At 39.6% G+C, this 121,896-nt stretch overlaps 1 protein-coding gene across 2 annotated transcripts; it reads left to right on the top strand.

Annotated features, from left to right (window-relative positions):
- Positions 1-3,078: 3,078 nt before the first annotated feature.
- Positions 3,079-88,736, top strand: LOC124605249 (cytoplasmic phosphatidylinositol transfer protein 1). 2 transcript variants are annotated; one of them, XR_006978693.1, is made up of 9 exons: positions 3,079-3,261; positions 3,826-3,974; positions 24,568-24,656; positions 24,783-24,790; positions 33,538-33,609; positions 34,205-34,303; positions 54,238-54,393; positions 82,833-86,253; positions 88,701-88,736. XR_006978693.1 is itself a non-coding variant. In XM_047137223.1 (8 exons), the coding sequence occupies exons 1-8, from the start codon at positions 3,211-3,213 to the stop codon at positions 83,145-83,147; spliced, it is 939 nt and encodes a 312-aa protein (XP_046993179.1). In that variant the 5' UTR covers positions 3,079-3,210; the 3' UTR covers positions 83,148-87,167. The 2 variants fall into 2 exon arrangements, 1 of the variants encoding a protein (XP_046993179.1); XM_047137223.1 differs by lacking the exon at positions 88,701-88,736 and having other exon boundaries at positions 82,833-87,167.
- The last annotated feature ends 33,160 nt before the right edge of the window (positions 88,737-121,896 follow it).

The following is a 121,896-nucleotide window of genomic DNA, read 5'->3' as shown; positions in this document are numbered from 1 at the left end:
TTTCAGGAGTGCTAGTTCTGCAAGGTTCGCAGGAGAGCTTCTGTAAAGTTTGCCCGCAAAAGACAAAGGTCCTGAGTTCGAGTCTCGGTCCAGCACAGTTTTAATCTGCCAGGAAGTTTCAAGAGAGTAGTTTGCAGACCATTCTCTTCTTAATGTGGCCTGCTTCGAATAATTATTGTTGCTAATGTTAATAATTATTACTGGTGTGGTTAATAATTATTGTTGTTAATGAAATAATGTCATCACCAACTAAAACTGTATCCTATAGCATGCTGAGTGTTCTTGATTGTAATGCACACAATAAGATCTGTAATTTCAGTTCTGGTGACAGTCCTTCATGCATTATAGTACCTTTATTCCTTATTGCATAATTGACTCTATTTAGAAAAAACGTGAACAGTTCTGGTGACATTCTAAGGTAATTAAAAAAACTTCTCAGATCTTCCATTATAAATTATTTCAGCAAGGATGCTGAGCAACCGAGCTGACGTGTTTTCTTCATCCAGTCCTGTATCGAAACACATTTCTTATTTTTTTTCTTGTGCAGCGATTCCACACAACAGACTTTAACTCCATCACAACTCGTGCGATGTGCAGCTGCCAAAACTTTGATTTCAGACACGACTGATTTACCCACAAAATGAAGAAACTGAATTGTATACTGGTGTCGCCGTCATATATGAAACCACTTGCGTGCAACTCATTCACGCAACGAGTGGCGCAACCAGATTTCGTCGTGTAAACTAGGCTTAAATTGTAGCTACCCTCTAGGTCCCTGTGAGCCAAACCTATGGCTGACTAGAAATGAAAAACACAAAATCTATTAATAGGTTTCTTTTGACAGAAACGATGACTTCTGTCTTTAACAGCTAATTTCTCTATATCAGTATGCCAAACCAGGGATTCGTAAACAAATCAGTATGCTTCATTATAAACGTTTGGTTTACATGAATTATTTGCCAATGTTTTGGTTTACATTAATTATTTGCCAATGTAATATGATATTATACAAGGAGGCTCTGACTTCCGCTGATGTTCTATGGATCATTAAATAATCATGTGCATCCTCAACTTTTTCAAACGCTGTACAAGTCGTAAATTATGATTAATACCTTTCCTTGCAATAAAATATTTAATTTCACATGGTACATCTTTTGAAATTCAGGTAAAGTTCCTGCTTTTGTTCCTCCACACAAAGTAATAGGACAAATATCTAACAACTCTTCTTTCAGACACTCAACAAAATGTGTTCACCCTTTAGTAATGAGAAAAGTATTTGACTCAGTGCACATCTACACTTATTATCGAAAGTATGATCATATGATGTATCAATAGAAATTTGTGGCTGGTTCACTGATTTATTGACAGGGAGGATGTAGCATGTTAGTTTGGACAGAGTGGTCTCTTCAAGTGTAGAAGTAACTTCGAGTGTGCCCCAGGCAAGCGTGTTGGGCCCTTTGCCGTTCATGTCATTTATTACCAATCTCACACACAACATTAATAGTAACCTCAGATGGTTTGTAGATAATGAAGTCACCTGTAATGAAATATAGTCTGAAAGAAACTGCATAAATATTCAGTCAGATCTTGATAAGTTTCCAAAGTAGAGCCAAGACTGGCAAATTAATTTAAATTTTCAGAAATACAGGATTGTGCACTTCATACAACGAGAAAATATCAATTAGTTACTGTGGAACTAGCCAACTCAAACAAATACTATGTTGTAAAACTTTGTAGGTATGTGAAATCGAATGATCACATAGGGTCCGTCATTGGTAAAGCAGATGGTACGCTTCAGTTTATCGGTAAAACACTGAGGAAATATGAGCAGTCTACAAATGAGGCTGCTTGAAAGTCACTCATGTGACTTGGTCTAGAATACTGCTGATGTGTGGTGAAGGTCCCCAAGTAGGACTGACAGGAGATATTGAATGTATGCAGAGAAGTGGAGCACAAAAAGTCACAGGTTTATTTGACCCATGGGAGGGTGTCACAAAGGTGTTGAAGAATCTGAAGTGGCAGACTCTAAAAGATGCCGATAAAGCCCCCTTACAAAGTTTCGAGAGCTGGCTTTAAATGTTGACTCTAGGAAATACTACCCCCTATGTGTCGCTCCCATAGAAAACATGAGGAGAAGATTATATTAATTACAGCCTGTGCAGAGACATTTAAACAATCATTCTCCTCACACTCCATACATGTATGGAATGGGAGGAAACCTTAATAAATGGTACAATGGGAAGTATCTTTTGTCATGCACTTTACAGTGATTTTCGGAGTATTGATTTAGATGTAGATGCAGATGTAAATGTTTAATGATGTGTGTTGTGGATAACTGTCACTAACTACACAGATAATTTACTGACAACGGTGTTACTCTTAGTTTTCTTGCCAATTCTGGTCAGGTTTCCTAGTATAGTGTAATGCGCAGCATGTTAGTTTGTGAGACTGGGAGATGAGCTACACCAAGATCGAATCCACGTGGCATCTTAACAACTGTGGGCAGGTGCATTGATCAGGCTGTGTGTGTTGGGGTAAATGGTGGGATGGTTTGTAAGACGCGCTCAGAGGACATGATACAGAAACTTAAAACACGACAACACAGAGAACAAAGATTCTACAGTTTACAGACAGACAGAACACAGGAGGTTACCGTGGCGACTGCGACATCAGAAAGGCTATCCAGCCACAAGTTAAACAAAATAAAATTGGACGTTTCCTGAAAAACGGACAGTGTATTAGACGGTGTAAACGGTAGGGAGAAGGAGAATGTAGATGTAGATAAATCACGAATATTTCTTGCTGAAAACTTAGGTTCATATATTATTCCTTTATTCAGTATAGTCACGTTTGCGACAGTGAATTATTGTAAAAACGAAATATGACATCATAAGTTTTTCTTCTGTGTTGGGAAAGGCTACTTCACGGCGATACTACATTTTGAGCATCAACGCCACTTTTTAGGGCCTCACTTTATTTGCGGGTAGAAACCTGGATTCTCTTCACTGCTTTTGCATATTAACTTTCCCGTGCGGAAGGTGTGAAGTATCTTTGAGAAATCGTCTTTGCGCGAGCGTTTTGGTAGTGCACTTAAATTGGAGGTGATAGCGAGCTCCTGTGTTTGTTGTTATGCGGCATCTCTGTGGATGCAATTAGTTGAGGGGAAGTGTATATTTTCGCACCGGTGCCGTTCCCACAAGTCACAGTAGAATGGTTCTAACGAAGGAGTATAGGATATGTATGCCATTGACAGTTGAAGAGGTAAAACATTTTTTTTAATTAAACAATTTGAGAAGAGATGGAAAAAGAAAACCAAAGTTTATCACGGCGGGTGTCTATAGGCGTCCTGTAAATAAACACCATAAATAAAGCCACATTACTAACAGTTGGCTGTTATGTAGTTGTATTGCATATTCTGGCAATAAGTTATTAAAATTGTTATCGCTTCTAGCTACCAATGGCATAAAACTAAGAGTTAGGAGTAGAATATTTAATATGTCGGAATTAGGTACATTTATCAGTGGTTTCCCTTTGATGCGAGTGAAAAAAAGGTCCCTGTACCGTAAAGAGTTTAAATTTGAGATAATCAGCTAGCTTAGCTGGTATTTGGTTCAGGGCGCATAATTGATTGGTTATTCTCGGAATTGCCAAGAACTCATCTCCAGTCTCTAACATAGGCTGCGCATTTACTGCGGATTATGCCTTTCTCTTTGAAATAACTTATTTGCAGAAATAATAATTTTGAACTGTTGGTGTATTCTGTCCCTATCATGTTAATCGCCTGGTACTCATTTCAGTTGTTTCTCTTTTTCTTTTCAATTCCAGTATCAGATAGGGCAGTTGTACATGATTGCTCGACATAGCCATGAACAAACAGATTCTGGAGAAGGTGTTGAGGTGATAGAAAACACTGCCTGCGAGGATCCAGAATATGGAAATGGCCAGTACACGGAGAAAAGGATTCATCTCTCTAGGTAGTTGGCTTTACAATATTATATTGGCCACTAATTAATTTGCTTGATTAAAATTGTTATGCAATGGCTGTAAAGTGTCAATTGAATTAAAGGTAAGATTCCTTGTGGCCTTAAACAATAAAGGCATGAACGAGGTCTTAGGAATGTTGCATGAGATATTCTGAAATATTTGTGTGTTTAAGATGCAGCATGTGTTATCCATGCTGTGGTAATATATTGCTCAAAGACATTGTTCAAGTCCTTACCTTCATTCCTCAAGAAGTACCTCATTTTCTCTGCTTTTCTTCTTTTTGTGTTCGTATGACTGAAATCTAGTTAAGAGTGTCACTTATTTTGCCTTATCTGTAAAACTTTGGGTTTACTGTAGTGTTTTACTCTTCATTTAAATTCTATACCAATGATTTTCTATGTCTGTACGCGCACATGTAGAAAACTGAAGTTTGTGGCTTACCTATATGATAAAATATAAATCGCAACACAATTATACATTCTAACATTAAATAAATGTTTGTGATACATATGACAGGCCTGTGCAGATGTAAAATTTATAGTACGCATAATTTAAAAACGTCACATTTAATCAAGATACAATCAGTTTTGGCAATATTTGCAACATGTAGTTTTGCAGTCCACGTTTTTATTTTTGACTTCTTGATTCCCTTGCTTTCAACTGTCAGAAGTTAGGTTTTGGGCAAATGGTGGATTGAAGATGGCAATCACCAAGATGTATTGTAAATACTACTTTGGTGCAGGAGCATCTGCAGTACTGTGAACCTTCACAACTTGCTGTGAATTTCTGTATTTATTGAAGCCACTATTTGTGATGTAGAAATACATTCTTGTATGTGCATTTATTATTTTATAAAACCAATTTGAGCTTTTATTACATATAATTATGTTTCATTTCACCTTGGCTTTCATAGAGGATAATTTTGTTGTAATTGTTTGGGATTTATTATTTGGAAAAATAATTGATCACAAACTTGATAAGTGTTTTGTGCTTAGTATTGTCACCAACATTTTTAGACTTATTTATAAAGAAATACTGTTGTGTTTGAGCTGTAACCTTTTAAATTAAGGATGACGGCAAAAGAAATTTACTAATGCACTTTGTCAGAGCAATACAGCGATAATGCAATTACTTAACTGTTCCCTTCTCCAGCACATATATTGAAATATTGTATGTGTATTGTTGCTGTGCCATTATCATCTTGAGCATCAGAACTATACAAAAAATGTACACTCATTATCAACTTTATGATCATTGCCATTCAAGTCATTAGTCAGATTCCTATGTTGCATTAAAACGCTACATATGATGAACTGAATCGAAGACACACTGGTTGGCCCTAGGTCTAGGTTGAATGTCTTCTGCATTTACATGAAACCTGTACTTTGAAGCATTGTAATCAAAATTCGGAAAAGGTGATTCCTGATCATTTTTTCAAAATTGTTGTTATCACCTACAGTGGTTGTGTAGCCTTTATTCTAAGTAAGCTATGTATCACATTATTGACAAAATATCACAAAACACTGATAACTTTGCTACTACGACAGACATTTTTTAACAAGTGCATCTTCATTGTAAATCATTCAAACAATGAAATCTATTAGAAGTAAAGGAGGCAGTTTCTTGGACCACATAATGCACCATTGAAGACTCAACTCAAAAGTTAATAGCTGTATATTATACATAGTGATATACTTTTAACATTTCACCCACCAAAACGTGTGTAGGCCTACATAAATAACACCACATTATTGCATTATATGCTGTAAAAGCTATCAGCCCTGTCTGTTGGCAAAACAGCTGTTACGTGATTGTAGTAGAACAGTGTAAGTGAGACATTGTAGTCTTATGTCCATCATCTTTTGGATTTCAAATCAGACACAAAATAAGAAACCAAAATTTATGGAAAAAGATTAAAAAGATATGAGGAACAACAACTGTTTATGAAGTATTTCCATTGTGTGTGGTGTCTGCTGGTAGTGCCTGCACACGCTGTACATGGTACAGAAACAACTGGTTCTCCCGTAGCACTCTTCAGTGACGTGGTCAACGTTACCTTGTACAGCAGCAACTTCTCTGACGCTGACATTATGGCTATCCTTCAACTGCACGAAGAATTGCCTCGTCCATTGCAGGTGTCCTTGTCATTCTAGGTCTTCTCCAGTCGCGAGTCATAGGCTGGAATGTTCAGTGTTCCCTAAGACGCCGATCAATTGCTTCGAATGTCTTCCTGTCGGGACACCTTCGTTCTGGAAATCTGTCTCGATACAAACGTACCGCGCCACGGCTATTGCTAATCCATACGTCAAATGGGCATCTGCCAACTCCGCATTTGTTAACATTGCACTGACTGCAAAACCATGTTCGTGATGAACGCTAACCTGTTGATGCTACGTACTGATGTGCTTGATGCTAGTACTGTAGAGCAATGAGTCACATGTCAACACAAGCACTGAAGTCAACATTACATTCCTTTGATTGGGCCAACTGGCGGTGAATCGAGGAAGTACAGTACATACTGACGAAACTAAAATGAGCTCTAACATGGAAATTAAGCGTTTCCGGACACATGTCCACATAACATCTTTTCTTTATTTGTGTGTGAGGAATGTTTCCTGAAAGTTTGGCTGTACCTTTTTGCAACACCCTGTATAGGGTGGGGCAAATAAAAGTTGCATGGAAAATAAGAGTTCTGAGGTACAAAAAGACACAGCAGAAGAAAGGAAATACTGTACTAACCTGGCGACAGCAAGTGTTGCTAGTGGCTACGAGTCACCTCTTACCATTTTTGGGCCCTGGTCAGCGAGTTGCTGAAGACAGATCGAAGCTGAACTGCTGAAATTGCTGCAGTTGTGTCCAAAATGTGCTGCTTCAGATCGTGACGACTATGAGGGTTGTTGTGATACACGTTAGACTTAAGGGCTCCTACACAAAGTAACTGCACAGTGAAAGATCAGGTGACCTGGGTGGCCACCTAGAACCATGACCAGACTAACCGCTGCTAACAACTATGTCAGGCGTGAAGACAGTGTAAATGTGCACCGAGGTTCAGCTGGCAGTAATGGGCAGTTGCACCATCTTGTTGGAAGTAACTGTAGGTCTTTCCCTCCTCCGTTATCACTGCCACAAATTATTTCAAAATGTTGGCAGTGTAACATACCAAAGACAGGATCTGATGAAAGAAGATGGGACCAGTAATGTGACGTACAGGCACTGCGTACCAAACCCCAACCTTCTTATCATGGAGAGGTGTTTCGTGGAAGTTACGTGGATTCTCCGCTGCCCAGAACCTGTGATTATCAGATCACATAACCACTGAGGTGAAACAAGGCTTCCTCAGATACACAGAACAGATCCATGTCCAAGCCATTCATTGTTATCCCAGTGAACAGCCACTCACAAAAGTGGACGCTCTGAGTGGCATTTGCTGGTTTTAATGCATGAACAAAAGACCTTCAGTAGGTATGTATGTTCAGGTCCAGGTATATTCGTCTGGATGATTAACATGATATGCTGGTCTCTTGCAGAAGGTGTCAGGTTGGTTTGGTAGGACTTTGAAGCATTTTCTGGTGAACTGCAGCAACATTTCTGGTGTGCAGGAATGTTTTGGAATCCTTTTTTGCTTGTTTAAAACAGATCCTGTCTGACCCCATTTTGAGACTAAACATTGTATGACATTCTTTGCTGGAACTTTGGCACCATTAAACTGCTTAGCAAACAACTGACAACACTGTTTCCATGACTTTGTTGTCACGTAACTTTCCACAAACTTTCCTCAAAACACACACACACACACACACACACACACACACAGAGAGAGAGAGAGAGAGAGAGAGAGAGAGAGAGAGAGAGAGAGAGAGAGAGAGAGAGTCCTCAGTACACTTTGAACTGGTGTAGATCATGTCGTGTGTTCGTCACAGGGTGTGTTGTATGCATACATTCATATCCCCTTGTCTGGGTCACTTTTATTGCCCATTTCTGTAGATTGAAAAGAAGCACTTTTTTGTGTTGGCTCAAGCCTACAAAAACATGGACAAAGTTCCTCCTAAAGGGCAGAGTGGCAAATGCTTCATTGAGAGAGAGTTTAAGGAAATAAAGATATGGCGAGGAAAATTCATGTGGCCTAAGGCACAATTGAAAGAAACTGATGGTTGAACCAGGTAAATGCATTAACAATCAAGAAGTTGAAGGAGATGTAGAAGACTATTATTTTTATACTGTTCATTCCATGAAAGCAGTTGCCCTCACACACAGGCATCCACAGAAAATTTTCCGGGTGAAGTGAGGGAGTTGGGAGCAAGGTTCTAAAGTTGCCATTTATTATTGTATCCCCAAGAAATGATGATTATCTACTTGGTATTTTTTCTGGGTAGATTATCTTGATAATTGAACATTAAGCATGATTTCAAGCTTACCTTCAAAGTAACCTTTTTTTACAGCATGCTCCACTAATAGTACATGTGTGTGGTGAGAGAAAGGAGAAGGTGAAACCCAGTGCCAGCATGTAGCCTACCACTCGTGAACAGCACCAAGGGGGCCACCAAGCTTAATGTTCCCATCTCATGGATAGATCCTCATCAGCAGTTTCATGTGCCCTCATTTTGTGAGACACTGAGGAGAGGTTCGGTAGTCAAACAAGCACATTGGCGGAAAGTCTGGTGATGAGGAACTTTATGCCACCAACGCTCCTCCCCTTGCGAGCAAAATGCTGAAAGTGAATTTTTTTTTCCACCACTAGGATTCAAACCAGCTTACCTCCACATCGAATGCCACTGCCAGCAGAAGTGTTAGTAACCTTAGCTGCAGAGTTTGGTTACCTTTTCTTTCGTATTATAAAATGGTTATGGGTATGACACATGTTTGTAGTAAATTGCTAAACGTGTATCCTTTTATGTTGAAAACCAATTGAAAACTTTTATGTTGAAAACACGTAGGGAAATAAAGCATAAAGTATTTAGAAACTATATTTTTATTCATACACGAATAGTGGTAAACTGATCTAGTTTGTGAAAATCGTGAAGTAGGAAAAATTAGAAATAGGAATACTGTTTTATAAACAAAAATAACCATTCATAAAGAACCTTTTACTAATCTTCCTTGAAAGTGAAGATGCAGAGAACAAATTTTAAAACTGCTTATACGTTGTTATCAAAAGCTCTGCTAACAAAAAGTATGTCCAGTCACATTCACAAAAATGCAGTTTCAATCGTATCAAATTACAGTTTGAAATAAATGTTCTCCTAATGAGCTGATGAAAAAATGACTAACCATGAAGAAATTTTTCACCTTCGTAGAGTGACGGGTTGCTAAGCGAATGGGCGTGGTTTCGCTTCCCTGCTGGGTTGGAAATTTTCTCTACTCGGGGACTGGGCACTGCGTTGTTCTTACTTTTATATCATGTAAATTGATATTACTATTGAGGTGGCTGAATGGGCATGACCCAAAGCCAATAAAAAAAATTTAAAAAAAGGTGAAGTACCATATGTGATATGAAACTACCAAAAATGTAATATTACTTCTGGTGTTGTTTGAATGTGAGTAACAATCACAGAGTCTGGTACCCGAATTTGCATTGACTAACTTAGTAAAATAAGGTTTTCAATCACTTTTCTTCTGTGAATACTTAACATGTACAACTCACATACCAAGTTTTTACTCGTTGTAGAATACAACTGCAGTTTTACTCTTCCTATAGTCTGAAGGATTGTTCAGTCATGCATATAGTAGCAGGCAAAGCTGGAGCAGTTAATACAGCCTTTTTCTTGGCAGGAAAAAGCTCTGTATGTTTGTCAGTATCATAAGTGATTGATAGATTTATAGACATTTGTGCTGTTGTTGACCAAAAATCATATCTTAGTATCGCTTCAAGTAAGAAGCTCATTGTTATAATATTTTTGAGTTGCTTTGTCCCAGAAAACATTAGCTTTGCTGAGCTGTAAATTGTGCAATACACGTGTCACATCATACAACATTTCTTGTGAATAGTTTCGATAAGAGAAATAATGGTAGCCATTCAGTGCACATCCAGGTATGACATACACATAGAAAATTGCAGAGTTGAGCCTAATCACTATTGTATTTGAGACAAATGAAGAAACACAACTTCATTATCAGTAGCTTTCATCAGCCAAAGCCTTCTCCCCCAAAGTCCTAATTATTTAGAAATGGTTTCAGCTGATGACTTAGGACATGTGGTTTACTGTTTAAAAACATCGATCACTGACTCCTGCCAGGCCATACCAACAGTGAAAAATAAGGATGATTGTTGTTTCTGGCTTTAGCCTATTGAAATCCATAGGATTAAGACTTTGAATAGCCAGACCTGGCAGTAGCATTCCCTTTTTATGTAAACCTAATGCACTCAATTAATTGACAAAGCTTCCTTCTGCAGGCTACTTTTCCTTCTACCTCTGTGAAATGGTGAAACATACACATGGATGTCATCTCGCGGTGTAGACGACAAAGTCCCTGTGAAAGCGATCATTAAGGCACGGCAAAAGCATACAGATACCACATATCGTGTCTGTGTATCCACACAATGCTCTAGGAAGCATGTTGTTCAGCTATTGTTGAAGATTGTGAAGAGTAATTTGATTCTGCTACAATTGTGGTACGCTCCATAGCCAACTTGGATAAGTGGAAACCATGTCTAGAAGTGTATGAGTGTTCTGTAATGAATAAAAACTCTGTACTGTGGACACGTATGACTTCACACGCTACCAGGTACCGGCAGTTCATTGAAACCCAAAGTAATAAGCAGATATGTTTGTAGCAGGCAGTTGTTATGTGGGCTCCTTTGAAAAGACATAACCCATCTCCCCCCCTCCTTTCTCCTGACCTGCACTTACTCTCAAACTAATGATCCTGACTTCTAGGGAAGTTGGACTTTAATTCTCTTTAACCTAACGCAGGCAGTGGATTGTTCATAGCAAAAACATTAAATGTAGTGAAGTTCAAAGTAAAACTGACTGAGCTCATACAGGCAGAAGTAAGTAGTGGTGATGTCAGACTTTGATTCATAATTTTTTTTTTTTTCTGCTGTCAGACTGAACCACAACAATTGTAGCCTCATTCACAGATAACCAAATCTAAATTTGATGGCAGAGAAAATTTAATTTCACCCTTATAATGAACACCGTATAATCAGATATTTTTCTGATCTTATGATGTTAATAATAAGGGTGAATTTAATTTACCAAGTTTTGCTTGATGAAGCTGTGGATACATTTGTCATCTGTGACAAAGCCTTCAGAAGTAGTTCTGAACACATTATCAGACAACTGCCTCATAAAATTAGTCGAACAGTCCACTTTTAAGGGAAACATTTTGGACGTCTTAGCTTCTGCACCTTAACATACGCTCTGGAAGCCACTGAATAATACTTTTGATAGAGGATATTTCGTAACGGTGTTGATAATTTTCTATCCTATTCAATTTGTGTTTGGTGTGAGGGAAAAAATTACTTTCTATGCTGATATGTCTCAGTACATGTTCTCACAGTTCCTATGTGCGATAAACCATGGAGGGTGCAGAATTTTTTCTGGTCTTCTGTCAAATATCGGCGCTCTGCATATATCCAGTGGTGTTCTCATTTGAAGTCTCAGACCATCTGTTTTACAGCTTCATATGGACTGTACTGATCTGTTACAATCTTAGCAGCATGTGTATGAATTCATTCGATGTATGCTGTCATGCCTACTTGATGAGAACTCCAAGCACTGGTACAGTATACAGTACTTTATAATTTTGATATGAATATAATAGAGGGAAACATTCCACGCGGGAAAAATATATTTAAAAACAAAGATGATGTGACTTACCATACGAAAGTGCTGGCAGGTCGATAGAAACACAAACACATACATACACACAAAATTCTTGCTTTCGCAACCAATGGTTGCTTCGTCAGGAAAGAGGGAAGGAGAGGGAAAGACGAAAGGATGTGGGTTTTAAGGGAGAGGGTAAGGAGTCATTCCAATCCCGGGAGTGGAAAGACTTACCTTAGAGGGGAAAAAACACACACACACACACACACACACACACGCACACACACACACAGAGCTTGTGTGTGTGTGTGGGGGGGGGGGGGGGGGGGCACGCGCGCGATACCTGTCCATTTTTCCCCCTAAGGTAAGTCTTTCCGCTCCCGGGATTGGAATGACTCCTTACCCTCTCCCTTAAAACCCACATCCTTTCGTCTTTCCCTCTCCTTCCCTCTTTCCTGACGAAGCAACCATTGGTTGCCAAAGCAAGAATTTTGTGTGTATGTATGTGTTTGTTTGTGTTTCTATCGACCTGCCAGCACTTTCGTATGGTAAGTCACATCATCTTTGTTTTTAAATGTACTTTATAATTTGTTGTACTAGCATGTGTGTGTGAAGTTTCTTTTACTGATTCAGCTTACTTTCCAAGAATGCTGTGTCAAAATTAGCTGATCTTGCAGTTGTTCTTGTGCAGTTTTATATTTCTGTCATTTCATAATTATCCTTATCACATAACCATAACTGCTGCATTCTGCATTGTCATCTGTCTGCTTTATATATTGCTATTGAGGCAGGTCAACTCCAAATGTACTTCAAAGTTTCCTTTCCATTCTTTGAGGAAGTTATCTTCTGTATTTTTGATGCAAATTACATTAGACTGAGTGTGTGGTAATTTTCACATCCATCCACTCTTGCGTTCTTTGAGTGTGTAAAATTATTTTGTTTCCAGAATCTGGTAGAACTTCCCCAGGTACACAGTTTTCATTCATGAGCTTGTATTGTTCCTGCTCCACTGTTTAGCCTGAGCCCTGTATCTAGAGCTGTGTCAGCATTGTATCAGTACTCTGAAATTGTCCCTTCTGTTCATCCAGAGCTTTTTGAAACTGAGAGAAGTATAGTCATCTTCTTTCACTGTGCCCTCATTTTCATTTCGCCTAATTTCTTCTGGGCAACCATGAAGTTTCTCCAGGTATTTTTTTATATTGTCTTGCTGTATATTCTGTTTCCTATGTTATCTCTGACAATTATGCTGCATGTTCTGTGCTCCCTAAAGTGACGCTGTGAAGTGTGTGGCAGATTTTACTGTAACATGTTTCAAGTTGACTTCTATAGTGTGACATTTTTATTACATTCATTCTTTTTCAGCTTTTCTACATTTCTAGATAATTGCAGTTCGAAGTAACCTAATTGTTTCTGTGTTAATTCCAGTTGCTCATTTGTTGTCCATGGCTGTTTTTGTTCTGCCTTTTTCAATCCTAGTACGTCTTGACTGTTTTTACTACACTCTTCCATTAGTTTTTTACACCAATAATTCCTTGAGGTCTTCCTACTTCTTTTGTCACATTCTTTCAAGATGGTTGGAGTGTTTAGATCCTTCATCTTGCCTAAGTCTCAACTTTGTAGTGTTCTGAATTTAAGCAGCATTTAATTGGTACTGTGTTATTGTCACTATCAATGTCAGCATCTGGGTAACTCTTACGCAGGAGGGCGATTCTTCCGGAAAATCTGGAATTCTCAACAAATTACATTTTACCTGGAACTTTTAGGGAAATCTCGGGGAATTTCAGGCGTTTCGTAAAATCTCACTGAGTTCTGTGTTTTTAACCTAACATTGAAATTAAATTTTATTGAGTTTTATAAATCACAAACTTTAAAATACTTAATACAGTGGAACTCTGATTTTACATTCTCCGATTTTACGTTTTTCATGATTTTGCACCTTAAGTTTGTAGCCCCTGTGGAAAACCCATGAGATCAAAATTAGCCATTGTACACTACTGGCCATTAAAATTGCTACACCAAGAAGAAATGCAGATGATAAACAAGTAATCATTGGACAAATATATTATACTAGAACTGACATGTGATTAAATTTGGCTGCATAGATCCTGAGAAATCAGTACCCAGAATAACCACCTCTGGCTGTAATAACGGCCTTGATATGGCTGGGCATTGAGTCAAACAGAGCTTGGGTGGCGTGTACAGGTACAGCTGCCATACAGCTTCAACACGATACCACAGTTCATCAAGAGTAGTGAATGGCGTATTGTGACGAGTCAGTTGCTCGGCCACCATTGACAAGACATTTTCAATTGGTGAGAGATGTGGAGAATGTGTTGGCCAGGGCAGCAGTCGAACATTTTCTGTATCCAGAAAGGCCTGTACAGGACCTGCAACATGCGGTTGTGCATTATCCTGCTGAAATGTAGGGTTTTGCAGGGATCGAATGAAGGGTAGAGCCACGGGTCGTAACACATCTGAAATGTAACTTCCACTGTTCAAAGTGCCGTCAATGCAAACAAGAGGTGACCGAGACGTGTAACCAATGGCACCCTGTACCATCACGCCAGGTGATACGCCAGTATGGTGATGACGAATACTCGTTTCGAATGTGCGTTCACCGTGATGTCGCCAAACACGGGTGCAACCATCATGATGCTGTAAACAGAACCTGGATTCATCCGAAAAAATGACGTTTTGCCATTTGTGCACCCAGGTTCGTCGTTGAGTACACCATTGCAGGCGCTCCTGTCTGTCATGCAGCGTCAAGGGGAACCGCAGCCATGGTCTCTGAGCTGATAGTCCATGCTGCTGCAAACATCATCGAACTGTTCGTGCAGATGGTTGTTGTCTTGCAAACATCCTCATCTGTTGACTCAGGGATCGAGACATGGCTGCACGATTCGTTACAGTCATGCGGATAAGATGCCTGTCATCTCGACTGCTAGTGATATGAGGCCTTTGGGATCCAGCACGGCTTTCTGTATTACCCTCCTGAATCCACCGATTCCGTATTCTGCTAATAGTCAGTGGATCTCGACGAACGCGAGCAGCAATGTCGTGATACGATAAACTGCAATCGCGATAGGCTACAATCCGACGTTTATCAAAGGTGGAAACGTGATGGTACGCATTTCTCCTCCTTACATGAGGCATCACAACGACGTTTCACCAGGCAACACTGGCCAACTGCTGTTTGTGTATGAGAAACCGGTTGGTAACTTTCCTCATGTCAGCACGTTGCAGGTGTCGCCACCGACGCCAACCTTGTGTGAATGCTCTGAAAAGCTAATCATTTGCATATCACAGCATCTTCTTCCTGTTGTTTAAATTTCGCGTCTGTAGCACGTCATCTTTGTGGTGTAGCAATTTTAATGGCCAGTAGTGTGCATTTCTTCCTAGTAAGGCTTACCTCTACTCTAAGTTCTTACTCGACGCCTCACTTGACTTCATCTCGTTTTCTTCCTGTTGACATTTGATGTGCCTGATGAAGTTTAAGTGGCTCAAAAGACAGAAGGTTTGCACCATAGGTGGTGGCAGAATTAAGGGAATATTTTAGGCCATTTTGGAGAGAGGAAATGTGAGAGGGGAAGTGCTGACATAATCTGCAATCGGTGTTGCCAACACAACTTGCAACTTTTAGCTTCACCACGCAATTATGGTGCAACTACTGCTGGGTTGCAGTGGTAGTGGAAAAACAAGACAGTCAATGCAATGTGTTCCTGACCAAGCCAATACATGACAAAGGGGCCCAGCCACCACCTATTTTTGTGGCACTTCGAACTCAGTCTCATCTTTTTGCACTGTATTCAGCAACAGTATCAATCATCAACCTGATAAATTCAGAGTCCTGAAGAATATGCATGGTCATGAGTGAGAAAATGTTGCCCGTTCCTGGCTAGTGAACTGTTTCTGGCTTGCAACATGTTAAGTCACCCAATAGCCAGCGCAGCCACCGCACCGCACTAACACACTTAAAATGAGCTCACCTAGAGGGGGAATGCTCCATCAGCAACAGGAGTACAGGTAGGGATTAAAGCATTTTGTGAAGTGCTGAAAATATACTTTTTGTGCATATGATGTGCTATGACAGAGATGTCACATGGAAATAGAACATTTTAAAGACTTTTGTGTTCAAATATGACATGATACAGTTGTGACACAACTACATTACTTATTTATTAAATTTACATTTTACACAATGTACAGAAACTCACTGACCTGATTTGTAATAAGTGTATAATGTCAATTGGGGAGGTAATGTAGTCAATCTGATTACTTTGATTTCCAGACAGATACTGCCTCTCCAAAAGATTTCGAAAAGTGTATTTGCAATAACAAACTTGAGCCCAGCTCAGGCTTCTATTACCATTTCTCCCTCCTCATTTTGCTTGCTGAGACTGTACTCTCATGTTGTGTTCTGTCCACTACTTTTACTGTCGACTGCATTTCAGTCTCCCATTACGATTAAATTCTCGTCCCTTGGACATATTTTATGAATTCATTAATATTATGAAATTTTTCACTTTCATTGTCATCTGCATATGTGGTTGGCATGCGTAACAATGTGGTAGTAACGTCTTTTGGATATACATTCAGTTTCACCATCAATATTCATACTGTTTGCTACAGATAATTGTCTACTCCAGTGCCATGTCCCCTGTTCAATATCATTTTGTACACCTACTCTTCCACTATCTGACCTAGCATGAATAATCCTGTGACCTCAGAAATCCTCCTCCTTCTAGCCATTGAATCTCACTGATTCCTAAAATGTCAGTCTGCATCAGTTTCATTTCTGCTGTCAGTTGGGTAACTGTTGTCTTCAAATAGGATGAAACATCTCTGTGCTCCAACACCAACACAAAGGGTAGCTGTTGTTGCTCTGTGAGCTGTGTTGATGATAGCCTTGTCCCATACACATCACAGTCAGCTGCAATCTTTACTCTAAATATGGATAGAGGCTCTTAAATTGTAGTATCACCTAGGCACTTGGATCAAGGCATTTTAGGTGTTACTCCTCCACCACCCCCTCATTATCTTGGCTTATATGAGATAGAGATTATTCTCCCAAGGGGAGGACAGGTCATCAGGTCCATACAACCCACACGTAAGTGTAAAAGAGATGCTTGGGTAGCTTTTGTGGGAATCTTTGGAAGAAGGATCCACAATCCTATTTTGTAAGATCAGATAACCAGCATTTGAGGAAGACTGTTGGACAGTTTTGCCACTGTCTAAGAATAGGTTGTGTACATGGGTTCCATATGCAATCATTTTTCCTTTGCTGAGGATGTGAATGAAATAGGACAGAATATCTCTAGAGTCCTGTGCGGTTAAGGAGGTGGGTTCTGGGAGAATCATAGTAGCAAGAGGCAGTATACTAGTTAATGCTGCAGTCAGTAATGTAACTCTACCAGCTGCATGTTGCTTGGTGTGCTCCGAATATTAGAAATGAATACCCAACTGCAGATATCTCAATTTCATGAATGAAAGAAGTTGTGGATCTCAACAGAAGCTGACAAATCGTGTTCAGAATATTAAAAGGCATAGATTCCACTTGTCTTAGAATGACCAGTGGGAGGAAATTAGCATTGGACAGGAGTTATATTTTGGGTGCAAGGGAGAATGACAGAAATCTGTGATAGCACATCTGGCATTTATTACATTAATAAAGCTTATATATATATATATATATATATATATATATATATATATATATATATATATATATATATATAAAAAAAAAATCACAACCACGCTATATCAGTGTCATGAAGAATGAGCGGTGCACTTGGTGGTGTGCATGTTAAAGATGGTCACATTTTTGTTGCTTATGAAGAATCACCAGACATGGGCTGTACTTCTTGGAGTATGCTTGTACAGGGTGTTTCACAATTCATGTTATACACTTTTAGAAATTGTAGAGGGGATGTAGTAGAGCAGGTTTGACATAGGAACCCATGCCCAGAAATGTCATCCAAAGATGTTGCAGCTGGCCCCTGTAAATTTATGTATGAAGCCTGTCCAACATTTGGCCAGAAAAAATATTTCGAATACCTGACGAGGTTAGGACCCTAATCCTCTTCAAAGTAGGCCCCTTGTGCTTGCACTCAGCCCACCGATCCTTCCACTGCTGGAAACATCTCTGGAAGTCTTCTTTTGAGATGGTGTTCAGCTCTGTTGTCGTGTTCCACATTATCTCTTCTCTACTCTCAAAACGGGATCCTTTCAGTGGCGTCTTCAATCTTGGAAACAACCAGAAGTCGCAAGGAGCCGTGTCTGGAGAGTAGGGAGATTGATGAATGGCTGTGACTCCATGTTTGGCCCAGAAATTTTGGATCAAGTGGGGATGAAAGTGCGGGGGTGTTGTCATGATGCAGTTACCAGTTTTTTGCTGTCCACAGCCTTTTGCGCTGATTTGAGTCATGGAGTCACCAAAGAACATCTTGATAGTACTGCTTTGTCACTGTTTGTCCTCCCAGTGCATATTCGTGATGCACTATCCCACGGATGTCAAAGAAGACAGTCAGCAGCACGTTGATTTTGCTTCGCGCCTGCCGCACTTTCTTTGGTCTTGGAGACTTGGGATGCTTCTATTGCGATAACGATCTTTTTGTTTGTGGGTCATACCTGTACGCCCATGACTCATCTTCATTTATCACGTGGTCAGAAATCCAGGATCAGTGTTGGTGGTGTCCAGAAGGCTCTGTGCAACGTCAAAAAGGAGATCTTTTTGTTCCAGCGACAACAACTTGGGTGCGAATTTCATAGCCACTCGGTGCATGTTCAAATCATAATGCAAAATTGCATGTGCAGAATCTTTACTCGCTCCAACCTCTTGGGAAGTCTCCTGCACGGCCAAACGACAATCAGCCATCACCAAATTTTGCACCCTCTCAACAATAGCTGCACTCTGAGCAGCTTGGGGCCTGCCAGAATGCTGGTCACTCTCCACTGATGTGCAGCCATTTTTGAATCGGTTGAACCACTCCTTAATTTGTGTTACACCCACTGCATCTGACAGCGACTGACACGCTGGAAGGTGGGGACAAAATTCATGCATGCACATAAAGGTCTCTTCCTTTACTGTGGCGCTGCACTATCGTCTCTATTTTGCGTGGGAAAATCAAAGGTCGGATACTCTTTTAGACAGACCTCGTATACACAGGATGATTCCGTGATGATGATACAAACTTTAAAGGATAATGGACAAGGACAAATGTATCAATTTGAGGTAAGGGTTCCTGCACCAGAATTAAATGAGTTAAAAGTTATAAGCGAAAACTGTTCTGATCTCTCTGTCAGTATATTACATATATGGTACTGTTGTTGCTAAGATCGTAGGGTAGATAATTTTCTGTGGTGGTATTATGGATGAAAACAAGAAAAATTATCTAGTAAGCGTGAGCTCTAAAATGCGTGCCTATGAGCACTTTTTCAATAGAGAAGCTGTGTTTTACAGTAGCGAAGATGAACAAGTGCTTGTAGGTCCTGAGGTGTGCATTTTAGAGCCCATGTGTACTGGATACATTTTCCTTGTCTTAGTCCATACTACCACCTCTGAAAGTTGCATGTCCAACATTCTTAGCCACAACAGTACCGGTACATGTATTCCACTGTCGGAAGTATCGGAATGGTTTTCACTTATAACTTTCAACTCATTTGTTTCTTGAAGGAACTTTTGCCTCAAGTTGATACATTTGTCCATCACCATCGTCCTGGAAAGTTTGTAACATCGTCACGGAATTGTCCTGTACATACATTCACAGGCACTGGTGACTATAACTTTGTTCCTCTGTAGCATTGTTGGATGCCCTTTTTGGACATGGGTTCCTGTGTTAAAGTTATTATTTAAGTCATCTCTACAACCTCTAAAAGTGTGTAACATGAATTGTGACACACCCTGGATATGTAATGATGGAGGTTTACCATGGTAAGACAACATGAAATATTTCCAAACTACTGTTTTCCATACCTCCCTCTACGTTGCAGTTATTGTAATTGACAATGTCAGCATCCACTCCATGTAAACCACTAAAGCTGCTGCTTTACAAACCAGGAAATTTTTGTGATATCACTTGGATATTGAGGAGTAGAATCCCCCACAAGTCATTGCAAACCAGACTGGAATTTTTATTGGTTGTCAGTGTCTCTAAGTTTGCGTACGTTCCTTTTGAAATAGGAATTACAAAACAACATAGGCACCAAGTTAATAGATTCCGTAGAGCTGGCATTAGTGCAGATTAGACTACTCATCAGTATGTTTAAAATTGTAGATTTCAAGAGTTATCCAATAAAATGAGATGTCCATGCTTCCAGAACAACTGTTTGACTAGTGCTGAAATGGAATCATATAGAGGGCAAACTGATGATGTGTGAAGTATTGTCCCTCCCTTTCTGTACAGAATGCTTTGATGAGCCACCTTTGTACTTAAGCACTAATATAATTTTGCCATGAAGGACTGTCTGCCACATACTGTACAATGGCTTGCGAGTATGTATTTAGATGTAAATGTTGATGTTGTAGGAATCAAAGTTACCTAGTTAGTAGTGTGGATTTTTTAAATTCTACTCTGCATGTAGTGGTTTAGCTGTGGCACAAAGGTAATTAAATTACACTTACAAGGGAACCTCCCCATCGCACCCTCCTCAGATTTAGTTATAAGTTGGCACAGTGGATAGGCCTTGAAAAACTGAACACAGATCAATTGAGAAAACAGGAAGAAGTTGTGTGGAACTGTGAAAAAATAAGCAAAATATACAATCTGAGTAGTTCATGGCAAGATATGCAACATTAAGGACGCTGGGACCGCAGCAGCGCCGTGGTCTCGTGGTAACGTGAGCAGCTGCGGAACGAAAGGTCCTTGGTTCAAATCTTCCGTCGAGTGAAAACTTTAGTTTTTTATTTTCAGTTTATGTGACAAATTCTTATGTTTTCATCACTTTTTTGGGAGTGATTATCACATCCACAAGAAAACCTAAATCGGGCAAGATAGAAGAATCTTTTTACCCATTCGCCAAGTGTACAAGTTAGGTGGGTCGACAACATATTCCTGTCATATGACGCACATGCCGTCACCAGTGTCGTATAGAATATATCAGATGTGTTTTCCTGTGGAGGAATCGGTTGACCTATGACCTTGCGATCAAATGTTTTCGGTTCCGATTGGAGAGGCACGTCCTTTCGTCTACTAATCGCACGGTTTTGCGATGCTGTCGCAAAACACAGACACTAAACTTATTACAGTGAACAGAGACGTCAATGAACGAACGGACAGATAATAACTATGCAAAAATAAAGAAAGTAAAATTTTTGCTCGTGGGAAGACTTGAACCAAGGACCTCTCCTTCTGCAGCTGCTCACTCTACCACGGGACCACGGCACTCCTGAGCTCGTTTTGTCCTTTATGTTGCCTATGTGGCCAAGACTGATGACGAGTTTGTATATTTTGCTTATTTTTTCACAGTTCCACACAACTTCTTCCTGTTTTCTCAATTGATCTGTGTTCAGTTTATCAAGGCCTATCCACTGTGCCAAGTTATAACTAAATCTGAGGGGGGTGCGATGGGGAGGTTCCCTTGTTAGTAAACCACATTTTGGCGAGTGGTGGGGAGTACTTTTGATTCTGATATCATTTTACCCCTTTTCTGTTCCATCATGTATTGTTTGTGTGAGGAGTGACTGTTGATAAGTCTCCTTATAAGCATGGATTTCCCTGATTCATGAAGGCATGCTCTCAGAAACCACAGTAACCAGCCATGGCACACTCTTGCTTACTAGATTAACCCATGACAAACTTGCCACTCTTCTGTGTATCTCCTCTATCAATCTTACCTTATAAGTGTCCCAGAATGATGAATGGCAGGCAAGAACCAATTCACTGAGACTTTTGCAGGCACTACTCTGTGGGTGAATTACATTTCTGTTGGATCCTACCACTCAATCTCTCTGGCATCTGCTTTTCATTCAGTTAGTTTCATATGGTTGTTTCAGTTTAGGTTCTACTGGTGACGTACTTTGGGATATTCTGTTGTTGTAACTGTTTCCTGTGATTGATTGCCAGCTATGAAATCAAATGCTAATGGTTCTTCCTACTTTCTTATGTGTAATTTGTTACATTTTCTTTTATTTTGAGCACCTGTGCTAACTATCTTTTTGTGACTCTTCATACAGTTCACTAACATTTTTTTTTTCTGTGCTTGTGTCTGTATGTGTGGATGGATATGTGCGTGTGTGCGAGTGTATACCTGTCCTTTTTTCTCCCTAAGGTAAGTCTTTCCGCTCCCGGGATTGGAATGACTCCTTACCCTCTCCCTTAAAACCCACTTCCTTTCGTCTTCCCCTCTCCTTCCCTCTTTCCTGATGAGGCAACAGTTTGTTGCGAAAGCTTGAATTTTGTGTGTATGTTTGTGTTTGTTTGTGTGTCTATCGACCTGCCAGCGCTTTTGTTCGGTAAGACACCTCATCTTTGTTTTTATATATAATGCAGTTACTATTTTCATAGATAGTGGCCTTTCTATTATTCGTTATCTAGCATGAGCACAGTAGACAAACTGTTGACCCTGTTACACCATTAGTATGCACTTTTAATACACAAGAGAAACAAGTGCTTAGCAAGCATGAGTATATAACTTTCCACAATTGCAGTTTTCAACTTTTACTACAGTGAAACACAAATTTGAGATATTTGTAAGATCCTGTCAACAAACAATATTAATTTTAGCGCACTGTAATGCCATATTAATTTTAATATGCCTTCAGTAAAGGACACTTGGTAAACACTTTAGCGTGGGAGGAACCCTAAATGGATATGTGACTGAGGATAAATCACGGTAGGTACAAGAGTTCAGTCAAATTTTACCTTATATTTGGGTGCACTATAACATCCTATGAGCTGATCCTTCACTGTACAATACTATAGTGTTCCATTACAGTGATTGCTCAGTGTGGTGACAATTGCATGTCGGTAGGTGGATTTGCAGGTAGAATTGCTGGACTCTGTCATTTCTTGGTGGCGATGATAGATACCAATTCCAGAATAGTTCCAGCTCTTTATCCATCCATCCGAGGCATTGAAAAGCGGCACGGAAAGCCTCTCTCGGCACCAGCTCAGTATACAACTTTTACATGAGCAGTTGACAGTTTGGTAGCCTCATCCCTGACTGACTCTTTGTTCCACCTTTTCTACCTAGGCCAAGCACAATTTCCGCGTGCTACACAGTTCCGTTGCCGAGGGGAACCACAACACCTTTTACATACAAAATAACTAGGAACCCTTAGTGAAGGTCAGCAGTTTACATAACAGCAAACAAACATTTTAAATAAAACAGAACATTTGCATATATTGGTAGTTCTACACAAAATTATTTAAATAAAATTATTTAATTTTAAAGGTAACCAAAGAGATTATATAGGAAAACAAAAGATCATTTGCTCATATTGTGCATATTACAAAAATGACACTTCATTACAGTATCGAATTAATCATACACTAATTACAGAAGTTCAATGATGGGATGTTGAACAAAATAGAAAGCTAAATGAATCAACAAAGAGTATGTAGTGTGTAAGCTATGGTGTTACAAGCAGTCCTTGCCTTGCAGACACGGCACCACTCCAAACACAGCTGTTTGTGCTGTGGTGTTAATGGCAGCCTATGCGTGGAACGTTTCCCTCATCTGGCTGCTGCTAGTCTCTGACTAATGGTGCAGGATGACAGACTCTTGCAGGAAATGCATTACTTGTTCTTGGATGGCAGGTGCAGATGTGGAAGGGTTAAAATGTGTTTTGATGCACAATATGGTAGTCCTTCCTCCTTCCTGAATGTTGACCTCTATCTCTCTGATGGCTCTACCAACACTTGTGTCCACATTAAAATGTGGGGGTTGAAGGGACCAGACTACAAAGGCCATTGGTTCCACATTAAACCCACTAACCACCAACAGTATCTGCATTTTGACAACTGCCATCCTTTCCACACCAAAAAATCCCACCCATATGACCTAGCCACATGTGGGCAATGTATCTGAAAGTGATGAGAACTCCCTTCCCCAGAATGCTGAAGGCAGTACCCCTTAAACTTAATCCATAAACAAGTCTCCCATTCCATATCCTCCTCCTGCCCCCCACTTCTCCCACCACCCCCAAGAAACCACTACAAAAGAGTGTCCCCCTCATCACCCACTATCACTCTGGACAGGAAAGAGCCTTGATTATCCCTCATCCTGCACTGGAATGAGGGACATCCTATCCAAGGTCCTACTCACACCTCCTAAAGTGGTGTTCTACTGGCCGCCCAATCTTCACATCTTGGTCCATGTGATAAACTAAACCTAATTCATGGACTGTTGCTGAATTTTTTTTTATATGTATATAATTTGTGTTAAGTTCATTGTGTTTGTTCTGAAACAGTATGTTCTTGTGTTGAAGGCCATTACTCTGTTTGCTTTGGTTCCCTGGTATTTTCTCCAATTATTTGAAACATTAGCGATGCTCATTTTGCGGATGTTAATAGTAGACTTATCTTTTTTTTGATGAATTTTGTTTTTCCAGAACCAATTGCTTTATCACTTTTGAACCAGAAGGGATTCCATTTATTGTATAACATTTTAAATACTGTTCATATTGTTATGTTAGTAAATTATCATCAGTGCAGTATGTACTTGGTTTATTATGCTTTTGCTTCAAATAGTGATATTATTACAGGTTTGAAAGTAAGTGAAGTGGGTGCTTTCGTAGTCTGATGAACAAGTGTACAAAAATCTTTCATTAGTTGGAAGCTTTTACATATTTTTAAGCTTTGTTTTTTTTCTTTTGTAGTAGACTTCCATACTGGGTTCAGTCATTGATACCACGAGTATTCTACGTTACAGAGAAAGCATGGAATTACTACCCATTCACAATTACAGGTAGATTTCTTTGCTGTTAACTTTCTTTATCATAGCCTCCATAGAGTTGAAATACTTTCTGGGCATTTTTACTAATTGAGTGTTTCTTTTACATGTGCTTCCTTTTCCAAATTATGTGGATTTCAGAATACACTGTAAGTATAAAGTATTTAATAAGTATTCTGGGCTATTGTTTATTACAATTTGCTCCTTGCAAAGGATTTATATTTTAAGAGCATTTTATGTTGCAGCTTAATTACTATACCTAGGTTTTTTTTCTGGTGTCTTTTTACTCAGCACAGCCTATTTTTAGATGTCTGGAGTGTCTACTTTTAAGTTCCATGTTGCTGTGTTACCATACAACTAACAATATCAGAAAAAGAAACCTTCGACAACCGAGCAGTACATAACTTAAGGTTGAGGGCAAAGAGTAAAGTGAGCAATGCTGTTGTCAGTGGCATGTACAATGAGTAAATGGAACAAGTGTATCTCCAAACGATACGCACAGCACATACTGTAGACATTTGCACTGTTGTGCTTATGTTTTCATTGAAATAAGATACAAAAGTAAGTGGGGGTAGAAAATCAAATGCTCCCTTGTAACAAAATACTCAGAAAATAAGCCTGAAAAACATCCGAAATTTTGTTGGAGTTTGATTTCACCCAGTATGTAGCAGAGGTATATGTACACATTTGTGTAACTATTAATGTGACTGAAGTGTTACTGTGTTTTAACAGGAAATGTGGAAAGAGTTGTAGTCTGTAAACCTTACAGTGGTTATACTTGTTGTGGGTTCATAATCCTGAAGTAAGAGTCCAGGAAAAGATTACTACTCACCTAAAAGACTAGGAACGTGGCCAATGACCAAACCCATGTGCCTAGACCATCCCCCGTCCCCCTCACTCCCCCAGGTGGGAAACAGGATGATGGCTGCATGGATTGACATTCCCGGCCAGGCTGCACAAGATACAGGAGCGTCCAGGGTTAATGCCCTGGAGGAGCTCAGTGGGGCTGTTGTTGCCAAAGACAGTAGGGAGACAGAAGTTGATCCAAGGCAATGGTGGATGGGGACTGAGTCATGTACTTTTTCATTTCCATTTTGAATGTTCTAACTAATCTTTCAGCCTCACTGTTGGACTGCAGGTGGAAGGACAGGACGAAGATGTGGCGAATCTCACAGGTGTTGTAGGATGAGGCAGACTCCTGTGACACAAACTGAGAGCCGTTAACAGAGACCAACATTGCTGGAAATCCTTTGATGGAAAAAGTTTTCAACAGGGCTGGCACAGTGGCAGCGGCCGAAATATATGGGTGCCGAACAACATATGGGAACCAAGACAATGTGTCAATTACTGTTAGCCAATATGCATTAAGGAAAGAGCCTGCAAAATTGATGTGGAGATGGTCCAAGGCCTGCGAAGGTTGCAGTCACGGAGACAACGTTTCCCGCAAGGCAGATTGCTGTGATGTGCATTGAGAATATACTGTAACCATACTGAATGATTGCAGCATGAATCACTTGGTCAGCATATAACTCCTTATGTACATCAGTTACAAAGTGACAATGACAGCTTAAACCGTGAAGCTCAGCTGCCCAAGTCTTATAGGAATGTTCTGCTTTCTTGTGATTCATATAGAACTCAACTTGAGTGGCAATGACTTGTGTTCCTTTACAGTAGTATTTCGAAAGAGGGTCGCACATGTTATCAAAAGAGAGAGAAGACATATCCTACAGGGGGCTGGTTGGCAAAGAAGTTGATACATGCGAAGCAATAATCAAGACAAAAAGAAAGCATGGCATGAGGTAACAACAGTCGATCCAAACACATGCGAAACTGCTGTCGCATTTGTTTTTCGAATTCATCCCATTTTCTGACAGAGCCATCATAAGCCGGATACTGTGGAGGGTAAATGACAGCGATGCTGCAGTGTCGCAGTAAGAACCCCTTGCTGATCAATCAGCAGGCGTAAAAACTCATCAGTAACACGTTAGACATCATAGGTGCAACAGATGACCAACCAGAGACTGAAAACCGCACGGAGAACACTCCTACACTTGTCATTGCTAGTGTTGTAAGTGGGACACACAACACAACCAAGAATGTTAGTACAACTTTACTAGACTGCGCCTGTATGCCAATCTCCATGACCTACACTGGACGCAATAAGATAAAACAACGTATGTAAGAAGAAATAACATGATAAATGAGCGTAGCGTGACAGGGTTTAAATAGGCACTCACCTGTGGTGGGCTCTATTAGAAGTTCACAGTGTGGCTCTTTTTCAGTGCACTCTTGCAGATGATAACACACTGCTTATGCATGTAGCTTTCAGGTGTTTGCGCATTACTTCAACTGCAATAGGTTGTAATCTTAAAAATATATGCAATCTAGATGGACAATAAAATTTGTGGTACTCTTTTTATTTCAGTTCTACCTTTACTTCCTCAATGGGATTATCATCATCCATTATAGACAGTGCATTGTTGATGCAGCTGTTCTTATGTTTTGTACTATCTGTACCATTTCCTTACAGTTTTCACAGATTATTCTGCTGACCACATACTGTAAATTGATATTCTAGTCCTGTCTCGTGATTTTTCTCCAGGAAGTTTCCTCCATTCTCCTAGACCTAGCAGCTATATCAGAGAAAGTAAAGAGGAAAACTTTAGAATAAGCTGTTAAAGTGACAGACTTCAAATGCTAAACAATTATCTGCTTCTGGAATCAGTGCCCTAGACATAGTTATTTTACTGAATGTTATTGATTGTTGCACCACATAGCAGTAATCACCAACTTGCCTTTACTGATCTTTACCAAATCTTGCAACTTCACTCTTGACACTCTAACTTACTCATTTAGCTCTTTGGCCCTAATCTTTACCTCAAAATGTTTCCATAGTTAGCACTAATATTAAATTTTACAGCCAGACTTATAATTGCTCTCCTTGCAAGTCTACCCCAAAAGGCTCTTCATGGTTGTGTAATTACAGTATCATCCATCCATTTGAACCTGGTTACTGTAGTCAAGCCTTGACTGCCTGTACACAATTTTATATGTTTCTTTTCTCAGTGATTTCATTCAGTGCCTTCTTATTAATTATTCAATATGTCCAACTAATCTTCAGATTCTTCCGCTAAACCATATTTCAAAAGCTTCTATTCTTTTATCTGAACTGCATGTGTCTCACTTTTGTGAAAGTTTATGCTTTCTTAACACACAAATCTGTATGTGATGTTAACAAATTTCTCTGTAGCAGTAATACTTTTCTTACCATTGTCAATTTGCACTTTATAACCTCTCAACTTAGGCCGTTGTCAGTTTTTTTGCTGCCCAAATAGCAAAACCCTTTGACCACTTGGGCGATCCCATTTTGTAATATACACAATTCTGTCAGCATTTCCTGATTTAATTCGAATACATTCCATTAATATTCTTTTACTTTTGTTGATGTTCATCTTATAATCTGTTTCCAAGACATTATCCATCATGTTCAAATTGTCTTCCAAGTCCTTTGCCTTTTCTATCATTCAAGTGCATGCTGAAAAGTAATGCCTCCGAATTTTTTATTCTGTTCTCAGTATCAGTTGAAGTATTACATGTCATCCATATTGCTCATTTGAGTCACTCACTCGTAATCGAGTTTCTAACTGTCCACGCATGGTGCACCCTCTCATTCAGCATGGCAATGCCAGACCATGCACGAGCTCTGCAACAACCTAACTCCTTGGGTCCACTGTCATCAATCATCCTCCTTATAGAACCAACTTGACCCAATTCAACTTTTGTCGCTTTCTGTAAAGACCCCCTTCGAGGACTTTATGCTGATAGTGATGAAGCAGTGCAAGGAGAGGTGAGGTTGTGGTTCCATCAGCAAAGTCAAACTTTTTACAGTGATGTTATCAACAAACTGGTGTCTCTTTGGGAGAATTGTGTTCATTACCAGGGTCAATATGTTGAGAAATAAATTTCTAGACATGAGGAATAAAGATGTAGAATGTTAATAATGTTTGTTTTATTTAAACAGCTGCATAAAGGTTTCCCCATAAAAAATTCAGAGACATTACTTTTCAGTGTGCCTTTGTACTATAAATCATAAGATCAGTATTGTCTTCCATGTTCCTACACTTCTCTTGAATAATAACTGATCTTTTACGAGGTCGAAGTCTAATAGCTGTTAATGATTGGTGTTGGAATTTTACAACCAGGACATATTAAATTGATTGTTTGGTAACATTCACAACTGTCAGCAAGTCCTGTCTTTGGAATTTTGAGTCATATATACGTCTTGCAGTGTAAGGATGTTTTGCCTGCCTCATGTATCTTGTGCAACAGGCAGAACAGTTTTACCAAGGTATGTTCTCTCAAGGATCTCAATAATTCTAAAGGATTTGCTCCAGATGCCTTGTTTTCACTAAGGTCTTTCAGTGTTCTTTCAAAATTGTTCTCAGTATCATACCTGTCACCTTAGCTTCACCTACTTTCTCTTGTCATTTCATAATACCGTCTTCAAGGTCATTTCATTTCTGTAGTCCTTCTACATATTCCTTTCATCTTTCCTTTGTATGCTTGGTGCGGACTTGCCAGATGAGCTCTTAATATTCGTATTGATCTTCTCTTTTCTCCCAGTATTTTTTCACTAGCAAGCATAAATCCTTCCCATAGTCATGCCTACATCTAGAGCCTTGCGTTTCTCCTCTACCCATCCTTGCTTTGCCAGTTTGTGCTGTCCATAAATCTAATTTTTTAGACATTTATACTCTCTTTTATCTGTTTAATTTACTATGTTTTTATATATTTTCTTTCTGCAGTTCAGTTCAGTATATCATGTGTCATCTTTCTGCAGTTCAGTTCAGTATATCATGTGTCATCCAAGGTTTTCTCCCGGGTTTTATCTTTTTACCTATTTGACATTTTGCTGCCTTCAGTATTTCATTCCTCAGATCTACTTATTAATCTTTTATTGTGTTCATTTCTCCTGTTTGTCAGTTGTCTAATGTTGAAACCTCGATATCATCTGGTTCTTTCACTTTATCCACATCCCATCTCCTTAATTTCCTAGCTCTCTACAGTTTCTCCAGTTTTAAACTGCAGGTCATAACCAATAAATTATGCCAAGAATCTTCATCTGCTTGTTTTTTGCATTTTGAAATCTGGTTTTTAAATCTCTGCCTTACTGTTATTACGTCATATATAAGAAAACTTTCTGTCCCTCCAAGTCTTATCCACCTATACAGTCTTTCATGATTCTTAAAACAAGTTAACAATGATTAAATTATGTTCTGAGCAATTCTGCTAGGAGGCTCTCCATTTCATTGCTGTCTCACTGTCCATATTCTTTCTGCTTCCTTTTCCAGCAACCTATCACTGTTAAGTTTTCATCTTCATCTCCCTTACCTAACTGAATAATTTATTTTATCTCATTAAAGATTCTTTCAGTATCTTTATTTGTGAAGGTTGTTCACCTGTAAACTTGTACTACTGTGGTGGCTGTTGGCTTTGTGTGCATCATGGCTCTGGTTGTGTAATCATCAGGCAGGGGATGGAGGGGGGGCTGAAAAGAATCTCACCTGTATTTCCATTTTCTTATTCATTATTAGTCTTGCACCTGCATCACTCTTATATGATTTTTTGCTGATTAATGTGTATTCACATGACCAGAAATACTATTCTTCCTGCTACTGGACTTCACTGATTCCCACTGTATGTAACTACAACCTATCCATTTCTCTTCTTAAATTCTCTAACCTACCTATCCATTTGCCCTTTAAAATTTTGAACCTATTTATCCTGTTAAGGAATCTAACATTGTCGCAGCAACCCATAGAAGTGTAATTTTGTTTTTCCTTATGATGACATCCTCCTGAGTACCCCCTGAACATCCAACATCCTCCTGAGTACTCCCTGCCATGAGATCTGAGTCAGGAACTACTTTACCTTCAGAATATTTTACCCAAGAGAGTGACATAATTATTAAGCCATGCAGTAAGATTGCATGCCCATCTGAAACATAATAGCCGTAGTTTGCACTTGCTTTCAGCCATTCACAGTACTAATGTAGGAGGAAAGTATTGGATAATGTCATATGTCCAGGTCACTCAACCATCCAAACTGTTGCCCCTGCAAGTGCTGAAAACAGAAGCAATATGTTAGTCAAGACTTTCCATAAATATAGGTCCACCTGCAGTATGACTACCTGTATCACTGAGACACATAAGCTACCCCACTTCAGCAGGACGCATATTGCATGGCTCTGTCATTGGAGTTGTCTTCAGAGCTGATTGCTGCAATGTTTCAATGCTTTCCACTGTTGAATGGATTGATTCCAGGCATGCCATTTTGTGGGCTTCCATTGTTAAGAAAATTAGTGCCTTAGACTGCAATGAGCCCTTGAAAACTAAAGCTGTTGAATGGAGGGACGAAATGTAATCTTTTTTAAAATCTCACATCAACCTGTCGTATAATGATGGTCACATCAACCTGTCGTATAATGATGGCCACATGTGGTAGATGTTACTGTGGCTACTGTAGTAGTAGTGGCACTATTGAGGAGCAAATGTAGTGTTACGTTTTCGTATGACTTTGGATACCACACATTATCTTGACCTCTACATATTAAGGACCAATTGAATCTCAGCTGCTACAGTTTAGTCCTTGATATACTTCTCCCTCTTTCAGGCAACCCCGTATGCAATATTTCAGCATGACATTTTTCCATTGGATGTGCCATGTTCTGAGAACACTTTTTCTCTGGGCTGAACTTTCATGTGACATGCTGTCCTATGAAAAGTCTGGGATGTGGTTTGTTGGCAACTTTTATGGTCATAGTCTTTCAGCAACCACTGTTAATGTTTTGTCAATGTGCATACAAATCCCATGGAAAGAAATTAACCAGAAAAGTAGTCAGCTACTCTTCAATGAAATGCCATGATGTTTGTGGGGTGGGGGGTCAGTGAAACTACCAATACCACCTGTCTACTTTATGACACATAAAGCACTCATTGAAATGTAGTATTTGTAAAATATGTGTTATAACAAGAATTATAATTACTTTCATTTCATTCATTGACTTTTCTCCTTACAATCAAATATTCATCTTTCAACCTAATCTAGATCTTGGACTATGCCACTGATCAGCATGTCACCACAACTAAAATTTCGTATTCACATTTGTGAGCTTCAGTTTTATTTGCTTCTTCTATGGTGGCAATAATCTTTTGATGCTTTGGTGACAATAGGCTGTTCAATGATCACGGAACCAGATTGAGAAAAGAGTGTATCTTTAAATGATTATCATACACCCAGAAATTCCTCATTTGCTGGACACATGTAAATGAAAACTTTGAAGCACAGAATATTTGACATCCACTAACTTGGAGTCACTGAGCAAGAGGTTCATACCTTTGTTAAATATTTCATACTTCTATTTTTGCATGCTTTAGCACGATACCATTAACCATTTCGTAGCATTGTTCTGCTGTTATGATTGTACCTTTGAAATTTGTTTTAAAAGATAATTACACATTTTGCAATTACATCAGTGTTTCATTCCAGTAGGGATGAAATGCATTTTGGTCACATCTTCCAAATGATGATGTGGTGCAAGAAAATATTATCCTTCAGAGAATAATGTTAAAGGGAAACTAGGGGATTTCAGACTCCACACTTTCTATGTTTGCAAGTCAAAAAGCAGGGAACACATCTTTCAGCTTGCAGTATTCCATTTGGAAGATAGTCTTTCATTTGCTGCAGCTGCTCTTAAGTGCCCACTAGTGATGATTGTTTTGACTTTCCCACACAAAAAAGAAGGAAAACAAATCACTCGCTCATACTTTCATGTAGCCTACATACTGTCTACCATTCATGGTGAATATATATGGAACATTTATCTTAGAAAGTTCATGTAGACATACTTGATATTTGTTCATATTTCCAGATGATGTGTCACTTTGCTCTGATACTACACACTTATATTTACCATCATTAAATTGCATTGGCATTATGGATAACAGTTAATATAAATATCATTCTGAGAAACTGCAGATTGTGGCAGGCGGGGTGTAAATTATGTTTTGATAACTGTCATGTCAGTCTCATTGTCAGAAATAGTTTATTGAAAAATACCTGAATTGCCACTTATAGATAATCCTGAAGCATAATGATACTCAGTTTCTCTTCTGTTACCTCCATCACCTGAATGTTTTTGCTAAAATTGGGTTTTGCACAAAAGATAATATTAATTACCTTCCAGAGTGGAATTATCACTCTGCAGTGCAGTGTGCGCTGATATGAAACTCCCTGGCAGATTAAAACTGTGAGCTGGACCGAGATTCTAACTTGAGCCCGAACCCGAGTTCGAGTCTCGGTCTGGCACACAGTTTTAACCTGCCAGGAAGTTTCATTAATTGTCTTTATTCTCTTGATAGTTTCTGCTAGTAGCTGAATAATTCCATATGTCATATACTGAGTTCCATAACAGCATTATTGTGAAATTGTGCTTAGATTTTTCTGAAGGATGAACTCTGGTGAAACTGTCATAAATTTATCACTCATTAAAAGAAATAAGTAAAAATGAATATGGATATCACCATTTTCCACATACCATTAATAAATCAAGTCATTCTGTAATTAATACGCTAATAGTGCGATTTCTACAGCTCTGTTCTACATACCCTCCTGTAGAAGAACTAGTTAGTAGCACCATGATATGTTTATATCTTTGCTGGACGTTGGAAGACGGAAACTGTGAGTTTAGTGAATGTTTAAGATTAAGTGTAAAGAGCAGTTTACAGTGTTAGAATAAATTTGCCTTCCACCCATTTCCATTGAAGGCTTTGTTTGACATGTGATACATAAGTCCTGTATGAGACCATTAAAATTTTCTTTTTAAATTTTGTTTCAGTGCTCATTCATACCAAAATTCAACATATCCATCAAGACAAAATATGAAAACAACAATGGTTCTACTGAAAATGTAAGTAAAATTACTGATTTAGCTTTCAGTTAAGAGTAATTATTAACTCAACCACCTAATGGAAATATATTTTTGTTTTTTGTGCTGCTATTAGGTTTTTTGGGTAGCTATCAAATTTCAAATATTCAAACATGTATTGAAGTAACACCTACTGACATTTATTTGTTTTTGTCTTTTTATTATTAATGTTTCATTCTTCTTTCTTTCTTTCTTTCTTTCTTTCTTTCTTTCTTTCTTTTTCTAGATTTCACTTTCATATTTTATCATGCATTTTTTTTCTTAAAAGATTCAGTAAACTCTTAGTAAAAGCTTTCAGTTATAATTTAGGTAGTCTTCTTTCTCCCTTCACTGTCTTAGACCACTGAAATTTTCTCATTGCATACCTCTGTACTTGTGACTGTTTAATAAAGTTTATAGAAAGGCTAATTTTATTTGTTATCATTGTGAGGTCTGCTGATCACATTTTATATTTTCCAAAGAAGGCTGGAATATCTTTCTAATAAGTGTTACTTGATGCTTTGGTAATAAAGTTTGTTTAAAAAAGTAGTTTATGTAAAGTCTGGACAGTTTTTGATATCTCTCTGTTTGCCTGCAGTGCCTCAACCTGACGCCAGAGGTTCTAGCTGAGAGAAGTATAGATGAAATAGACATTGCGTACGATGAAGTTAGTCCTAAACACTATAAAGAGGAAGAGGTAAGTTCTGCCATCCTCAGCACATACTGTGTAACTTAGGTGATCAATAATTTACTGTCGATAGTTATATGTAGGTGCCCCAGAAAAGACATTGTTGTTTTAAACAAGTTATGTATTTCATTATGACATTGCAGGTTAAAACATTTATCCTTCATTGGAAAATATAAGCGAAAAGTATAAGAAGAAATCTGCTGTATATGTGTAATATATTTTTGAAAATTTACGCATTTTGTGATTGTAATGAAACAATACGAAGTTTCATGGACATGTTATTAAAATTTATTTGTAGTGAGCATGGATCCTTAAGTGCATCTCACTTTAAGGGATATAATATCAACAGCTTCTGGCTGCTGGCCCCCCCCCCCCCCCCCCCCCATGAACCATGTCCTTGCCATTGGTGGAGAGGCTTGTGTGCCTCATTGGTACAGACAGCCGTACCGTAGGTGTAACAACAGAGGGGTATCTGGTATCTGATGAGAGGCCAGACAAACGTGTGGTTCCTGAAGAGGTGCAGCACCCTTTTCAGCAGTTGCTGGGGCAACAGTCTGTATGATTGACTGATCTGGCCTCGTAACATCAACCAAAACGGCCATGCTGTGCTGGTACTTTGAATGGCTGAATGCAAGGGGAAACTACAGCTGTAGTTATTCCCAAGGGCATGCAGCTGTACTGTATGCTTAAATAATGATGGTGTCCTCTTGGGTAAAATATTCTGGAGGTAAAATAGTCCTCCATTTGGATCTCCGGGTGGGGACTACTCAGGAAAATGTTGTTATCAGGAGAAACAAAACTTGCTTTCTACAGATTGTAGCATGGAATGTCAGATCCCTTAATTGGGCAGGTAGGCCAGAAAATTTAAAAAGGAAATTTGATAGGTTAAAGTTAGATGTTGTTGTTCTGGTCTTCAGTCCAGAGACTGGTTTGATGCAGCTCTCCATGCTACTCTATCCTGTGCCAGCTTTTTCATCACCCAGTACCTACTGCAACCTACATCCTTCTGAATCTGTTTAGTGTATTCCTCTCTTGGTCTCCCTCTACGATTTTTACCCTCCACGCTTCCCTCCAATACTAAATTGGTGATCCCTTGATGTCTCAAAATATGCCCTACCAACCGATCCCTTCTTCTAGTCAAGTTATGCCACAAACTCCTCTTCTCTCCAATTATATTCAATACCTCCTCATTAGTTATGTGATCTACCCATCTAATCTTCAGCATTCTTCTGTAACACCACATTTCGAAAGCTTCTATTCTCTTCCTGTCTAAACTATTTATTGTCCACGTTTCACTTCCATACAAGGCTACACTCCATAAAAATACTTTCAGAAACGACTTCCTGACACTTAAATCTATACTCGATGTTAACAAATCCCTCTCCTTCAGAAACACTTTCCTTGCCATTGCCAGTCTACATTTTATATCCTCTCTACTTCGACCATCATCAGTTGTTTTGCTCCCCAAATAGCAAAACTCATCTACTACTTTAAGCATCTCATTTCCTAGTCTAATACCCTCAGCATCACCTGATTTAATTTTCCTACATTCCATTATCCTCTTTTGCTTTTGTTGATGTTCATCTTATACCCTCCTTTCAAGACACTGTGCATTCCATTTAATTGCTCTTCCAGGTCCTTTGCTGTCTCTGATAGAATTACAATGTCATCGGCGAACGTCAAAGTTTTTATTTCTTCTCCATAGATTTTGATACGTACTCCGAATTTTTCTTTTCTTTCCTTTACTGTTTGCTCAATATACAGTTTTAATAACATCGGGGATAGGCTACAATCCTGTCTCACGCCCTTCCCAACCACTGCTTCCCTTTCATGTCCCTCGACTCTTATAACCGCCTTCTGGTTTCTGTACAAATTGTAAATAGCCTTTCGCTCCCTGATTTTACCCCTGCTGCCTTCAGAATTTGAAAGAGATTATTCCAGTCAACATAGTCAAAAGCTTTCTCTTAAGTCTACTAATGCTAGAAACGTAGGTTTCCTTAATCTATTTTCTAAGATAAGTCATAGGGTCAGTATTGCCTCACGTGTTTAAACATTTCTATGGAATCCAAACTGATCTTCCTTGAGGTCAGCTTCTACCAGTTTTTCCATTTGTCTGTAGAGAATTCATGTTAGTATTTTGCAGCCGTGGCTTATTAAACTGATGGTTCAGTAATTTTCACATCTGTTAACACCTGCTTTCTTTGGGACTGGAATTATTATATTCTTCTTGAAGTCTGAGAGTATTTCGCCTGTCTCATACTTCTTGCTCACTAGATGGTAGAGGTTCGTAAGGCCTGGCTCTCCCAAGGCTGTCAGTATTTCTAATGGATTGTTGTCTATTCCCGGGGCCTCGTTTCAACGTGGGTGCTTGTTTCAACGAGTGCTCTGTCAAACTCTTCACGCAGTATCGTATCTCCCATTTCATCTTCCTCTATATTCTCTTCCATTTCTATAATATTGTCCTCAAGAACATCGCCCTTGTATAGACCTTCTATATACTCCTTCCACCTTTCTGCTTTCCCCTCTTTGCTTAGAACTGGGTTTCCATCTGAGCTCTTGATATTCATGCAGGTGCTTCTCTTTTCTCCAAAGGTCTCTTTAATTTTCCTGTAGGCAGTATCTATCTTACCCCTAGTGAGATAGCCTCAACATCCTTACATTTGTCCTCTAGCCATCCCTGCTTAGCCGTTTTGCACTTCCTGTCAATCTCATATTTGAGACGTTTGTATTCCTTTTTGCCTGCTTCATTTACTGCATTTTTATATTTTCTCCTTTCATCAATTAAATTCAATACCTCTTCAGTTACCCAAGGATTTCTATTAGCCCTCGTCTTTTTACCTACTTGATCCTCTGCTACCTTCACTATATTTCATCTCTCAGAGCTACCCATTCTTCTTCTACTGTATTTTTTCCTCCCATTCTTGTCACTCATTCCCTAATACTTTCCCTGAAGCTCTCTACAACCTCTGGTTCTTTCAGTTCATCCAGGTCCCATCTCCTTAAATTCCCACCTTTTTGCAGTTTCTTCAGTTTTAATCTACAGTTCATAACCAATAGATTGTGGTCAGAGTCCACATCTGCCCCTGGAAATGTCTCACAATTTAAAAGTTAGATATAGTGGGAATTAGCGAAGTTTGCTAAAGTGAATACAGGGTTATAAATGTGAAATCAAATAAGGGTAATGCAAGAGTAGTTTTAATAAAGAATAAAAAAGTAGGAATGTGGATAAGTTATTACAAACAGCATATTGAACGCATTATTGTAGCCAAGATAGACACGAAGCCCATGCCTACCACAGTAGTACAAGTTTATATGCCAACTAGCTTCGTAGATGATGTAGAGATTGAAGAAATATTTGATGTGATAAAAGAAATTATTCAGATAGTTAAGGTAGACGAAAATTTAATAGTCATAGGGGACTGGGATTCAATAGTAGGAAAAGGAAGGGAGGGAAAAGTAGTAGGTGAATATGGAAGGGGGGTAAGGAATGAAAGAGATAACTGCCTCTTAGAATTTTACACAGAACAGAACTTAATCATAACTAACACTTGGTTTAAGAATCATGAATATACGTATACTATGAATATATGTATACTATGAATATATAATCATGAATATACTTATACTACGTGGAAGACACCTGGAGATACTGGAAGGTTTCAGATAGATTATATAATGGTAAGACAGAGATTAAGGAACCAGGTTTTACATCATAAGGCATTTCCAATGGCAGATGTGGACTCTAATCAGAATTTATTGCTTATGAACTGTAGATTAAAACAACTGAAGAAACTGCAGGAAGGTAGGAATTTAAGGAGATGGGACCTGGATAAACTGAAAGAATCAGAGGTTGTAGAGTGTTTCAGAGACAGCATTAGGAATGATTGACAGATACAGGGGAAAGAAATACAGTAGAAGAAGAATGGGTAGCTTTGAGAGATGAATAGTGAAGGCAGCAGAGGATCAAGTAGGTAAAAAGATGAGGGCTTGTATGAATCCTTAGGTAACAGAAGAGATATTGAATTTAAATGAGAAAATATAAAAATGCATTAAATGAAACAGGTGAAGAGGAATAAAAACATCTCAAGAATGAGATTGACAGGAAGTGCCAATTGGCTAAAAAGGGATGGATAGAGGACAAATGCAAGGAAGTAGAAGCATATGTCATTAGGGGTAAGATAGATACTGCCTACAGGAAAATTAAAGAGACCTGTGGAGAAAAGAGAACCACCTGTGTGAACATAGAGTGTTCAGATGGAAAAATAGTCCTACGCAAAATAGGGAAAGCAGAAAGGTGGAAGGAGTATACAGAGGGTCTATAAAAGGGCGATGTATTATGGAAACAGAAGAGGACGTAGATGAAGATGAAACAGGAGATATGATACTGCATGAAGAATTTGACAGAGGAAGGCCCGGAGAGTAGAAAACATTCCATTAGAACTACTGATAGTCTTGGGAGAGCCAGCCATGACAAAACTCTTCCTTCTGGTGAGCAAGATATTCGAGACAGGTGAAATACCTTCGGATTTCAATAAGAATGTAATAATTTCAATCCCAAAGAAAGCAGGTGTTGACAGGTGTGAAAATTACCGAATTATCAGTTTAATAAGTCATGGTTGCAAAATACTAACACGAATTCTATACAGAAAAACGGAAAACTGATAGAAGCCAACCTTGGGGAAGATCAGTGGATTCCGTAGAAATTTTGGAATACGTAAAGCAGTATTGACCCTATGACTTATCTTAGAAGATAGGTTAACGAAAGAGGAACCTATGTTTCTAGCATTTGTAGACTTAGAGAAAGCTTTTGATAATGTTGACTGGAATACTCTCTTTCAAATTTTGAAGGCAGCAGGGGTAAAATACCGGGAGCGGAAGGCTATTTACAATTTGTACAGCAACCAGAAGGCGGTTATAAGAGTTGAGGGACATGAAAGGGAAGCAGTGGTTGGGAAGGGTGTGAGACAGGATTGTAGCCTATCCCCTATGTTATTCAATCTGTATATTGAGCAAGCAGTAAAGGAAAGAAAAGAAAAATTCGTAGTAGGTAATAAAATCCGTGGAGAAGAAATAAAAACTTTGAGTTTGGTCGATGACATTGTAATTCTATCAGAGACAGCAAAGGACCTGGAAGAGCACTTAAACGGAATGGACAGTGTCTTGAAAGGAGGGTATAGGATGAACATCAACAAAAGCAAAAGAGGATAATGGAATGTAGGAAAGTAAATCAGGTGATGCTGAGGGTATTAGATTAGGAAATGAGTAGATGAGTTTTGCTATTTAAGGAGGGATAACTGATGGTCAAAGTAAAGAGGATGTAAAATGTAGACTGGCTATGGCAAGGATAGCGTTTCTGAAGAAGAGAAGTTTGTTAACATCGAGTATATATTTAAGTGTTAGGAAGTCCTCTCTGAAGGTATTTGTGTGGAGTGTAGCCACATATGGAAGTGAAACAGGAACAGTTTAGACAAGAAGAGAATAGAAGCTTTTGAAATGTGGTGTTACAGAAGAATTCTGAAGATTAGATGGGTAGCTCAATTAACTAATGAGGAGGTACTGAACAGAATTGTGGAAATTGTGGTACAAGTTGACTAGAAGAAAGAATCGGTTGGCAGGACACGTTTTTAGGCATCAAGGGATCACCAATTTAGTATTGGAGGGAAGCGTGGAGGATAAAAATCGTAGAGGGAGATCAAGCGATCAATACGCTCAGCAGATTCAGAAGGGTGTAGGTTGCAGTAGTTACCCAGAAATGAAAGGCTGCACAGGATAGAGTAGTATGGAGAGCTACATCAAAGCAGTCTCTGGACTGAAGACCACAACAACAACAATATTAACAGCTGTTTTGAAATGTTGCAATAATGCTTGAACAGTGTTTGATTATCACTGCCCAACATGGAGGTCAAAGTTAACTGCAGACTAGTGAGTTCTGACTTCATTAAAATACCTGCCCAAGTACAGCAGTAAAATTTCAAGCACAATTAGTGTTTCTAGTCATAAATTCAAAGTACAGGAATAAGTGGTGCTGTTATAAAATGTGATATCCTAGCTGTGGCATAAGCAGTTAATGTCCTTGCATTTGAGTAATGAATGTATTCTTACAGACCTGGCCAAGAAATTGGAAAAGTTTCCGGACCATGTGAGTAACAAAAATAAAGATAAATTTAACCTTGCTTGTTTTAAGATGCTTATTATCACATTATTGTGTGTAACTCTTTTTGATGGAAAAAGGAGAAAAATATTGAAGTTTTTACAAATTATGAAATAAGGAAACTGAAACACCTTTAAAAAGAAGGAAGATGCTTGGTCTGTAGAGTACAAAGAGAGCACAGATTGTTGGTGGGATAGGGGTAAAGTTTAAGAAGAAAAAGATGCTCAGTTTGTGACATTACTAGTCTTTTACAGCAGCTGTAACCTGGCTCAAGTGGTTAAACACAGTATATTGGTAATTGGGCTATGCACAACTATGTTTACAAAGGTAGCCTTGATGAAGTCATAGAGTCGAGCCGCATGTGTCTGCTTTCATACCTAACAGCTAAATTCGCTGCAGATAATAATTTGTATCTGTGATCCTGCAGTCAAATAGTCCATGGATTCGCTGGAATTGCAAATTAATAAAATAATCATTTGTATTAAATATGAGAGAAGATTAAATAATTAATCAAAAGGATATTTTTTCTAATGCCTGAAATTGATGTTGACAAACACTAGAGGATCATGTGAATAATTGTTGGTTTGTTCAATCAAATAATCATAAATATTTGGAAAGAGTGTCTTACACTTAATAGTTATAATACAATCAGAAATAAAAGCATATTGAAAAGCAGTAAAGTTGCGTTAAGTGCACTGCAAGAATGGTAGCAGATACCCCAGCTAATCATCAAAGATGCATGAAAACTAAATCCCATTCTGTGATTACAAAACACGAAATATTCACCAGCTCAAAATAAATTAAGCTTAGGTATGGTGACCACATACCTACACACATCAGCTAAATAGTAAAAACACATACTGTCTCCACTCTTAATTCCACAGTGCAAGCAGAAAAATCAAAGTTCAGAACTCGTGAAAATTAAAGTCACCTTGAAAGTTAGAGTACTCGAGTGGCTGTTGACCACCCAAAATCTACCATCTTCACAGCTGAATACCACTTGTTATCTCAGCAGGTCCGCCTTCTTCCAGCTCTCAGAACTAAGTGCCCATCTCCAGTATCAAGCTTAGCTCTGCCACTGCCTGATTCTCATTGGCTGAAGGCCATTCCCACCAAAATGTACAGTATTCTTAGCTTCTAAAGACTTACTTTGACTTTACTTGACCACCTTCTGCATTAAACTAGCATATTACTACAATATTTAATAAATGGGAGGTTATTAACATTTGGTCCCACTCAGACCATTTGCAATAAGTATAAATAATAGTTGATGATAAATGAATAACACAATCCTCACACAGGTGTGTTTATGTTAAATGATAGTAAAATGTTGTTAAATGTTTGTTAAACAGTAACTTTGGCAGCACTGATACAGCACCTTTTGGCATTCTGAGTTCATTGATGGTTTCAGCTTGTACATGCAACTGACCACTTTTAAAATACAGAGTGTTTCAAAAAGAATATATGTATTACAAAGTATTATTTTGCCCAAACTACTAATTGCTGCACCTCAGTTCGGCTGTTGGAGAAACAAATACAGAGTTTAGTTTATATTAATAGCCGCTAGATGTCAGCTGTCTTCTGTTTTGCTCGGTAACCATCATATGTTTAAAATGGCTACTCCACAGCAGAAATCATTGTGTGTTCTCGAGTTTGTAAAGTGCAGTTCCATGATTACAGTGCAAAGACATTGCAGGATGAGGTGTCAAATTGATGCTCCAAATGGGTGGAAAATTTGCAAATGGTATCGACAGCTTTTAGATACCGGATGTGTATGTAAAGGAAAGAGTCCTGAGCGCCCTCATGTTCCTGAAGGAAATGTTGCACGAATTCAAACTGCTTTCTGACATAGTCCTTCAAAATCAACTCATCGTGCCAGTTGGGAGTTACAACTGCCTACAACAATTTGGTGTGTTTTAAGATGTCGGTTGGTTATGAAGCCACACAAGTTACAGCTGTTACAAGCTCTGCATCCTGATGACAAACGCAAACATGTGGCATTTTTAATGAGATTCTTGATGCTATTGACAATGATAGCACTCACAGACAATGCATCATGTTCAGTGATGAAGCGACTTTCCATGTTAGTGGTCAGGTAAACAAACACAATGTTCGAATTTGGAGCCTACAGAAACCACATCCAGCCATTGAACATGTAAGAGATTCGCCCAAAGTCAACATGTTTTGTGTGATATCACGATCATCTATTTACGGCCCATTCTTCTTTCATGGAAACATGGTTAACGGTCAGCAGTATCTCACTATGTTACAAAACTAGTTGTTTCCGAGGATACAAGAAGACAACTTCATTTTTCAAACAGATGGGGCACCCTCTCACTGGAGTCGCAAGTGCGTCAACAGGGTGTATACGACCCGGGACAACCGGGAGATCCGGGAAAAGCCCAGGAATTTTTTCATCCGGGAGAAAACCGGGAATAACCCGGGAATTTTTTACAATTCCGGGAATGTTTCATTGTTTTAGTTTTCAGTTAAATGTTTGTGATTTTGACTGGTAAGAACCAATACTCCAACAAAAGATATTACTGTATCCCGCGTCTGCAGGATAATACTGCAGCAACAAAACATTAACAAGAGGAAGAAAAAACGGAAATAAAACTTAAGCCGCAAAGGAAATCTGCCATATACAACAACAAAACATAGTGCTCATACAAGCATCTGCCAGCAGCAAAGTGTGCCAAAGGCTTTAGAAAGACTATGCAATGATTCATAACGACAAGTTGCCTCCGATGAGCGTGCCGTGACAGTTGTTGACATAGATTCATTTGAGCAGTTACAGGCGGGCTCTTGTGGATGCGTAGTTGAGTCGTGTATGGGTAGTACCTTCTCCCGCTTCTGGCTACGGATGTGTGGCTGGGCGACACTATCTAGTATTGCCCTGGTTCGGAAATATCGTAGATCTGGGGCTGATGCACAGAGCAGTCTGAGTTGTGGCGGGGAGGTGGGTAGTCTTCATGTGACCTGTGTTTACATTTAGTGATTTTGCTGTTTCCTCTTCATTTATTACTCACATCAAATGAAAACAAAACGTATTTCTGTGGCCAGATAATTACGGAAGGCTAAAATATATTATTATTTTAAAATTTTATTTCCACCTTTCTGACAGTCAAGCATTAATCACCTTGCAGAACAATGAAGTTATTTTTGTCGCTTTGCTAAAGATATTTGGCTTTTATTAACGTTTTGCGCTGAGACAGTCAATTTATTTGAAACAAAGTGTTTAATTTTACACTGTTGGCTAGTTTCAACTGTTCGCTGCATTTCAAGTGCACGTTGTCCATCTTTTAGCTTGCATGGCATGATGCCATAATAAAGAACCAAACATGAGATAATGCTGTACTGGTACTCAAGAAAATTTAGATCCGAATCTGGACATACGAATGTGCATTTAAAGCCCGATTATACATTTTAGTATGGTTCACGAAATTCCGATGAACTTGACGCGTCCTCTTATGTCTTGTTTCTTTTGTGACATAGTGTAAGATCTTTTAATGTTTTACACGTACGAACATACGGGCTTCCTGTGTCATCATAGCTGCGCAAAAGCTGTGGTGCCTCTTATCCGGTGCTATCTGGCAACTGCTGAAATGAATCAGTTTCTAACAAGCCGCGGGAAACCATTGTGGATGGTGGTTTGAAAAGCGTTACTTTCAAAGTAAATTTCCTTTTACACAAGATGAACTATATGCGAGAATGTGCGATGAATTTCTTAAATCGCAGAGCGTTTGACTCTCAATTAAAAATCAAATCTTTGAGGACGACCATCTAGAAGAATTTCAAGTGCAGAAGATCAGACATTTACGTCGTTATTAAAAATTTTACTGGCACATTTGTGTGATGTATCTTAAAGTGCAACACGCGCAAAAAATATCAACATTATATGTGGAAGCTTAGCTTCTCTTGCAGCGTATTAATCTTCGAGACCTCTGTTTTTCTTGTAGCAACACTATGTATATAATTTAAACCATCAACTTTTCTTATTTGTGTGTTCGTGCTACTTAAGAGTGATCTTGCTATTGGCTGACATCATCACGTGTCCTATGCTGTCATCAGCTGGTGAGATCACATGATATAAGCTATGACTGGCGTACAAAAGCGTGTCGCAATCTCGATTTCAATGCCTTGGAAAGTAACATGCGGTGTTTGGTGGAATTCGAATTTATATTTTTGTAACACGAAAATATGCAGCGTACATGTTGCTGCTGCACATCAAAGATCTTTCCAAAACGTGTCCCCCCCCTTCCCCCCCCTGAATTCTGTTTTCTAAAGTAGGGGAATTTCTACATCAGCATATAAAATCATAAACATTCAAAAGACTGATAAGTTTTACAGTGCTGAGGAAAAGTATACTCTCACATAACACCGGGAAAAATGTATTTTCACCCGGGAGAAAGTGTATTTTCAACCGACGAGAAACCCTGGAATTTTTTTTCCTTGTCCGTGTATACACCCTGGTCAATATCTGAATGGAACACTACTGAACTGTTGGATTGGTCATCGAGAAGCTGGTGACTTAGCATGTACCAGCTGTGCTCCACGGTCACCAGAATTCACACCCTCTGACTTCTTCCTGTGGACTTTCATTAAAGACCATGTTTATGTACCACCAGTCCCACAGAATGAGGAAGAGTTTAAGAACCGGATCCGTACTGCCATAACATCAGTGACAAAGGTCATGCTTGCCTGAGTATGGGAGGAATTTCAGTTTCGATGTGATATTGTTTGTGTCGCTGGTGGAGGACATATTGAACATCTGTAATCTGAACTTGAGAGGTTCAAAAATATGTGTGTAAAGTTTCAAATTCGTATGTCTTAAAGTTTAATAAATATATGCATTCAGAATACATGTACTCTTTTTGAAACACCCTGTACAGTGGTTTTTTATATCAGCCATAATCAGTATTAAAATAAAGTTGCTGGCAAAAAATGGTAAAATATTCATTAGCTAACTACACAAATAAGACAACATATGAGGCAACCCATACTGCATTCAGTTGCTGTGTTGTGAGTGTGGAGACTATGGTGTTCTGACAAACATTTGCATAATGGAGAAGATATAAAACTGTAATAAGTCAATATATGAAATAGATACAGATGTGTAGCTTTCAGACGTGAAAACTATATTGCAATGCTATCATCTGAAACATTTTTTGTTGAAATCGCATGAATCATTTAGAAGTTACTGATGATAAGGGTCATAGTGAAAATATGCAGTCACTACAGAGTATTAACATCTGTAGTTTCCAAGATACTGAAAATATTAATGTTTCATTGGATGCACCTCATTCTTCCGAGACTGCAGATGTATTCAGGTTTAATCTACTATGGAACTGTGATCTAGTATTGAATTTCCAAGTCTTGTCTGTAGCCATATTTTAGACTGTCTTTAACACTGCCACTGCTGGTGCATCTTCTGCAGTCAAGCAATGCAAGCAGCTACTTTCCTAGTCCCCCTGCTCTAGGTTTATCCATATTTGGCCACATGCTGACTACCTTGATACCTCAGCTCACCTACAGTGTCTGTGCGCCATCTTCGCCGTGCTGACTCACACCCAGCCACACAAGCAAATTCATTTCTCCTCAATACGAACACCAAGTAAATCATCTAAACACATGTAATGTAACAGAGGTATTCCAACAGACATGGTCAGAAAACTGTAAAAAATTCTGGACCACATGGAGTAACAACAATAACAAAAGATAAATTTATCCATGCTTGCTGTAAGTATTTTAATATGTACATGATGGTGTATAACACTTTTAGCTGGAAAAAGAAGAAAAATACCAAAGTTTTTAAAAATTATGAAACAGGGAAACCAAAACAAATTTAAAAAGAAGTAAGGTACTTTGTCAGTAGAATACAAAGAAAGCACAAACTGTTGGAGGTCAAGTAGTAATGTTTAAAAAGAAAAAGGTGCTTAGTTGATTAACAATCATGTGCATGGATGTTATGCCACACACATTCTACCTGAACAACCTGTCTGGCCACAGTTAGATGATTGATTATTACCCAAACATGTCGATGTCTTCGTTTTCACTAGCATTACTGTCCTGTTCTTCACTTGAATGATGTATCCTCCGCTTCAGTAAACCCTAAGTGGAACACGGGGTACAAATTGTAGATGTGTTGTTTATTTCGTCTCCGCTATTACTAACAGTCTTTTCTTACGTTCATATCAGTACTACTGATGACAGAAGGACCTACGTATGTAATATATGTATACCAGACTTCCATTAGCCTTGATATATGTACACTGGTAATGAAAAGGTGGAAATAGACGTACGTTACATTTGCAACCTGTACCTCAATTGAACTACACGGAGACAAGAAGACGACACATGTACAATTTGTATCCCGTACTTCACTATGGGGTACAATTTTCTTGTTGCCTTGGACACTAATAGTATCCCATTCGTTACTTGAGCTCTATAGCTATATGCAACATTTGTATCTTGCTCGCCAATTGACATATATAGTGTCAGTGTAAAGGCGAAGTGAAGGACGGGATACCAATTTTAGTTGTGTCGGGGGTTTTGCCTGTAATATAGCAAGTACACATTCGAAAATGTCGTACTGATACTAGTGCTGGGAAACGAAAGAAGATCGACAGCGGAGAAATTTCTATTGCATACTTCACAACACAAAAATACACATATTGGTGGAATAAAACAGTGAAATATGTCAAAATTGTGAAATACAGTGAAAGAAGCAAATGGAAAAGTGAGCTTACCACATGGAAATATCGAGGAATAACCGAAGCTCGCCTAGACAGACAGCAATGAAAATTACATACCCACAAACAGACCAATCCATTTCTATAAACGAAAATAAGACACTAATTTTAATGTACAATGATAGCACTTCTCCGGAACACAGAACTGTTTTATTGTCTATGCCTCGAAGTGAAGACATTACTATCTATGACTAATGTATGACGTCATTGGTCAAAGCCGACAGGTTGTATCCCCTGCTTCACTAGACCCCATTTTTCAGATGCGGCTTAGATTCGAGTAAATACAGTACTCAATCAGTAAGTGTTACTGTCCATGCATTTGTTTTATAAATTGCAGTTTATAGTGTGTAAAACTAAATTATGGCACCAACTAAATGTAAAAATGTGATACTACCTTTACAACCAGACATTGAGCCCAGTGATGTGAGTGAGTAGATCAATACAGCGGATGTTGACTGCACAGTGCACACAGACTTAACTGATGACGAAATCACTGATGCTGTAACTCGAACAACCAATGAGAACAGAAAGATGAACACAATGAACCTAAGGCTTGAGTACTCAAGTATCACATACATACGCTAAAAATGCATTTGATGGAGCTCTTCAATAAATTGAACAAAGCCCTACGTCTACCCCAACAGACATTTTGTGGTTTAGGACATGGCAGAACTTTGCAGAAAAATCAGTGTTGTCTGTCTGCTAAGCAAAAGAACATAAGTCTCTTTTCGTCCTGCTTAAGAACAGAACAATTTTATTACATGATTTCTCACGTTTTAAACAGTCAGGTGCAAATAAGTTAAGTCTCAGTGCAGTACTGTAGTAAGGTATGCATAGTTGTTAAATTTTCTCTTCATTTTGTTACTACTTTAACATGGAACAATATTTCAGGCAGTATTTACAGATGAAAATTAAAATTGAACTGTACTGTATTGCGATTATATGGGCCAATAAAAGTGTTCCTCTTATATGACCTTTTTTGTGTTCCGGCCATGCTCTCAATCTCTTACAGGACAGATTAGTGAAGTTCTACTGTAAACAAATGTGACAAATTCTAAGGAAATAGATTGAAAGACACTTTATTTTAATTAATGATCAATCACTGTAAACAGTCACGACTATGGACATTTGCTGAAGAAAGATTGCATGCAAAAAATTCATGTACCTACCACATTTTCATGTGCTTATTTGGTGCTCAATGCGTCCTTAATTCACAGAGAAGCAAGCTGTTCTCTTATAGTTACTTGTGTCTCATCCTCGATTGTTCATTACTGCATTGCCCCCCAGAATGGGTCTCTTAAGTATTTTGCAACTGTCCTTCAGTTGCAACAGCTTCAAATTGCTTTGACTTACATGGTTTAACGTAAGAAATGTTAGTGTGTATTGTTCTGCAACATAGTTCACCAGCTGGTTTTCTTAGTTGCAGAAAGTCTGTGATATGAGCTCCATAAGCTGCATAGTGCTGCTCTTACACCAATGTTAGTTATGCTGTGTGATTAATGTTCCTGTTCCATCACCAGACCAACATGTTTCTTGAGATCTGTGGAAAAGGTGTAACTTTGACTCAAGTCTCCAACCAACTGAACACCAGCCAAAACACAATGGCAGAGACTTAATGGCAGTAAAATATAACTACTGTAATGCTCAATTTGCTCTCTCCAAGAAATTTGTGTCTTGTGAATTGAGCATGTGGTAGACAATATCTCATACCAATAATGAAGACGAGTTTAAATTACAGAAAAATCCAAAGTCACTTTCATATGATAGTAGTTAGTCTCCCGACTTGTTTCAGTGCCTCATCATAAGATGATGATTTAGATTATATATTCCTTTTATTTGACTGATAAGGTAATTGGCAGGTAACTTAGTTGAAGAGACCAAACGAAGTGAAATGCCGTTTTCCTACTAATATAATAGTTGCAAAATACCAACACAGACTATCTATAGTTGGGGGAAATGACTGGTTGAAGCAGACCTGAAAGAACATGAGATTAGATTCGGGAGAAGGGGGGGGGGGGGGGGGGGGGGGGGGAACGTACAAAGCAGCACAGATCTGACTACTTCTTTTAGATAATAGATTGAAGATAAACTAATGGACATGTATAGCTTTTATAGATTTAGTGAAAGCTTTTGACAGTGTTGACTGGAATTCATTCTTTGAAATTCTGAAGGTATTGGGGATAAAACACTGGGAAGGAAAGGCTAGCTACAAGTTGTGCAGAAACCAGACTGCTGTTCCAAGAGTTAAAGGACATGAAAATAAGGTAGTAACGGAGAAGGGTGTGAGGCAGGTTTGCAACAGTAAGGGTGCATATCACTAACTTGCATTGGCCTGACCACCATGCGCATTTGCATCCATAATGCGCATGGTGGTCAGTGGGAGTTGGTGATATGTACCTCACTCAGCCTATCATATTTGTTATTCGGTCTGTACATAGAGCATTCAGTAAAGGAAATCAAGGAGGAATTTCAAAAAGGAATTAAGAGTTCAAGGAGAATAAATAAAAACTTTAGTTTTGGTGATGATGATTTTCTGTCAGAGATATCAAAGGACTTGGAAGTTAACAAAACGCAATGAAAAGTTATTAATAACAACAAAGGTCAAACAAAGGTAATGGATTGTAGTTAAATTAAATTAGGTGATGCTGAGGGAGTTGGATTAAAAAATCAGACTAAAAGAAATAGTTAAGTTTTGCTGTTTGGTCAACAAAATAACTGCCGAAATAAAAAGCATATAAAATGCAGACTGGCAGTTGCAACAAAATTATTTCTGAAAAAGATTGATCTTCTTCTTCTTCTGCTTTTACGGCCTCATTGGACCACTTCAGTCAATCATTTCTGGTCCTCTTCTTTGGTATTTTCCCCTTCCGAGTCGCCCAGTATCTCTTCATTCGTTCCGATGCTTTTCGTCGTTCCTCATCTGTAAATACCCTTTTCATTGTATGTCGTTTGTCAATTTTTGGTTTAAATCTTATTTCTGTGTCCCTCAACTTCTTTAAATTTGGCGTTTTGTTCTGCAAATCATCCAGAGTTATTTCCAGTTCTTCCATATCCTCTCTTATTTCCTTAAGCCATCCTCCTTGTTGTTTCAAATTCCAGAGTTTCTCAATAATTTTCCGTGATAATCTGGTTTCTGGTGTCCTCAGAATGTGACCACAAAAAGAGATCCTTTTCTTTCGTATAGTATCGGTGATGGGCTCCAGTTCTCTGTATACCACTTCATTTGGAACTATCCTCCATTGCCCAGCTTTTTGATATTTCTTATTTATGCATGATCTATTAACATTGAATATATTTTTTTTCTGATAAAGATAGAAGCTGAAGCAGTGAATTAAAATTTGTGCCATAGCTGGGACTCAAACCCGGATCTCCTAGTAAATTGGCAGATGGGCTAACCATTACACCACTAGATGGGCTAACCATTACACCACTGTAAGACATCTGCATAGTAAGCAGGAGACCTGGGTTCAAGTCCGGGCTGTGGCACAAATTTTAATTCATTACTTCAGCTTCTATCCTTATCGAATGTAAAGTTGAGACTCATATGTCTGCAGGAAAATGTAATTCCATCAGATCAGTAGAATGTAAATTTGTTAGCTAAATATTTTTATGGAGTATGACTTTATGTGAAGTGAAATTTGTTCACACAAGATCAGAATGGAAGATTATGAAATGTGACATTTGAAAAGGATGTTGAGCATTAGATGGGTAGATGAGTAACTAGCGAAGAGGCACTGATTTGAATTGGGAAGAGAAGCTCTTTGTAGACACAAATTTACTGAAAGAATGGTTAGGGTGATGGCATGTGTCATGAGACATCAAGAAATATATGATTTTTCAAAGAAGGAAAGTGTGGAACTAAAAATTGTTGAGGGAGATCAAGTTTAGGCTACAGCAAGCTGGTTAAAGTGGCTTTGATATTCACACTTGATCGTGGCAGGCTATTGTGAAGAACTGCATCAGACCTGTCGTCTTACACCTACGTCTGTAAGCCAGCTTACCCTGTGTGGCACAGGGTACTTCCTATACCGGAGTTCCTTCCTCTTTTTCCTGTTCCACATGCATATGTTTCACGTGAACAACGATTGCAGGTAAGCCTCTGATTTTATCTTGAGAATCTTTTTGCGAGATATACCTAGGAGGAAGAAACATATTGTTATGCTCTTCTAGGAGTGTACACTCTCGGAACATTTGACGATGGACCATTATTGTGGTGCAGAATGCTTTTTTTTTTTTTTTTTTTTTTTTTTTTTTTTTTTGCAGTGTCTGCCACCAGAAATGGATTACTCCATCATGTTTTCACACTTACTAAATGAATCTCTAACAAAACATGCTGCTCTTGTTTGGATCTTCCCTATCCTATCTGGCATTGATCCCATACTGAAGAGCGTATTCAAGTATTTGCCAAATGATTGTTTTGTAAGCCCCTTCCTTTGTTGATGGGCTGCATTTCCTAAGATGGTTCTTCCATTGAATTTCAGTCTGGCACCTGCCTTACTCGTGATTACTTTTATGTGTTCGTTCCACTTCAAATTGTTCTGTATACATATTCCTAGATATTTTATGGAAGTAACTGCTTCCACTGATTGTTGTGCAATACATCATCATACAATGAAGAGTCTTTCTGCCTACATATTCGTAATATGTTTCATTTGTTTATGTTGAGGGACAGTTGCCACACTTAGTCCCAGTTGATCATCCTCTGTAGGTCTTCCCGCATTTTGCTACAATTTTGTTGCTTTGCTACTTCTCTGAATACATAGCTTCATCTGTGAAAAGTCTTATGGAACTTCCTATGTTACCAACAAGATCATTTATATACTCAGTATTGTGAATAGTAATGGTTCTGTAACAGTCCCCAGTGCCATGCCCAAAGGTACTTTTATATATGAAGGATCTTCTCCATTCAGAATGGCATGTTGTATTCTCTTTGCTAGAAATTCTTCAGTCCAATCACACAATTGGTCTGTTATCCCATATGCTTGTATTTTGTTCATTAGTTAGCAGGGCTAAACTATATTGAATGCCTTCCAAAAGTCGAGGAACATGGCATCATCCATCCGGGTGCCTGTATCTACTGCTTTCTGAATCTCTTGGTTGGACAGAGTGAGATGGGTTTGACATGATCATTGTTTTTGGAATGCATGTTGGTTACTACAAAGGAGATTCTCTGTCTGTATTCGAGTATAAAACATGTTCCAAAATTCTACAACAGACAGATGTCGGAGGTATAGGACTGCAGTTTTGTGCATTTTTTCAATGACCCTTTTTGAAAATGGGAATGACCTGTGCTTTTTCCAATCATTAAGAATTATTTTGCTCCTATTGAGACCTATAGTACACCATTGCAAGAAGGACAAGTTCTTTCACATACTCTGTGTAGAATCGAATGGGTATCCCATCAGATTCAGTGGCTTTTCCAGTGTTGAGCAATTTCAGTTGGGTTTCTATTCCTTGCTCACTTATTTTGATATCTGTCATTTTGTTGTTCTTGTGATGATTTAGAGGAGGAACTACAATTTTATCTTCCTCTATGTAACAATTACAGTTTTGGAAAAAGACGTTTAGTACATCGGCCTTCTCTGTGTCATTCTCTGTTTCAGTCCCATGATGGTGACAGTCTGTTTAGACAGCGGGCTTTAATCCGTTTGCTGATCTAACGTAAGACCAGAGCTTCATAGGGTTTTTGTCAAGTTTGTAGTTAGTTTTACTTTCATATTCATTGAACGCTTCATGCTGGCCCGCACTCTAATTTTGGCTCCTTTTGTTTTTGTTTTCCTGTGAGGATTTGGCTACACTAAAATTTGTACTGAAGCTCTCTTTGCTTTTCTAGTAGCTTCCTATAATGGTTGTCAAACCACAGTGGGTCTTTTCCATTCCTCACAATTCTGCTCGGAACTTGTCTAAAGCATGTTGTAAAATGCTGTCGAATTTTGTCTGTTGATATTCAGTGTTGTTAGTGCTGCAAATTTTCATGCTGACAGCTCAGGTAATCTGAAATCTGTTTCTTGCTGAGCAGAAAGATCTTTATGCATTTCTTTGTATTCCTATTCACAACCGTATTCAGTCATGCTGTAATGGCCCTATGATCACTGATGTCCTACACTAACTGAGTCATAAAACTTGGGTCTGTTTGTCATCAGCAGGTCTAAGATGTTATCTTCATGAGTCAGTTCTCAGATTAACTGCTCAAGGTAATTTTAAGATAAGGCACTTAGAACAGCTTCACACAATTCTCTCTTCCTGCTACCCACCCTGATCACTAGAGTCTCCCAGTCAGTAGCTGGTAAATTAAAATCTTCATCTAAAACCAAGACATGACCAGGAAATTTATGCAAAATATTCTCCATGTTGACCTTCCACTGCTCCGCCACTATTGTTGCTGAGGCAGGAGGTCTGGAAAAGCATCCAGTATGACCATGTTTAATCCACCTTTAACACTTATCTTCACCCAAGTTATTTCACATTCTGAATCTGTACCAATTTCACTAGAGATTATCATAATTTTTGTTAGTACAAACACACCTCCAGCCCCAGCATTCAACCTATCTGATATAAACATTCCACTCAGACTTAAGAATTTCATTGCTATTTACCAGAGGTTTCAGTCAGTTTTCTGTCCTTCTGTTATGTGGGTGTTATTACCGTTTAGAAGCAAGATTAGTTCCATGACCTTTCCATAGATGCTCCTGCAGTTGACCAGTACTATATTAATGTTTTCTTTCTCTGAGCTGCTACGGTGAATGTTATTCCGTCTGGAACTTGAAAGGCATGTCGGGCCTCTGTTTCTTACTGAAGGCAACAACAACACATGGCAGTTTGCACACCATTAAATGTGTGTTTAGTTTTCTGTTGCTAGTACCAAATGTTTTTCAATGAAACAACTTGTTTAAGTTTGGTATCTACCTTTCTTTTATTTATGGGTATCTGTAACTGTGGGATCATATGAATAGACATCCATGGTATATTACTTAATTAAAAAATTATCTTTATCATAGCTAATGGAACCATGTGAATTTATTGCACTGTTTTCTTTTCAGGATTTGAGATTCTTCAGATCGCAAAAGACTGGTAGAGGGCCACTTGTTGAAGGATGGCGAGATAAAACATCTCCTATTATGTGTTCTTACAAATTAGTCCAAGTTTCATTTGAAGTTTGGGGACTACAGACAAGAGTTGAAGAAATGATACAAAGAGTAAGTGTCTCTTGATGATCAATAAAGTACTTAAATATCTTACCATTTTCTCAGAGCTCTCTCTCTGTCTCTGTCTGTCTGTCTGAGGTGAAATTCATACGCAGTTTCAGAAGAAAAGGAAACACTTGGAGATTGGTCTGTAAATATTTACGTTAGTAATCACTTTTAAAAATATATCATCAAAATTTTTAATTTAAACTTTCTGTTGGTTTGATGCCCCCAACAGATTCCTGTACGCCAGATGAGGAGTTGGCTGTAGTTGGCAGATGCTCGTGGTAGCTGCATACTTACAATTTAATCAACATCACAAGTGTTCCAGGCAGTTGTACATGGTGCAGATAGCCAACTTGCAGGGGTCAGCACTTACATGACATTTTGGATGTAAACAATGTAGCCTATTGTGTGCAGACACTCTAATTTGCTATTTTGTAGTGTGGCTACTGCCAGACAGTGCAGTACAGACTAAGGCATTAGCAAATTCAGATCCAGCCTTAGAAGACATAACACAAAGTGCAGAAGCAGAGGTGTTTATTGCTGAAGCCAAAATGTTTTTGCAGATTGACAGGTGGCGGAAATTGATGAGTCACGCTAGCAGGACACAGCTCAATCGAAGGCTATTCAGGCTTTAATGAGCACACCACAAAGTTGGTCAGTCAAGCATTGTGACATAGGGTACTACAGCATCCTGAAACTGGCCAGCTACTCAGTTGCTGCCACTTGAGTGCCCCACTAAGTTCACTGCAGGCACAGAGCACAATCCTTCCCCTGCAAAGGACGCACCACTACAGGTACAGCATTCTGGCCCAGATTTTTGGTCTTCACACAAAAGGAGATAATGCCACTATTTCTATGTAACTTGTGAAGCCTGACACAGCTGGAACATTTAGCTGCTACATGCAGAAAATGCTGCTCGTGCCATGGAGTAATGTTCCTGTGTTAGCAATCAATTACACCAGCTCATCAGCAGTTCTGCAGCCTCACCATATTGTGGAAGACTTGGAGGTAGCTGGGTGTGGCATGAGGTTTCAATTGAACAGAAGGGCCTCTACCAGTCTGATCAAGAACAACTACTAGTCGAGGCCAAACACAAATATGTGGGCAACACCTCACACATTTGGTTGTAAATTTGAAGTTGGCGGAATATATTCTCGATCTTGATGCTCTCACAATTATTGAATTTGAAGTAGCAACAAAGTTAACCTTGTCTCTCGTGTAATGCTATTTTAAAATTTTGAGGCATTGCTACAGTCATTTGAGAAATTTCTTTTGTAAGGATCAGGGTTGAGCCACCAATTTTGAGGCCCACATTACGCTGAAACCATCGGTAGCTCCTAAGTTCAGTTGAGTCCACCCCATGCCATGAGATAAACTGTAGGTATAACTGAACAGATGGCAGAATCTTGGGCTGTTGTCACTGGCTTCATTCTGCTAGTGGGCCACCCCAATGGTCATGATCCAGAAACCCAATGGCAATGTTCAGTTTTGCGGCAGTTTTAAACACACAGTTAGTGCACAAAGGAAGTACATGTTTATCCCATACCACATTCAGGGAAGTTGTTGCCTAAGTTGGCTAATGGTCAATACTTTCTCAAAATTGACCTCAGGCACTCATTCTTGCAATTGCCATTGGATGCTGAGTCTTGGTGCATCTTAGTATTAAATACTCTTTTTGGGATGTACCAACTTAACCATTTACCATTTGGCGTAGCTTCATCTCTATGAACATTTCAGTGTTTCCCAAGTGACTTGTCAAAGACATTCTATGCTGGTCACTTATTTGGATGGCATTTGGTTTTTTGGCTCCACAAGAGAACAGCATTTTCCATATTTGTAGCCGGTTTTTCAGCAACTGTTAGACAACAGGCTATGTTGTGAACTTTTTAGAAATGTTGTAGTTGTTATGCTCCAGGAGTGTCGTACTTAGGGCATGTGTTAAGTAAGGATGCTTAGGGCATGTGTTAAGTAAGGATGGCATACTTCCAATGGCAGAATATGTTGCAGTGATGGACAAAGTACCAGATTGTAAGAATATTAGGGAACTGCAGTCCTATTGAGGGAAGATAAATTATTATGTGAAATTAATTCCAAGAGCTGCTCACTTTTGTCATCCATTGAATCAGCTTTGTAAGAAGGGAGCGAAGTTAGAGTGGTCGGAGGCTTGTCAGCTGGTGTTTCAGAAATTGAAGCAGCATGTTCCAGTCCTTGTTTGGCCTAGTTCAGTATCAGAATAGGTCTTCAACTCTGGCCACAGGTGTGTCCCAGTATGGCACTGGTGCCACTCTCTCTTACCGAAATCCTGATGGCTCTGAGCAGCCTATTGTGTTCATGTCCAAGGCTTTGCCAGCAGCACAGAGAAATTATTCCTAGATCAAGAAATAGGCACATGTGCTCAAAAACAGCATAAAAAAGTTCCATGTATTCTTCTACGACACTTAAGTTCCACCTCGTTGCACACCATAAAGCCACTCACCTTCCTTTTTGGCCCCAAGTCCAAGCTGTTGGACAGAAGAACAAAGCATTGGGTCTTGTTTCTCAGTAACCATTCTTATGACTTTCACTACCGTCCCACCTCCCAGCACGAGACTGCAGACACTTTGTCATGCTTACCAATCGATCTCGATGTCAACTTCGAGAAGTAGGAGGCAGGCTGTCTTGCACTGGCTCAAAACCTTCAGGATACTGTCTTTACACTGACTGCATGGGAAGTCGCTGCAGCTACGAGTGAGGAGCCTCTCCAGCACAACATCATTACAGTGGTCCAGCAGGGATGACCAGAATGTTTTCCCAAAGCATCAGATCCAGTGCCTTGGACATATTTCAAACTTTATGATAGGTTCAATGCTGTAAAGGGTGTTCTACTGCTAGCTACAGATCAGAATTGCCGCATTGTTATTCCACCCAACTGAGTGAGGTGGCGCATTCATTAGCACACTAGATTCGCATTTGGGAGGACAACTGTTCAAACCCACTGCCAACCATCCTGTTTTAGGTTTTCTGTGAATTCCCCAGATCATTCAGGTGAATGCTGGGATGGTTACTTTGAAAGGGCACAGCTGATTTCCTTTCCCATGGCAGATATCCCTGTTGCCTATGATGAGGCCAGGGCATTTTCAGCCCTGTGTGTCTCTTAAAGGAGCAAGGGATTTGGTATCACCCTCGGACTTCTGTGTATTGGATGATGAGTTGTTTGTGACGGAGAGTCGAAGTGATTTGCAACTCCATCATAAGCAGGGGGAGTGTCACTTTCATTGCTTCAGATGCATAACTTCCCTGGCATGAGCTCGTGGACTGTGTGAGCTTGTGGACTGAGAGATCAGCCTCAAGGTAGCTCTAGACCATACTCTTGTTTACTTTGGCCAACACTCAGTCACATTTGCTATATGAACACTTCCCACTGTTGGCACTCTGATTTCTGTGTTGGTCCCTCATTGTACTTTTGGGCTCTGCTCACCAGTTAGGCTGGCTGCGGGTTTTTTTTTACAGGCACCACGTCATGATACTTTGAGCTCATTACAAGTATTTTTTGGGAATGCTATCCTTTCACTCTTCCCCATGATCCACAGAACTTACCATGGCGGGGTGGCCTGCCTGCCTCAATGATAAAGACAGCCATACTGTAGAAAAAACACAATGGAGGGATATCTGTTGATCCCAGACGAATTTGTGGTTCCTGAAGAGGGACAGTATCCTTTTCAATAGTTACAGGGGCAGCAGTCTGGATGATTGGCTGAACTGACCTTGTAACATCAAAGAACCTGGCCATGTTGTGCTGATACTGCAAGCAGCTGAGAGCAAGAGGAAACTACAACCAATATGACAACATTACTGTAAGGTTAAAAGATGGTAGCATTATCTTGGTAAAATATTCTAGAGGTAAAATAGTCAACCATTCTGATCTCCGAGTGGAGACTACTCAGAAGGATGTTGTCATCATGGGAAACAAAACTGGTATTCTGTGGGTCAGAATATAGAATGTTAGATCCCTTAATTGAGCAGGTAGGTTAGAAAATTTAAAAAGGGACATGGATAGGGAAGCTCAGTGGTAGGAGAAACAATACCTCTGGCTAGGCAAATGCAGGGTTATAAATGCACAATAAAATATTGGTAATGCAGGGATAGTTCTAATAATGAATAAGAAAATGTAAATAAGCGAAGCTGTTATGAACAGCATAGTGAAATCATCATCATCATAGCCAAAATAGATACAAAGCCAACACCCACCACAGTAGTAAAAGCTATCTCTACAGATTATGTAAAAATTGAAAGAAGGTATAATGACATAAAAGAAATTACTCATAGTTAAGGGAGAGAAAAATCTGTGATGGGGGACTAGAATTCAACAGTAGGAAAGGAAGTGGAGGAAAAATTGTCGGTGATTGTGGAATAGAGGAAAGAAATGAAAGATGAAACCACTAGGTAGAAGTTTGCACCGAGCATAGTTTAATCAATGCTAATGTTTGGTTAAAAAAAAAAAAATGAAAGGAGATTGTATACATGGAAGAGAACTGGAGAAACTGGAAGATGTCAGATTGATTATATAAATCTATGACAGGCATTGGAATCATATTTTAGACAGTAAGACATTTCCAAGGGCAGAAATGCACTCTGATCACAATTCATTAGTTATGAACTCTGAATTAAAACTGAAGAAATTGCAAAAAGGTAGGAAACTATGGAGATAGGACCGAGGTAAGTTGAAAGAACTGGAGGTTATTGAGATTTCAGAAGGAAAATCAGATGATGACTGACTGAAACAGGAAAGAAAAACAGTAGAAGATGAACGGGTAGCTATGAGAGATGAAATGGTGAAGGCAGCGGAGGTTCAAATAAGTAAAAAGACAAAGCCTGTTAGAAATCCTTGAATATCACAGGAGGTAATAAATGTAATTGATGAAAGGAGGAAATATAAAAATGCAGCAAATGAAACAGGCAAAAGGGAATATACACGTCTAAAGAGAGAGAGAGAGAGAGAGAGAGAGAGAGAGAGAGAGAGAGAGAGAGAGAGAGATTGACAGAAAGTGCAAAACGGCTAAGCAGGAATAGCGAGAGAACAAATGTAACACTACAGCAGCATATATAACTAGGGAAAATAATAGATACTGCCTATAGAAAAATTAAAGAAGCATATGGAGAAAAAAGAAGCAGCTGTATCAGTATCAAGAGCTCAGAAGGAAAACCAGTACTAAGCAAAGAAGGGAAAGCTCAAAAGTTGAAGGAGTATACAGGGTGAACAGAAATAAACCTGTCAAACTACAGGGACAGATTCCTGACTGGAAATGGAGGAAAATAGTTCCTGTGAACATGTGTCCGGAAATGTATCATTGCCACAATAGAGGGCACTGACAAATGAAAGTTCTCTGATCATGTGCCGCATGTTCCTTGTGTGTTACAGGCTGTGTGATTGATGCAGCATACTGTAAGCAGCAGAATGGTTCGGTATTCATGTTGGGAACTAACCGAGATAGTGTTTGTGTACAACCAAGCAGATGGAAATGGTTGAGAGACAGCATGGCTATACCAGAACAAGTACTCTCACAGGCACCAGTCACATCACACAGCATTTCAAACGATTTTTGGGAGTTTGTGATCACAACAGTTCCCATCTTCTTGGCCATTCACAGACACGATCTCAGCTTGTTCCTGACTTGAATACCGAACCACTCTGCTGCTTGCTGTATGTTGTCAATTGCACAGCCTGCAACATAAAAGAAACACATAGCACATGGTCAGAGGAACTGTCATTTGTCAGCACCACCTTGTATATCAATGATACATTTCCAGACGCTTGTTCATAGGACTTTTTCCCTCCATTCCCAGCCAAGAATCCGTCCCTGCAGCTTGTCAGTTTTATCACTGTTCTCCATGTATCGAGGGACTGTATGAGTGAAAGGTAGTTGAAGATGTCATGGAAGACACGATACTGCGAGATGAATTTGACAGAGCACTGGAAGACCTAAGCGGAAACAAGGGCCTTAGAGTTGATGACGTACCATCGAAACTACTGATCTCATGGGGACAGCCACGACAAAAATAGTCCACCTGATGTGTGAGATGTATGAGACAGGTGAAATACCCCAGAACTTCAAGAAGAATGTAATAATTCCAATTGCAAAGAAAGCAGGTGCTGACAAGTGTGAATACTATTGAACTATCAGTTTAATAAGTCATGGTTGTAAAATACTGACACAACTTATTTAAAGAAGAGTGAAAAAACTGGTAGAGCCGACATTGGGGAAAATCAGTTTGGATTCTGGAGAAGTGTAGGAGAAGTGTAGGGAAATGCAAGGCAATACTGACCCTATAACTTCTCTTACAAGATTGGTTTAAGGTAAGGCAAACCTATGTTTACAGCATTTGTAGACTTAGAGACAGTTTTTGATTATATTGACTGGAATACACTTTTGAAATTATGAAGGTAGCAGGGGTAAAATACAGGAGTGAAAGGTTACTTACAAATTGTCCAGGAACTAGACAGCAGTTGCAAGAGTTGAGGGGCTTGTAAGGGAAGCACTGGTTGAAAAGGGAATGAGACGTGATTGTAGTTTATGCTGTTATTCGTTCTGTCCATTGAGCAAGCAGTAATGGATAACAAAGAAAAATTTGGAGAAGGAATGAAAACTAAGAGAGAAGAAATAAAAAATTTGAGGTTTTTCTGATGAAATGATAATTCTGTCAGACAGAGCAAACGATTTGGGAGAGCAATTGAATTGAATGGATGCTGTCTTGAAAGAGGATATAAGATGAATATCAACAAGGATCCAGAATGAGATTTTCACTCTGCAGCGGAGAGTGGTCCGATATGAAACATCCTGGCAGATTAAAAATGTGTGCCAGGCCGAAATTCGAACTCAGGACCTTTGCCTTTCACGGGCAAGTGCTCTACCATCTGAGCTACCCAAGCACGACTCACACCCCCTCCTCACAGCATGGAAAGTAGGCGACGAGACACTGATGGAAGTAAAGCTGTGAGGACGGGGCATGAGTCGTGCTTGGGTAGCTCAGATGGTAGAGCACTTGCCCGCGAAAGGCAAAGGTCCCGAGTTCGAGTCTCAGTCCGGCACAGAGTTTTAATCTGCCAGGAAGTTTCATCAACAAGGATAACCAAATTTAGTCACATTAAATCAGATGCTGCTGAGGGAATTAGATTAGGAAATGAAACACTAAAATTGATAGATTAATTTTGCTATTAGTGCTGTAAAATAACTGTCAGTGGTTGAAGTCGAGAGGATGTAAAAGGTAAACTGGCAAGGGCAAGAAAAGTGTTTGTGAAGAAGAGAAATTTGTTAACGTCAAATATATATTTAACTATGAGGAAGTCTTTTCTGAAGGTATTTGTCTGCATTGTAGCCATACGTGAAAGGGGCAATAAACAATTCAGACAAGAAGAGAATAGATCCTTTTGAAATGAGGTGACACAGAACAGTGCTGAAGATTCGACGGCTTGGTCATGTATCTGATGAGGAGGTCCAGAATAGAATTAGGGAGATAAGAAATTTGCCACACAGATTGGCCAAAAGAAGGGTTCAGTTGATAGAATACAATCACAGACATCAAAGAATCATCAGTTTAGTATTGGAGGAAGTGTGAGTGGTAAATATTGTGGAAGGAGACCAAAAGATGAACACAGTAAGCAGATTAAAGTGGATGTAGGTTGCAGTAGTTGTTCAGAGATGAAGAAACTTGTGCAGGATAGAGTAGCTTGGAGAGCTGCAACAAACCAGTCTTTGGAATGAAGACCACAACAATAATATCCTTTTGCTAAGTAAGATACTGTGTGTGTGTGTGTGTGTGTGTGTGTGTGTGTGTGTGTGTGTGTGTGCGCGCGCCCCCACACACACACACACACACACACACACACACACACACACACACACACAGATTTTTTTAAAGGTTGCACTGCTGAATTTTTAATGAAATTTTTATGCTCGCTAATTTTTCAGTTATGTGTAGGCCATCTTCAACACAAAATTGTCATACGATGTGAATTCCTACATTAGCCATATTTTTAATAGTGACTTGATGTGTAAGTCAGCTTCTATGTGTATGATTTTATCTTCAGATTTTCTTCACAAATTTGGATCTTTGCTGTAATGTTTAGATTAGATTAGTTTTTCGTTCCATAGATCCGTGCTGAGGAGATCCTCGTGAATGTGGAACATGTCAATTTTTTTTTTAAGCTGAAATAACAATACTAGTAGTATGAGTATATACAATACATCATTTTTGAAGCTGAAATAACAATACTAATGGTATGAGTATATACAATACATCATTTGTTTCTATTAAAAAATTCGTCCATGGAATAGAAGGAGTTGGCCACTAGTAAGACTTTCAGACTCCTTTTAAACTGATCTTTATTTGTAACTAAATTTTTTATGTGTGCTGGCAAATTATTGAAGATAAGTGTTCCTGAGTAGTGGGCCGCTTTTTGAACTAAAGTAAGTGCTTTTAAGTCCTTGTGCAGATCATTTTTGTTCCTGGTATTGTATGTATGAGCTGTGCTGTTTGTTGGAAAAAGAGAGATATTATTTAGGACAAATTTCATTAAAGAGTAAATATAGTGAGAGGCACTAGTTAGTATACCCAGTTCTTTGAAGAGGTTTCTACAGGACGTCCGTGAATTTACTCCACAAATAATACGTATTACACGCTTTTGGACTCTGAAAACTTTTGGTTGAATTGTAGAGTTATCCAAAAATATTATACCATATGACATTATGGAATGAAAGTAGGCAAAGTATGCAAGCTTTTTCATTTTTATGTCGGCTATGTCTGCTAACATTCGAATTGCAAATTGTTAAGGTGTTTCTGCAGTTCTGTGGTGTGATCCTCCCAACTGAATTTATTATCAAGTTGTAATCCCGATGTGACATATCATGTCTTTTGTGTGAATACTAGGTATCGTTGTATGGTGTATATTTGGTTGCCTTGTTATCCCATTAGTAGACAGAGTATAGGAAGAAATATGTTCCTTCCATATGTGTCCTAATTCATCTAACTGTTTTATATCTTGCCCAAAATTCATGTTGGAGGAGGATTTCAGCGCAACTACTCGTTACATCTGACCTTTCATCTAAATACCTGTCAGCTGAACAAACACAGCTAACAGAGATCCCAAGTTTGTACATCGTTAATTCACTTTGCATGTTCAGAAAGTGATTAGATAAATTGTCTTTGTGGGCAGACATCATAGTTTGATATGAGCTCATAGAATTAATAGGCAGTGAAAAGAAGAATTGACATTACCAACAATGTAGGCAAAGGAATGTGCATGCAAAATATTGGTGTTGAGATAGAAATTTGTGTGATACTGAAGTCAGAACAAAACTGTGCTGAGGAAAATGAATTTAGTATTTACTGCAGAGGAGAAGGAGAAACAAAATGATTAGAGTAGTAATTTCATTGACAATATGTGTAAATACACTTTTATACTTCACCTGAAATAACTTACAAGGAGTGGTCCCCAGTGGTGGGATCGACTTTTTGAAATCAAATATATGGTGAAGTAGGTTAAGATCCCAGGTATCACACCGTGCAGCCATTCTCTCTGGCAGGCCCTTGTTTGCGAGTTATTGATGAAAAAAGTTTTCAGAATTTTGCGTGATTCTCAGTAACATTGGAAAATTCGTGTTACATAGACTTGTTGCGTGGTGTTGTGGATAGGATAATAGTTTAACATGCAGGAGTTTGTGGGTTTGAACCTTGTCAGGTGCAGTAAACTTCTGTATTTTAAAATTTTTATTGAAATGGTATTGATCATTATTTTTATTCAGTTAATTGGTTTAAAAGTAATTTTTTTATTTAATAGTTCATTTATAGTTTTTCATGGGATTTTTATGTCACTTTTCAATTCTTTCACCTCTGGCAACATTTGTTAATGAGAAAAATTTAGAGTTACTACTACTTTCATCGAGCATAACTAACACATCCTACACATACTGATGTAGCATATGCCACATTTTGCCAACTATACCAAACTCTAGCCTGGTAAAAAAGTGCTCAGAAAAATTATTCTTTTTGTGAAATCATTTTTTGAAGGTGTTTGAGCAAACAAATGTCAACGGAGTATACAGTACTATATTTTTATGGCAAAAAAATAACTGCCGGGATTCAGACAACCAATGGTTTATTTGGATGAGGCATTTATTCACTCTCACTCCACTGTGCCAGAATACTCACGAAGTGACGTTTGGTATTATGATACAAGTAGTTGAATATTTTGAGTGTGCAGCAAGTAGTAATAATTTTATGACAGTGTGATAACATGATTAGCATATGATATGATGACGTAATTGTGAACAAGTAAATAAATAAATATCATACAAAGTGCCAGTTAACATTTAAGGGTTGTGAAGTAGTTAGCATGTGACAGCTCTCCATGTGTAAAAATGCCAAGCATTAGTGATTGTTACTGTTTTTCTTTCTCTCAAAAAGTGGCTTTGTTGAGTAATACTTGGTTCTTAGTCATTATTTGTGGTAAATGTTGTGATGTGAAACATTTCTTCTGTAGACAGTTATTCTTAGTCATTGTACAGTGTGTTTATAAATGAATATCGGGGTTTTAACGTTTTATAATTTTTATTATATTAAACTTTGAAAGAGCAATTCTGCTGTGAATGTGTATATGCGCAGCACTTGGGTTTTCCCTATAGTGTAATTGACATTTGTAAGCGACCTGAACGGATGATCTCTCGCTGCTGTGGATGAGTTACTTCCATATCTCAGTGAATAAAAGTGTTTTGAATATTTATCATACAACATATGTGCCTCTGTGCATGCTGTCATTTGCAAAAAACTTAATTTTGATATCTTGAACTGTTTATGAAATACGACTATTGTTATGACCACACAATTCCCGATTCACAGGGACACAAAACACGGACAGCTCATCAATAGAAGTGAAACGATTAAAACATATTATTGCCGTCAGTCAGATATTTTATTTCCATCAAGTTGTACACCATTTTATTGCTTGTGGTGGAGACAAGATCAGTGTAAGAAGTGCTCACTATGAAATTGTGTTTCTTGTTTATCTATACGTTTGCTGCCTAATGATTTTTAGTATATATGTATCACGGTTTTCATGTAATAGAGGCATTTTTTCCTTTTCTAGAACGGGCAACTGTTCCTTATCCATCTATCTCCATAAAGTATCGTTAACCTAACTAGAGAGTCATGTTGTTGAATTGTGTCATACATCATTTGTTGCAATAACTGAGAAGCCGAAATCTCAGTAAATATTAAGAATACACAAGCTGATATTTGAATACAAGTTGCAGAGAAGTTAATATGTTTTACTAGTGTGTTTCTGTGGCTAATGGGTAAGTGTCAGACAACAACATGATTGGATCTGCAGTTGGTTCTAGGACTTTTTTTTGCCATTGTTGCATCCTTCACTCTTAGCACTAATTGGTTTATACCAAGGTGGATAATGGTTTCAAATCCACATAAAACCTTAGGTCCTCTTATAACTTGCTGGGAAAGTCAGTTCATAGGTTGGTGGAAGCTAAGAGCACACAGTGCTCAGTAAAACATTATAGTGTTCAATCTAATCTTTAGCTTGGGGACCGGTTTACTTTTTTGTTACAATTTTTTGCACATGTCATTTTCTTCAGAGTTTTGTAGGTTTTCTTCCTCATCCATGATTAGACAGTAGTAATGGTTATTATTAATATTGTAATCCCATAAGTGGATGACATACCTGCTGCAAGAATCACGCAAGTGCATGGCGCGTTCACATGGCCAGCATGCACCTGAAGTGTGCGAGAGAGAGCATGAATACACGTCCAAGATATCAGCGGATGTTGCTGAAGATAAGCGATGATGCCTTGCCTAATAACACACAAGTGGGCACTTGCCAACAGTCATGCTGATGTTACATGCTAGTCCACAGCCATCCAGATATTATCCACTCGCACTCACTTGCACAGATGTTGTGAATTTTCGGTGTGTGCATGCACAGTATGCTTACCTTACTACCAGAGTGAGGCAAAACTTATGTGAATGATGAATAATAAATGCAGATAAAAATTATTATTCATGAATAACAAATAAAAATATTTATTCGAAACATTATTCATTTACACAAACAAAAACATTTGTTCATCAGTTAAGCGAATTACAAATAGATAAATTTGAATCCAATGACATTCATTGCTCCATTTATTTGTCATTTATTAAAGAAATGTACATTTTGTTTGTTTTAAATTAGTTTTCAGAACAACTCTTTTTTTTTCAAACATCTCGTCAAATAGGTTGTTTGATTTTTAAAGATTTAACATTGTGAGACACTACAGAAAATATGTTCTAAATCTACCAAGAGGATATCATTGTGTTGTATCTCCTGAAATTTTCTTCATTTCCAGGTAATGGTGTAAGACTTTCAAATCACAGTTCCTTCAGCAAAAATTGAGAAATCGTCAATTCCGATGCAGTTTTTGGCAAATAATTCATGATGTTGGCATTAACTCCAAATCATGTTCAAAACAAACTTCCTTTTCATGTTTTTGTTGACTTTTTTGGTTGTTATATGTCTGTAGTTTGTTGTAAGCAACTCTCGCTAATGGACCATAATACAGGTGAACTATTTGTTTTTAAATGAAGTGTAAGATGTTGCTGCAATAATTGGAGTTGGTGTAGAAAAGGAAAAAATTCTTTCAACTGTCTCTTTCCACTTTTTCGATAAAAACAGTTGCCAGTGTGCTGCAATATTGTGAACACCTCTTTTGTTTTTTTCTTGGACCTCAGTGTCTGCTCTGAATCTTTTCAATCTGAAAAATCTGTGTAACTGCATTGATGCGTGTCAGATTGAAAAGCTGTTCCATCTTCTAATCTCCTAGTTAGCACTAAAGACTTTCAGATGACTTTGTATGTCCAGCAGCATTCCACAAACATTTTAGGAGACTTTAAAGTTTGTTGATGTTAGTTGTTAGCAACCACAAGGTCTTACTTGAATTGCTCATTTTTTTAACACTACAAACATTAACAAATTGCATATTTATATCAGTGAGACATCTATAGCTGATAGTACGAGCAACCTTGGTACAATGGAAGATGTTACATATTAAGAGTTTCTGTTACCTGCATCTCACATTTGGTTACTTGTATAGAGTACTTTGCTTGTTACTATTGAGGGCGGCAGGAGTACTGGCAAGTGCAGAGTCAGTTAAATTGGACTGTGTCAGTAGTTCAGTTGCAAAGGCTGTGTTTTTATGTTGCATGTATTACACTGTAAATATTTACTAAACAGAAACTGCAGCAAGCAAAGGAAACCAACATCAGTTACAGAATTCTGTACGAGAAGCAGGAATTAAACAGAGTAAACACAAGTAATTTATATGTGAAGAGATTTGTTTTTATTTGTGAAGAGATTTGTTTCATAAGATCTACTTACTTGAATAGTGATGCAGACAGAAATTGATTCAAATGCTGTCCGTATCTGCTTACTGCTAAATCTTGCGCTTCCTTTCTCTTTGTGGTCAGTGCAGTTCACAATGACAGCTGTTGTGTGTCCTATTAGTTCATTTGCTCGACTCAGGAGAGCCAGCCTACAGTGTTGCTGGATTGAATTATTTTTTGTTAATTATAAACTATGTTGGCAATTATAAGTGGTCACACTTCTCAACAAGCTGCAAACTTGATGGGAGCATTATTTCATCAGCTATTCATTCAAACAAATTTACAATTCCTCATCTAAATCAGTGACCATCAGTAACATTCTTCAACAATTGGCAGGCCCATTAGTGCTGCGATGTTGTGACAAAGCTTATTAGAGTTTGTTTCCTTAGCTGCATGGCCAGGCCCACTTAGTGAGTATGCACTACTCACTGAGTGTGCATCTGCATGACGGTGCATGAGGAAACTGTCAGCCACGTACTTTTGCAATGAGTGTGAAGCGATTGATGGGGAATGAATGCCTGTCATGCAGTTTGGTCATGTAGGTGCAGTACTCTACTTGTTAATGGGACACTGCTTGCAGTGTGCATAGTGTTCAGTATCCTAAATTTGCCTATGGGGTGTACCAAATGGAGAGCACTTGAGGGAAGTGTGCTGGGTGGGCTTGTGATTAGGTTTGAAGATTTCAACATTCATGAGCTAGTGCTGGTAAATGTTATTAGCCCATTAGACCCATACTGAGCAGTGTTCACTGTCGTTTATTTTGACTTCAGCACTTCTATACAAATTGTTCAGTGACAGGCATTTTGATGATCTGCTCATGACTGATTTTTGATATAGATACACCTAGCAGATCAGGCAGTGCCGAAAAGTGATCTAACGAGATGGGGTCCCAGCAAGGTGAAACAGGAGCCAGTCATCCAACTGCTTGTTTTTGGACATAGAGACAGTGTTAATGAATTGGTGAATCACATCACCAATACACACAACTGTGCTGATGACGAATTAGTATCAAATCTTGAAGGTAGCTTAAAAGATAGTCTGTCCCTTGGTGGAGTGATGAGTGCCATTCTGCAACTGGGGACAGGCACGTAGTTGTATTGGGGTTCAGCTGCAGACTATTTCCAGAGTACCTAGAAACTTCCCAGGTGGAGGGCAAAATGCTGTTTCATAATTATGAAAAACAAAGAGATGTGATCGTAATATTTCATGAGCTAATGTTAATTCAGTTAACCATTCAATTAAAGGGGCATATGCATATGAGCAATCACGAAAAGGGAGAGGTAATTGATGCACTATTAATGATATGATCAACAGTAGGATTCTCTTGATTAACCAAGGATATGTTGTTCAGAGCACGGTGTAATAGTTCACTTGAGTCATTGCGACCATCAGTCAGGCTCTTGCTTTCACTTGCCTCTAAGTTATTATTGGGAAGGACCTTTGGGATTCCGCTTTTGCCAGTGAATGGGTTTACATCGGCTACCCCCTTTCCATGTGGAAACTGGCTTCAACTAAGTACATTTTTGGAATACCCTTCTTGAAACCTGGGAAAGACCTTTGCGTGCATACTCAACTACCACTATTTCTAGTTCTTTGAATCCAGGCAGTTCCTTAATAGCCCTCAGTGGGAGTTCAGTGTCATCACTAATAAACTGCCTCTGTTGCAGGCAGATTTGTAATTGGCTTTCCTGCACAGGCATCATCTAATAGTGATTTCCTTTGATCTTGAGAAGCTTAAGACATTACTTGGAGGCACAATATCCTTGTCAGCTCCACAGATGGCACTTGCTGAATGACTTCCTGTCCTTGCTCTTCACACAGTGTTGCACACACATAATTGTTAAATCCTATCTGATCACTTTGTGCAAGAGAATGCTCTCTCAAGGTAGCTTTTTAAGTGTGATGTCTGCAGTAGCAGTAGACTCTATTACATCCACAGTAAAAACCCATGTTTAAGGTCTCAATTTCTCCTTCAGCCTTGCAGCAATGCATGGTTGCTGCAGTTGAGAGTTGGAAGATTAGAGAAATAGGCATTAACTACGGTTTGTAAATTGTCAGTGTATAAGGCTGTGATGTAGTGAGTGGCATCCTTTTAAATTTGGTAGGTTTGGTGAAGTTTCTGCATGTTGCATTTGATCAGAAGCCACATCTGAAAGACCTGAATACTGGGCCTCTCAAGGCAATTAATAATTTAAAGTGCATTGTGTGTAGTAAATGTGTATGAGACAGATCTTGCATACTCCAGTTTTGTTTGCTTACATACAGATTCATGGTTTATGGATCAAACAAACCATCATACCTGAAGGTACTATATGCAATTCACCATGTTCTGGCCACATGAGCTTTTAATATCAGTTCCATTCCTAGCCCCTGTTTCAAGGCTGGTAAATGTCACTTCAGATTGTGCAGAATTTCTGTGTGGTTTTGAATAAAATGCAAGCACAAGTTGCCCTTTAATTTTTATTTTAAAAACCATGACAGGTTCTAGCCCTCAAGACAATTATCCAGTGATATGTCAAATGTCTTGAGAAAACGTAGAAGACTCATTTTTTTGTTTTCTCGGGATGACCAACATATAACCACTGGATAATGGCATTGAGGGCCAAAACCAATTGTAATTTTTAAAATAAAATTAAAGTGCAACTGGTAATGACATTTTATTCAAAATTCTATAGTTCTGGATTTGAATCAGCATGCTCCAAATGCTGGATAAGAGATTTCTTTGTGATGTGACAGGCATGCAGAATATACACTGTCCAGTCACATTAATGTGACCATCTGTCAAAAGCCTGAATAACCACCTTTTGCGAGGGGAAGAGTGTCAATAATGTTGTGGAAGGTACCAACAGATAATGTGGAGCCATGCTGACTTTAGTGCCGTGGTGACTTTAGTGCCGTGGTCAGCTGTGCTAGCTTTCATAGTTGAGGATCCAGGGCACAAACACAAAAATATTCTCCAGACCATAACACTCCCTCTTCTGTCCTGGAAAAAAAAAAGCACTCTGTCTTCAGGCCACAAGTGGCCCATCGGGACCATCCGACCGCCGTGTCATCCTCCATCCTCATTTGAGGATGCGGATAGGAGGGGCGTGTGGTCAGCACACCGCTCTCTCGGTCGTTATGATGGTTTTCTTTGACCGGAGCCGCTACTATTCGGTCAAGTAGCTCCTCAATTGGCATCACGAGGCTGAGTGCACCCCGAAAAATAGTAACAGTGCATGGTGGCTGGATGGTCACCCATCCAAGTGCCGGCCACGCCCGACAGCGCTTAACTTCGGTGATCTCACGGGAACCGGTGTATCCACTGCGGCAACGCCATTGCCCTTCTGTCCCGGAGCCTTCCAACAATTGTTGCAGGGTGTTCAGGCATTTCACATGCCAACGACCATCTGTCCAATGGAGCATAAAATGTGGATCATCAGAAAAGGCCACTTGTTGCTAGTTAGTGGACGTACAGTTGTGGTATTTGCATGTAAATTCCACCCTTCATCACCAGTGAACAGTCAGCATAGGTACATGAATCGAGTGCTGCTGCAGAGGTCCATATGCAGCAATGTTCGCTGAACGGTCATTAAGAAGACACTGTTGGTAGCCCCCTGGTTTATCTGCACAGACAGTTGCTCAACAGTTGCATGTATCACTCCATTTCTGCTTTACAACAACTACTACACTGTTTTCTGTGTCCCCTCTCCCACTTCATGTATCTTACACTGCTAGTTCTGCCGCCAGCCATCAGTGAATGGTTGTTGCATGGTGACACTGAACATAATGTATTTACCTGAGTAACTCCTGGTTATAAGATGACCTGTTTTTCTCAAGATGCTTCTTAAAATTTATTTTTAACATATTCTGACTAATCAGAATTATAGACTGTTTTACTAGCAAAGTATCTCACTAAAAAGGTGCCATTATGTATGTTCTAAATTAATGCCATTTATTGTCGGTCTATATTTTGGTAAAACAAGGAGAAATAAAATAAATGAAAAGAAATGGTTTACATGAACTCACTGACTGTTTTGTTTTCTACATTTTTCACTTACTAACCCTGCCGTCTGTGGTATCACTATTTTTAATCATTACCATCCTAACAGCATAGCTGTGAAATTTGGAGCTTGTTTGTCACAAATATTTGGCTGTTTCTTTCAAATATGTTGTGATTTCTGAGGTTGTGGTTACCATGAGACCTGAGAACACAGTTGTTTTTATCCGATTGCATATTGGATTTTGCTTCTGTGCTGACATGAGGATGTCTCTTGCTTCCAAACTTATCATCTGCCCGCTCCTCTCACATTGCCTGCATAGAACCAGCAGCCTTTTGTTCCTGCCATACGTCATGGTGAGCATCGATAACACTGCAGCACAAAACACCTAAGTACACCACTGGCACCTATCTAGACTTTTACCATCTCTCTAGACTTATCATTTTTTGCAGAAATGAAATATGTTGTTGAGTATTTGTCTAATTTCAGATTTGGTTCAATGCTGACTACAAATGGATTCAGGCAAATCACAGTTTAAAAGTGGTAGATGTTCCTAAAAAGTCAAAGTACATGATATAGATTCCCGTGGTTGGCAACATGATGTAATGTGCTAGTTTTCTGTCAAACTGGAATCACTGTTCCACCTCCAATCCCTCCATACTGCTGTGTTTGAGCAGGCGTGAGACATGGGCCAGTATCTCCTAGGGTGCAAGTCATATGTAGCAACAGCAACTAATACGCAAATAAAAGAACTTAATCACTACCAGTTCAATTTTCAAACTTCGCTCATCCCGCAATCTACTGACACCTATTTGTACTATCTCTATGACAGGCCTTGCCACTCTAATTTGTTCTTGTGTCAACAATGACAGTCAGTTTAATATGATTTATTTTGTTTGTTAAACATTTCATTCTGTGTTGGTTTTCCTTTTTGTTTTTTCATGTCACCGCCGTGTTGTAAAGTTGATTAAAATCTGATATTGTTTTTACCTGGTATTCTAATACGTGACCAGCAACCGAATTTCTCATTTGCAACCCACTTAGTAAATCATTACAGTCTCTGATAATCAAATGAGTTATTGATCTGGGTTCAGAATGTAGTAATGTTTTTGAAAGACAACATTTTCATTTTTGAGTATTATCTGTACTTAAAAAGCAGCAGTAATGTTTGTACACAGAATCCATACATGTATGAGAACATATACTGCAGAACTGTTTCAAATAAAATGAGAGTTTGTAAAATGAAGGAATTTAGTGCTATTTTCTTTTGTGTTTCACAGAATAGTGCAATTTTAAATGAGCAATAGACTGTTGTACCAGCTAGTTCATAGTTTCTCGCATATCCCTTGCACTAGCGCCATGCAGGTCAAATGTCGCATGATTTTTCAAGCTATGCCAACATTGTATTGAGTGCTTTGGTGTATCGGGAAGTCTTGAGCCTGTTCGAATGTGAGTAGCATTTGCCCAGTCCTGCCCTTCTGGATTCTTCAAAATTAAACTTGCATATGCCCTCAATAGCCAAATTTTCATCCATACGCGTAAAATTATCCGTATTACTCTGTTAAACAACATAAAAATGTTAACCTTGGCAACAGTAATTTAATTTGTGAATGTAAGATGACTATGTATGTTCTGAAAGACAAATTTGGGAAAAAACCTTGTCTTATAATTGGGTAAATACGGTAGTCGGTGGTCACATTAAAGTGATCGCACCGTGTACTTTGTACATAAAATGTTTTCATACCTTACCATTGCTTGCCCAGTGCTTTCTTCTTCTTCTTCTCCTCCCACTTTTTCTCCTTCTGTGCTCAATCTGTAGATTGGAAAGCAGCATCTTCAATTTTTTGGTCCTGTCCTCCTCAGTTGCGCGTAATACTACGGTATGTTGATGATTTTCACTTATGGACCGTCTGACAGCAACTGAATAAAACACAATTTTAGTGCCATACGCGTTTCGCCTTTATTTTCTGCAAGGCATCATCAGTGGCAGGTTGCGTAGACAGTTTCTTACATATTACGCATTAAAGCATTAAAAGCATTCAGTGCATAGTGCTGTGGAATGCAGAAAAAACAGCAAATTGGCGCTCATAGGAAGAAGAACAAGACCAAAAATGCAACAGGAGCGTAATATGTAAGAAACTGTCTACGCAACCTGCCACTGATGATGCCTTGCAGAAAATAAAGGCGAAACGCATATGGCACTAAAATTGTGTTTTATTCAGTTGCTGTCAGACGGTCCATAAGTGAAAATCGTCAACATACGGTGGAAAGCAGCAATTCTCCACCTCCAATTTTCCCTATCTTCTTCAGGTATCTTCATTTCAGAGTATGTTAACAATTTCAAATCTCTTTTTTTTTTCTGCTTGATGTACTGAAGTCTTGGTCTTCCTCTTCCTCTTGCATTCTACTCGAGCATTTTTTTGTCTATTCATTTCACAATGGATGGGCAATATCTGCATGAGGTGTCTTAACTCATTGGGCTCTCTTTCCCTTGATAGTTTTTCAGAAAAATCTTTCCTGTGTTATTAAAGACTTCTTCATTGATCATTATTTCTCTGTGTCTCCAAATCATATAGGGCAATACTACAAACAAAAGTTCTTACATACTGTTTCCTGATGTATAAACTAAAATTTCATGATGGAGTAGCTTCCTCATCTCTGTATTGAATGCTGTTTTAGCCTGTACAATTCTACATTTAATCACCCGCCATGATCTATGATTCTCTGTTATTGTACTACCCAGGTACTTAAATCTGGTGGCTTGCTTTTGATTCTCTTCATGCAAATGTGTGTTTGCTGCTATTGAAACTGTACTGCATTTAAGATTTTTCTTCTTTTTTATTTTCATATTGAAAATACTTTGTTCAATGTCTTCTATGATCTTTTGGAGACTATATTCAGATTTGGTTTCTTTGACTCTTTAGCAAAGTAGTGGTTAAGACTACTTTGCTAAAGACCCAAAGAAACTGGTACATCTGCCTAATATCATGTAGGACCCCTACCTCCCCTCCCCCGACCACGCAGAAGTGCTGCAGCATGATGTGGCATACACTCGATTAATGTCTGAAGTAGTGCTGGAGGGAATTGACACCATGAATCCTGCAGGGCTGTCCATAAATCCGTAAGAGTACAAGGGGATGTGGAGATCTCTTCCAAACAGCATTTTGCAAGGCATCTCAGATAAGCTCAATAGTGTTCATGTCTGGGGAGTTTGGTGGCCAGCGGAAGTGTTTAAACTCAGAAGAATGTTCCTGGAGCCACTCTATTGCAGTTCTGGACATTTCGGGTGTCACATTGTCCTGGTGGATTGCCCAAGTCCATCGGAATGCACATTGAACATGAATGGGTGCAGGTAATCAGAAGGGATGCTTTCACATGTATCACCTATTGGAGCCATATCTAGATGTATCAGGGGTCGCATATTACTCCAACAGCATTTGTCCCACACCATTACAGATCTTCCACCAGTTTGAACAGTCCCCTGGTGACATGCAGGATCCGTGGATTCATGAGGTTGTCTCTATACTTCTACATGTCCATCCACTCAATACAATTTGAAATGAGACTCATCCAATCAGGCAACATGTTTCCAGTCATCAACTGTCCAATGTCGGTGCTGACGGTCCCGGGTGAGGCTTAAAGCTTTGTGTCATGCAGTCATCAAGGGTACACGAGTGAGCCTTTGGCTCCAAAAGCCCATATTGATGATGTTTTGTTGAATGGTTCGCACGCTGACACTTGTTGATGGCCCAGCATCGAAATCTGCAGCAATTTGCAGAAGGATCACACTTCTGTCATGTTGAACGACCGACTCTCTTCAGTCATTGTTGGTCCTGTTCTTGCAGGATCTTTCTCCAGCCACAGCAATGTTGGAGATTTGATGTTTTACCAGATTCCTGATAGTCACAGTAAACTTGTGAAATGGTCTTATGGGAAGATCCCCAGTTCATTGTTACCTCGAAGATGCTGTGCCCCATCACTCATGTGCCGACTATTAACACCATGTTGAAACTCACTTAAATCTTGGTAACCTGCTATTGTAGCAGCAGTAACCAATATAATAACTGCACCAGACACTTGTTGTATTATATAGGCATTGCCGACTGCAGTGCCATATTCTGCCTGTTTACATATCCGTGTATTTGAATATGCATGCCTAAACGAGTTTCTTTGGCACTTCAGTGTATATAATCTAAAAATCTAAGCATTTTCATGTTTTTTTTCCACATACAGTTATTATTTCACTGTATGTACTTTTATTTTCTTCCGTGTATAAGTTGAAGAGTAATGGGGAAAGGTAGCATCCCTGCTGAACACCTTTATTTGCTCTTCCAGATTTTGCGTCACAGCATTTTATTTTGACAACCGCTCTCTGATTCCTGTAAAGCTGCTGGATTGTTTTCCTGTCTTGATGATCCAGTTTACTGCACATTAAAATTTGCATCATTGTAGACCAGTTTACATTGTCAAATGCCTTATGTACATCTACGTATACTATCCACTAGCCACCAAGCGGTGTGTGGCAGGGGGCACTATTCACACCAAAGTCATATTTCTCCCCCTCTGTCCCACTCGCGGGTTCGTGAGGAAAAAGTTACTGACTGAATGCCTCAGTACAAACTCTAATTTCTCTTATCTTTGAATGGTAATCATTGCATGATTTGAAAGTTGGTGGTAATAATATATGCTCTACACTCTCGGCGAAGATTGGATTTTGGAATTTAGTGAGCAGCCCCTTCCATTTAGTGTGTCGTCTATCTGCAAGTGTGTCCCACTTCAAACTTTCTAAATGGCTAAATGTACCAGTCACGAATGTTGCCACTCTTCTTTGGACCATCTCAATCTCTTGAATCAGACTCAACTGGGAAAGGTCCCATACAGACGAACAATACTCCAAGACTGGATGAACTAAAGTATTGTAAGCAATTTCCTTTGTTGAAGGACTGCATCACTTCAGGATTCTACCAATAAATCACAATCTAGTGTTTGCATTACCCGTTACTTGTGTCATCTGATCGCTCCATTTGAGATCATTTCGAATAGTTACACCCAGATACTTGACAGAGGTTACTGCTTCCAAAGACTGGGCACTTATTTTGTACTCGTACATTAATGGGGATTTTCTCTTTGTTATACGCATAGGTTACATTTACTAATATTGAGAGATAACTGCCAGTCATTACACCAGGCATTTATTTTCTGCAAATCCTCATTGATTTGTTCACAACTTTTGTGTGATACTACTTTCCTCTAGACAACAGCATCATCGGCAAACAGTCTAATGCTGCTGTCAATACCATCAACCAGATCGTTTATGTAAATCGTAAAAAGAATTGGACCTATTACGCTGCTCTGGGGCACACTTGAAGTTATGTTTTGTTTCTGTTGAAGTCTCCCCATTCATGACAACATACTGCTCTCTGTCTGTTAGAAAACTTTCTGTCCAACCGCATATGTTATCAGATAGACTGTAAGCACGCACTTTTTGGAGCAAACGACAGTGCAAAACCGAGTCGAACACCTTTCAAAAGTTAAGGAATATGGCATCAACCTGGGAGCCAGTATCTAGAGCGTGTTGTATATCATGCACAAATAGGGCCAGCTGTGTCTCGCATGACTGCTGTTTCCTAAAACCATGCTGGTTTCTGCAGATGAGCTTCTCAGAGCCTAGAAAGGTCTTTATATCTGAACACAAAATATGTTCCATGATTGTACAACAAATCGATGTCAGTGAAATTGGCTGATAATTATGTGCATTTGATTTTCTACTCTTTTTGTAGATTGCTATGACCTGGGCCTTCTTCTAGTTCCATGGAACTTTCCGCTGTTCCAATGATCTCCGATAGATGATGGATAAGAATGGGGCTATATTTGTATCACTGTCACACTTTCCTGTATCACTATCTTTCCAGCAATAATATGGAAAGGATAAATGTTAATCACCACATAGAGGAGGCACTGAGTAAAAGACAGGCACAGTGAAAAGGAGTGCTAAAATGTATAAGCTCTCGGACAGAGTCCACCTTCCAAAGTGGAAAACATGCACATTTACTTAACCACACCTCACATACACATGACTATTGTCTCTGTGTGCTGCGGTATGACTGTGAGTACTGTATTGGGGGGGGGGGGGGGTAGGGTGTAAGAATGAGGTATGATGTGATGATGTGGAGGAAAATGCTGTGCTGCCTGCGTGTGTACGTTTGTGTGCAGATAGGGACCTGTATAGGACTGCTATGTGCAGCATGTGTGTTTGGGGGGCAGGGGGGGGGGATTTAGAGGAGGAGAAAAGTCTAGTAGGTGCATTTGTAGGACAAAAAGTTTGTGTAGTGCTGGAGTGGGAGTAGGGAAAGGATAAATCGGTGGATAACAGGGTCCAGCAAAGGTTGAGGCCGAGGTGCTACAAGAATGAAGAATATGTTGTAGGGAGAGTCCCCACCTGTGGAATCCAGAAAAGCTGCTGTTGGCAGGAAGAGTCCAGATGATGCAAACTGTGAAGCAGTCATGTACATCATATTAGGCGGCATGTTCAGGAACTAAGTGATCCAGTTGTCTCTTGGCCACAATTTGGCAGTGGCCATTTGTGTGGATAGACAGCTTGTTATTTCTCATGCCCACGTAGAAGGCAGCACGGTGTTGTAGCTTAGTTGGTTGATGATATGTCTGCTTTCACAAGTGGTTCTTCTGTGATGGGGTAGGATCTAGGTATATTGCAGAACTATGAGCCATGAGGCAAGGAGTTTGGAGGAGTGGATTAGGGATGTACAAGGATATTGCATAGGTTTGGTGAATGGTAAAATACCACTGTGGGAGGGGTTGGGAGGTTACTCCTCATTTCGAGCAGAATGAGAGGTGGTTGAAACCCTATCAGAGATTGTGATCTATTTGCTTCTGTCGTTAGTGATGCTGAGTCACTGGAGAAGTGCTGCTTTTTGACTGGATGTATGTGGGAGGTGGCAGGTGACTGGAGGGACAAGGCAGAGGAAATCTGGTTTTGGCCAAGGTTGGGAAGGTAATTTTGGTCTGTGAATCCTTTAGTGAGACCCTTGGCGTATTTGTAAAGGATCTGCTCATCATTACAGGCACGGCAAGCATGGTGACAAAGCTGTTTTGAAGAGACTTCTTGGTATTTAATTGGCAGCAGCTGTCAGAGTGGAGGTATTGTTGGTGGTTGGTAGTTTAGATGTGGACGAAGGTACTGATTCACCATTCTTGAGGAGGAGGAGGAGGAGATTAGTGTTTAACATAGCACTGACAATGAGAACACTAGAGATGGAGCACAAGCTCGGATTAGGGAAGGATGGGGAAGGAAATTGGCCTTGGCCTCTGAAAGGAACCATCCCAGCATTTGCCTCACATGACTTACCCTTCTTGAGGTTGAGGTCAACACTGATAAATGTGGCTTGTGTTGAGGAGGATCAGGTGGAGTGAATGGGGGAGAGGGTATTGAGGTTCTGCCGGAATGTGGATGGGGTGTCCTCAGTCTTGGTCCAGATCACATAGATCTGATTCTGATGAGGGGTTAGGGGTTCTTGTTGGTTAGAAAGGATTCTTGTAGATGGCCCATGAATAGGTTGGGATAGGATAGTTGCGTACAGCTATCCATTGCTGTACAAAGTATTAGTTTGTAGGTGATGCCTTCATAGGAGAATGCCTAAACACAAACTTCAGCAAGATTTTGATAAAGTTTGTTTGATATTTTGTCACTTATGACCTTTGTCAATATATTGAGGTCATGGGGTACCAAACTTAGTGTACAATAGTCCATACACTTGTCATTTGTAGTTTCTTAGATACTGGTAAAAAAGGAAAAAAAAGCTTTGGAAATCCTTTTTCATAAACCTCATTGACAAAAACTTTTCGTTTTGTGATCTAGTGGCTTGAGAATGTGTGTTTGCATGCCTGTGTGTGTGTGTGTGTGTGTGTGTGTGTGTGTGTGTGTGTGTGTGTGTGTGTGAACATGAGTACTTTTACTAGAAAAAGATCAAGAGCTCAAAAGCTAATGCCAAGACTGTTCCCTGTTATGTGTTTCTGTCATCCACATGTGTCTGATATAGGTAAGTGGTTGCCTTTCCCTTATTGTACATATCATAGAGTTCTCATTGTTTAGTTTTGTTGCATCAGAACTTAGTCTAAAATTGTTTTTTTTTTTTCCTTATTTTATTTAGTTGCGGGTGAACTTTCCTGCAGACTAGGGTACAGTCACAGCAAACATCAGCTCCAGGATACATTTTACATTTTTTATTTCATTTCAGTACCTCTTTCTGACACTAATGTAATCAGTTTGGGATCTGCCTGTACCCCTGATGCAACCTATGTGTATCTCCTCTCCTCCTCCTGTTGGAATAGTTTGTTGACGGATGACATCTTCTTTTCTTGGCAAACCAGCTGTTGTCATTTGTTGTTAGTTTTCCCTAGCATGAAATTCCCAGTAATATTTTTGTGTGTTCTCTCAAACTACTGCATTCCAGTAACCAATAATAACAGCATTCTCCTTTCCTATAATTATTTTAGATTTGACAATTTGGTAAAAAAGTTCAATAAATAATTTTAGGTATTAATATATTTAACAGAACCAGTCATTTCTGTTTTGTTATTTGTTTACAGTGCATAACCTTTACAGTTTATAATAGTATCTGATATGCGGAATATGTGGTTTTCACACACTTCTGCACAAGGGCTCATGCCAATAACTGTCCCAGCGTTATTGTTGGGTGCAGTTTTACAAACAGAAGATGATTGCACCAAACAGTAACACTGAGATGGCTATTGGCATGGGGTCTTGTACATACATATGTTAAAACCACACATTTTGACTATCTGATAATGAATAGTTACTCAACTGAAATTTGCACAAGAGAAAGAGAAAATGACTGTGCCATAATTGTTCTAATACCTAAGATTGAATTATATGATCACATAGCTGTCTCTAAGTTCACAATGAATAAAAGTATTTCTTGGAATAATATTTTTAGATATGCTTTATAATATTTTAGACTGCCACAGTAATTTACTATCTTGTAGACTGGTGGGATGAAACTGGAAAACTTCATGGATCACTCAGTAGTTTTCAATGGTCATGCCGTCATGCTAGGCCTGCCAGATACCTTGCAGTATAAAACACTGAGTTAATTGGAACATATAAAAAGTGAGGTACGACCAAAGAAAGAAGTTTCACTGACTTCTTTCATGAAAATGGTTGAGAATATATTGTAGATACTTCTCCTCGTCCAAAGACAGAGGAAGGAGGTTACATTCTGCTGTTCACTGGGACACATAGGAATCAGGGGAAATAAACAAGCTGATCTTGCAGCCAAGTAAACCTCTAGGGTTTAAAACAGTTAAAAATTCCCTCGTGTGCCACAATATCAATGTTGAGCCAGACCTGTGCCAGTGGGAAGAAGAGTTACTGGAGGTGTGGAACATCAAGCTGCTGATGTTGAAATCACCATTCCAATCATGGAATTCATCCTCCTTGTTGTAGTAACAGGATAAAGCTATACTCGCCACTTAGGATTTATTCCACTCATCAGGTACTAGAGCTGGTCAATATGTTCTGTTGAGCAGCAAGTTCCAAGTAACACATTCCCTACGGTTATGGTTATCTTGTGCACTATTGTTGGAATCATCCAGCAATCAGCAGGAACATATTGAGAGGGCAGTGATTTGACTGTAGTGTAGTTAGTGGATCCAGTTAACTGGTGAGTAAGTCAGAGCTTCCAACTAGTTTACTCCCTGTAGTTACTTGCACTGCTACCATAGGAGACACTATGTCTTCTAATATACTTGACATGTTGTACAGAGTACAAGGTACATTGAAATGTGTGTGTGTGTGTGGGGGGGGGGGGGTTGTTAAATTACTTTATATAAAAAATATTATTATATTTATAATCAAAAAATAAATATCTGTTAGCCATATCAGAACAGAGATTGGATGTACAATAAATTCTTGAAAGAGCAGAGGACCAAAACCAAGCTATTTATAGCTTTTCTACAATCATTTCAATCATTTAAAACAATGACACAATGATTGTAATAGTGATGAAGGGGTAAAAAATAAGGAAGTCTTGAAATGCAGGAAGAAAAGCATGTATATGATAATTTCTGAAGATAATTGTAGACAGATGTATCAGAAACTTCTAACAGGAAAAGGTGGCACCTATACTGATAAGCCAGCCACATTTTTCTGCTGTACCATTTTAGATCCCCTTCGATTGAGAATTGATGAATAACGAGATATTTGTTTTTGTGTGTATTTAGGAAAGTGTTATATAGTAGCGCTAGTAGACATTTGTAATGTTTTGCCACGTTATAACCACAATTGTCTCTTATGCTTTTGGAATAAGTTCTAAAGATCTCTCTGCCATGTTTCTTCTTTCCTAGATCATGTAAATGAGGGAAGCAGATGGTTCCTTTGAAAAGACCAAGGCTGATTTCCTGCCCATCCTTGTCAAATCCAGACTTGTGCTCTCTCGGTAATTTCCTTGTTGTTGACGAGATGTTAAACTCTAATCTTCATTGCAAGTTTTTTCACTTTGTTACTTATTTTCACAGAATGGGTGGAAAGAAATCGTTATATAATGTGATTTTTCACTGATCTTGTAGTTGTAGTTTAGTACTTTTGGAGCTTACTCATCTAGAGTACCAAATAACTTGTGACATAAACAAACAGGAGAAAACTTTTGACTCTTTTGTCGGGAAAAAGATAGTATGAACACAAAGTTAAGAATATGCTAATAAATTCCCTTCATGGATAGTAATTCTAATTTTCACGAGAGATGTAATCTGTTAACAAGATAGGGTGGTGCCCTGACTCACTCTCTGGAATATCCAATACAGCGGAAGATGACCACTCTTCATTTATATTCCATTGTGATCATCATTGCTGAATGGTTTACCTAGCAGAATTGTCAGTTATCGTTGGTGTGTGCTTGTGTTTGCAAAGCTATAAATGTTTTAGTGAGAACTGACTGAAAACATTTGGCTCTCATTTGAAAGTGTTACATCATGATTATAAAATTTCTCTATTACAGTCTATAAGGAAAAATTTCTCTGTTACAGTCAATAAGGGAAATCTTATTACTGGGCCACAGACAAGCATTTGCCTGGATCGATGAATGGCATGGAATGACTTTGGAAGATGTACGTGCATATGAAGGGCGCATGCAAAAGGAGACAAATACAAAGGTAACTGGTGGGAACACAGAACCTCCTTCCAGTCCAAGACCGTCTACTGCAGGGGCGCCTGTAGATGCACTTACAAACATCACAGACACACCTGCTGCTCTGCCTGATACTGACACATCAAGTGTCACACCAGCTGATAGCGTTCCTGACACTCCAAAAACTCCTAGGTCTTGGTTCTCTTGGTCATAAGATGTTGTCATCTTGCGTATCTCTAATGTTTGAGCCTTTGTTGCCAACAGTATCTGATCTGCAATCAGTGTTGACTTTCAGTTGTTATATTTTGATGTACTATTGATAAGTTATTTATGGTCGTGGCTTTCTGTGCTCTGACAGAGTGATAAGATCTCCTTCCTGCTTATCATGACAAGTACAAAGCATTGTCTGCAGCAATATTTAATGTTACCTGTTGCATTTGTGCAATTAAAAATGTAAATTAATGTTAGCTATCAGAAATATTATTTATAAAACAGTTCCTTTTACATTTTGACAAAAGGGTGATAATATTAAGTTAATAGTAAAGTTTTTCTTTCACATCTGTCATGTACTTGTGGAGAGCTGTTTCATCTTTACATGCTTGTCTTTAACATGTTAATTCAGTTTAACTACTTGACAGTTTGTAAACTGTCTTCTTCAAACTTGATCGGCAAGTGAACATACCACAAGAATGCGCATGAAAAGTCTTCGAATTGCATCTGATGTTACTGATTATTGTCAACTGCAGATTCATTCCTGGCATAATCAATTAGCATATAATTGAAAGTAAGCTTTACCTGTTTTGCACTGGTCTTGTCATCCTTGTATAAAACATTTGACTTCTTTGTAAGATAGAAGATAGTCTTCTGTTATTTTAATTTTGTACTATTGTTCCACACAGTATCTATGACTTATTAAAATACCTCTTTAATGAGAAGAAGAGAGTATTAATGCACAAAATTGTATTGTGATTATTGGAAAAATTTTAGTGAATGTTTTTTTGACAGCTATTCATAGATTCTTGTAAATTTTATATTTTCTTCAAGAAATGCAATTTTTTTCCAAATGTGAAATGCAGAGCTTTCTTAATAGTTTTAGCAGTTGGCATATATAACTGCACTATACGTATTAGCCATCATTAATGTGATATGTATTGAAAATCCTTAAATGTGTGTGTATGTTTGTTCCTAAAATTTAGGCTGTCCTAAAAAATACAGTAGAGAGAGATTTCCTGTGTAGAAGATTGTTTTAATTTTGTTTTAATTTTTTTATTTGGAATGATTTTCTGTGTGATTAGTACTTGATGTGGCAGTGCCATTACAGAGTTTATGTAACTTTACTATATTGTCACATAATCAACTCTCACCATGTGGATGATAGAAAAAAATTATATCGAAATAGTTTATACATGTTTCTTTGCAGTTTGATATAGATACTCTACTTAATTCGCTAACATCCAGGTATAACGTAGTTAAAATTCTATGTAAAATCTGTTTGCTTGTAAACATTGAAAAAATGTTTGCCATTTGTATCCTTACATCAAAATGAGATGATAAATTTAGTTTTTATGACCCAATACCTTATAGCATTGAATGTTTCCAGCTGATAAACTGAAATGAAAATGGGACATGAACATAGTATTTAATGTACAATGTTATTGTTCATATTTTAAATTTAATTGGAACAATTAGAGTTCAATCACTTGTAACTACAGTAAAGAGCTGTTTGTCATTAGAGCTCTTGTTGTCCAACTGTACAAAAAGTGGTGAATTTGTGCTACTTATGAAAACAGGTTACAACAACCAGGCCACATCAGTAATTATTCATTTGGAAAAAAAGTAGTCCATCAACATGACGGGAGACTAGACATTTAGGCACAATGAGAGGTTTGTACAAACCCTGCTATGTATGTCCTATGGTTATCCAGAGAGTAAGTTTCCTTAGCACCATAAAGACATAGAATACATTTACTTGGAGACTTTAATTGGAACAAATATAGTGGTCAGTATATTTACTGCCTGGTACTGAGACTTTTGTGTTGGTGTGTGCTGCACCTGGGTTTGAAATTAATATTCAGTACACGTCATCAGTGGAAAAATGTTGGCTGAATGATTTAGGTATGAGAAAAGATGCAAATAGTTGTAAAAAATATCAGTACTATGGAACAGAAGGGGAAACACATATCTGCCGGACATATAGTGCTCTTAAAGGTAGGTGGATGAGAAATATTGTGGATTATCACATCACCTCAATTAAGTATCTCATACATCTTATTCTGAACTTTCTATTCTAATATCCAGGATTAGTGTATGTGTGGGAAATGGTTGCTTATTCCACAGTCATAAAGCAATATTTCTCCATTGTGAGCTGATGCATCTGATTTACATTGTTGTTATTTATGAGGAACAACCACCTTAAGTTCGTGTAATCATAGGAAGTTTGATCACCTTGGACATATTTTATCCATAAATATTGTAATATATGTGCTTGCTCATCATGTACAGTCCATAAACTAGATGACTCTGATGTGGATTAATGTTCAGTACTATTTTGTGTCCTTTGAATGATTGAAGTACAGATTTGTGGAGATATCCACATCATGCTTGCACATTTCTGTTTTGGAATGTGCGTTCTGCTGTTCTTTGACAGCCGTGAGACACTTACTTCCTATGAATTTTTATTAGTCAAATATTTTGGTTTATCTGAAATGATAAGTTCAATTTTTTAATGTGGCTGCATGAGTCTGCAGTCAGGGAACAATCATATCTTAATTGCAATGTGGATTTATTATTTTTTTTCATTTGGATGTTAGAAAATTAACTCAAAATGATAAAGTCAAGAGAGCCTGTGAGAACCTATCTTACAACAAGCAATTCTATAAAAGAATCTCCCTCTCTAAATGCAAACTGCAAAAGTTCTAGAGTACGTCCATAGACCAAACTGATATATCATTTATTTATTTGTATGTGTGTGTTGTGGGGGGGGGGGGGGTAATAAACTTTCCTTTCCATTTCACAAGGCACAATTTTTTTGGCAATAAAGGTTTGCTTCCTGGTTACATTCTAGATTTCAAAGTTGTGCAGTTAATTTGTTTATTTAAATTATGACTCAGTTTTGTGAAAGATTGTCTATGGTATGTTAGTTTATTCCACTTCAAGCACAATCAAAACTGTGAGAAAAACACTGGTGTTCATTAAAGAACTGAGACGTATTTAAGTATGGTATTAATTGTGTGCTTCCTTGCAAAGTGTTTGCTCGTTAATGTGCTCCTCCCACCCCACACCGTGTGTGTGTGTGTGTGTGTGTGTGTGTGTGTGTGTGTGTTGCCCATTGCTATTTAACTATATCTGAGGACCCAGGAAGAAACTTTTATTTTATGCTGATTTTAGTGTTAGTCATTATACAGTAAAACCCTGATTTTATGTTGCTAACAGGTCAGAAAGAAAGCAGATGCTGTAAAGAAGTAAAAGGGAGTGCTAGATAATTACATGAAGAAAGAGATGGGAAAAATCACTAGGGACCAAACAACTTAAACCCGAATTACAAGAAATTAGAGTTGTGAGATCTGGATTTTACAGTATTTTCAAGTGTAATTTGACCTCTGTAGTTCATTCCAGATTTCGCTCTTTCAAAGAGGAGCTGTGACTGCATTTAATGTAAGCATTTTTTAATGTAGCATGTTCGTATTTGTTGAAACACTAGTCATGCTACTCCTGATGTTTGATTTCTCCAGAAGAGCTTCATGCTGAGTATTGGTGTGTTTGTACCTTATAGGGCTTTATCATCAATATTGTCTCAGGGTGTTAAAATTACTGTATTTCTGCTCAGACTCTATATTATGTGAGAAGTTGCAATCCAAGAAGCAACAGCTTGAAGATTACTTTGCACAATTATATTATTTTTTTATTTTTATTTACAATAACAGTGTGCCAGATGTTATTCCCTGGTGTACTTGACCGTTATTTGTCTATGGTTATTTCCTTACACTTGCAATATACTGACTCAGTAATAGCCTCATACCTGGATTTTTTTCTCCCATTCTTTAGTGTTACTGAAACAAGCCTCATTAGTGTGCAAAATATTGTCTGTTTTACACTGTCTTGAGTCTGCATTATATGACTTTGTAAAAAGAAAAAATGAAGACTTGTTGTCATCTCTTGTATGTATTTATGTATAGTAAAAATGTCTGTACACAAGTTACGTATTGTGTTGTTGGATAAATATCTGTAGAATAAAACCCAGATTTTGCACTGCAACATTTTGTTTTCATTTTTGGTTATTGACCATTTCTGGCTGTAGCATGCAAATAAAGAAAAATTAAGAAAAGGAAAGTAGAGCAATGTGACAGGCTGACAGGACATGTGACCATCAGTTGCTCAAATACAAGCAGTAATGTTTTTCATTAGCAATTCTTAGAAATTATGGTTTTGTTTGCTCTATGATCGGAATTCAAAATATCTGACTTGAATTATTGCATTTAAATCAAAACTGAATTTAGAATCTGCAGAACATGTTGTACATTAAATAATCGTTAAAACTTCTGTGTATAGTACTGCTTTGCTGTGTTGTTACAGATGGCAGTCATTCATTCATTTGCATGTTGGAAGGAAGGAAAACCTAAAAATTGCTTCCAGAAAATATCCATAATGCTTCAGTATTTGTCTATATGAATAAGTTTGTAAAGTTTTGAAATAGCTGACAAGAGAATTCCAATTGTCTGGTAATATTGAAGGGAAAGTAGTTGCTTACGTTGTAGAGAATATGAGAAGTTTGAAGACTGCACTGACACTGTCTGGAATGACTTATTGGTTACATAGTGTTCCACTTCTGAAGTTGGATACACAAACCTTCTTGTTCGGACAACCATTTTTCTGGTATTTCTTGCAAACTAAAGAGGAAATGGTCAATTTATTTTGATTATTGCATATACTGTGTATACTATTAGTACACTGATCCAGTGTTGAAGTGATGCTGACAGATAAAGATTTTATTATTTTCCATTCCAGTTTACCTACAGGCAATAATGTTCGTTACAACAGAGCATATCCTCTTTTAAAATTGTTTATTTTCATATCTTGCTGTCAATTTCTGTAAATAGGTTTTACATCACCATAAGTTAGTGTTAGGGATTTTGTCTCTGACTAAGCGACTCGAGTATTCTAAGGAAGGATGTTTTATAGGGAACTTGACACCATGCTAAGATTTGCTTGCTTCAATGGAAATACTTGCAGTTATTACATTTAGCTAAGGTATTTAGCCTCTTCTACAAAATAACCAATGCTTTGGGAACATGTATAACTGAGCATTGCAATAATGCTATTCAGTTAGGTTTTACCGTATTTGCCACTATAGGTTCTCCATTCAGAATGACAAAGCACTTGGTTCAGTCAACACAACCACTCTGTCTTAAGATGAGTCAATATGAGTTGGTGTTATGCAGGCTGTTGCAGAAATTTGAAAATGTCACATGGATATATACGGAGATCGTTGCCCATGTTCATGAGCTGAACCCTCTCAGCAAACGTAAACACCCATGTTACTGTCATTGGCCTAATGAAACCTGCTAATTAGGTTTTTTGTGGTGTAATGGAGGTTTTGGTGAGTTTGAAGTCAGTGGTTGTGTGTTCCACTAACCCCCAGTTCAGAAGACAGTATTTGTTGTGAACTGAAGCACATATGAAATTTATTCATTAGAAGTGGTTCTCAATATGGCATTTCTCTTACTGAGGGGGAGATGAATTAAAAAGGTAGTCAGGCAGATAGAAGGAGGTGTGTGTGTGTGTGTGTGTGTGTGTGTGTGTGTGTGTGTGTGGATGCTTTGTATGAGCCTTTGGCCACTTGCAAACAAAATTTACAAATATTAATACAATTACATTAGTGTATGATTAGACATGATAGCAGAAATTGGCATAATTGATTGAAACTATGTCTCAGATGTTTGTTTAATAAGTAATATGAAAAAACGTACAACAACAAAAATTTCCCTAAATATAATTTTCTAGAAGTGGTACTTCACCTCAGCAGATCGTCTTGGAGTCAGTGTATGTGCATAGAGCACACAAGCGTGGAAGAGACCATCTTTCCAGCAGCAAGGATCTTCAGTATTGATAATGATGCAGCTGAATAGGTATTTATTATACCATTGTGCTTCTACTCATATTTGATGGAGCAGGCAGAGAAGTATGGCGTGTAGTCTGTAACAAAACATTTCAGAATGATATTTTCTCACAATGGTTGAGAAGAGGTAGTAGCAAATAGTCTATGAAAACTTGAAATATAGAAACCCATCCTTTGTACCCATGTGTGTCATTTGTGAAGAGACATTTTTAATTGAAGCTGCGAAGCCTCACAAACTGGTGGAACATGTTGCAAAAATGTATTCTTACATAGCTGGTATTTACATCTTTAAACCTTGTTACGATTTGTTCAAGTAACACAACACTGTAGGGGATTACCAAAAATAATTTTTTTAAGGAATTGCTTACTGACAAAGTAAATATTTAATAAAACTTGAAAAATCATCATTTACATCATATGTCATTTATGTAGTAGTAGTAGTACTTGTGACTGCTTTTGTAACACACTATTTGTTGTGGCGTAGCAAGACAGCCACGCCACAGAAGTAGCCGGAAGGCACGCGCTAAGCTCACGCAGAATAGAGATAGGTCTGCAACAGGATACGTAATGAATGCTATAAAGAAAAGTACGTAGCAGCTGGAATACTTAACTTTAATCCATCATTGTGGTACATCGTTCTTGATGAGACATGCGAGACTCTGTAGATACATGCAATGTTACTAATGGCGCCTTGCTAGGTCGTAGCCATTGACTTAGCTGAAGGCTATTCTAACTATCTGCTCTGCAAATGAGCGAGGCTTCGTCAGTGTGCATTGCTAGCTACGTCGTCCGTACAACTGGGGCGAGTGCTAGTACGTCTCTCTAGACCTGCCGTGTGGTGGCGCTCGGTCTGCTATCACTGAAAGTGGCGACACGCGGGTCCGTCATGTACTAATGGACCGCGGCCGATTTAAAGCTACCACCTAGCAAGTGTGGTGTCTGGCGGTGACACCACACTATTTATACTTTTTCTGTACAATTTCTTCTTTTACTTACTTTAGTTAGAAATATTGTCACACTTTTAGCATATGATAAGACTTAATTATTAGGAAGTGTTGGTTGACTGTGGTACTGGGACTGTTGTTTCACACTCAATCTGAGATATCAACAGAAAAAGATCAGGTGCAGCTGTGAAGAAGGAGACTTGAGTTTACATGACTGTCTGCCATTGTGTTATCTTTCACGTGGTCATAATGTCTTATGTACACTCACTTCTACCTTGCACTGAGGTGGGAAACAGTCATTGGACACCCAGATCTGTTGTTGATGGGAGAGACTCTCCACTCTGAACTTTCTTATTTAATAATAAGAGGTGGACATTAGTAGACTCATTAGTGATAGAGTTTTGGATTTTTTATTTATTTATTTTTTAATCGAACGTTTCTACTGTTGTTGTGTTGTTGGAACACAGAAACTTACATAGCTGTATATACTGTGTGTACTGTGTGTACACTGGTCCATTGCTGAAGTGATAACTGACAAATATAGACTTTTTTACATAGACGTTGACTACTATGAAGCCACTGACAGTATCCACAGTGTCCCACATTAGATGCCATGGGCAATGCCCATATACTCTGCTCTCTTTAGATTTCTCAAATAAAGTAGCCAAATTACTTCCTACTATTACAAAGAAAGATTCTACAGTACTGCAAAATCATCTTTAAAAATCGTTTTGAACAACTAAGTGGTAAAAACCTTCATTTGGTATAGAAAGTTGATGAGAAACAAAATGCAAATGAACTCTAGGATTGGCATGAAATAATTTCCAATGAACAAGAATTATTGCAAGGATCAACACGCCACAAAAATTAAAACCATCTCACAATCTAGTCCCAGAAAATGTACAGCACCACTGCCTTAGTTACATAAGAAGGGGTGCTTCTATAAATGATGTTAGGGTGAAAGCTTGCTCACAGCTTATTGGGTTGTTGCAAGAAATGTCTGAAACCATGGAAGTACAGTTTCTGGGTGCCCTAAGAGCTTGGAATGGAATGTCAAGAGTAGGCAGCTCTTGTGCTGGATGACAAAAGCTGATTCTGTGTTAGTCATTGTTGGCTCCAGTACACATCAACATTCACCACCTGATAGCCGTGACAGCATCTGGACCCAGTGTGCATGCTTAAAGTAGAGTGCTGACTATGAACAGTGTAGTCTTGTATTTCATTGCTATCAAACTCTGGATGAGGTCCCATAGGTAATCCAAGCCATACATTTGCATTTAAATGTTGTTGCAATGGGCAGTAGTAAACAGAACTAACACTAATGTTGGAGCCTGGTATGTTGTATAATCGGGCAGTAAAGTTAAAAAAAATGTTTGTGGTCAGCCTACTCAATTCCCTGCTTTGACTCCTCTGGACTTGTTTTGTGTGACGAGAGATATGCAGCCTTATTTACAATCCCTGTTGAATCAGAGGGTCTGGTTGTCCTAACAGCAGCAGCAGCAGCACTAGGAATTGACACTCCTGCGGACTTTGATCATGTTAGATGGAACATGACTCAAGAGTGTAACCTCTGTATACAGGTCAGTGGGGGCATTTTTGAAGCTTACTGTAAATTTAGTAATCGTGTTGTGTTAACATTGTTGTCTCATCATAATAAAGAATTAAAACTTGTTAGTGATACTTTTTGTCCTTATAGTAAAACACATTAGAAAAAGTGTTTTCATTGTTCCATGCAACCTCCCATAGTTTGTTGGATTAATTAATTTTGGTTTAAAAAATCCTCACAGGGAAATATGACACTAGAGAATAATATTTATTGTGGTGTCCCGTGTAACCTCCCAGAGTTTGTTGGTTTAAATAATTTCCACCCTGCATCTGTCTAAGAGGAAAAATCTAGTCAGTGTTATGACTTAGAAATAAAATTTTACACATTTTACTCCAGGTGAATTGTTTTCTTTCTTTATTGTATATTTTTTCTGGTCTTGAAAAGATACACCTACAGGGCACCAACATAGCTAGAATACACAATATTTTCAGAAGTAGCTGGCAAAATGTTGGGCAGAGCAATTTTCTGGATTCCCACGAATTTAAAGGATCATTGTTTCTGAGCCATAGCACCTATTCTTTATCTTTGATGCTGGTTGTATATCGGCTCTTCCATTTCGCTTGCCTATGCTGTGCCATGATTGGTTGCATAAAGATTTAACGGAGTGGGCTAGGATGGTCATTAAGTCGGTTGATTTGCACCAAAGTTGGAGAGAGAGTTACAGGGATGATCAGGAAAGGGCAGTACGCCTGTGTGAAAAGTGGTTGGGCGGTTTTGGTCTGGGTGGGTAGCCCATGCTAGAGCAAGGAGGAGTTGCTGTTGGCTTGATGCGACGTGGGGCGGCGGTACAGTAGATGGGACTTCATGTCATGAGGCCTCCTTGGCATAGCAGAACTGGGGTTAGCAGTGCCCATAGTGGAAGCTGTTGCTGTGCGTGGGCAGTTTACGCCTGCACGTTACTGTGTCCTGTCCTATGAATCGCACGATGTCTTTGGCCTTCTCGCTGCTCCTGCTGCTGCTGCTGACTGCACTTTTTCTTGTGGGTGAGAAGTTTGTTACTATAAGTACTGTGTGCCAAACAATTAAGTTGTTATTGGCCCATTTCTTTTTATAAACTGTGCCATGCTGTTATTGCACTGTTTTACTGTTCTGGTTCAGCAGACTCTGAATTCTGTCGCTCTTATAGTGCTACATATGCTTAAGCAGTTGGATGTGGTTACATAAGAAAGACGGTGCAGTGGTTCAATTAATTTTCACTTTCCTGTGCAGCAGTTTAAAGATTGGAAATAAGTATATTATCTGTTATTTTGGCATATGAGTCTTTCTCCTTCTCTGTCCTCACCTTTTCTAGAAACAAAGCAATTTGGGGTCAGAGCGCAAGTACTTTATGCAACACCTTGCCACATGACAACCATCAAACTTCTGTGTGGAGCAAGAGCACATTAAATTTTGGTCCAACAAGAACTCTTCCGCGGATATGGCTTACAATCTTCACTAGCTGGGCGAGTATGTTCAGCACATCAGGTGGAAGTGTTTTCACTGCCAAAACATAACAATATATAATGCAGTGGCTGAATTTTGCATTTGGAGGAACTTCTTTCAACAGTCTGTGGAATCCAGAGCAAATGCCCAACATGGAAGGTTCTCTGTCTGTACATTCAACCACCAACTTCGACCATTGCAACATATTTCCTTCAGCAAAATCCTTTACTGATCGAAGAACATCCTCACCACGTGTAGTAGTGTCCAGTGGTTCTGAGCAAAAATATTCTTCTTTCAGGTCATCTTCTTTTATGTATCGAACATAGCAGCTGGAAACAAAATGCAACATCACTCAGTACATCTAACTGCTGTGCAAAAAAACTACTTGATCTTATTTCATTGAGTATTGTATTCAAAATATCCAAACTCATGGCTTCTCATCGCGTTGTTAGAAAGAGAGATGTTGTTTACCTTTCCTACATGTTGCTCTCGTAGAACTAACATCACTACATCTAGAAAGCAAGGCTTGATGAGATTGTCTCCTATTGTATGAGGTTTCTCCTTTTCAGCAATTTGAAGAGCGATTTGGTATGGAGCTTTAAGACCAGCTTCTATCGACTGAGCCGAACCCATATGTAAACTTGTGAGTGCAACTTCTTTGTTTTGAAGAATTCAATGGCTTTTCAGTGAACTCTGCATGACTTCTTTCAAAATGATCTTTTAATTTGCTGGTTCTCATAATCTCTGCTGTTAGCACTTCACTGCACAGAGCACACTGGGGCTTTCATTTAAAGTTGTCTGAAGTGTGGACACTTGAGAAAGAAGCACACCATAATGCGTTTTAGGGAAAAAGGGTCACGGAAATGTTAGAAAACATAATGCAACTGATACTGATGAGTTCTGGTTTATGACTATTTGCAACTGAAATAATTTATGTTTTGCCATAAATGTCGTGCCACACGTTATTACAAAGCACCTTTAGTAGCCTGATGTGTATAAATATTTACGTACTGCTCCTGGCATTAATTCAACTGCAGTTGGACATAATCTCAGAATCATCAATATACTGTTGCTATACTTTGTTCATTGTAAGTTTAACATGGGTGTCAGCATTACTTTTGCTTTATTGTTCATTGTAAGCTTAACACGAATGTTAATATTGCTCTATGTAAGTAAAGCAAAGCTTCATCAATCCAAAGACTGTTTTCAACACCACAGTGTTTTAGTACATGTGGTCCTGTTGGGGGTGGTATGACCTTGCCTTCTTCCAACTTTACAACTGACTTACCAAGCCTGTTATGGAGGGAACTACTGTCTAACATAGATCCTGAACCATAGTATAACTCGGCATTTTTCACACCAGCAAACTATGCCAGAGGGGAAAGAAGTACTATGTGAGAGATAAAACTACTAGGGTTGAGCAGGGATCCAACCCGAGGCTTTTAGATTTGTAGTTTACCATGGAGCTCCCTCGATTAGCTGGTAAAGGAAAGAGAAGATCTGACCAGAGTATCAGCACCAAGTTGACGTCTGAGAAAGTCTAAAGCCCAGTACGCTCTGATTGTGAGACGCAGAACTGCTACTCACTGTCGCCAAGGCTGCTTCCGGACGGCAACTCATTGAGTTCATGTCACTGCATATTGGATCCGGTGCTTGCAGGACTATTTCCCAGGCATTTTGAATTCTAACCGAAATGGGATTCTCATACTCAGCGTTGCTGAAGGTTGCCAGTGCTGACGTGAGACAGAAACAATTGACAAGTGAATATAGTACAGTGCCGCCATGCAGTGTGCTATCTGACAAGTTGCAGCGTATCACATTTTGCATAAATGACTTAATATTCGCATGTGCAATGACCCAGTGAGTGTTTATATTCACATTGCGCCAGTTGGTTCTCACTGAGTATGGAGCGTTACCACAAAGAAACTAAACAACTTAGAGCTCCTCGTAGAGAAAACTGGGAATTGTGGGATTCTAAGGATAGTAAATATCACATAAAAAACTAAACTAATTGATGACTGGGCAACATATGCGAAACCGATGAAGTGAAGAACAATAAACTTACTTCAGTGACAACTGCTGATATATTGAATGATACATGAAACTCATAAAGGATTCTGCCGTTGCCAGAAAGTTTGCTTGATATTGCAGTTATGTAATCTGTGTGCATTATTCGATTTTCATATACAACAGATGTTAAGTCCTTAAATGACATTCAATAAAAAATTTCAAACTGTTCAACTTTGTCAACAAGTAGTCAGCCCTGGATCTATGATACTTCTGAATCAGGGCAAAAATTTGATAGTGGCGCACCCCTCCTCCCCCCTCAAGCATTTGAGACAGGATGGCAAAAATTTAAAAATAAATCGATTTTTCAAAAATAGACAGGGTGGCAAAAATATAAAAATAGATCGATTTTTCAAAAAATGTTCATTTTGTAACACATCATTCTGAAGAGTTTCATATACAGAACATACATGTTCGAGGAAATGTAAGACATGTTACTCGGTCTTAAGTGTGCAAAAGTGCAGTGCCACACCTCTTCACGTAGGATTCTTCTATCACACGTCACTGTATTTCGCTCTGTGGAATTCAAACGTGTATATTTTGTAATGGAAGCCCTCGAACCTACATTTAGGACACTGGAAATTAAAATGTATTGTGAGACTGCTCCTGCTACCAGTTGGCCGGTTTGAAACCCTACCCCCTTTTTTTTAAAAAAAAAAAAAAAAAAAAAAAAAAAAAAAAAAAACTCAAAATTTATACTGGATGGGATTAATTGTGACCACTGACCCGAATCTAGGAGGTGGGGTGGGGCAAACTGGTTATCTGCCCCGGCAGCAATTTCATGGGGCACCAAATTCATATTCATAAAGAAAAAAAAAAAAAAAACCTTGTTTCATAAAGTACCTCAACATCCAGCGCTCGTTGGTCTATCGGTTATTCTTATGATTTTGAAACACACCCAGCTGGTTTTCGAACATATTCTAAGTTGATTTCTGCGCGAGTCGTAGGTTGACTTTTGAATGCGTGCATGGTGTATTTGATGTCACTGCCAGAGGAATCCCGGTCGCATCCAGAAATAAAAAAAAAACTTTTCCCGCTGATGAAAGAGGACGGGGCTATACGAGCTGAGCCGAGTAAACCCGAACGGATGACTGCTAGTCCCTGTTTATTTATGAGGTTGACTGGGTGTGCGAATGATCAGCGTTGTCATAATTATTAGCGAAATCCCTAGATCCAGACTACCAGAGTGGAAATAAACGATCGACAGGGATAACAGCTCAGAAAGATTACATATTATCTTCTCGGTGATTCCAAGAAAATTAAATCTTGACAGAATTTTTTTCCAGATCACTACACTACCAGTTTCACGCTCCCAGGTTAGCGGCCGCTATAATTCCTATTCTCGGAATAGCGCGGAAAATGCATTGTACGAATACGTAATAACGCCTGACCGGAGAATAAATACGGGATAAGTCAACCTGTGGTTCTGTCAGGATTAGTGGAGTTAACAAGGGAATAAGTTTCGAAAATGGTAGAAATAGTTACAGAATTAGTGAAGACAAGATCGTTTGTTAGTACGAGGAAGTACAAGAAACGGGGACATCACACACATTATATGGAAGAATATGACGATCCCAAATTTATTTAAAAATTTCGTACTGCTACTTTTAGACCTCATGCCTGAGAAACTGGAGCGTATGAATGAAATGTGAAACTATTTCCTAACTTAAAACTTTTTGCTTGTAATAGTTCTAATAGGCATTTTATACTGGTTCTTCATGAATCATGTTCTGTCGTGTTATTTACGTAAAAATGACCATGTGTGCCAAGACGGTCTCGCTTATTTGGCATGAGTTACAACTGCTGCAATGTTAGAAAGGCAACAGTGATAAAAATAGACGTAATGAAATCGAGAATCCACACCAGTCTTAGGTACCATTCGTATTAACAGGTTTTTCATTATTAGATAACGACATTTGTATTTTTAATGGATCGGGTAATTGATTCTGTCGCAGGAAGGAAAGCACGCCGTGTAAAGTTGTAGCAAAATTAGAGAGAGAGAGAGAGAGAAAAAAAAAACTGCTGGGACCTAGGGATTGGGCGGGAGGAGTGGCAGGGCGCCTCCATCAACTTTTTGCCCCGATTAGGAAATATTGTTGATACGGGGCTCGGTAACTGGGAGTATAAGAATTCTTGAGAAAATCTTAACGCTTTATTGCCTATTAGCTAATAACTTTCTCTTTTGTATGACATAAAATTAAATATAGTAAACATAAAACCAATAACGACAAGAGGCTAGCAAGACAGTACACATTTCTCCAATCCTTAGGTCCCAGCAATTTTTTTCCTCTCTAATTGCTACAGTTTTACAAGGCTTGCTTTTCTTTCTGCGAAAGAATCTATTACCTTACCAAAGTTCGTCAAACATTTTGCTCCATGAAAAATCGAAATGTTTTCTAATACTGAAAACGTTGTTAATACGATTACTACGCAAGACGTGTAGTTTCTCAATTCGATGGTCTGTATTGTCACTGTCTGCTAGATAAAACGAAACAGGCCATTCTAATACTGCAGCAATTGTACCACAAGCCAAATAAATGAGACTGTTCTGGCACAAATGGTCATTTTTACATAAAAACATGACAGAACATAACTCACGAAGTACCAATATCAAATGCCTATTAGGTCTACTACAAGCAAAAAGTTTTAAGTTTGGAAATAGTTTCAAACCTCATTCATACGCTCCAGTTTCTCAAGCATGAGATCGGAAAGTAGTAGTATGAAATTTTTATATAAATTTGGGATCATCATATTCTTCCATATAAGTTGTGTGATGCTCTCGTTTCTTCTCCTTCCTCGTTCTAACAATCAATCTTGTCTTCACTAATCCTGCAACTATTTCTGTCATTGTCAAAACTTATTCTCTGGTTAACACACAGGTTGAGTTATCCCGTATTTATTCTCCGGTCAAGCGTTATTACGTATTCGTACAATGCGTTTTCCGCGCTATTCCTAGAATAGAACTTAAAGCGGCTGCTTACTGGAGAGTGAACAACCGTTAGTGTACCGATCTGGGGAAAAAAATTTCTGTCAAAATTTCATTTTCTTGGATAAACCGAGAAGATAATATGTAATCTTTCTGAGCTGTTATTCCTGTTAGTCGTTTTATTTCCACTATGGTAGTCTGAATCTCTGGATTTCACTAATAATTATGACAACGCTAATCATTCACACACCCAGTCAACCACATAAATAAACAGCGATTGGCAGTCATCCGTTCGGGTTTACTCGGCTCAGCTCGTATAGCCCCGTCCACTTTCGTCAGCGGGGAAGTCTTTTCATTTCTAGATGCGACCGGGATTCCCCTGGCAGTGACATCACGTACACTATGCGCGCATTAGAAAGTCAACTTACGATTCTCTCAGAAATCAACTTAGAATGTGTTCAAAAACTAACTGGATGAATTTCAAAATCATAAGAATAACCGATAGGCCAACGAGCTCTGGATGCTGAGACACTTTGTGAAACAAGGTCTTTTTTTTGTTGTTGATTGAAATGAATTTGGTGCCCCCTGAAATTGCCGCCCGGGGCAGATACCCGATTTGCTGCCTCCCCCCCCCCCCCCCTTCTCGCCCTTGATCCGAGCAAGTTCAAAGAAAACATTTCCACCGTACGTTACCCTACCTTTTAACACCGGTGTTAACCACAACCAGCAGCTGTTTTTCAGATTACGGTACAGCACAATAAATGCGGCACTTGCAGTCTTAATTTGCTCCAGTTGCGGGACTCAGCTAGAACCACTATACACGACGGGGCGCAGACCCACCCGGACTGAATGAACGTGAACACACACATTCGTTTGAAGTACCGGCAACATGCGGGACGTGTTCAACGCGAAGTACTTAATGTAGATGGACCTTAACGTATTCAGATTACTTTTGCAGGACACTTTAAAATTATGCGTAAGACTGGCATACGAATCTCCACTGACGAGAAATAGTTATTGGTCTATTATGAACATAAAAAATTATTTCGATATGGTAGCTACTTTCGTTTGCAGCAGTATATGATTTACAAGTGCAACAACCGAAAAGTAGCAACATTGCTTAAAAAGTTGGTGGATGCATGAGGTGCTTCAAATAAGAAACGCACATGGGTACAACCTTCTAGTTACATAAAAATGGAGGTGGAGTGCTGATGACTAAAAACGTTTTCGAAAGGCTTGTAGAGATGGTTGGGAGACGGATCTGGGAAAAAAGACAGCATTTTCAGACTTCTAATTTCTGTCTCCCACCGATCAGCAGTCGCACTTCTCACTCATAATTCACCGCATATTTTTCGGACAACAGGAAGTGAGTTACTCAACTTCGAAGAATCGTCATCATCAGACTGCGATATCGGATTAAGATGCAAAAGAATCAAACATTTTTACCGAATAGTTTCACAACGACCGCATAGCGAAAAAACATGCGAATCCAAAATCTGTCATTTTTAATTTTTTATGCAAAAAGCAAACCATTTTCCGAAAGAAAACTACTTCACCGATTATTGTAGCTTTCGCTCCTTTACACGAAGAACTTTTTTTAGCGGCGCAGCAGACGACGCAACTTGCAGCTTTAAGCTTTCCTTGAATCAAATGCCGGCCGGTGTGGCCCAGCGGTTCTAGGGGCTTCATTCCGGAACCACGCTGTTGCTACGGTCACAGGTTCGAATCCTGCCTCGGGCTTGGATGTGTGTGATGTCCTGAGGTTAGTTAGGTTTAAGTAGTTCTAAGTCTAGGGGACTGATGACCTCAGATGTTAAGTCCTATAGTGCTTAGAGCCATTGAACCAATTTTGAATTAAATCTACGTAGATGGGCACACGATTCTTTGCGTGGCAAGACGAAAATGTCTGCCACAAAGAATTATGACAGTGAGTTTGAACAATGAATCATTGCGCACTGAATTTTAGAGGAGCGGTACTGTCACCTTTTTTATACATGCCTAGGTCAGGCGTTTTCAGCAGACAGCTTTGCGAACACAAGCGTTGTGATAAAATGGGAAGGGCACACAGCCGTATGTAGCGCAAAGCGTGCGTTTTCTTTCGAAGCATGACCAGGTGTTAAATTTGTTGTAGCCTTTGTCACAAGCGAAGCCATTCACCACACTATGGTGATAGTGAATGCTATCTCTTTTCATCGTAATTGGAATATTGTTAGAGTAAGTCTCACAGACTTACATGAGGATTTTTCTCCCTCTAGATTTCCTCAACTCACAAGCTTCTAATCACGACCATGCCCACGTCTGAGATAATACAGCTGTGTCTCTGTCCTTATTGTTAAATAATTTTTAGATTGTAGTAATCTTTTTATGATTATTGTTCAGTGGCAACAACTACAGATAAAAAAGAAACTTATAAACCTACTTATATCTTATCGGCTCAACTTTTTATGTCCAGTAGTAAACGAAAAGCAGTGTTGTTAATTAGGAATTTCTTACCCAACAATAAGCGCTTGAATAGGAAGAACTTCAGTCCTCTGTTTGTCGTCTCAATACGAAATACGTTGAGAAGGTAGTGAAATCGGAGGCACTCACTTTGCATCCGTCGACTTGGTTGGCGAGCTAACAAGTGACTAACGAGAGAAGCAAAATGAGCTAGAGGGTAACTACGAAACTCGGCGGAGTAAATAATGAACTGCCGCAACAATACAGCCAAGTAGCCTGCAGCAGCTAGTTGTGATCGCCTACTGCGCGCCAAGTTCCAATAATGTCTGTTAATATATTCTTTGTGGCCTCTGCCAGGTACCGTCATGCGTCAATGCTCATTTTTGACACTTTTAGAATTAGCAACCATTCTTAAAGTTATTAGTCTAATGAGGTAGTGAAATTGATTTTTTGAAGCAATTTAGTTACCGGACTGAACAGTAATTTAACATTTCGTGTTCTTACCCTCCAGAAAATTTCGTTTTGCCCCTCAGTGGGTAATTATCTCCAAGTTGGGAACCACTGTTCTGGGCCCATCCGGCCAGAGGTTTGATAACTTAACCTGCTGCCTAAAAGGTTTTCTCCGCAGTAATTTTTATGAAATATATTTTTTAATTGTATTCTGCTTAAAGTTCACATTTTCGGAATGGTTGGTTGAATCTTGCGTTATAGTGTATTCTCATATGGATTTGGACATTCTATTCCAGCAGCCCAGTGTCCTGCTATCACCTGTCAATTTCTAGGCAAATACGAGTTGTCAAATATTTGTCTAGTTTGGTCATCACTGCAGCATGACTTCCTTGGAGCTGACTGGTGATATCATTGAAGTTCTCTCAGATTGATTTCTCACCCTTTATGGCGATTGGATTTTCTTTCTAAATTTCTTGGACTTCAGCAACTTTGCTTAAGGTAAATCGACTCTGAAAACCATTTGACCTTGTCAACAGTTTTCTATGTTGACTTGGATGTGTTGCCCAGTGAAGTTTAAAGTATTTACAAAGCATGGGACAGAAGATTCGAAAACATGGCAGCTGATCTCATCTTTGAAGCCTTGTCCGTTATTATGACAGTAATTTTAAAATTATATGAAGTGATAACATCCTTTAACTGACTTGAAATATTTTTTGCAGTGTGTCTTTCTTCAAATTGGAAGCATCCTACAAGGTACGACTGTAATTGAGTCTTATCATGTATAATATATGCCGTGAGGCATAGCAACTAAATTGGGGGTGAAGAAAATATATCAGGATCTGGTCGCTAACCAGATCGTGTTGGGGGGCTGGATACAGATTGACACTCACTTTGACTTCCTGGGAGGGGAACTTCATCTGAAGTGGATCTAGACATCAGTGAGGACGACTCATGAGAAACGATTTGTTGATTTCTGCAGAAGAATCCCTAGTTGATGGCAGTCTTGATCAACTTTCTGACCATACTGTTCCAGAGGTGCTGCTGCATGTTGGACTTAGACAACTGTCTGTAACGTCCTGTAAATGTTCGATTCGTTTCATGTCGGGCAGTCTGGGTGGCCAAGTCATTCTCTCGAATTTTCCAGGATGTTCTTCAAACCAATCGTGACCAATCATGGCCTGGTGACATGGCACATTGTGATCCATAAAAAGACCACCGTTGACTGGGAACATGAAGTGCGTTAATGACTGCACAGGGTCTGTAAGTAGACGAACATAACTATTTCCCGTCAGTGATGCAAGTAAACACACTACACATCGTTATGGAGCCACCACCAACTTCCACAGCACCTTGACAGCGTGGTATCTGCGCCACTCTCGAACCCTACCATCAGCTCATACCATCTGAAATCGGGAATCATCTGATCAGGCCACGCTTTTCCGGTCGTCCCAACTGATTTGGTCACGAGTCCGGGAGAGGCGCTGGAGTCATTGTCGTGCTGTTAGGAAAGGCATTCGGGGCAGTCGTCTGCTGACGTAGTCCATTAACGCCAAATTTCGCCGCACTGTCCTAACAGATACGGTCACCGTACGTCCCACATTGACTTCTGCGGTTATTTCACGCAGTGTTGCTTGTCTGCTAGCACTGACAACTTTACACAAACGCCGCTGCTCTCAATCGTTAAGTGAAGGCCGTCGGCCACTGCGTTGTCCATGGTGAGAGGTAATGCCTGAAATTTGGTATTCTAGGCACATTCTTGTCACTGTGGATCTCGGAATACTGAATTGCCTAACGATTTCCGATATGGGACGTCCCATGCGTAAAGATCCAACTATCACTCAGCGTTCAAAGTCTGTAAATTCCCGTCGTGCGACCGCAATCTTCGGAAACATTAACACGTGAATCACCTGAGGACAAATGACACCTTCGCCGCGCATTGCCCTTTTATACCTTGTACACGCGATACTACCACCATCTGTATGTGTGCATATTGCTATCCCATGACTTTTGTCTCCTCAGTATATCACGCATATTTATTTCATGTGTCTGTATCCAGTTTTATGCGGAAATAGATGTTGAGATCTCTTTTAAAAAAATGGTGACTAAATACTTATGAGATCTGACATCCACACCGGCGGTGTGCTGGGACAGAGTTGTTGCGCACCACTCGAAGCTCATAAAGTGAACTTCCATTCGGGAAGCCTGAATGTCATTCAGCAGTTACTGGATCAACGACAGCAGCACAGAATCGGCTGTGCACTGCGTGAAATCCATCGCAGAAAGTTGGAGAGCAGTATAAACTCTAGCCATTTCGGCATTGCCATGTGAGGAATGGGGCGGCTACCAAAAGCTACCTAAAATGATTGATGCCTCATTTGCAGGCAGATCAAATCATCGACCCGCAGCGACATTGCGCCGTTTAGTAGTCAAGAAAACTGCACTGGTAGCATTTAATGCACAGGTTGAAGCTGCTAGCAGAGCCATCCTCCCTTACTACGCAAAATCTGCATTCTGGTAGCAATTCATTTCACATCGTAAATGCATGTGCAGATTATACACAATAGGCAAACAGAAACATTTTATTCTGTCTAGACTGTAGATTTTCAGGTGCTCAATCATAAGTGTAATTTCAAGTGCACACGTGAAAAATCTTATCCTGAACCTTAATTAGAGACATGAGAAATTTAACATGAGACCAAGATGTTCATTCACAGGCATTGTGCAAATCAAATCCCTTCCTACGGGAAATGATTCGGATCACGATATCCTTTTCGATTTCACAAACAGCACTGCAAGTTCTCTCAAGCTTGTGAGATTTCTAAACTTGATCGCCTAGGGACAAGTCCACCCCTCACCAAAATGGCAGGACAGTACTACGTTTGCACGACCGAGAGTATTTCAAAATAGCACGCCCCCAAGTATCGCCGATTGGTAAGTTACACAGTGTGTTTTGTAATGCTTACGCATATACAGGGTGGTCGGAACCGTCCGACAACCTTGTAATGATGTTGCAGGGTAGGTTGTCCTGAGAAATAATTGTTAGAAAAATATTGTATATGTTGTGGGGTTTCCGTGTTAGTTAGCACTCAAGCTAGCCAATCAGGTCGTTGCGCTCGAGTTCAAGCGGCCCGCCAGAGACAGTGTCGGCAAACGTGTTCTTCCTTGGTCTTCTAAACACAACGAGAGAGCGCAATTATCTAAGCTGTAACAACTGACACTAAATGTATCATGTGGGGCGCTTGAATTTGAGCGCGCAACAGCCTGATTGGCTAACTTCAATGTTAATTATCTCGGAAACAGCGCAACGTGTCTATTTTTTCTTAACAATTATTTCTCAGCACATTCTACCCTGAAATTTCCCTTGCTAGTCGTTTAGAATGTCTGTGACCACACTGTAAAACAGGCCTCATATAGCGGAAGTTTTTTGCAGCTATCATTGCGGGTCTACCGGCTGGTTCTGTAATGTCATGGTACAAATTAACAATTTTCAACCACTTAGCAGCCGATGAGACTCGCTCTCCAAACAAATTGTTACTGTCACCTTCTGTGCAAGGCATACCAGATACTTTCCGTTCTAAAGTTTAGTGATGGTATTCAGTAGCAGTGTTGTTAATAAAGGGTATCCTTACACTTCCACAGCTTCTAGCCACATCCACCTCACAGTCGGTGTTGCTGCTAATGCCATTTCCTAAGCACCAACTGATAGCTCTTGGCTGTGTGTTGTGAACACGCGTAGCTGTTGTGTAGAATAAGGCTCGGTACTATTTCTGTTCACTTTTTTGCTGCTGCAGTATGGCTGTCAGAGATGTTCTGGCGATAGATTGACTCCGTAAGGAGGAACTGTCCTGCAAAGAGGCCATTCATGAACAGGTCCCTGCAACTACGGTGCCCAAGCTGACGCACCAGCTTCTTCAGGTACTGGGAGAGCCTGTTTAGATAGTTGCTCAGGGACAACAAGACGTAATAACAGTTCAGTGAACCTTGGAAGAGACTGAGACTTTTATTAAATTATGGAAGGGGAAGTTCCTTCCCAGTCCCAACTGATGAGGTTGGAGGCCAGGGTATAGCATATGTTAACCATTTGAGTAATTGGAAAATTCTGTATAAGTAAGGGGAGAGTAGTGAAGTGGTCCAGGCAAAGGGTCCGCCTGCTTAGCCGAGTGGTAACGTGCTTGCCTCCCACGCAGCGGACCCGGGTTCGATTCCCGGCCGGGTTGGAGATTTTCTCTCCTCGTGAACTGGGTGTTGTCTTGTCCTCGTTATCATTTCATCCTCATCACCGGCACCTAAATCGTCCAATGTGGCATCGACTAAAAAAAGACTTGCGCTCGGCAGCCGAACTTTCCCGGATGGCGCCTACCGGTCAGGAATGCCACATGATAATTTTTTCCAGGTAAAGGCACACATGGAGTTATCATAAAACAGTATGTTGTCGGCAGCGTCGGTACTGACAAGGGAACCTCCCCACCGCACCCCCTCTCAGATTTAGTTATAAGTTGGCACAGTAGATAGGCCTTGAAAAACTGAACATATATCAATCGAGAGAACAGGAAGAAGTTGTGTGGAGCTATAAAAAAATGCGCAAATTATACAAATTGAGTAGTCCATGCACAAGATAGGCAACAACTAGGACAGCTTGAGATAAGGAGCGCCGTGGTCCTGTGGTTAGCGTGAGCAGCTGCGGACCGAGAGATCCTTGGTTCAAGTCTTCCCTCGAGTGAAAACTTTAATCTTTTATTTTCAGTTTATGTGACAAACTCTTCTGTTTTCATCACTTTTTTGGGAGTGATTATCACATCCACAAGAAATCCTAAATCGGGCAAGGTAGAAGAATCTTTTTACCCATTCGCCAAGTGTACAAGTTAGGTGGGTCGGCAACGTATTCCTGTCATGTGACGCACATGCCGTCACGAGTGTCGTATAGAATATATCAGACGTGTTTTCCTGTGGAGGAATCGGTTGACCTATGACCTTGCTATCAAATGTTTTCGGTTCCCATTGGAGAGGCACGTCTTTTCGTCTACTAATCGCAATTTTGCGGTGCGATGCGGTCGCAAAACACAGACGCTAAACTTATTACAGTGAACAGAGACGTCAATGAACGAACGGACAGATCATAACTTTGCGAAAATAAAGAAAGTAAACCTTTCACCCGAGGTAAGACTTGAACCAAGGACCTTTCGTTCCGTAGCTGCTCACGCTAACCACGGGACCACGGCGCTCCTGAGCTCACATTACCCTTGATGTTGCCTGTCTTGCACATGGACTACTCAGTTTGTATATTTTGCTTATTTTTTCATAGTTCCACACAACTTCTTCCTGTTTTCTCGATTGATCTGTGTTCAGTTTTTCAAGGCCTATCCACTGTGCCGACTTATAACTAAATCTGAGGGGGGTGCGATGGGGAGGTTCCCTTGTGAGTAACAGGGAAGTGGTAAGCGCAGAACAGGATGGTGAAAGTTCCCAGGGCAAGCCAGTGCGACAGTTTTCGAGGTTGCCACATGTGGTATTGGGAACTATGAAAGGACAAGCGTTCAGTTGACACAACTGGTGATACGGTTCAGTTCTCGTATTACTTGGTGTCGGTCAAAGAGCAGAAAGAGGAGTTTATGCTGCATGATACTGAAATTCTGCAAATGTTGTATCCGCATGTAAAAGGGAGTCTTATTCAGCTGGTGACAAAGACCGCAGTGTCACGGGAAACCACTGAAAGTTTTCACAGACAGGTTTGCCAACAATTAATCCCAGGACAGATCGTCGATAATGTTTACCCAACATCCCAAGAATTTCGTGAACTGAAGGGATTAGTTTTTTTGGTAACTGCCAGAGGGCCGGTAGTGAAATGCGAATGGTCGATGGGGAGTCTGAAACGATGAGCCTGCAAGGAATGAAAAAAGCCACTTTTTATGGGGATCAGGGCTAAGGTTCTGGCGTTGGATGATGCTATGGTGTTAGCGTCTGAAGTATTCAAACAGTTTTATTTTACGTTAGGGTTGAGGCACTCTAGCACCACAAATATCTGACTGAAAGGGTCAACTAGAACATTCATGCTACATTAATTGCTTATACAATCATGACCATACACGGCGGGACGACACACTGGAGTGGTTAATGTTTGGTTTCAATACTGCCAAAAAAGAGGCAATAAGGACATTCGAGGTGACCTTAAATTTGCCTTTCAGCCGAATTCACCTCTGCCGAACTTATGGTCTATTGATGACTTTCTACCTAACAGAACTGGTGTTGGGCCAGGAAAACAATTCAAGCCACCTATTGGCATGAATCGAGACTTCATAATAAAGGGAGACGACCTAACAATCTCAAGGTACGGGATCAGGTTTGTCTGAGGAATCTCACCAGAGTTAGTGCTCCTACCTTAACCCAAAACTAGTGATGGGGAAGCTCTTGCCCCAGTTACGGTTTGTTGCATATGCACAATGCAATCACACCTCTAAAATTGACAATGGTAAGCATTAATTAGAAACCAGAGAATGCACAGGCAGCTGCTGCACCGACGTGGATGGTCACGAAGGAAGGCCATCGACAATGTCTAGCTAACCTTTTCTGGAAGCTGAAAGAAAACTGGCAGGGAAAGAGATTTTCCAAAGGTGAAGATGTTCACACAGAGCTTCTCGAAGGAGCAGACACCTATCGCCGGGGAAATCAATGATTGCCTGCTACCTTGAACTTCCACTGTCGGAAGGGGCCACTCCAGTGATGTCATTGGAATGATGTCATTGCAGGATAGAAAAAATTTACGCTTATACCAACACAGTAAGACCGAGATCGCAGTTGACGCTGTACCCAACCTACCACAAAAAAAGTAATAATTGGTAGAATTTTCCAACCACTGGCTCTGTTGAAAATGACTGTTGTATATCTGTGTCACTTTCAAGTGTAGTGCAGGATTCAATAAAACTTGTTTGGTCTGACATACTAATGTGTATCTCACTTTTTGAAGACCTTTCGTAGCTCACAGTGTAGGTTCGTGGGGTAGCGCAATTCGTCCATTTGTTGGAGTTTACAGTATACAAATAAAAGCACGAGGAAATGAACACTAGTCGGTCTCTCAGTCGTCTTCAGTTGATGGTTTGTGTAAGTGCAATGTACACCAGCGAAGAGTAGGTACAAAATGTACGCATCTACGGAGAACGTGAGGCAGCAGAAAAGTAATTGCATAACGTTTCCTTGTTTACAGTATGGGTCACATAGTGCAACGCTGTAGTACTTTTAAACAATATGTTGCCTACAGTAGAGGTAGACCCTGGTTAAAAACTGCATTTAGATTACATTAAATTAGTTTTTCGTTCCATAGATCCGTGGTGAGGAGATCCTCGTGGATGTGGAACATGTCAACTTCTTCTTTTTTTTTTTTTTTTTTTTTTTCAAGCTGAAATAACAATACTAATAGTATGAATATATACAATACATCATTAGTTTCTATTAAAAAACAGAAGGAGTTGGCCACCAGGTCTTTCAGGCTCCTTTTAAACTGATCTTTACTTGTAACTAAATCTTTTATGTTTGCTGGCAAATTATTGAAGATGGGTATTCCTGAGTAGTGGACCCTTTTTGAACTAAAGTAAGTGCTTTTAAGTCCTTGTACAGATCATTTTTGTTCCTGGTATTGTATGTATGAACTGAGCTGTTTGTTGGGAAAAGAGATATATTACTTAGGACAAATTTCATTAAGGAGTAAATATACAGAGAGGCAGTAGTTAGTATACCCAGTTCTTTGAAAAGGTTTCTACAGGACGTCCGTGAATTTACTTCACAAATAATACGTATTACGCGCTTTTGGACTCTGAAATATTTTGTTTGACTTGTAGAAATACCCCAAAATATGATACCATATGACATTATGGAATGAAAGTAGACAAAGTATGCAAGCTTTTTCATTTTTATGTCGCCTATGTCAGCTAACATTCGAACTGCAAATACAGATTTGTTAAGGCGTTTCTGCAGTTCTGTGGTGTGCTCCTCCCAACTGAATTTATTATCAAGTTGTAATCCCAGGAATTTAAGACTGTTAACCTCTTCTATCTGATCTTCTTCATTCTTTATGTGCTGGGTGGAAACCTCTTACAGGTTCTGAATTGCCTATAGTGAGTCTTTTCGAAGTTTAATGTCAGTGAGTTGGCTTTAAACCATTCATTAATATCCATCAAAATATCATTAGCAGATCTTTCTAGGACTACACAGGACATACTATTCATTGCAATACTTGTGTCATCTGCAAACAAAACGAACTCTGCTTCTGGCAGTGTAACTGATGAGAGATCATTAATGTACACAAGAAAAAGCAATGGCCCGAAGATGGATCCTTGTGGGACACCACATGTAATTTCTTCCCATTCTGATGATGACTGATGACTTAATTCACTAGTCCCTTGCACTGACACCCTTTGTTTCCTGTTGGCGAGGTATGACTTGAACCATTTTGCAGCGCTGCCCGCGACCCCATACAATTCTAATTTATTTGAAAGGATATTGTGGTTCACACAATCAAATGCCTTTGACAAATCACAGAAAATACCTGCTGCTTGTAATTTGTTATTTAATGAATTAAGTACATTTTCACTGTAGGTGTAAATAGCCTTCTCGATATCAGAACCCTTCAGAAATCCAAACCGTGTTCTTGATAATATGTTATTTGTGGTCAGATGGTTGAGCAGCTGCCTGTACATTACTTTTTCTAAAATTTTTGAGAATGCTGACAAAAGTGAAATCGGTCTGTAGTTTGATGGTATCTCTTTATCCCCTTTCTTGAATTGAGGCTTAACATCTGCATATCTTAGCCATTCAGGAAATGTCCCAATTATAATTGACTGATTACACAAGTAACTTAGAATTGTACTAAACTCACAAGAACATGCCCTAATTAACTTTGTTGATATTTCATCGTAACCACTAGAATGCTTTGTTTTTAAAGATATTATTATTGAAGTTATTTCTTTTGGTGAAGCGAGTGACATATTCATGTACCTGAAGCTATTTGTAAAGGCTAGTTTCAGATATTCAGGGACATTATTTACTGATCCTGACAATCCCATTCTATCAGTAACGGATATAAAGTACTTGTTAAATAGGTTTTGACACACTATGCCCATCGGTTACTAATGTGTCATCTACCCTTAGTGCTATTTGCTCCTGTTACTTTTCTTTTACTGTCGTTGAATGTAGTCATAATGCTACTCAGGCAGAGAAACTCTAATGTGAACAATATTCTGACAAAGACCCATCTTCCCGACGGGTGTTTCCTCTTCTTGTTAACGCTTCAGCACGTATGAAATTTCAACGCAATCTACGTAGAACTCACACAGACGAAGCCGCCGGAGTTACTCTGTCCGCAGCTCGTGGTCGTGCGGTAGCGTTCTCGCTTCCCACGGCCGGGTTCCCGGCTTCGATTCCCGGCGGGGTCAGGGATTTTCTCTGCCTCGTGATGACTGGATGTTGTGTGATGTCCTTAGGTTAGTTAGGTTTAAGTAGTTCTAAGTTCTAGGGGACTGATGGCCATAGATGTTAAGTCCCATAGTGCTCAGAGCCATTTGAAGTTACTCTTCTCGCTTATGTTGTAATGAATCCAAACGTGAGCTTGAACAGGAGATTAGCACTTTCCAAAACATCAGCAGTTCCATACTTATCATGTCCTGTTCTTTGTTTGATATGGACATTCGTCAGGAAAAAGAACGTCAGAGAATAAGTTCTGGTTGGCGAGAATTTGCTGCTGTGCACGCCGATAGAGCTGTACGCGGTTCTGTAAATCATTCCCACATAATTCTTGGTGTAAGTGTACATGATTTCCGCGTGGTTTGCAACCTCAGTAGTAGAAAACGACAAACTTCCCACCATCATTACTCATATAATGAAGAGACAGTATCATGTGGAATATATCAGGTTTGGAGTAAGTGAAAATTTTTGTCGCCATCGTAACTGGTCGTCAGCCAAGTGATTATGGTATCACCAACTGCGACATAGTCGCGTGTACAAACAGTGATCCAATACTGCCAAATGTTTTTTATTCCAGTCTTTGATCACAATATCAATTCTTTAGACGATGACCGGTTTCAGTCCGTAATGAGGATGGTAATTACGGACTGAAACCGGTCATCGTCTAAAGAATTAATATTGTGATCAAAGACTGGAATAAAAAACATTTGAGTATGGTATGGTCACTTTCACCTGGGCTTCCGTGTGACTTGTGGTAGTAATCGAAGGCACGTGACAGCTGTGGAGTACGCAACCATTAATGCGAACCAGTTGCGTTCCTTCGCGCGTAATGTAAGACACCTTGCAGCAGGATAACAGTCGGTGGCACAAGTCCAGAATCGGGCTGAGTGTTTAGAAGAACATGACGGTAAACTCGCGTGGATGTCTTGGCCACGAAATTCTCCCATCCGCGCCGCTCGGGGTAGCCACGCGGTCTGCGGGGCCTTGCCACGGTTCGCACTCCCCCCCCCCCCCCCCCCCCCCGGTGGTTCGAGTCATCCCTCGAGCTTGGGTGTGTGCATGTGTTGTCGTTTGGTCCCATAGGAACTTACTACAAATTTCCAATTTTTCTGCATCCGGAAATCACCGACCTGTAATTTATAGAAATTGCGCGATATGTCCATATCTAATGTCTCGTATTTCTGGTAACCAATCAATGACATGTTGAAACCATGCGACGCAGAATTGTTGCTGCATTACATTGCATTTCAAATTTGGACAAACATGCTGTTAATCAGGTGGTCATAATGCTTTGACTCATCAATGTAGTTCATGCTTCTACTAATGTCTGCCTTTATTCTTAAAAAAGACGTACGTCTCCTCCCTGTAACAACACGCATTTCTACATTTTCTGTATCAATTATTGCTTTTCTTCTGCTATCACGGTGACTGCAGAAGTTAGAGCACATTTGCTATAAATATACAGTGCGATTTTCTGAATATCTCCCTTTGTTCCTAACGGCTCCGAGATGGTTTCCAGTTACTGTACTTCGACAGATGAAACGTATTTGCTGTTTCAGTATTTAGACAATTAATGAAATTACACTACTCAAGACAATCAAAGGATGACTTTTTCAAAATGCCGTAATTGGCTCCCATTGAGAAACGTAAGTTTTTACATTTGGCTCAAAGGTGCCTAAAATCTTCCTCTGTAATGACGCAAAAGCGTGGCGCCCCGTGATGTCACCCTGCGGCTCGGCAATGGTTCAAAGAGCAACGTGTCGACACCTCCGAGAAAAGGAGCAATGCTCAAAAGTTTACGTGAAGTGCAAGTTGGGTTAATGATGTTGCAAAGGCAGAAGTTTCACCTCAGCTCTGCCCAGTGCCGCTGTGGACTAGCACACGATGGGGAGGTTGCCCTCCCCCCCCCCCGCCCCTCCCCCACCCCTCTCTCACCCACATATCACCTCTTCTTTTGAAGCCTCGGCAGGTGAAGGTCAGATCCGCAACGCCCGGCGTTGAAATCACGTTGTTTTCTTATGGGTGGCCACGCAAAACATTTCAGACACCTCGACGCTCAGAGTGGACACGAAAAGGCCTTAGAGGTGTCATAAAGAGCTTCAACGTAACCACTCCTAAAATAAAAAATAAAATTTATTTATTTATTTATTTACGTCCTGAATCTTTGAGGTACATGTACTATACCCTAGATGCTGGACAAATTGACATTACATTAATATACTGTTACATTGATTGTATACATTACATTTATAAATTGTTGCATTGTTATATTGCTATATAGCTACATTACATTTTTATACTGTTACAACAGAAATTAGCTTATTTTTCAAGATATTGTGTTACTGAGTAAAATCAGTTTGCCAATAGATATGAAGTTACAGATTTTTTAAAGCTGTGGATTTTGTTTTTGGCCTTAAAGTTACTTGGCAGCTTATTAAACAAATGTGAACCTGAGTGATATACACCTTTCTTGCATAGTGTGGTATAGCAATGATGTCTCTGTATGTCACTATTTGCCCTTGTGTGGTGTTCATGTACAGATTTGTTTTGAATAAATACATTTCCATTTTTAGCATGCTTTTTTTAGGTACATGACAACTTCTAGCATATAGATACATGGTAGGGGTAGAATCCCCAGTTCTTTAAAGAGTGGTTTGTATGATTTTCGACTGTTAGCATTTTTCATTATCCTCACAATCTTTTTTTGTTTCCGGAATGTTGTTATGCTGTGAGGAGAATTTCCACAGAATATGATGCAATATCTCAATAGGGAGTGTATGCAAGCGTAATACACCTCTCTAACTGTTTCAGGACTTGTGTTGTTCCATATAATCCTCATCGCATAAGTCATTTTCGATAGTTTATAATTTAATGATGTGATGTGGGAATTCCATTTAAGATTGTCTTGTAAGTAGATGCCAAGAAATTTTGTTTTAGTAACACTGTTAATTCTTGGATATGTTTGGTTTTAATCGGTTTTTATTTTGTTGTGAATGGAAGTGTAAGACGACTGTTTTTTGAGGGTTTATCAGTAATTTATTCCTCATAAACCACTCTGTGACATTTTCATTTGTGACTTTAGCATTTAAACTTAGAGCCATTTCGTTTTCATTTTCAATTAATATGCTCGTGTCATCTGCAAGTAGCACTGGTTCGGAGTGTTGAACGTGTAGGGGGAAGTCGTTTATGAAAATTAAGAAGAGAAAGGGACCTAAATTTGAGCCTTGTGGTACACCGTGGGTTCATGTGGAAGGTTTCTACTGATAAGCTTGGAGTTCGTTTTTTCTCATGTGTTTTACCTCTGTTATCTGAGAGCAATTTTCTAGATAGGATTTCAGACACTCGTGTGGCAGGCATCCCCAAAACATTTTTGTGATTATCCACTGAATTTAAAATGCGATTTATGAGGCTAAAAGTGGCTGTTTCAGTACTGCACTGAGGACTGAAGCCATGCTGGCATCCTGAGATCATATTTTTTTGTTAAAGAAATCAGTTAATTGTGACAGAACTAGTTTTTCAATGATTTTTGAAAAACCTGAGAGGAGTGACACAGTCCTATAGTTGACCATCTGCTGCCGATCGCCCTTTTTGTAAAGGGGTACAACTTTTGCAATTTTTAACTGTTGCGGGAAAATACCACTCGATAGTGAAGAATTGCATATATCTAGCAGTGGTGCGAGTATCTGTTCAGCTGATACTTTTATAATCTAGTCTGGTACATCGTCAACTCTGGCTGAGTATTTATTTTCTAATGATTTTATGGTGTTTAACAGTTCTTCCCTACTTATTGGTCGAAGGAACATTGATGTATTTGTTACACTATTTCCAAAAATTTCCTGTAATATTTTGTTTGATGGTTTTCCTATTTGTTCCTTCACTAGCTCACCAGCAATATTGGTGTAGTAAGTATTGAAGTGGTTAGCAATTAATTTTGGATCAGTGATCTTTTGCCCGTCTGTGACAATACAATATTTTTGTGTTTCCACCTTTCCAGTAAGACTCTGTACTGTGTTCCACATTTTCTTAGCTTTCTTTGATGATTCCATAATAAGTTTGTCATTTTCCCTTAATTTTGCTTCCCTTATTACACGACTCAGAGTTAACTTGTATTTTTTGAAGTAGTGAGAAAATTCAGGGCTGCTGTCTGTTTTTGATAGTGCAATAAGTTCTCTTTTTCTTCTACATAATACTTTGATCCCTGATGTAATCCATATTAGAACGTCGATTTCCACACATTTCGAGGTCGAAAACAACAGTTCACAGTGTGATGAGCAACAAGACGACGTTATTGACAAGCTTTGACACTGCTGACATCCACTGGAAGATTCAACCCTTTGCTAAGGACTCCGTGGGCTACCAACCACACTGAATGTGATCGCTCTCCTTCCGAGTGCAGTGCGACTGCGGTATTTGCTCTGGTGTACAAGGTGGGACCACTTGGGACTGCTCCTAGCCATTCGACGAAAACTGTACGCGGTCCAAAGCAGTCATAATGGTTCCATCCTAAACACCAGAGCCAAAGCTGCGGTCGGCTGCAGTTCACTCCAAAGGGGTGCTATCACGTTCATTGTCGTTGCTGGTCCACGATGTCCTTAGAATAATACATCTACATCTAGATCTACATTTATACTCTGCAAGCCACCCAACGGGGTGTGGCGGAGGGCACTTTACGTGCCACTGTCATTACCTCCCTTTCCTGTTCCAGTCGCGTATGGTTCGCGGGAAGAACGACTGCCGGAAAGCCTCCTTGCGCGCTCGAATCCCTCTGATTTTACGTTCGTGACTTCCTCGGGAGCTATAAGTAGGGCGAAGCAATATATTCGATACCTCATCCAGAAACACACCCTCTCGAAACCTGGACAGCAAGCTACACTGCGATGCAGAGCGCCTCTCTTGCAGAGTCTGCCACTTTAGTTTGCTAAACATCTCCGTAACGCTATCACGCTTACCAAATAACCCTGTGACGAAACGCGCCGCTCTTCTTTGGATCCTCTGTATCTCCTCCGTCAATCCGACCTGGTACGGACCCCACACTGATGAGCAATACTCAAGTATAGGTAGAACGAGTGTTTTGTAAGCCACCTCCTTTGTTGATGGACTACATTTTCTAAGGACTCTCCAAATGAATCTCAACCTGTCACCCGCCTTACCAACAATTAATTTTATATGATCATTCCACTTCAAATCGTTCCGTGCTTATACTCCCAGATATTTTACAGAAGTAACTGCTACCAGTGTTTGTTCCGCTATCATATAATCATACAATAAAGGATCCTTCTTTCTATGTATTCGCAATACATTACATTTGTCTATGTTAAGCGTCAGTTGCCACTCCCTGCACCAAGTGCCTATCTGCTGCAGATCTTCCTGCATTACGCTGCAATTTTCTAATGCTGCAACTTCTCTGTATACTACAGCATCATCCGCGAAAAGCTGCGTGGAACTTACGACACTATCTACTAGGTCGTTTATATATATTGTGAAAAGCAATGATCCCATAACACTCCCGTGTGGCAGGCCAGAGATTACTTTAACGTCTGTAGACGTCTCTCCATTGAGAACAACATGCTGTGTTCTGTTTACTAAACACTCTTCAATCCAGCCACACAGCTAGTCTGATATTCCGTAGGCTCTTACTTTGTTTATCAGGCGACAGTGCGGAACTGTATCGAACGCCTTCCGGAAGTCAAGGAAAATGACATCTACCTGGGAGCGTGTATCTAATATTTTCTGGGTCTCATGAACAAATAAAGCGAGTTGGGTCTCACACGATCGCTGTTTCCGGAATCCATGTTGATTCCTACGGAGTAGATTCTGGGTTTCCAGAAATGACATGATACGCGAGCAGAAAACATGTTCTGAAATTCTACAACAGATCGATGTCAGAGATATAGGCCTATAGTTTTGCGCATCTGCTCGACGACCCTTCTTGAAAACTGGAACTACCTGTGCTCTTTTCCAATCGTTTGGAAGCTTGCGTTCCTCTAGAGACTTGCGGTACATGGCTGTTAAAAGGGGGGCAAGGTCCTTCGCGTACTCTGTGTGGAATCGAATTGGTATCCCGTCAGGTCCAGTGGACTTTCCTCTGTTGAGTGATTCCAGTTGCTTTTCTGTTAGCGTTGAATTATCAGGGGATGTCAGCAGTGTTAAAGATTATTAGGAACGTCGTCCTTTTTCCCATCGCACTGCGAACTGTGGTTTCGATCACAAAATGTGAGGGAGTCAGCGCCCCAAGGGAAAGGGTGCTTTCACTGACGCTCTTTACGTCACGCCCTAAGGCCTTTTAGTTTCAGTTCTGAGCGGCTGTGTGTCTCTAATGTTCTCTGTGGCCGCTTACAAGGAAACGAGATGGTTTCAACGCTGGGCGTCGCGGTTCTGACCTTTATCGACGAGGCGCCAAAAGAAGGGGTGACGACCTTTCCATCGTGTTACAGGTCCACGGCGCTGTTGGACAGAATTGTGGAGGAATTTGGTGCTAATGTGACGTCATTAACCCACCTTGCACCTCACGTAAACTTCTTAGCTCTGCCCTTTCTTTCGCATGTGTGGACACCTTGCTGTCTGAATTATCGCCGAGTTCGAGGGCGCCTCGCTTTTGCAGCGTTACGGAGGAAAGTTCTAGACACCTTTGAGCCAAATTTCAAATTTATGCGTCCCTATGGGATACAGCTAAGGGGTTTCGAAAAAGTCATCTTTTAATTGCGTAGCGCTGTGGAGATTCGTTTTATAACATTGGAAAATTGTGCAATTCAGAAAGCAGAAGGGGCACTAATTTCAGTCCATCCTCAGAATAATTTCCTACTGTTCATCGTTATTATATCTACCACTGATATCACTTATTCCTCACCGCCAAATACTACCTAGAAACATGATCTCGACGTACATTAGGTTATAGATAAATCTTGTTTCTGATTTTATTACTTTCACAGGTGAGAATGTATCTTTTCTCCCACGCTATGCAGGCAAATGTTCCCATTTCTGTAGCTTAGGCCAGTTGTGGAGCTATACTGACACGGACCTCAGTGTTAATTTTACGTTCTGGTGTTGCCTCTCATCCACAGCAGTTAGGCGGTATTTTTACTGCTCCTCTAATTTAGAGGCTAGCCACAGCAATAAATTACTCTCACGCTCCGCCAGACAACTACTGTTCCTCAGCAAATGGAATTGCCTAGGCCATTAGACTCCTCTCGTATCTCCTTCCATTTATTAGTGTCGATCGTTAAAAGAGTTATTTCTGGTCGGGCTTGGAACAGCAGTAAAGCTGACGCCGGGCGCGCTGGGAACAACCTGGCTTCAGCACTTTTTCTGTCCTCTCACTGTGGAATCTGCTGAACGCGTGAATCAGCACGACCACTTAAACACGAGTCACCCGTGTGTTCTCTGTTTTGTTAGGCCGCTCTCAAAACAGTGTCTTCTTTCCTATGCAAACGAAACATTTTCGGCGATTAAAGAGTAGTGCCACCTAAATCGGACAGTAAGGTGTCAAAAAAGCTCGATTTACAGCTGAAGGAAAAAAGACATATATTTTCATGCGAGGAAGAGTACCCCGTTGTGTCGTTCTCCCCCAAGAGATTCCTGGAATTATGTCTTCTTGGAAGCCTACCCTCGACTCAACAGCTAGGTGGAGAAAATAGTATTTCTGTTGTAACTTTTACTAGACTTGATGTTGAATGTTCCGATGGCAGTTACAGAACTACACCCCTGGAAATGGAAAAAAGAACACATTGACACCGGTGTGTCAGACCCACCATACTTGCTCCGGACACTGTGAGAGGGCTGTACAAGCAATGATCACACGCACGGCACAGCGGACACACCAGGAACCGCGGTGTTGGCCGTCGAATGGCGCTAGCTGCGCAGCATTTGTGCACCGCCGCCGTCAGTGTCAGCCAGTTTGCCGTGGCATACGGAGCTCCATCGCAGTCTTTAACACTGGTAGCATGCCGCGACAGCGTGGACGTGAACCGTATGTGCAGTTGACGGACTTTGAGCGAGGGCGTATAGTGGGCATGCGGGAGGCCGGGTGGACGTACCGCCGAATTGCTCAACACGTGGGGCGTGAGGTCTCCACAGTACATCGATGTTGTCGCCAGTGGTCGGCGGAAGGTGCACGTGCCCGTCGACCTGGAACCGGACCGCAGCGACGCACGGATGCACGCCAAGACCGTAGGATCCTACGCAGTGCCGTAGGGGACCGCACCGCCACTTCCCAGCAAATTAGGGACACTGTTGCTCCTGGGGTATCGGCGAGGACCATTCGCAACCGTCTCCATGAAGCTGGGCTACGGTCCCGCACACCGTTAGGCCGTCTTCCGCTCACGCCCCAACATCGTGCAGCCCGCCTCCAGTGGTGTCGCGACAGGCGTGAATGGAGGGACGAATGGAGACGTGTCGTCTTCAGCGATGAGAGTCGCTTCTGCCTTGGTGCCAATGATGGTCGTATGCGTGTTTGGCGCCGTGCAGGTGAGCGCCACAATACGACCGAGGCACACAGGGCCAACACCCGGCATCATGGTGTGGGGAGCGATCTCCTACACTGGCCGTACACCACTGGTGATCGTCGAGGGGACACTGAATAGTGCACGGTACATCCAAACCGTCATCGAACCCATCGTTCTACCATTCCTAGACCGGCAAGGGAACTTGCTGTTCCAACAGGACAATGCACGTCCGCATGTATCCCGTGCCACCCAACGTGCTGTAGAAGGTGTAAGTCAACTACCCTGGCCAGCAAGATCTCCGGATCTGTCCCCCATTGAGCATGTTTGGGACTGGATGAAGCGTCGTCTCACGCGGTCTGCACGTCCAGCACGAACGCTGGTCCAACTGAGGCGCCAGGTGGAAATGGCATGGCAAGCCGTTCCACAGGACTACATCCAGCATCTCTACGATCGTCTCCATGGGAGAATAGCAGCCTGCATTGCTGCGAAAGGTGGATATACACTGTACTAGTGCCGACATTGTGCATGCTCTGTTGCCTGTGTCTATGTGCCTGTGGTTCTGTCAGTGTGATCATGTGATGTATCTGACCCCAGGAATGTGTCAATAAAGTTTCCCCTTCCTGGGACAATGAATTCACGGTGTTCTTATTTCAATTTCCAGGAGTGTATTTTGGTTCCACCGCGAGAGTGTGTTTGCACACTATCGTCTTCACTTTAAGGACCACCTGAATAGTAGTCTCCGTAATCGTTCCATAACAGAGATGAATAAGAGTTTTAACCGCAACGATTTCACGACCTAATTCCTACAAATTTCTTTTCGTGAGGTAGTGTGAACAGCATGGCATGCGAGGCACCAATAGGCTTGCATTGAGGAAAGGTAGCTTGCGTTCTTGAAATTACAGCGATTATTTGAAAGCTGCTGCCTACTTCGAGAGTGTTGCACATTAATTAATACGGAGATGTTATTTGTGTGTGTGTGTAAATAAAAATACCACACGAGTCACATAAACCCAAATTTTCTGTGCGGCAAATGTCAGGTACAAATGAAATTAATATAGGAGATCTGTGTTAGGGGATCGGAGAACCGACATTTTTGTTGAAATACTGAATGACTTTCCTTAACAAGCTAGATACAGAGAAATAAATTCTCTTTGTTAATGACACCAAAATTCAAATCTCAGATAAAAACACAGTAATTCGTGATAGAAAACCTAAATGATCTCTAGACGATGCTTACGATCAGTCAACAGTAAATGCAAAGACAAACGAGAAACATTGAAACAGCTGCGACATAAGTCACATAGGAGACACTCAACCAAGTTGAAAATGGAAAGAAATACTGCATAATGGCTGTATTGGTCGCTAATCAAAATCTCATGTTTAAAAATAGAATGACTTTATTGCTCGTAATATACGCATTTGGGACTTATCAAATAGAATGACTTTATTGCTCGTAATATACGCATTTGGGACTTATCAATCTTCAGATATATGTTAAAAATAGTAAACATACATGGAAATTCCAAAACAGAGTCAGAATAGTGAAATTCAAGAGAAACTCTCAGTTGTACACACAAGGTATTTCTCTGGACCATCATGCTACACGTAAATGTAAAATTTATAGGATGTGTATGTAACAGTTGTACGAAGACCACTAAAAAAGTCTGAACATGTATCTCAGAAATGAACATTCACGCCAGGTGGCAATATAGTAGTGATGTTGCTGCCATACTTCATCGTAATTGACATCATAGTCCAAAAAAATTCAATCCTAAAAATACAATAGTTAAATATGCGTGACAACATTATAACAGTAAGAAAGACTGCAAACTATTTTTTTAAATTTGAAACAAGAACAGCAAATAAGAAAAATGGCTCTGCGCACTATGGGACTTAACATCTGAGGTCATCAGTCCCCTAGAACTTAGAACTACTTAAACCTAACTAACCTAAAGACATCACACAACACCCAGTCATCACGAGGCAGAGAAAATCCCTGACCCCGCCGGGAATCGAACCCGGGAACCCGGGCGTTGGAAGCGAGAACGCTACCGCACGACCACGAGCTGCGGACTCGTTGTGCGGTAGAATGAAGTTTTGGGGTCTTGAGATCTATTGGGGTCGTCGCAGGAGACGGTCGTTTTCGGTACTCTGGTGCACTTTGAGTAAGAGTTTGAGTTCTCAGTTTTGTTTGTCCGCATCTGTGGACAATTATCGGAGAATTCGGGATCGGACATCGGCGGGCATCTTCTACGGAAGCGGCAGCATGGAGAAGTCTTCGTCGCCAGCCACACTGCAGGACGCACCTCCGTCTGAAAACGGTAATATACGGTCCACCGGCTTGTAGGCCTTTCCAGCGCGATTGTAGCCCGCCGTTGATACAAGTATAGCTATTACACCCAACAGACAAGAATTAACTGATGAAATTGTAAACGATGTTTTTCAGAAAATTATCAAGTGGTTCTCAGCAAATGGGCTCTCATTAAACTTGGACAAAACACAGTATATACAGTTCCACACAGTAAATGGAATGACACCATTAATAAATATAGACTTCGATCAGAAATCGGTAGCTAAGGTAGAATATTCAATATTTCTAGGTGTATGCATTGATGAGGGGTTGAACTGGAAAAAACACACTGAGGATCTGCTGAAACGTTTGAGTTCAGCTACTTATGCTATTAGGGTCATTGCAAATTTTGGCGATATACATCTGAGTAAATTAGCTTACCACGCCTATTTTCATTCTCTGCTTTCGTATGGTATCATATTCTGGGGTAACTCATCATTGAGTAAAAGAGTGTTCATTGCACAAAAGCGTGTAATCAGAATAATTGCTGGAGCTCATCCAAGATCATCCTGCAGACACTTATTTAAAGAGCTAGAAATCTTCACTGTAGCCTCACAATATATATATTCACTTATGAAATTTGTTATTAAGAATCCAAACGAATTCAAAAGTAATAGCAATGTACATGGCTACAACACTAGGAGAAAGGATGATCTTCACTACTCAAGGTTAAATCTAACTTTGGCTCAGAAGGGGGTAAATTATGCTGCCACAAAAGTCTTTGGTCACTTACCTAATAGCATCAAAAGTCTG

The sequence above is a fragment of the Schistocerca americana genome, chromosome 1, assembly GCF_021461395.2.
Source record: "Schistocerca americana isolate TAMUIC-IGC-003095 chromosome 1, iqSchAmer2.1, whole genome shotgun sequence".
NCBI lineage: Eukaryota > Metazoa > Arthropoda > Insecta > Orthoptera > Acrididae > Schistocerca > Schistocerca americana.
Note: the sequence above shows the minus strand (reverse complement) of the source record. Positions and strands in the feature narration are given on the sequence as shown.

Excerpts from the sequence above, each read along its gene's own strand:
- LOC124605249 (XM_047137223.1), top strand. The coding sequence starts at position 3,211 with ATGGTTCTAACGAAGGAGTATAGGATATGTATGCCATTGACAGTTGAA. Across the intron at positions 3,262-3,825 it reads TGCCATTGACAGTTGAAGAG|TATCAGATAGGGCAGTTGTA; the intron begins GTAAAACATTTT and ends TTTCAATTCCAG. Across the intron at positions 34,304-54,237 it reads AACACTATAAAGAGGAAGAG|GATTTGAGATTCTTCAGATC; the intron begins GTAAGTTCTGCC and ends TTTTCTTTTCAG.